Source organism: Convolutriloba macropyga, chromosome 6 (assembly GCF_964194025.1).
Source record: "Convolutriloba macropyga chromosome 6, txConMacr16.3, whole genome shotgun sequence".
NCBI lineage: Eukaryota > Metazoa > Xenacoelomorpha > Acoela > Convolutidae > Convolutriloba > Convolutriloba macropyga.
The window spans coordinates 19,207,052-19,351,230 of record NC_134473.1 but is presented as its reverse complement, the minus strand read 5'-3'; the positions used below and the strand labels follow the sequence as shown (position 1 = coordinate 19,351,230).

The 144,179-nt window shown below is 35.6% G+C and overlaps 2 protein-coding genes across 3 annotated transcripts; both read left to right on the top strand.

Annotated features, from left to right (window-relative positions):
- Positions 1-70,632: 70,632 nt before the first annotated feature.
- On the top strand, positions 70,633-72,290 carry LOC142341550 (uncharacterized). Its single transcript, XM_075392572.1, has one exon. It carries the CDS (start codon positions 70,677-70,679, stop codon positions 71,574-71,576), a length of 900 nt encoding a protein of 299 aa, XP_075248687.1. The 5' UTR covers positions 70,633-70,676; the 3' UTR covers positions 71,577-72,290.
- A 95-nt stretch (positions 72,291-72,385) lies between these two features.
- LOC142341549 (protein retinal degeneration B-like) lies at positions 72,386-134,585 on the top strand. Of its 2 annotated transcripts, XM_075392570.1 has the most exons (11): positions 72,386-73,009; positions 79,939-80,158; positions 90,766-90,940; positions 100,059-100,374; positions 106,099-106,488; positions 113,539-114,401; positions 114,926-115,247; positions 123,872-123,892; positions 124,336-124,544; positions 126,301-126,507; positions 133,729-134,585. In XM_075392570.1, exons 1-11 carry the CDS (start codon positions 72,783-72,785, stop codon positions 134,457-134,459), a joined length of 3,681 nt encoding a protein of 1,226 aa, XP_075248685.1. In that variant the 5' UTR covers positions 72,386-72,782; the 3' UTR covers positions 134,460-134,585. The 2 variants fall into 2 exon arrangements, with proteins under 2 accessions (XP_075248685.1, XP_075248686.1); XM_075392571.1 differs by lacking the exon at positions 123,872-123,892 and having other exon boundaries at positions 133,729-134,583.
- The last annotated feature ends 9,594 nt before the right edge of the window (positions 134,586-144,179 follow it).

Sequence of the window (144,179 nt, the reverse complement as noted above, 5' to 3'; positions counted from 1 at the left end):
TTTTCACCAAATTGCGAATTCGAGGTTTTTCTTGATTAATCCACAAACTATAACGTTTGCTAGGACAAACCATTCCTAAAAACCATGCGAAAAGATTCACTGCCTTCGATTTCCGACCACTCAAAAGTTCGAAAAAAAATTCTTTTCTAGTAAATTTCCACATATGGCACAAATTTTTATCTTTCAAAACCACTAATTGCCTCCTTATGGGTTCCAACCGATCACACTATGTCTATTGACAAACGTATAGGGGCTTTTAGTCCCATTGAGAGCAAAAAAATTTCCAATACATGAGGAATTTGATGAAACAAACAGCAAACATGAGAAAAAACACAACCTCATTCAGGCCAAAAAAGCACCAAGATGAAAACGCATCAGAGGCCTCAGATTTTTTATGCACCCGTTTCCAGATGTCTACCAAGCATTTGGAACCAGTAACGACCATCAGAAACCAATATATGTTTCTCCAGGAGGTCGAAAAAAAGGACACCAACAGTCCCTCTCGCAAGCAAGAAAAAATGCACCCATAAATCAAGTTATTTTTCACCAAATTGCGAATTCGAGGTTTTTCTTGATTAATCCACGAACTATAACGTTTGCTAGGACAAACCATTCCTAAAAACCATGCGAAAAGATTCACTGTCTTCGAATTCCGACCACTCAAAAGTTCGAAAAAAAAATCATTTCTAGTAATTTTCCACATATGGCACAAATTTTCATCTTTCAAAACCACAAATTGCCTTCTTTTGGGCTCCAATTGATCACACTATGCCTATTGACAAACGTATAGGGGCTTTTAGGCACATTGAGAGCAAAAAAGGTTCCAATATATGAGAAATTTGATGAAACATACAGCAAACATGAGAAAAAACGCAACCTCATTCAGGCCAAAAAAGCAGCAAGAAAAAAACGCATCAGAGGCCTCAGATTTTTTATGCACCCATTTCCAGATGTCTACCAAGCATTTGGAACCAGTAACGACCATCAGAAACCAATATTTGTTTCTCCAGGAGGTCGAAAAAAAGGACACCAACAGTCCCTCTCGCAAGCAAGAAAAAAATGCACCCATAAATCAAGTTATTTTTCACCAAATTGCAAATTCGAGGTTTTCCTTGATTAATTCACGAACTATAAAGTTTGCTAGAACACACAATTTCTAAAAACCAGGCGAAAAAATTCACTGTCTTGGAATCCCGACCACTCAAAAGTTCGAAAAAAAAATTCATTTCTAGTATATTTCCACATATGGCACAAATTTTCATCTTTCAAAACCACTAATTGCCTCCTTATGGGCTCCAACCAATCACACTATGTCTATTGACAAACCTATAGGTGCTTTTAGTCCCATTGAGAGCAAAAAAATTTCCAATACATGAGGAATTTGATGAAACAAACAGCAAACATGAGAAAAAACACAACCTCATTCAGGCCAAAAAAGCACCAAGATGAAAACGCATCAGATGCCTCAGATTTTTTATGCACCCGTTTCCAGATGTCTATCAAGCATTTGGAACCAGTAACGACCATCAGAAACCAATATATGTTTCTCCAGGAGGTCGAAAAAAAGGACACCAACAGTCCCTCTCGCAAGCAAGAAAAAAATGCACCCATAAATCAGGTTATTTTTCACCAAATTGCAAATTCGAGGTTTTTCTTGATTAATTCACGAACTATAACGTTTGCTAGAACGAACCATTTCTAAAAAATATGCGAAAAGATTCACTGTCTTCGAATTCCGACCACTCAAAAGTTCGAAAAAAAAAATCATTTCTAGTAATTTTCCACATATGGCACAAATTTTCATCTTTCAAAACCACAAATTGCCTTCTTTTGGGCTCCAATTGATCACACTATGTCTATTGACAAACGTATAGGGGCTTTTAGGCACATTGAGAGCAAAAAAGGTTCCAATATATGAGAAATTTGATGAAACATACAGCAAACAAGAGAAAAAACGCAACCTCATTCAGGCCAAAAAAGCACCAAGATGAAAACGCATCAGAGGCCTCAGATTTTTTATGCACCCGTTTCGAGATGTCTATCAAGCATTTGGAACCAGTAACGACCATCAGAAACCAATATATGTTTCTCCAGGAGGTCGAAAAAAAGGACACCAACAGTCCCTCTCGCAAGCAAGAAAAAAATGCACCCATAAATCAGGTTATTTTTCACCAAATTGCAAATTCGAGGTTTTTCTTGATTAATTCACGAACTATAACGTTTGCTAGAACAAACCATTTCTAAAAACCAGGCGAAAAAATTCACTGTCTTGGAATCCCGACCACTCAAAAGTTCGAAAAAAAAATTCGTTTCTTGTAAATTTCCATATATGGCACAAATTTTCATCTTTCAAAACCACTAATTGCCTCCTTATGGGCTCCAACCGATCACACTTTGTCTATTGACAAACGTATAGGGGCTTTTAGTCCCATTGAGAGCAAAAAAATTTCCAATACATGAGGAATTTGATGAAACATACAGCAAACAAGAGAAAAAACGCAACCTCATTCAGGCCAAAAAAGCACCAAGATGAAAACGCATCAGAGGCCTCAGATTTTTTATGCACCCGTTTCGAGATGTCTATCAAGCATTTGGAACCAGTAACGACCATCAGAAACCAATATATGTTTCTCCAGGAGGTCGAAAAAAAGGACACCAACAGTCCCTCTCGCAAGCAAGAAAAAAATGCACCCATAAATCAGGTTATTTTTCACCAAATTGCAAATTCGAGGTTTTTCTTGATTAATTCACGAACTATAACGTTTGCTAGAACAAACCATTTCTAAAAACCAGGCGAAAAAATTCACTGTCTTGGAATCCCGACCACTCAAAAGTTCGAAAAAAAAATTCGTTTCTTGTAAATTTCCATATATGGCACAAATTTTCATCTTTCAAAACCACTAATTGCCTCCTTATGGGCTCCAACCGATCACACTTTGTCTATTGACAAACGTATAGGGGCTTTTAGTCCCATTGAGAGCAAAAAAATTTCCATTACATGGGGAATTTGATGAAACAAACAGCAAACATGAGAAAAAACACAACCTCATTCAGGCCAAAAAAGCACCAAGATGAAAACGCATCAGAGGCCTCAGATTTTTTATGCACCCGTTTCCAGATGTCTACCAAGCATTTGGAACCAGTAACGACCATCAGAAACCAATATATGTTTCTCCAGGAGGTCGAAAAAAAGGACACCAACAGTCCCTCTCGCAAGCAAGAAAAAAATGCACCATAAATCAAGTTATTTTTCACCAAATTGCTAATTCGAGGTTTTTTTTGATTAATTCACGAACTATAACGTTTGCTAGAACAAACAATTTCTAAAAACCAGGCGAAAAAATTCACTGTCTTGGAATCCCGACCACTCAAAAGTTCGAAAAAAAAATCATTTCTAGTAATTTTCCACATATGGCACAAATTTTCATCTTTCAAAACCACAAATTGCCTTCTTTTGGGCTCCAATTGATCACACTATGTCTATTGACAAACGTATAGGGGCTTTTAGGCACATTGAGAGCAAAAAAGGTTCCAATATATGAGAAATTTGATGAAACATACAGCAAACACGAGAAAAAACGCAACCTCATTCAGGCCAAAAAAGCAGCAAGATAAAAACGCATCAGAGGCCTCAGATTTTTTATGCACCCGTTTCCAGATGTCTAACAAGCATTTGGAACCAGTAACGACCATCAGAAACCAATATTTGTTTCTCCAGGAGGTCGAAAATAAGGACACCAACAGTCCCTCTCGCAAGCAAGAAAAAAATGCACCCATAAATCAAGTTATTTTTCACCAAATTGCAAATTCGAGGTTTTCCTTGATTAATTCACGAACTATAACGTTTGCTAGAACAAACCATTTCTAAAAACCAGGCGAAAAAGTTCACTGTCTTGGAATCCCGACCGCTCAAAAGTTCGAAAAAAAAATTCATTTCTAGTAAATTTCCATATATGGCACAAATTTTCATCTTTCAAAACCACTAATTGCCTCCTTATGGGCTCCAATTGATCACACTATGTCTATTGACAAACGTATAGGGGCTTTTAGGCACATTGAGAGCAAAAAAGTTTCCAATATATGAGAAATTTGATGAAACATACAGCAAACACGAGAAAAAACGCAACCTCATTCAGGCCAAAAAAGCACCAAGATGAAAACGCATCAGAGGCCTCAGATTTTTTATGCACCCGTTTCGAGATGTCTACCAAGCATTTGGAACCAGTAACGACCATCAGAAACCAATATATGTTTCTCCAGGAGGTCGAAAAAAAGGACACCAACAGTCCCTCTCGCAAGCAAGAAAAAAATGCACCCATAAATCAAGTTATTTTTCACCAAACTGCTAATTCGAGGTTTTTCTTGATTAATTCACGAACTATAACGTTTGCTAGAACAAACAATTTCTAAAAACCAGGCGAAAAAATTCACTGTCTTGGAATCCCGACCACTCAAATGTTCGAAAAAAAAATCATTTCTAGTAATTTTCCACATATGGCACAAATTTTCAACTTTCAAAACCACAAATTGCCTTCTTTTGGGCTCCAATTGATCACACTATGTCTATTGACAAACGTATAGGGGCTTTTAGGCACATTGAGAGCAAAAAAGGTTCCAATATATGAGAAATTTGATGAAACATACAGCAAACACGAGAAAAAACGCAACCTCATTCAGGCCAAAAAAGCAGCAAGATAAAAACGCATCAGAGGCCTCAGATTTTTTATGCACCCGTTTCCAGATGTCTAACAAGCATTTGGAACCAGTAACGACCATCAGAAACCAATATTTGTTTCTCCAGGAGGTCGAAAAAAAGGACACCAACAGTCCCTCTCGCAAGCAAGAAAAAAATGCACCCATAAATCAAGTTATTTTTCACCAAATTGCAAATTCGAGGTTTTCCTTGATTAATTCACGAACTATAACGTTTGCTAGAACAAACCATTTCTAAAAACCAGGCGAAAAAGTTCACTGTCTTGGAATCCCGACCACTCAAAAGTTCGAAAAAAAAATTCATTTCTAGTAAATTTCCATATATGGCACAAATTTTCATCTTTCAAAACCACTAATTGCCTCCTTATGGGCTCCAACTGATCACACTTTGTCTATTGACAAACGTATAGGGGCTTTTAGTCCCATTGAGAGCAAAAAAATTTCCATTACATGGGGAATTTGATGAAACAAACAGCAAACATGAGAAAAAACACAACCTCATTCAGGCCAAAAAAGCACCAAGATGAAAACGCATCAGAGGCCTCAGATTTTTTATGCACCCGTTTCCAGATGTCTACCAAGCATTTGGAACCAGTAACGACCATCAGAAACCAATATATGTTTCTCCAGGAGGTCGAAAAAGAGGACAACAACAGTCCCTCTCGCAAGCAAGAAAAAAAAGCACCCATAAATCAAGTTATTTTTCACCAAATTGCAAATTCGAGGTTTTTTTTGATTAATTCACGAACTATAACGTTTGCTAGAACAAACCATTTCTAAAAACCATGCGAAAAGATTCACTGTCTTCGAATTCCGACCACTCAAAAGTTCGAAAAAAAATCATTTCTAGTAATTTTCCACATATGGCACAAATTTTGATCTTTCAAAACCACAAATTGCCTTCTTTTGGGCTCCAATTGATCACACTATGTCTATTGGCAAACGTATAGGGGCTTTTAGGCACATTGAGAGCAAAAAAGGTTCCCATATATGAGAAATTTGATGAAACATACAGCAAACATGAGAAAAAACGCAACCTCATTCAGGCCAAAAAAGCAGCAAGATGAAAACGCATCAGAGGCCTCAGATTTTTTATGCACCCGTTTCCAGATGTCTACCAAGCATTTGGAACCAGTCAGTAACGACCATCAGAAACCAATATTTGTTTCTCCAGGAGGTCGAAAAAAAGGACACCAACAGTCCCTCTCGCAAGCAAGAAAAAAATGCACCCATAAATCAAGTTATTTTTCACCAAATTGCAAATTCGAGGTTTTCCTTGATTAATTCACGAACTATAACGTTTGCTAGAACAAACCATTTCTAAAAACCAGGCGAAAAAATTCACTGTCTTGGAATCCCGACCACTCAAAAGTTCGAAAAAAAATTCATTTCTAGTAAATTTCCATATATGGCACAAATTTTCATCTTTCAAAACCACTAATTGCCTCCTTATGGGCTCCAACTGATCACACTCTGTCTATTGACAAACGTATAGGGGCTTTTAGTCCCATTGAGAGCAAAAAAATTTCAATTACATGGGGAATTTGATGAAACAAACAGCAAACATGAGAAAAAACACAACCTCATTCAGGCCAAAAAAGCACCAAGATGAAAACGCATCAGAGGCCTCAGATTTTTTATGCACCCGTTTCCAGATGTCTACCAAGCATTTGGAACCAGTAACGACCATCAGAAACCAATATATGTTTCTCCAGGAGGTCGAAAAAAAGGACACCAACAGTCCCTCTCGCAAGCAAGAAAAAAAAGCACCCATAAATCAAGTTATTTTTCACCAAAATGCAAATTCGAGGTTTTTTTTATTAATTCACGAACTATAACGTTTGCTAGAACAAACCATTTCTAAAAACCATGCGAAAAGATTCACTGTCTTCGAATTCCGACCACTCAAAAGTTCGAAAAAAAAATCATTTCTAGTAATTTTCCACATATGGCACAAATTTTGATCTTTCAAAACCACAAATTGCCTTCTTTTGGGCTCCAATTGATCACACTATGTCTATTGACAAACGTATAGGGGCTTTTAGGCACATTGAGAGCAAAAAAGTTTCCAATATATGAGAAATTTGATGAAACATACAGCAAACATGAGAAAAAACGCAACCTCATTCAGGCCAAAAAAGCAGCAGGATAAAAACGCATCAGAGGCCTCAGATTTTTTATGCACCCGTTTCCAGATGTCTATCAAGCATTTGGAACCAGTAACGACCATCAGAAACCAATATTTGTTTCTCCAGGAGGTCGAAAAAAAGGACACCAACAGTCCCTCTCGCAAGCAAGAAAAAAATGCACACATTAATCAAGTTATTTTTCACCAAATTGCAAATTCGAGGTTTTCCTTTATTAATTCACGAACCATAACGTTTGCTAGAACAAACCATTTCTAAAAACCAGGCGAAAAAATTCACTGTCTTGGAATCCCGACCACTCAAAAGTTCGAAAAAAAAATTCATTTCTAGTAAATTTCCATATATGGCACAAATTTTCATCTTTCAAAACCACTAATTGCCTCCTTATGGGCTCCAACCGATCACACTTTGTATATTGACAAACGTATAGGGGCTTTTAGTCCCAATGAGAGCAAAAAAAATTTCCATTACATGGGGAATTTGATGAAACAAACAGCAAACATGAGAAAAAACACAACCTCATTCAGGCCAAAAAAGCAGCAAGATAAAAACGCATCAGAGGCCTCAGATTTTTTATGCACCCGTTTCCAGATGTCTACCAAGCATTTGGAACCAGTAACGACCATCAGAAACCAATATTTGTTTCTCCAGGAGGTCGAAAAGAAGGACACCAACAGTCCCTCTCGCAAGCAAGAAAAAAATGCACCCATAAATCAAGTTATTTTTCACCAAATTGCAAATTCGAGGTTTTCCTTGATTAATTCACGAACTATAACGTTTGCTAGAACAAACCATTTCTAAAAACCAGGCGAAAAAATTCACTGTCTTGGAATCCCGACCACTCAAAAGTTCGAAAAAAATTTCATTTCTAGTAAATTTCCATATATGGCACAAATTTTCATCTTTCAAAACCACTAATTGCCTCCTTATGGGCTCCAACTGATCACACTCTGTCTATTGACAAACGTATAGGGGCTTTTAGTCCCATTGAGAGCAAAAAAATTTCAATTACATGGGGAATTTGATGAAACAAACAGCAAACATGAGAAAAAACACAACCTCATTCAGGCCAAAAAAGCACCAAGATGAAAACGCATCAGAGGCCTCAGATTTTTTATGCACCCGTTTCCAGATGTCTACCAAGCATTTGGAACCAGTAACGACCATCAGAAACCAATATATGTTTCTCCAGGAGGTCGAAAAAAAGGACACCAACAGTCCCTCTCGCAAGCAAGAAAAAAAAGCACCCATAAATCAAGTTATTTTTCACCAAAATGCAAATTCGAGGTTTTTTTTATTAATTCACGAACTATAACGTTTGCTAGAACAAACCATTTCTAAAAACCATGCGAAAAGATTCACTGTCTTCGAATTCCGACCACTCAAAAGTTCGAAAAAAAAATCATTTCTAGTAATTTTCCACATATGGCACAAATTTTGATCTTTCAAAACCACAAATTGCCTTCTTTTGGGCTCCAATTGATCACACTATGTCTATTGACAAACGTATAGGGGCTTTTAGGCACATTGAGAGCAAAAAAGTTTCCAATATATGAGAAATTTGATGAAACATACAGCAAACATGAGAAAAAACGCAACCTCATTCAGGCCAAAAAAGCAGCAGGATAAAAACGCATCAGAGTCCTCAGATTTTTTATGCACCCGTTTCCAGATGTCTATCAAGCATTTGGAACCAGTAACGACCATCAGAAACCAATATTTGTTTCTCCAGGAGGTCGAAAAAAAGGACACCAACAGTCCCTCTCGCAAGCAAGAAAAAAATGCACACATTAATCAAGTTATTTTTCACCAAATTGCAAATTCGAGGTTTTCCTTTATTAATTCACGAACTATAACGTTTGCTAGAACAAACCATTTCTAAAAACCAGGCGAAAAAATTCACTGTCTTGGAATCCCGACCACTCAAAAGTTCGAAAAAAAAATTCATTTCTAGTAAATTTCCATATATGGCACAAATTTTCATCTTTCAAAACCACTAATTGCCTCCTTATGGGCTCCAACCGATCACACTTTGTATATTGACAAACGTATAGGGGCTTTTAGTCCCAATGAGAGCAAAAAAAATTTCCATTACATGGGGAATTTGATGAAACAAACAGCAAACATGAGAAAAAACACAACCTCATTCAGGCCAAAAAAGCAGCAAGATAAAAACGCATCAGAGGCCTCAGATTTTTTATGCACCCGTTTCCAGATGTCTACCAAGCATTTGGAACCAGTAACGACCATCAGAAACCAATATTTGTTTCTCCAGGAGGTCGAAAAAAAGGACACCAACAGTCCCTCTCGCAAGCAAGAAAAAAATGCACCCATAAATCAAGTTATTTTTCACCAAATTGCAAATTCGAGGTTTTCCTTGATTAATTCACGAACTATAACGTTTGCTAGAACAAACCATTTCTAAAAACCAGGCGAAAAAATTCACTGTCTTGGAATCCCGACCACTCAAAAGTTCGAAAAAAATTTCATTTCTAGTAAATTTCCATATATGGCACAAATTTTCATCTTTCAAAACCACTAATTGCCTCCTTATGGGCTCCAACTGATCACACTCTGTCTATTGACAAACGTATAGGGGCTTTTAGTCCCATTGAGAGCAAAAAAATTTCAATTACATGGGGAATTTGATGAAACAAACAGCAAACATGAGAAAAAACACAACCTCATTCAGGCCAAAAAAGCACCAAGATGAAAACGCATCAGAGGCCTCAGATTTTTTATGCACCCGTTTCCAGATGTCTACCAAGCATTTGGAACCAGTAACGACCATCAGAAACCAATATATGTTTCTCCAGGAGGTCGAAAAAAAGGACACCAACAGTCCCTCTCGCAAGCAAGAAAAAAAAGCACCCATAAATCAAGTTATTTTTCACCAAAATGCAAATTCGAGGTTTTTTTTATTAATTCACGAACTATAACGTTTGCTAGAACAAACCATTTCTAAAAACCATGCGAAAAGATTCACTGTCTTCGAATTCCGACCACTCAAAAGTTCGAAAAAAAAATCATTTCTAGTAATTTTCCACATATGGCACAAATTTTGATCTTTCAAAACCACAAATTGCCTTCTTTTGGGCTCCAATTGATCACACTATGTCTATTGACAAACGTATAGGGGCTTTTAGGCACATTGAGAGCAAAAAAGTTTCCAATATATGAGAAATTTGATGAAACATACAGCAAACATGAGAAAAAACGCAACCTCATTCAGGCCAAAAAAGCAGCAGGATAAAAACGCATCAGAGGCCTCAGATTTTTTATGCACCCGTTTCCAGATGTCTATCAAGCATTTGGAACCAGTAACGACCATCAGAAACCAATATTTGTTTCTCCAGGAGGTCGAAGAAAAGGACACCAACAGTCCCTCTCGCAAGCAAGAAAAAAATGCACACATTAATCAAGTTATTTTTCACCAAATTGCAAATTCGAGGTTTTCCTTTATTAATTCACGAACTATAACGTTTGCTAGAACAAACCATTTCTAAAAACCAGGCGAAAAAATTCACTGTCTTGGAATCCCGACCACTCAAAAGTTCGAAAAAAAAATTCATTTCTAGTAAATTTCCATATATGGCACAAATTTTCATCTTTCAAAACCACTAATTGCCTCCTTATGGGCTCCAACCGATCACACTTTGTCTATTGACAAACGTATAGGGGCTTTTAGTCCCAATGAGAGCAAAAAAAATTTCCATTACATGGGGAATTTGATGAAACAAACAGCAAATATGAGAAAAAAACACAACCTCATTCAGGCCAAAAAAGCACCAAGATGAAAACGCATCAGAGGCCTCAGATTTTTTATGCACCCGTTTCCAGATGTCTACCAAGCATTTGGAACCAGTAACGACCATCAGAAACCAATATATGTTTCTCCAGGAGGTCGAAAAAAAGGACACCAACAGTCCCTCTCGCAAGCAAGAAAAAAATGCACCCATAAATGAAGTTATTTTTCACCAAATTGCAAATTCGAGGTTTTTCTTGATTAATTCACGAACTATAACGTTTGCTAGAGCAAACCATTTCTAAAAACCATGCGAAAAGATTCACTGCCTTCGAATTCCGACCACTCAAAGGTTCGAAAAAAAAATCATTTCTAGTAATTTTCCACATATGGCACAAATTTTCATCTTTCAAAACCACAAATTGCCTTCGTTTGGGCTCCAATTGATCACACTATGTCTATTGACAAACGTATAGGGGCTTTTAGGCACATTGAGAGCAAAAAAGGTTCCAATATATGAGAAATTTGATGAAACATACAGCAAACATGAGAAAAAACGCAACCTCATTCAGGCCAAAAAAGCAGCAAGATAAAAACGCATCAGAGGCCTCAGATTTTTTATGCACCCGTTTCCAGATGTCTACCAAGCATTTGGAACCAGTAACGACCATCAGAAACCAATATTTGTTTCTCCAGGAGGTCGAAAAAAAGGACACCAACAGTCCACCTCGCAAGCAAGAAAAAAATGCACACATAAATCAAGTTATTTTTCACCAAATTGCAAATTCGAGGTTTTCCTTGATTAATTCACGAACTATAACGTTTGCTAGAACAAACCATTTCTAAAAACCAGGCGAAAAAATTCACTGTCTTGGAATCCCGACCACTCAAAAGTTCGAAAAAAAAATTCGTTTCTAGTAAATTTCCATATATGGCACAAATTTTCATCTTTCAAAACCACAAATTGCCTTCTTTTGGGCTCCAATTGATCACACTATGTCTATTGACAAACTTATAGGGGCTTTTAGGCATATTGAGAGCAAAAAAGGTTCCAATATATGAGAAATTTGATGAAACATACAGCACACATGAGAAAAAACGCAACCTCATTCAGGCCAAAAAAGCAGCAAGATAAAAACGCATCAGAGGCCTCAGATTTTTTATGCACCCGTTTCCAGATGTCTACCAAGCATTTGGAACCAGTAACGACCATCAGAAACCAATATTTGTTCCTCCAGGAGGTCGAGAAAAAGGACACCAACAGTCCCTCTCGCAAGCAAGAAAAAAATGCACCCATAAATCAAGTTATTTTTCACCAAATTGCAAATTCGAGGTTTTCCTTGATTAATTCACGAACTATAACGTTTGCTAGAACAAACCATTTCTAAAATTCAGGCGGAAAAATTCACTGTCTTGGAATCCCGACCACTCAAAAGTTCGAAAAAAAAATTCATTTCTAGTAAATTTCCATATATGGCACAAATTTTCATCTTTCAAAACCACTAATTGCCTTCTTTTGGGCTCCAATTGATCACACTATGTCTATTGACAAACTTATAGGGGCTTTTAGGCATATTGAGAGCAAAAAAGGTTCCAATATATGAGAAATTTGATGAAACATACAGCAAACATGAGAAAAAACGCAACCTCATTCAGGCCAAAAAAGCAGCAAGATAAAAACGCATCAGAGGCCTCAGATTTTTTATGCACCCGTTTCCAGATGTCTACCAAGCATTTGGAACCAGTAACGACCATCAGAAACCAATATTTGTTTCTCCAGGAGGTCGAAAAAAAGGACACCAACAGTCCCTCTCGCAAGCAAGAAAAAAATGCACACATAAATCAAGTTATTTTTCACCAAATTGCAAATTCGAGGTTTTCCTTGATTAATTCACGAACTATAACGTTTGCTAGAAAAAACCATTTCTAAAAACCAGGCGAAAAAATTCACTGTCTTGGAATCCCGACCACTCAAAAGTTCGAAAAAAAAATTCATTTCTAGTAAATTTCCATATATGGCACAAATTTTCATCTTTCAAAACCACTAATTGCCTCCTTATGGGCTCCAACCGATCACACTTTGTCTATTGACAAACGTATAGGGGCTTTTAGTCCCATTGAGAGCAAAAAAAAATTTCCATTACATGGGGAATTTGATGAAACAAACAGCAAACATGAGAAAAAACACAACCTCATTCAGGCCAAAAAAGCACCAAGATGAAAACGCATCAGAGGCCTCAGATTTTTTATGCACCCGTTTCCAGATGTCTACCAAGCATTTGGAACCTGTAACGACCATCAGAAACCAATATATGTTTCTCCAGGAGGTCGAAAAAAAGGACACCAACAGTCCCTCTCGCAAGCAAGAAAAAAATGCACCCATAAATCAAGTTATTTTTCACCAAATTGCAAATTCGAGGTTTTTCTTGATTAATTCACGAACTATAACGTTTGCTAGAACAAACCATTTCTAAAAACCAGGCAAAAAAATTCACTGTCTTGGAATCCCGACCATTCAAATGTTCGAAAAAAAAATTCATTTCTAGTAAATTTCCACATATGGCACAAATTTTCATCTTTCAAAACCACTAATTGCCTCCTTATGGGCTCCAACCAATCACACTATGTCTATTGACAAACGTATAGGGGCTTTTAGTCCCATTGAGAGCAAAAAAATTTTCAATACATGAGGAATTTGATGAAACAAACAGCAAACATGAGAAAAAAACACAACCTCATTCAGGCCAAAAAAGCACCAAGATGAAAACGCATCAGATGCCTCAGATTTTTTATGCACCCGTTTCCAGATGTCTACCAAGCATTTGGAACCAGTAACGACCATCAGAAACCAATATTTGTTTCTCCAGGAGGTCGAAAAAAAGGACACCAACAGTCCCTCTCGCAAGCAAGAAAAAAATGCACACATAAATCAAGTTATTTTTCACCAAATTGCAAATTCGAGGTTTTCCTTGATTAATTCACGAACTATAACGTTTGCTAGATCAAACCATTTCTAAAAACCAGGCGAAAAAATTCACTGTCTTGGAATCCCGACCACTCAAAAGTTCGAAAAAAAAATTCATTTCTAGTAAATTTCCATATATGGCACAAATTTTCATCTTTCAAAACCACTAATTGCCTCCTTATGGGCTCCAACCGATCACACTTTGTCTATTGACAAACGTATAGGGGCTTTTAGTCCCATTGAGAGCAAAAAAAAATTTCCATTACATGGGGAATTTGATGAAACAAACAGCAAACATGAGAAAAAACACAACCTCATTCAGGCCAAAAAAGCACCAAGATGAAAACGCATCAGAGGCCTCAGATTTTTTATGCACCCGTTTCCAGATGTCTACCAAGCATTTGGAACCAGTAACGACCATCAGAAACCAATATATGTTTCTCCAGGAGGTCGAAAAAAAGGACACCAACAGTCCCTCTCGCAAGCAAGAAAAAAATGCACCCATAAATCAAGTTATTTTTCACCAAATTGCAAATTCGAGGTTTTTCTTGATTAATTCACGAACTATAACGTTTGCTAGAACAAACTATTTCTAAAAACCAGGCAAAAAAATTCACTGTCTTGGAATCCCGACCTCTCAAATGTTCGAAAAAAAAATTCATTTCTAGTAAATTTCCACATATGGCACAAATTTTCATCTTTCAAAACCACTAATTGCCTCCTTATGGGCTCCAACCAATCACACAATGTCTATTGACAAACGTATAGGGGCTTTTAGTCCCATTGAGAGCAAAAAAATTTCCAATACATGAGGAATTTGATGAAACAAACAGCAAACATGAGAAAAAACACAACCTCATTCAGGCCAAAAAAGCACCAAGATGAAAACGCATCACATGCCTCAGATTTTTTATGCACCCGTTTCCAGATGTCTACCAAGCATTTGGAACCAGTAACGACCATCAGAAACCAATATATGTTTCTCCAGTAGGTCGAAAAAAAGGACACCAACAGCCCCTCTCCAAGGCAAGAAAAAAATGCACCCATAAATTAAGTTATTTTTCACTAAATTGCGAATTCGAGGTTTTTCTTGATTAATCCACGAACTACAACGTTTGCTAGAACAAACCATTCCTAAAAACCCGGGGAAAAGATTCACTGTCTTCGAAATCCGACCACTCAAAGGTTCGAAAAAAAAATCATTTCTAGTAATTTTCAACATATGGCACAAATTTTCATCTTTCAAAACCACTAATTGTCTTCTTTTGGGCTCCAATTGATCACACTATGTCTATTGACAATCGTATAGGGGCTTTTAGGCATATTGAGCGCAAAAAAGGTTCCAATACATGAGAAATTTGATGAAACAAACAGCAAACATGAGAAAAAAATGCAACCTCATTCTGGCCAAAAAAGCAGCAAGATGAAAACGCATTAGAGGCCTCAGATTTTTTATGCACCCGTTTCCAGATGTCTACCAGGCTTTTGTAGCCACTAACAACTATCAGAAACCAACATATGTTTCTCTAGATGGTCGAAAAAAAGAAACCGACAGCCACTGCCCCTGGTTACTCATGCCTTCAATGTTAGCGCTCAACCACCTAAAATTCCAGCACGCTAGCAACGCTGCATGCAGACCGAAAACAAAGCACTCAGTGGGTGTCTACAGGACTCAAATAATTGCTTCGCCTGACTACAGGAGACGGAAAAGCACTCGGTGAGTGCTAAGACACACGACCTAAATAATTGCGGCGTCTGATCACAGGAGGCCTTGAGCAAAAGGAAAAACAGAGACGCGCATTGCTCAAGCCACACTGTGCGCCCAAAAAATAGCACTGCACTCCATCAGTGCTACAAAAAAGCATGGCACTCGATGATTGCTCACAGGACTCAAATAATTGCCGCGCTCTATCACAGGAGGCTCTGAGCAAACACAAAAAAAGCTCATGCCATCACTGTGAGCGCTGAAAAGCAAAGACAGCACAACGTGCGAACTCACTGTTTGAAGATTGAAGTCCGCTGTTGCTGCTGCTGCGCCAAGGCAAACAAAGAAAAGCTCTGAAAATAAGCATTTGTTCTAACATGAAAATGAACACAAACACAGAGAAACACACAGAAACGCGAAGACACACGCCCGCAAAACGCGCCCGCAAAAAGCGCTCGCACCGCACGCACATACCCATCATGAGGTGCACCAAAACCCGGCGGGGGGGAAACCGACTAACCGGTGTCTCAACGGGACAGGGGGGGTGGTGCACCTCATGGGGCGAAACGCCCTCACCTTAGAATAATAGTATATATATAAGTAATAAGCGGAGAGAAGATTAACCACTCAACCAATATGGTTGAAAATTAGAGGAGAGTTCCCCCACTATATATGGGTTCTAATGCAACCCTAATGGGAGCTCAGCTGACCATTTTTAACAATTTTTTAAATGGGATTACTGAATTTTGGGCATATTTTGAGGGGGGTGGGGGGGTCACCTGCAGAGTCAAAATTGACCCCCTAGATCTCAGAAAACCCTATACAAAATATATATGGGGAGATTCCCCATTACAAATGGAGTTCAACGAGCCTATTCCTGCAGTCAAAGTCATTACTTTCAACATTTCACATGTAGAAACGTGAAACGTACCAGTCACTAAAAGGGCAAAATGGCCGTATATGTCGAGGCCAATTTCTCGAAAACGGCTGAAAGAAACAGTACGCCATTTACAGGGATTCAAGTACTGCTCAAGTTGAGTTCAAATCAAAAATCAGATCAAAAATCGGCTCACTCTACGAGGAGATATTCCAACATCAAGGTACCGTACCAAATGACCAAAATGACCCATTTCGGGTACTGTTTCTCTACTATAACCAATAACCACTTGTTATAACTACCTGTAAAATATATATGGGGACAATCCCCATTATCGGAGCAATCTAACGAACTAACTATGGAGTCTAAAACAGCGAGTTTTGATGGTTTAATATGTACATACAGCAAAGGTACCGGACACGAATTGGCCAAAATGGAGGTATGTGTCCTGGCCAATTTCTCGAAAACGGCTGAAAGAAACAAAACGCTATTTACAGGATTCAAGTACGGCTCAAGCTGAGTTCAAATCAACAAACAAATCAAAAAACGGTTCACTCTACATGGAGATATTCCAACATAAAGGTACCGTACCAAATGCCCAAAGAAGCAGAGTACTCGGTCTGCAGAGCCAAAATTGACCATCTAAACCTGCGAAAACGCTATATAAAAAATACATATTCAGAATCTACGTTAGACGAGCTATTCAAAACAGTATAATTTATACCAGAAGTGACGAAACTCAAAGTGACCGCCACCCGGACGCAGTCGTCCTGTCCTGTCAAACGCTTCTAGAGGTAAAATCAAGGGCAAGTTTACTGGCCAATTTCTCTAAAACGGCTGAACCAAAAAAACCTCTTAGTGCAGTTTGTAGCACTGCTTGAGATACGCATCATATTCAAAAATGAGCCCAATCGGTACATTCTTCGAGGAGTTATAGCAATTATAAGGTACCGTACCAAATGGTCAAAAAAGCGAGGTGACCGCCATTCAGAGCCAAAATTGACAATGTCAACTACATAAAATCCCATATAAAATATATATGGGGATAATCCCCACTAAATGAGAATTCTAAAACACTAACACTTGTTGGGTAAATCGCGTGTTTTGTTGTACCGAAATTTGGGTCACCCAGAATAGCCCGAAAATTCGACTTTTTTCAAGTTTAATCATTAATAACTTTTTGATTAGGACGATTTGAGAAACCAACTAAATACTGTAAGCAAGAGGTGTTCAGTGCTAACAAAATGCGACCATTCCCGTTTAAATTGGTCCAGTACTTTAGCAGATATTAACAAAATACTGTTCTGTACCCCATTTTTTGGGCTAAAATCGAAGCCCAAGATCTCAGGAACCGACGTAAAACAACGTGAAACAGCGTTCCCGACGTATTTGTGGGTGTAATTCTGGTCCACTTCCACGTTCTAGGTCACGGCAAACCTTCATGGTGAGGTGGGAAAAAATTTCCCACCTCACCATGAAGGTTATGATGTTTTGTGTGTTTTGACATAAAACAACATCAACAGATATCTGATGAAATCGTGAAAAAAGAAAAATTGTTGAGTTAACCCCATTAATTGACACAATTGGCTTCCTGATCTTAAATACTGTCCAGAAAACATTAAAAGCCAGCCGGAAAACGTGTTCAATTGCAAAAAACACCACTCAACCATCAAATTTTAGAAAAAATTTGTTTTTCCAAGGTTCGGCACTTCGCAGAGAAAAAATAGCCCATTAAACTCCACAAAACCATACAAGAAGCTTAACTGGGATACTTTTTATTACCATAAAAACCTAATGACCTCCTATAGGTAGGGCTACTTTGTTATTTTGGGTACCGAATTTTGTGTGATACCAACATGAACTAAAATTTCAATTTTTTTTTGAAAATTGACCTTGAATAACTTTTTTACTGTCGCGGTTATAGAAACCACTAACTAGAACAAGCAACCACATTTAGTGGCCAACAATAGGAACTCATGATTTTTCATGATTGCGCACTTTTCTTTATAGAATATACTGGAAACTGTTCGTAGATTTCAATCAGACTGAATTTATTTTTCAACGTTTTTTGCGTTTTTTGTGGTTTGACACCTTTTCAAACCTCAAGTTCAAACAACGAGAGTCATAAACACATTATCAGATTTGTTTACGTGGCATGTTATCCCTGTCAACGCATTAGAGAGTAGACTTTTACCTAAATGATCCAAATTGTACCAAAAACCAATTTTCTGCTTCGAAAAAGTTTTGCTAAGCGAATAAATTCTATTCATCTCAAAACTGGTTTCATGGCCCAAAACTGTCTCTTGTTTCTCATTTGAACATTTAGTTGTTTGATTTCGAGCTTATCAACATTTATTTCTGCGTTTTGCGAATCAGATTGCTTTGAATAACGATTCTCGACATTGAACATATATAGTTTGGTTGTGGAGTCGATGCACAATATCTGATGGTCCTTCACTTTGTCTGATAGGTTACCGATAGCTACTAACATTGTTGTCAATTATGAGAGAGATGCTTTAGGGGTCGATGGATAGCTTTTTGAAGATCGCAAAATGGTCTTTTTTAAAACCGCAAGAGAAAAAACAGAGAAAAATAATGGATCTGTGGTCACAACTTTCTACATCGTTTTCTTTTCACTTTTTTAATTATAATAATTTCTTTGCTGAACAAGTACAGTGTTAAGTTTATGAGATGATTACTAAATTCAAAACCCACTGGCAACCATGCGCACTTCTCTTTATAGAAAATAATGGAAACTGTTCGTAGATTTCAATCAGACTGACTTTTTTTTTCACCGATTTTTGTGGTTTGACACCTTTTCAAACCTCAAGGTCAAACAACGAGAGTCATAAACATATTATTAGTTTTGTTTACGTGGCAAGTTATCCCTATTTAACGCATTAGAGAGCAAACTTTTACCTAAATGATCCAAATTACCCCAAAAATCAATTTTCTGCTTCGAAAAAGTTTTGCTAAGCGAATACTTTCAATTCATCTCAAAACTGGTTTCATGGCTCAAAACTGTCTCTTTTTTTATCATTTGAACGTTTGGTGTTTAATTTTGTGCTTATAAACTTTTATTTTTGCGTTTTGCGAATCAGATTGCTTTGAATAACGATTCTCGACATTGAACATATAAAGTTTGGTTGTGGAGTCGTTGGACAATATCTGATGGTCCTTCACTTAGTCTGATAGGTTACCGATAGCTACTGACATTGCTGTCAATTATGAGAGAGATGTTTTTGGGTCGATGGATAGCTTTTTGAAGATCGCAAAATGGTCTTTTTTAAAACCGCAAGAGAAAATACAGAAAAATAATGGATCTGTGGTCACAACTTTCTACATCATTTTTCCTTCCACTTTTTGGGCTCTAATAATTTTTTTGTTGAACAAGTACAGTGTCAAGTTTATGAATTGATCACCAAATTGAACTTCCACTGGCAACCATGCGCACTTCTCTTTATAGAATATAATAGAAACTGTTCGTAGATTTCAATCAGACTGACTTTATTTTTCAACGTTTTTTTTGTGGTTTGACACCTTTTCAAACCTCAATTTCGAACAACGAGAGACATAAACCCATTATTAATTTTGTTTACGTGGCAAGTTATCCCTATTTAACGCATTAGAGAGTACACTTTTACCTAAATGATCCAAATTACCCCAAAAACCAATTTTCTGCATCGAAAAAGTTTTGCTGAGCGAAAACATTCTTTTCATCTCAAAACTGGTTTCATGGCCCAAAACTGTCTCTTCTTTATCAATTGAACGTTTTGCTGTTGGATTTTGCGCTTATAAACATTTGTTTTTGCGTTTTGCGAATCAGATTGCTTTGAATAACGATTCTCGACATTGAACATATTAAGTTTGGTTGTGAAATCGTTGGACAATATCTGATGGTCCTTCACTTAGTCTGATAGGTTACCGATAACTACTAACATTGTTGTCAATTATGAGAGAGATGATTTTGGGCGATGGATAGCTTCTGAAGATCGCAAAATGGTCTTTTTTAAAACCGCAAGAGAAAATACAGAGAAAAATAATGGATCTGTGGTCACAACTTTCTACATAATTTTCCTTCCACTTTTTTGGCTATAAAAATTTCTTTGTTGAACAAGTACAGTGTCAAGTTTTTGAGATGATCACCAAATTCAATTTCCACTGTCAACCATGCGCACTTCTCTTTATAGAATATAATAGAAACTGTTCGTAGATTTCAATCAGACTGACTTTATTTTTCAACGTTTTTTTGTGGTTTGACACCTTTTCAAACCTCAATTTCGAACAACGAGAGACATAAACACCTTATTAGTTTTGTTTACGTGGCAAGTTATCCCTATTTAACGCATTAGAGAGTACATTTTTACCTAAATGATTTTTACCTAAATTACCCCAAAAACCAATTTTCTGCATCGAAAAAGTTTTGCTAAGCGAATACATTCTATTCATCTCAAAACTGGTTTCATGGCCCAAAACTGTCTCTTCTTTATCATTTGAACGTTTTGCTGTTTGATTTTGCGCTTATAAACATTTATTTTTGCGTTTTGCAAATCAGATTGCTTTGAATATCGATTCTCGACATTGAACATATAAAGTTTGGTTGTGAAGTCGTTGGACAATATCTGATGGTCCTTCACTTAGTCTGATAGGTTACCGATAGCTACTAACATTTTTGTCAATTATGAGAGAGAGTTTTTTTGGGCGATGGATAGCTTTTGAGGATCGCAAAATGGTCTTTTTTAAAACCGCAAGAGAAAATACAGAAAAATAATGGATCTGTGGTCACAACTTTCTACATTATTTTCCTTCCGATTTTTTGGCTATAATTATTTCTTTGTTGAACAAGTACAGTGTCAAGTTTATGAGATGATCACCCAATTCAACTTCCACTGGCAACCATGCGCACTTCATTTTATAGAATATAATAGAAACTTTTCGTAGATTTCAATCAGACTGACTTTATTTTTCAAAGTTTTTTGTGGTTTGACACCTTTTCAAACCTCAATTTCGAACAACGAGAGACATAAACACCTTATTAGTTTTGTTTACGTGGCAAGTTATCCCTATTTAACGCATTAGAGAGTACATTTTTACCTAAATGATTTTTACCTAAATTACCCCAAAAACCAATTTTCAGCATCGAAAAAGTTTTGCTAAGCGAATACATTCTATTCATCTCAAAACTGGTTTCATGGCCCAAAACTGTCTCTTCTTTATCATTTGAACGTTTTGCTGTTTGATTTTGCGCTTATAAACATTTATTTTTGCGTTTTGCAAATCAGATTGCTTTGAATATCGATTCTCGACATTGAACATATAAAGTTTGGTTGTGAAGTCGTTGGACAATATCTGATGGTCCTTCACTTAGTCTGATAGGTTACCGATAGCTACTAACATTGTTGTCAATTATGAGAGAGAGTTTTTTTGGCGATGGATAGCTTTTGAAGATCGCAAAATGGTCTTTTTTAAAACCGCAAGAGAAAATACAGAGAAAAATAATGGATCTGTGGTCACAACTTTCTACATCATTTTCCTTCCACTTTTTTGGGTATAATAATTTCTTGGTTGAACAAGTACAGTATCAAGTTTATGAGATGATCACCAAATTCAACTTCCACTGGCAACTATGGGCACTTCTCTTTATAGAAGATACTGGAAACTGTTCGTAGATTTCAATCAGACTGACTTTATTTTTCAACGTTTTTTGTGGTTTGACACCTTTTCAAACCTCATGTTCAAACAACGAGAGTCATAAACACAATATTAGTTTTGTTTACGTGGCAAGTTATCTCTATTTAACGCATTAGAGAGTAGACTTTTACCTAAATGATCCAAATTACCCCAAAAACCAATTTTCTGCTTCGAAAAAGTTTTGCTAAGCGAATACATTCTATTCATCTCAAAACTGGTTTCATGGCCCAAAACTGTCTCTTGTTTCTCATTTGAACGTTTTGCTGTATGATTTTGTGCTTATAAACAATTATTTTTTTGCGTTTTGCGAATCAGATTGCTTTGAATAACGATTCTCGACACTGAACATATAAAGTTTGGTTGTGGAGTCGTTGGACAATATCTGATGGTCCTTCACTTAGTCTGATAGGTTACCGATAGCTACTAACATTGTTGTCAATTATGCGAGAGATGATTTGGGGTCGATGGATAGCTATTTGAAGATCGCAAAATGGTCTTTTTTAAAACCGCAAGAGAAAATACAGAAAAATAATGGATCTGTGGTCACAACTTTCTACATTATTTTCCTTCCGATTTTTGGGCTATAATTATTTCTTTGTTGAACAAGTACAGTGTCAATTTTATGAGATGATCACCCAATTCAACTTCCACTGGCAACCATGCGCACTTCTTTTTATAGAATATAATGGAAACTTTTCGTAGATTTCAATCAGACTGACTTTATTTTTCAACGTTTTTTGTGGTTTGACACCTCTTCAAAACTCAATTTCAAACAACGAGAGACATAAACACATTATTAGTTTTGTTTACGTGGCAAGTTATCCCTATTTAACGCATAAGAGAGTAGACTCTTACCTAAATGATCCAAATTACCTCAAAAACCAATTTTCTGCTTCCAAAAAGTTTTGCTAAGCGAATACATTCTATTCATCTCAAAACTGGTTTCATGGCCCAAAACTGTCTCTTGTTTCTCATTTGAACGTTTTGCTGTTTGATTGTGTGCTTATAAACAATTATTTTTTTGCGTTTTGCGAATCAGATTGCTTTGAATAACGATTCTCGACATTGAACATATAAAGTTTGGTTGTGGAGTCGTTGGACAATATCTGATGGTCCTTCACTTAGTCTGATAGGTTACCGATAGCTACTAACATTGTTGTCAATTATGAGTGAGATGTTTTTGGGTCGACGATTAGCGTTTTGAAGATCGCAAAATGGTCTTTTTTAAATCCGCAAGAGAAATTACAGAGAAAAATAATGGATCTGTGGTCACAACTTTCTACATTATTTTCCTTCCGATTTTTTGGCTATAATTATTTCTTTGTTGAACAAATACATTGTCGAGTTTATGAGATGATCACCCAATTCAACTTCCACTAGCAACCATGCGCACTTCTCTTTATAGAATATAATAGAAACTGTTCGAAGATTTCAATCAGACTGACTTTATTTTTTAACGTTTTTTGTGGTTTGACACCTTTTCAAAACTCAATTTTAAACAACTAGAGACATAAACACATTATTAGTTTTGTTTACGTGGCAAGTTATCCCTATTTAACGCATAAGAGAGTAGACTCTTACCTAAATGATCCAAATTACCTCAAAAACCAATTTTCTGCTTCCAAAAAGTTTTGCTAAGCGAATACATTCTATTCATCTCAAAACTGGTTTCATGGCCCAAAACTGTCCCTTGTTTCTCATTTGAACGTTTTGCTGTTTGATTTTGTGCTTATAAACAATTATTTTTTGCGTTTTGCCAATCAGATTGCTTTGAATAACGATTCTCGACATTGAACATATAAAGTTTGGTTGTGGAGTCGTTGGACAATATCTGATGGTCCTTCACTTAGTCTGATAGGTTACCGATAGCTACTAACATTGTTGTCAATTATGAGAGAGATGTTTTTGGGTCGATGGATAGCTTTTTGAAGATCGCAAAATGGTCTTTTTTAAAACCGCAAGAGAAAATACAGAGAAAAATAATGGATCTGTGGTCACAACTCTCTACATCATTTTCCTTCCACTTTTTTGGCTATAATAATTTCTTTGTTGAACAAATACAATGTCAAGTTTATGAGATGATCACCAAATTCAACTTCCACTGGCAACCATGCGCACTTCTCTTTATAGAGTATAATGGAAACTGTTCGTAGATTTCAATCAGACTGACTTTACTTTTCAACGTTTTTGTGGTTTGACACCTTTTCAAACCTCAAATTCAAACAACGAGAGTCATAAACACAGTATTGGTTTTGTTTACGTGGCAAGTTATCCCTATTTAACGCATTAGAGAATAGACTTTTACCTAAATGATCCAAATTACCCCAAAAACCAATTTTCTGCTTCGAAAAACTTTTGCTAAGCGAATACATTCTATTCATCTCAAAACTGGTTTCATGGCCGAAAACTGTCTCTTGTTTCTCATTTGAACGTTTTGCTGTTTAATTTTTTGCTTATAAACATTTATTTTTGCATTTTGCAAATCAGATTCCTTCGAATAACGATTTTCGATATTGAACATATAAGGTTTGGTTGTGGAGTCGTTGGACACTATCTGATGGTCCTTCACTTAGTCTGATGGGTTACCGATAGCTACTAACATTGTTGTCAATTATGAGAGAGGTGTTTTTGGGTCGACGAATAGCGTTTTGAAGATCGCAAAATGGTCTTTTTTAAATCCGCAAGAGAAATTACAGAGAAAAATAATGGATCTGTGGTCACAACTTTCTACATCATTTTCCTTCCACTTTTTTGGCTATAATAATTTTTTTGTTGAACAAGTACAGTGTCAAGTTTATGAGATGATCACCAAATTCAACTTCCACTGGCAACCATGCGCACTTCTCTTTATAGAATATAATAGAAACTGTTCGTAGATTTCAATCAGACTGACTTTACTTTTCAACGTTTTTTGTGGTTTGACACCTTTTCAAACCTCAAATTCAAACAACGAGAGTCATAAACACAGTATTAGTTTTGTTTACGTGGCAAGTTATCCCTATTTAACGCATTAGAGAGTAGACTTTTACCTAAATGACCCAAATTACCCCAAAAACAAATTTTCTGCTTCGAAAAACTTTTGCTAAGCGAATACATTCTATTCATCTCAAAACTGGTTTCATGGCCGAAAACTGTCTCTTGGTTCTCATTTGAACGTTTTGCTGTTTAATTTTTTGCTTATAAACATTTATTTTTGCATTTTGCAAATCAGATTCCTTTGAATAACGATTCTCGACATTGAACATATAAGGTTTGGTTGTGGAGTCGTTGGACACTATCTGATGGTCCTTCACTTAGTCTGATGGGTTACCGATGGCTACTAACATTGTTGTCAATTATGAGTGAGATGTTTTTGGGTCGACGATTAGCGTTTTGAAGATCGCAAAATGGTCTTTTTTAAATCCGCAAGAGAAATTACAGAGAAAAATAATGGATCTGTGGTCACAACTTTCTACATCATTTTCCTTCCACTTTTTTGGCTATAATAATTTTTTTGTTGAACAAGTACAGTGTCAAGTTTATGAGATGATCACCAAATTCAACTTCCACTGGCAACCATGCGCACTTCTCTTTATAGAATATAATAGAAACTGTTCGTAGATTTCAATCAGACTGACTTTACTTTTCAACGTTTTTTGTGGTTTGACACCTTTTCAAACCTCAAATTCAAACAACGCGAGTCATAAACACAGTATTAGTTTTGTTTACGTGGCAAGTTATCCCTATTTAACGCATTAGAGAGTAGACTTTTACCTAAATGACCCAAATTACCCCAAAAACAAATTTTCTGCTTCGAAAAACTTTTGCTAAGCGAATACATTCTATTCATCTCAAAACTGGTTTCATGGCCGAAAACTGTCTCTTGGTTCTCATTTGAACGTTTTGCTGTTTAATTTTTTGCTTATAAACATTTATTTTTGCATTTTGCAAATCAGATTCCTTTGAATAACGATTCTCGACATTGAACATATAAGGTTTGGTTGTGGAGTCGTTGGACACTATCTGATGGTCCTTCACTTAGTCTGATGGGTTACCGATAGCTACTAACATTGTTGTCAATTATGAGTGAGATGTTTTTGGGTCGACGATTAGCGTTTTGAAGATCGCAAAATGGTCTTTTTTAAATCCGCAAGAGAAATTACAGAGAAAAATAATGGATCTGTGGTCACAACTTTCTACATCATTTTCCTTCCACTTTTTTGGCTATAATAATTTTTTTGTTGAACAAGTACAGTGTCAAGTTTATGAGATGATCACCAAATTCAACTTCCACTGGCAACCATGCGCACTTCTCTTTATAGAATATAATAGAAACTGTTCGTAGATTTCAATCAGACTGACTTCATTTTTCAACGTTTTTTTGTGGTTTGACACCTTTTCAAATCTCAATTTTGAACATCGAGAGACATAAACACATAATTAGTTTTGTTTACGTGGCAAGTTATCCCTATTTAACGCATTAGTGAGTACACTTTTACCTAAATGATCCAAATTACCCCAAAAACCAATTTTCTGCTTCGAAGAAGTTTTGCTAAGCGAATACATTCTATTCATTTCAAAACTGGTTTCATGGCCAAAAACAGTCTCTTGTTTCTCATTTGAAGGTTTTGCTGTTTGATTTTGTGCTTATAAACATTTTTTTTTTGCGTTTTGCGAATCAGATTGCTTTGAATAACGATTCTCGACATTGAACATATAAAATTTGGTTGTGGAGTCGTTGGACAAAATCTGATGGTCCTTCACTTAGTCTGATAGGTTACCCATAGCGTCTAATATTGTTGTCAATTATGAGAGAATTGTTTTTGGGTCGACGGATAGTTTTTTGAAGATCGCAAAATGGTCTTTTTTGAAACCGCGAGAGAAAATACAGAGAAAAATAATTGACATGTGTTCAGAATTTTCTACATCAATTTCCTTCCACTTTTTGGTCTATAATAATTTTTTTGTTGAACAAGTACAGTGTCAAGTTTATGAGATGATCACCAAATTCAACCTCCACTGGCAACCATGCGCACTTCTCTTTATAGATTATAATGGAAACTGTTCGTAGATTTCAAACAGACTGACTTTGTTTTTCAACGTTTTTTGTGGTTTGACACCTTTTCAAATCTCAATTTTGAACATCGAGAGACATAAACACATAATTAGTTTTGTTTACGTGGCAAGTTATCCCTATTTAACGCATTAGTGATTAGACTTTTACCTAAATGATCCAAATTACCCCAAAAACCAATTTTCTGCTTCGAAAAAGTTTTGCTAAGCGAATACATTCTATTCATCTCAAAACTGGTTTCATGGCCAAAAACTGTCTCTTGTTTCTCATTTGAAGGTTTTGCTGTTTGATTTTGTGCTTATAAACATTTTTTTTTGCGTTTTGCGAATCAGATTGCTTTGAATAATGATTCTCGACATTGAACATATAAAATTTGGTTGTGGAGTCGTTGGACAAAATCTGATGGTCCTTCACTTAGTCTGATAGGTTACCCATAGCGTCTAATATTGTTGTCAATTATGAGAGAAATGTTTTTGGGTCGACGGATAGTTTTTTGAAGATCGCAAAATGGTCTTTTTTGAAACCGCAAGAGAAAATACAGAGAAAAATAATTGATATGTGTTCAGAATTTTCTACATCAATTTCCTTCCACTTTTTGGTCTATAATAATTTTTTTGTTGAACAAGTACAGTGTCAAGTTTATGAGATGATCACCAAATTCAACCTCCACTGGCAACCATGCCCACTTCTCTTTATAGATTATAATGGAAACTGTTCGTAGATTTCAAACAGACTGACTTTATTTTTCAACGTTTTTTGTGGTTTGACACCTTTTCAAACCTCAATCTCAAACAACGAGAGTCATAAACACGTTATTAGGTTTATTTACGTGGCAAGTTATCCCTATTTAACGCATTAGAGAGTAGACTTTTACCTAAATGATCCAAATAACCCCAAAAACCAACTTTCTGCTTCGAAAAAGTTTTGCTAAGCGAATACATTCTATTCATCTCAAAACGGGTTTCATGGCCGAAAACTGTCTCTTGTTTCTCATTTGAAGGTTTTGCTGTTTGATTTTGTGCTTATAAACATTTATTTTTGCGTTTTGCGAATCAGATTGCTTTGAATAACGATTCTCGACATTGAACATATAAAGTTTGGTTGTGGAGTCGTTGGACAATATCTGATGGTCCTTCACTTAGTCTGATAGGTTACCCATAGCGTCTAATATTGTTGTCAATTATGAGAGAGATGTTTTTGGGTCGATGGATAGCTTTTTGAAGATCGCAAAATGGTCTTTTTTAAAACCGCAAGAGAAAATACAGAGAAAAATAATGGATCTGTGGTCACAACTCTCTACATCATTTTCCTTCCACTTTTTTGGCTATAATAATTTCTTTGTTGAACAAATACAATGTCAAGTTTATGAGATGATCACCAAATTCAACTTCCACTGGCAACCATGCGCACTTCTCTTTATAGAGTATAATGGAAACTGTTCGTAGATTTCAATCAGACTGACTTTACTTTTCAACGTTTTTTGTGGTTTGACACCTTTTCAAACCTCAAGTTCAAACAACGAGAGTCATAAACACATTATTAGTTTTATTTACGTGGCAAGTTATCCCTATTTAACGCATTAGAGAGTAGACTTTTACCTAAATGATCCAAATTTCCCCAAAAACCAATTTTGTGCTTCAAAAAATTTTTGCTAAGCGGATACATTCTATTCATCTCAAAACTGGTTTCATGGCCCAAAATTGTCTCTTGTTTCTCATTTGAAGGTTTTGCTGTTTGATTTTGTGCTTATAAACATTTATTTTTGCGTTTTGCGAATCAGATTGCTTTGAATAACGATTCTCGACATTGAGCATATAAAGTCTGGTTGTGGAGTCGTTGGACAATATCTGATGGTCCTTCACTTAGCCTGATGGGTTACCAATAGCTACTAACATTTTTGTCAATTATGATAGAGATGTTTTTGGTTCGATGGATAGCTTTTTGAAGATCGCAAATTGGTCTTTTTTGAAACCGCAAGAGAAATTACAGAGAAAAATAATGGATCTGTGGTCAAAACTTTCTACATCATTTTTCCTTCCACTTTTTGGGCTATAATAATTTTTTTGTTGAACAAGTACAGTGTCAAGTGTATGAATTGATCACCAAATTCAACTTCCACTGCCAACCATGCGCACTTCTCTTTATAGAATATAACGGAAACTGTTCGTAGATTTCAAACAGACTGACTTTATTTTTCAACGTTTTTTGTGGTTTGACACCTTTTCAAACCTCAAGTTCAAACAACGAGAGTCATAAACACATTATTAGTTTCATTTACGTGGCAAGTTATCCCTATTTAACGCATTAGAGAGTAGACTTTTACCTAAATGATCCAAATTACCCCAAAAACCAATTTTGTGCTTCCAAAAAAATTTTTGCTAAGCGGATACATTCTATTCATCTCAAAATTGGTTTCATGGCCCAAAGTGTCTCTTGTTTCTCATTTGAAGGTTTTGCTGTTTGATTTTGTGCTTATAAACATTTATTTTTCCGTTTTGCGAATCAGATTGCTTTGAATAACGATTCTCGACATTGAACATATAAAGTTTGGTTGTGGAGTCGTTGGACAATATCTGATGGTCCTTCACTTGGTCTGATGGGTTACCGATAGCTACTAACCTTGTTGTCAATTATGACAGAGATGTTTTTGGGTCGATGGATAGCTTTTTGAAGATCGCAAAATGGTCTTTTTTAAAACCGCAAGAGAAAATACAGAGGAAAATAATGGATATGTGGTCACAACTTTCTACATCATTTACCTTCCACTTTTTTGGCTATAATAATTTTTTTGTTGAACAAGTACAGTGTCAAGTTTATGAGATGATCACCAAATTCAACCTCCACTGGCAACCATGCGCACTTCTCTTTATAGAATATAACGGAAACTGTTCGTAGATTTCAAACAGACTGACTTTATTTTTCAACGTTTTTTGTGGTTTAACACCTTTTCAAACCTCAAGTTCAAACAACGAGAGTCATAAACACATTATTAGTTTTATTTACGTGGCAAGTTATCCCTATTTAACGCATTAGAGAGTAGACTTTTACCTAAATGATCCAAATTTTCCCAAAAACCAATTTTGTGCTTCAAAAAATTTTTGCTAAGCGGATACTTTCTATTCATCTCAAAACTGGTTTCATGGCCCAAAATTGTCTCTTGTTTCTCATTTGAAGGTTTTGCTGTTTGATTTTGTGCTTATAAACATTTATTTTTGCGTTTTGCGAATCAGATTGCTTTGAATAACGATTCTCGACATTGAGCATATAAAGTCTGGTTGTGGAGTCGTTGGACAATATCTGATGGTCCTTCACTTAGCCTGATGGGTTACCAATAGCTACTAACATTTTTGTCAATTATGATAGAGATGTTTTTGGTTCGATGGATAGCTTTTTGAAGATCGCAAATTGGTCTTTTTTGAAACCGCAAGAGAAATTACAGAGAAAAATAATGGATCTGTGGTCACAACTTTCTACATCATTTTTCCTTCCACTTATTGGGCTATACTAATTTTTTTGTTGAACAAGTACAGTGTCAAGTTTATGAATTGATCACCAAATTCAACTTCCACTGGCAACCATGCGCACTTCTCTTTATAGAATATAACGGAAACTGTTCGTAGATTTCAAACAGACTGACTTTATTTTTCAACGTTTTTTGTGGTTTGACACCTTTTCAAACCTCAAGTTCAAACAACGAGATTCATAAACACATTATTAGTTTCATTTACGTGGCAAGTTATCCCTATTTAACGCATTAGAGAGTAGACTTTTACCTAAATGATCCAAATTACCCCAAAAACCAATTTTGTGCTTCGAAAAAGTTTTGCTAAGCGGATACATTCTATTCATCTCAAAATTGGTTTCATGGCCCAAAACTGTCTCTTGTTTCTCATTTGAAGGTTTTGCTGTTCGATTTTGTGCTTATAAACATTTATTTTTGCGTTTTGCGAATCAGATTGCTTTGAATAACGATTCTCGACATTGAACATATAAAGTTTGGTTGTGGAGTCGTTGGACAATATCTGATGGTCCTTCACTTAGTCTGATGGGTTACCGATAGCTACTAACCTTGTTGTCAATTATGACAGAGATGTTTTTGGGTCGATTGATAGCTTTTTGAAGATCGCAAATTGGTCTTTTTTAAAACCGCAAGAGAAATTACAGAGGAAAATAATGGATATGTGGTCACAATTTCATACAATACTTTCCCACCCCTTATTATCTGAACAGTCAGTTTTAGCCATGTAAACACAAAATGAAAATTCAAGAGGAGCACGCCAAAAACTAGTTACCGACAGCAAGGATTATAGATGATATAGAGCATTTTAGTTTTTGCTGAATTTTTCTAGTTTTCTGCTCGGACTGACTTTGTTTCCTTCTTATCTTCCATTGAGGAATTTTATCTAAACTTCAGTAAAATTTTTAAGATGTTTTTTTTTTCACTTATAGCTACATACTTAATATAATTTTGTTGTTTGAGTTTGCAGGTAAATTCTAGGTAACGTATTCTAGGTAAATTGCACGCATCAATTTTTTGCAGGTAATTTTGCGGGTAATGTTACCTGCAATTTTGCTTACCTGCAAACGTTGCAGGTGAAATTGCCTAGACATTTTTTAGAGTGGATGTAGTTAGGTGTACTGTGACTTACATTGAACTATGTGAAACCACAGCGTTTTTTCCTCTAGTGAGAGGAAATCGCCGAATTATTTTTTTACCTGAAGGCAAAGCAAATGAGTACCAACAATCCACTGAACAGTTTTTACCTTTGTTTGAGTCTAACTCTGAGAAAACAGTTATTATGGAGTTCTTCCGAAATTGAGAAATGAAATATAGTAACAGACCCGTCAGAAATTCTTTCAATTGTTGGATATCATGGAAGAAATTAAAACCTTCTTTTATACCCCGCTGACCAGTATCTTGCTGTTTGAATGTGCGTTTGAATTGAATCGGTAAAATTGGAGCTTATCCAAGGGAAAGTTAGTTTAGAGATGGAGTTCCATACAACTGGCTCTCAGTGAACTTGGAGAAACTTTTAGTGTACCTTAAGCCTTAATTGTACAACAGCTGGTTATAAGCCTTTGCAAATTGCAGTGCAGCAACTGTCGACAATACCCGGCTAAAAAATGAAGCATTGGGCTGTCTGGCTCAAGCTTTAAGTGGTAAAAGTTTTCTTCTATATAAAAGTGCATAATCCATTTGCTAAAAGTTGCTGACGAATACTGGATACTAAAGATTCTAAAAGATTCTGATGTGAATATTGAGTTGTAAAATGAATAAGTTCACTGAGTTAACTAGTGACTTCAGATGGATTAATTGGTTGATTATCACACGTAAATTTTACGAACAACACGTGTTAAGAAATGGATATTATATTAGAGGGTAGGGTGTGCGAAGGTTAACCTTCTGACTCGATGGTCGTACTCCTTGTCTATGCTATCTTTCTAAGCCTGATAAGTCTCATAAAATTGTTTAAGGATTTAAATAATAAAATTTGACTAACTATTCTAGTTATAACATTTCTATAAGCTGTATAGAAATTTAACATAAATAAAATAACAGCTCAAGTTGTATGGTTAAAAGAGTTAAACTAAAAAGTTATAAAAGACAATTTATAAAAAGGAGAAGGTCGGAAAAGTTAGTAAAAACTTTACTAACTTGAAGTATTATCAGTAACTATTTATCTCGTCTTGAAAAAAATTTCGATTTGGATAATATTTCTAACTGTTCCTTTATCGTAATAGTTGAGAAAAAGTTGTGGCTATTCCACTTTGAATTACTTTCACTTTGAGATTACTTACTCAATTTTGGGGTATTAAATTCTCAGTCTCTCTGTGTTGTTAATAATTATTGTCTCAATGTTGTAGTTTTTGCTTTGGTTTATATAGTTTTTATAACGGGATATTTCCTCTGCCGTTAGCTGGACGGTAAAATGTCCATTGGACATTTTAGACAATGTGAATGGTTCAGCTAATTGTGTCATTCTATTTTTAGAATTAAAAAATTTGTATACTTAGCTTAGTTAAGCTAAGTATTCTATATTCCAAATATAAGAATTAACTTGTACTTCAGTACATCCCAACCTGGTCCTTAGTGGGGGTAAAATGAAGGTCTTAGCATTAATAAAGTTACTTAAATACACATGAATAAAAGTTTTACAGGTATAAATTTTTAGGTTCAGAGTTACATATTAAGATAACAAGTTTTTTTCTTCTTCTCCCCGGCCAGCTCAGAGATGCAAAAAAAATTCTTTGCCACGGAAGTCGTCATGTCGGTAATCACATAATTCTCTCAGCAGGCTTTCGTTGCGCTGCTGGAGCTAGTAATTATTATAACGGTCTTTGAGAAAGCTTTGTTCGAGATTTTGAATATAGCTCTTCTCTGAGTTTTCTAAGTTGGCAGTTAATAAGTGAAACGGCACGGAGAGGACTTTTTTGTCTATACCTAAATGTTTTGCCCTGTAGGTCTTTGTTTTTGAATTATAGGATACCACTTTGTAGAGGTTAGCATGGTTCTGCAGTTTGTAATTTAGGGAAATGTCGTACTTGGGGTGTCCTTTGAAGTTAGGGCTTGAGAATAGTTCTTCGGTTTTAATTTGTCTACTGATCTTGTCGCGTACCGTAAGGGGTTTGGGTAGAACTGCTGCTACTGGTGGTTGAATTTTCGATGGTCCTGGTGGTGGTTGTTGTTGAGGCTGCTCTGATGGTGGTTGAATAATTTGTTGCTCATGCAATTGCTGTCCCTCGGTTGTCAACAAATATTGTTCTATGATGTTGATAGGAAGCTCTTATGGAGGCTGATCGTCTAATTGCTCCTCAAATGCTGGCAGAAAAAAATCGTTGTCGTCTGGTGTTTTGTTCTAAATAAATTAAGTAAAATCTATTTTTAGGTGTAATTAATTACATTTAATTGCACTGGAGAGTTGGGGAAATCATTACTGTTAGATTGATTGTCTCTCTCTTGTCTAATTATTTGCTGCTCACTTTGTATAGGGGGTATATCTTTATAGTCGACTCTTTATAAGTTGGGGCTTGTACTAATTGTTCTGATTCGTTTTGTTCTTCGGTAGGACGAAATATCGAAGTTACTATGGACAGGAACAGTATACTAAAAGTTGCTGATAGTATTACGATTCCGAATTTCACTGAGGCTCCTGTAATCTTATGTAATTGTAGTGCTCGAATGATGCAAACTACAAAGTCCAATATGAATTTGACAATGAGGAATTTAGCAAAAGTAATTCCGCTTTGCTCTAAATAATAGTGTATTTGGCCGAAGGCTTTTATATACTGGTTTTGTAAGAACTGTGACGAGATTAGAGGATCTAAATATATTGTTTTTGTAGTGTAGTAGTTACTATAACCACTAGGCTGGCTATTGTTATGTTGAATTTCAGATAATTCTCGAGCAAATTTTTGCGCTGCGTCTTTCATTTAGAAATTAAAAATTACATCATTCCAATATGCAATCATGTCTTCCTTTACATGAACAGAAACTTCCTGTCCGTTTTCAATTTCATTGAGAACATTTTGTGTGTCTAATTTCTGGGGGCAAGTAATGCTGGCCCAGTGACTTGTGTTAAACTTGAAGTTAATTCGATCCAAGAATTATCATTTTCAATATCTAGTTGAAAAAGATTCTTTTGCTTGATGTTACATGGTTATTGTTTAGCAGTAGTAAATGTTTGCCTGCTAACCGGCTCGATAAAGCGAACTTTATTTTTATATAACACAGGTATTCTATCATAACAAGTATACATTACTTGTATTGGTGCAAAAAAATTGCGGACAGAAATAGAGCCAGGCTACATTGCCATTAGTCTCTAGAAAAATAAATCTGTTATTTGTTAACAAAAAACCAGCCAGCTTAGGGCTGAGACGCGAATAAGCAAGTTGTTTATTCTTCAGTGAGTGTTCTAGTTCACAAATTTGCTGTATAGTATTTACTTCAGAAAGTTGTAGCTTTCGAAAATTAATGTACTGACAGTAGTCGAATTTAGTATTTAAATTCGCCATATAATCTATCTCTGTTCCTAAGATTTTAGACAAACTTAGTGAATTGTTCGGAATTTTGGTAATTCAACTTACAGTAGGTAGAGGTTTGAGTGCCACTCCTGTATTCATATTGAATGCGCCTGTAATTTCAACGTATATTGTGTCGCATGGTGACGGATAAATTATATTATTGCTATTGAATAGCGACTGAAGCTTGTTGTACACTTAAAATAGAAAGTTTTGTTCATTTTTGACTCTCTAGAGATATAGAAAAATCTTCTCCTATTTTTTTCATTTTGCCTTCAAATTGTTCTCTTATAGCGAACAAGCAATTATCTTGTTTCTCCCAAGTGTAAGCATGGGGGTCGGTTGAAGTGCTTTGACAACCGCCTTTTGATAATGTGCAAGGCAAGGGAATATTTTGCCAGTTATTTATTGATCCTCCCCGCAGGTTAACATTTAAGCTTGTATCCTTCATATAGGTTTCAAACATATCGTGAATTATCCAGCCAGAATCGTCACATTCATTTGTATTTTCTCCAATATTTGGACCGGAACTTTTAATGTAACTTTTTCATACATTTAGTTTAATCAGAACTTCGTTTCCGTTAATTTTTATTCTATTGGTTAACCTAACCCAACTACACTGTTCTGGGGTTAAATCTACATCTGTGGTAATTGTGCTACGTTTTGCATCAATCCCACTAGCGTCGAAAATGCCGCAATACCACCTAACGCTTTGGTGGCTTGCTCTGCACATAGTGGTTTCTAATTTTCCTGTAAAGAAACGGTTGAAAATTTGTTAATTGACTTTTGAAATTTTAATATTTTATGGTTCAATTTTACAAGGAGCGACTTTTTTTAGTGAGTACATTTTGTTAGAGTCCATAAGTGAACAATCGTATTGAGCAATTTTTAAAGATGTTGCAGTTTTTGAATGTAAAGCATGGTTAGCGGACTTTAAATCAGAGACTAAATTCGAGTGATTTTCACAATTTGGACGCGATATAGACAAATATAAAGTTATAGTCACAAATAATTTTGTGATATTATCTATATGTTTGTTTCTACGTAGCAGAAACAGAAAAATAAGGAGAAGGCTTAGCTCATTGAAATTCCGTCTTTGATTTTTGCTTTCAACTACCTCTCCCTCCTCGGGGAAAAAAGATTCAATTTCAGTATTCATTTTTAAAAATGAAGTTTAGAGTGAATGTGTTTTGGAGTGTGGATGAAGATTCAGAAAAGTGAATCAATTTAATTGAGTTGAGATTTATAGTGTTCTCAGTGGCAATTTTTCCTTTTGCGTGGATGGCAGGATTATGATTTCTGATTGGATAGTTATTCCAACGGCATTTTGTCATTTTGTATTGGGATTATTGGATTTGGATTTGCGTATAAATAGAAATTTTGAGTGCGGTTTACTATTCGCGCAACTGTTGAAATATTCAATTCTGATTGGATAACTAAGGATTGTCCGTGAAGACAGAGCGAATAAGAAAATTCACTGGTTGGAATATGTTTCTATTTCTTTATAAATAGAAAAATTTTCTGAGTGTAAAACTAGTCTAACTCTAATAATAATGCACAAAACTGTATTAAACCTGTTTAAAGAGGCGAATTACTTCGACTACGAGCGCTTAGACTTGGAATTAGATGCCAAAGAGATGAAATTATTCCTCTCTGAGCAATATATACCTTCTTAAATTTTCCTATCTGAAGAGGAGTTTTATACACTGCGAGTTGCGCAGGAATATTGCTTAAATAATAAAGAGAGAAGAATAACAAGACATGCTAATAACTGTCCAGCTACTGTGCGGTATCTAAAATGTTGGTTTGGGGAAGAGGTAATTTTTCTAAATTACAATTATTTTTGGGAAAATAGTAGGGGTAATTATTAAAATTTTTTTGAAATTTAGTTCGGGCTTAAACTAACAGCACCGAAACCTGAGTGTCATGAATCAATGATGCACTATGTATATGAGCTCTGGCAGGTATAGAACCCCCGAGACAGCACGAGCTGCTCAACAACTATATGGTTTGGATACTGTCCTGGGGTGCGGGCTTCTCTTTAGAGACTTGACTCTAACCCGAGAGTTCATTAAATTAATTGAAGTTGCTAGGGCTCAATTATTAAAAATTTTGTAAATTTGTTTAAATATTGTCATAATTTGTATATTTTATTTTTGTAGTTTTTGGTTTTCTTAATAAAAATTTGTATAAAAGAATTATTTCTTTTGAATTTTGGTAATTAATCTGATGGAAATGTTTTATCATAGCATTTAGGTTCATTCCGTGTTCTCTGCGGTCTGACATCTGAATAAGTTTGGTTAGGGTTGTGTTTTGCCTTTTTTGGGGGGGGGAGGGGAGTTGAACTAGTGATAGGGCTAAATGTATGAGAATTGAATGTAGTACTTTGTGAACTACTTGGGGGGTAAATGCTTATCTGATATGTAGTGTACTTTCACTATCGTTGCTATTTGTTTTGTATGGGCTGTTAGGCGCACTCCGGCACGTGTTAACAGTAGTTGAGTGTCCACTGGTTGTAGTGATGTTATTTGTTCAGCCTGATTTGATGCGTTGAACAATAGTGCACGGCATATATTCCTGTTTATCAATTGTTTGGTGATTAATTCTGTTTATTGAGTACTGGTTGAACATAGTAGGCCTGTGAATCATCATATTTAGTACTATAGTCCTGTACTAACTTGTCTATTTCTTGTTCTTTAAGTAGGTATTCTACTAAAGGGTTTCTATGCATCTTTTGTTCAGTCGAGTTGTGAACAATTTAATATGAAGTGTTGGCAATTTGTTTAATAACAGTATAGGGTCCAGAGCGTAACTCTAGTAGTTTTTCGGATTTCAATAATCCTTTAGCTTGATTTTCTAGTCATACTTTACGACCAATTTTGATTGGTTTACCCAATTTAAACCTTTTTCTATACCAGTGTGCTTTGTTTGCAATTCGCCGACAGCGAGTATATGTTTTACTATTTATATTTTTGAATTCGTTCTTGCGTTGTAATATAGTACTAGACAATCGATTTTGTAGTAGCTTATCTACCTTTTCATTTTTACAAGAGTTTTTACAGTGAGTATGTAATGGAAGGTCTTTACAATACTCTGAATTACAATTCTTTCTACTATCACGTAGTAAGCCAAGCTTAAAAGAAATCAGTATTTGCGGTTTAATACCAAATATTATCTCGTACGTAGTATATCCTGTACTCTTATTTATAGCAGTATTATGCGCAAAAGCATGTTTATTAGTGAGACTAGCCCAGTTGGAACCAGTGTTGTTAATAAAACTGGAATTATTTTCTAGTTCTCATCAAGTTCTTATTTTCTACTTCAACCTTGCCGTCTGTCCAAGGTGAGTACGGCGTCCGCGGTTTTAATGTGACTCCGAACTCATGCGTCCAGTGGACAAAATCAGTACTCAAAAAGCAGTACCGTTGTCCTGTACTATTTGCTGGGGGATTCCGAACCGTATATTTTATTTTTCTATCAATTTAAAAGCTTTTGGTGCATCAGCGGTTCTTGATGGATATGCATGTAGAAAGCGGGAGAAACTATCTACTGTAACTAGAGAAAATTTCTGTTGGTTGCTACAAAGCTTAAATAGGCCTTTGTGGTCTTCATGTATAGTATGAAATGGGGTTGTTTCTAATTCTCCCCACTGTTCTAAGGGTGCTTCGATCAGATCATACCTTTGCGGTTTATTCTTTTGACAATCTAAGCAGTCATGTACTAGCATTGTAATCCATTTGTACATTTCGAGCATATAAAAGAATCTACTAATGATGTTAAATGTGCATGTATCTCCACGGTTTCCACTGAGCGGATTATTGTGTGCTAACTCAAAGCATTTCATAAATAATGATATCGGAAGACAAATTTTTGTATCGTATAAACCGTTCTCTTCTGGTTTTTTGTAACATAATAGGTCATACTGTTCCTCAAGTAGTAGAAAATTAAATATATTTTTGTATGCGCGTAGTCCTTTACAATGCTTAATTGTACTTGTGCTTGGTGGTTCTTTGCCTGCCTTTAGCCTTTGGCGGAAGGTTTGTAAAACCGGATCAATTATTGTTCGTGCAGAATTGCATCTGTGTCTAATGGAGCTTGTTTAGTAAAATCTGTTAATTTTATTAGTAAGTCTTTGCAGGATTCTTTAAATACTTCTGTATGTAGGGTTGTCGGTTCTACAATGTCACATTTGTGCGTGCGTTGTTTTGTATTCCTCCTTCGCTTGTTCTAGCTCTTGTATTAGAGACATATCTACATTCCCCTTTTGTAAATCTAGCCAGTCTTCGTCATAGAGACCGTCGTCTATTGCGTGTACCTCTTTGGGTATTTCCTCATAAGTATGATCGTTGAAGCTTTCTGTAGATACATTTTTTAGTGACATTCATCGTATTTGGTTTATTTGTCGTCCAAATCTGAACGACTCTGCAATTTTGTATATTGCACTACATGTCTGCTCTATATCTTCACATGCGTCGCTAATACTTATGTCTTCGTCAGTTATATTTAGTATTTTCTTATTCTGTCCGGGTATGTGTGTAATTACCAGATAACTAGCATTTGGTGGTGTTTTTTCATCACAGTGCAGCATTGAATTGTTTATCGGTTTGTAATCCGATGTGTAGAAGCGAATGTCCTTTGCAACTGTTTTGTGTTCAAATTGGAACTTTCTCGCTTCTTCTTGTGGGACTTGTCTACTGAGTAAGTTGGGGAAAGCAAGGTATTTACCTTCAGTGTATATTATCTTTAGATTCTGAAATTTAGTAAGCACAACTTGATACTTAAAGAATCGATGCGATAGTTGTCCGCGACGTAACCAAAGGAACAAAATAGGCCTGTGATCACAAAATAGAAATATTGTGTAGGGGAACCTATATTGTAAAGTTGTAAGTTTGCAATGCGGATATTATTCAGCACAGTTCTCTATGTTGTTGGGAAATTTTCTGTTCTCTTTTACCGAATATACGGGAGTTGGCAGAAACAATCCATTTCCCTTCGGGGAACTGTTGTATTAATATATTACAAGTCCCTAAATTAGAGGAATCAGCGTGTATATGGAAGGGGTACTTCAGGTTAACAGAAATATCGCGCGCAAATTTTGATTTTAATTTATCTAATATTTGCTGGTGGCTATCCAGCCGTTCGAAATTTGATTCATTCTTAACTAAGTCGTATAGCGGTTTTGCGCAAATATGATAATTTATATTATAGTTTGCATAAAATCCCATCGCCCCTAATACGCTGAGGACGTCGAATTTTGATTCCGATGGTTTTAAATTTTGTATGACGGCAATGCGTGAAGTGACAGGGCTAAGCATCCACTTTGATATTTCATGTCCGAGGAACTTCAATTTTCGTTAGAAGATTTTTGTTTTAACCGGGGCAGCTTTTAGGTTTGCTTTCCGCAGTAGTGCATGATATTTACGTATTACTGTGAACATTTCCTGATTAACTTGCGATTGTTGTAGTGTATCGTCAATATAAGTAATGGCTGGCTTTTTCTTTATAAACGGTTCAAATGCATAACGCATAAGTTTACTAAAGAAGTTCGCAAGGGGTTTTAAGCCGTAAAATCCAAACTGATAGGTATATTGACGTCCATCTACAATAAAATTAGTCAATTTCTGAGTTTCTTCTGAAAGGGGAACTTGATGAAAAGCGCACGATAAGACACTACTTCTTAAATATGCTTTTTTTACTCGTGTCATTGAATCTTATAGTAACTCCACTGGCCATTTAGAATTACTTGTATCTGTAATTGAGTTGAGGTAGCGAGCATCAATTACTAGTTTTGCATAACCGTTCTTAGGCAAAATAACAATTTGATTTACAGACGGGCTATTTAAATCGTCGTGCTCATTTAGCTCGCATATTTTTCCGGCTTGATTTTGTTCGTCCATTAATGTTTCCAACCTATCACGCCAATGTGGGGTAACTTTGCTGGGATGTTGCTTTTTAATTTAGCATTCCTTTTTAAGGGAAATATAAAAATTCTGTTTGTGCGGCCAATATTATACTTGTGATGGGAGTATACATCCTCATCATCTAGCAGAACTTTTAGAAGCACTCTGAATTTATCGTCCGTTAGATCACTCTGTGTGAAAGTAAACTATTTAAGGTACTCGATATAGTGTGCGTAGTTCTTACTTGCATCTTTTGGTCGTGTGTCGAGTCCCTCTTGAACAACTTCTTGAATAATGAAGTGGTTTTATTCGTTTGTTCTGAACTTGGGGAATTGTTCAGTATTATTGGGCATGCATGATGTTTTTGCGTCATTTGAGAAGTCAGTTGCCGTTTCAGCATCATTTTTTGCATTTGTTCCCAATTTCACCACCAACAATTCCAAATAACACTTCGATGCTTTCATCTGTGTATTGCGTAGTGGACGGCATTTGATTAATTTCGTCTTAACTCACATAAACATATATTTTAATTCCCGAAGAATTAAATACATTGTATAGTATTGCACATATCTCAGACCAATCAATTTTGTTTAATCCGCATGCAATTTTTGTCGTAGCTATGCATCTTTGCATTAGAAGTGTATTGTGAAGTTTGAATAGTGCGGTAGTAATACTTTCGATTGCCGGTTTACTATTATATTTTTTTGTAGTAATTAGACTAAAGATTTGGTGTCCGAGGCTAGGTGCAATGTATTGTAATACATTTTGGTTTATTGTTTTTCCATCACGATTGTTCACTTCTACTTGCCGCTTACAATGTTATCTGAAATCGGGGAAACTTACACAACATGAGTGTAACGCCTTTGCTCAGAGCGCAGTCCTTAGAAACTGTGTGTACAATAGCCATACTACTATTAAATATTGATTGTTCTGCGTGTTTAATATAAGTTATTCAATTATCCAACTCGCTTGACTGAGCCTCTTGTATTGAGTTAACTACTGCACTAAGCTTGAAACAGGTATCTAGTTCTTCATACTTATTTAATATTGAGTATGTGAACTCCTTAAAATCACGCATGGTGAATTTGCGCGTATCACGACTTAACACTATATCACATACAGCGTACCCGATAATACATTCATTAAGTGTAATAGGGTAATTATTGTGGTTTTCTATTAGTATAGGTAGTGTTTTCTCTTTTTGCGTACAGACTGCGTTAATAAACACTAGTTCTCTTTTTACTGTATTTTTGTGCGGTCAAAAAGAAGTAACTTAAATCAGGGTAACGTAAATCAGTGTTTTGGTGTTTGTAAAAGTAGGTTGATCTTACCTGTATATAAAGTGGCTATGACAAGACTATTGCTTCTATCTCCGATACTTGCGCATACTGTTTTTCATTATTCAATTTTTCATAATGTTTCCATAACCCCTGTGTGTTCTTTTCATTCTACAGCAGGAATATCGAAATACAGAGCTTTAAAGAAAATGCAACAGAAGTCAACTCCAATCAGGTTAGACGTTCCTTCTTATGTAACGCATACTTTGTTGTTCTCTTCATAAATTTTCGTCGGTGTCAAGGTATGATGTTACTGTAGTACGGCCTAACATACGAATTTGTGATTCATCATTTGATTATGTGATAGTTATGGCTGAGAAAAACCTCATGCTAGGAATCAACTTTCGAATTCCTAAAAATGTGGGGTAATTTATTGTCTTTATTGATTGTCGAGTCTGGGTCGATTAGGTATTCAAGTTCCAATCCACTATTTTTTTTGTTTCCGGTGGTGAAATATTACTGATTTAGGTAGATTTTAGATCTTGGATTAATATTTGTACTAATTTTGTTCCGTCCTTTTACATTGGGGTCTCTAAAAGGCCCTGAGTTAATAGCTCTAACTTTTTTATGTTTATTAGGCTAGTAAGCTCCTTCATTTGTGCTTCAAGGCTACTACTTTTATCATTTGTTTATTTTTCTGTGCCGTCAGTGCTAACAGTAAATGTTAGGTCGTTTGTTATTAAGTGATTTTGTATTTCATCCCATGTTTTATCCGAATTTTCTATTCTATAAGCATGAGCTTTGCGCTTTACAGATGGAGGTTGCAGACCTCTTAGAGCAAAATCAATGTACTTTTGCTATCTTTGTCTCTGCTGTATTGTTCGTTCGTTGGCATGAGCAGTGTTAGTTATCCTCGCAGGTAACTTTTCAGGCCATCCCCTATTAACAGCGTGTTTAATACGGTGGAAATATTTTTTTTATTAATTCCCCTTCTTTTCTAGTGGCACCCTCCACTTTTAGTCGATATTTATTTTGATGACGGCTATTAGTGAATCTATTTATGAAATCTCCTTTATTTTGGTCGAGATTCCTTGTGGGGTCTACAGTATTGAACCACTCTAATGCGGTTTCTGTTAGTAGTGATCCAAATATCTCTTTTCGCCTATTTTGGTGATTTGTCAATGCATTGGGGTCTGTAGGTAGCGTTGTACTGAAAGAAAAATTTATTTTCTGTTCAACGGAGTTCAAGAAATCACATGCATTTTGTCTTGGGTCGTTTCCCGAGACAGTGACATGTGAAATTTTGGGATTAGAGAGGGGGTATCAATTAATGTTCGTGTTACTGTAGCAGTGCCGCCTGATCCGGAGCTGACAGTTGTTTTACATTGATTACCAGAGGAAGTCGAAGGAGCTGTGCTACTCGGCGTTCATCAGGACACTGTGTTAGATTTGTTTTATTATTTTTTTTTGCTTCAGAAGGACAGAAAATATTTTTCGTGCCTCACTGATCGCACCAGTTTATACTAAAGGGTAGAAGTGTGCAAAGGTTAAACTTCTGACTTGATGGTCGCACTCCTAGTATATCTTTCTAAGCCTGATAAGTCTCATAAAATTGTTTAAGGATTTAAATAAGTAAATTTGACTAATGATTCTAGTTATAAGATTCGTATGAGCTTTAAAGAAATTTAACAAAGATAAAATTACAGCTCAAGTTGTATGGTTAAAAGAGTTAAATTTGAAGGTTGTAGAAAATAACTTTTTTAAAGGAGAAGGTCGGAAAAGTTAGTAAAAATTTACTAACTTGAAGTATTATCAGTAACTATTTATCTCGTCTTTAATAAAGTTCTGGTTTGGATAATATCTCTAACTATTCCTCCATCGTAACAGTTGAGAAAAAAATTTGGCAATTCCACTTTGAATTACTTTTATTTTGAGATTAATTACTCAATTTTGAGATATTAAATTCTCAGTCTTAATTAATTCTCATTTTCTCAATGTTGTACTTTTTGCTTTGTAATATATTGTTTTATAACCTGACATTTCCTCTGCAGTTAGCTGGACAGTAAAATGTCTATTGGACAATTCACACAATGTGTATGATTCAGCTAATTGCGTCATTCTATTTTTAGAATGATGTAGTTTGAATACTTAGCTTAGTTAAGCTAAGTATTCTATATTCCAAAAATAAGAAGTAACTTGTACTTCAGTACAATATAAATCAAGTTTGTATCAATTAGAGCTCCTTCAGATGATTGACAAGACAATTACTCAATCCGAGTAGAACGTCACAAAAAAAATTGTTTCTACTAGACACTATGTTAGATTTGTTTTATTTTTTTTTTGCTTCAGAAGGACAGAAAATATTTTGCGTGCCTCACTGATCGCACCAGTTTATACTAAAGGGTAGAAGTGTGCAAAGGTTAAACTTCTGACTTGATGGTCGCACTCCTAGTATATCTTTCTAAGCCTGATAAGTCTCATAAAATTGTTTAAGGATTTAAATAAGTAAATTTGACTATTGATTCCAGTTATAAGATTCGTATGAGCTTTAAAGAAATTTAACAAAGATAAAATTACAGCTCAAGTTGCATGGTTAAAAGAGTTAAATTTAAAGGTCATAAGAAATAACATATAAAAAGTAGAAGGTCGGAGAAGTTAGTGAAAACTTTACTAACTTGAAGTATTATCAGTAACTATTTATCTCGTCTTGAAAAAACTTCTGATTTGGATAATATTTCTAACTCTTCCTTTATCACAATAGTTGAGTTCCTACAAACTGATTATCAACAAAAATTTTAATTGTTTGTCCAATTTTACACTGAAGATTTGATTTTGCTACCGAAATGTTCCACTATTGTTCGCTTAATTGTTCAGTTAGCTTAGAGCCTCAACTTTCGCTGTAGATATAGATTTCTTCAATTACCTGGCCAGTCATTCTCGAGTTGTTGTTCAGATTGAAACAGTACCCACGGGTACACTTCTTTGTCTAACATTTTTGCACAATCAGGCATCAGCGAAAAATCTTTATTAAATTTCATCACACTTTATGCCGACCCCTTTTTTCTAATTTATTACCTTTGAGTCAATTTAAGCATCCTTTAGCGGATTTCCAATGTAGCCCAAATAACTTTTCTACAGGAGAATGTTAATGGCGTGGACGGTACCTGGTCTAGTTGTTAACGCAAAGTGAAGGACGCAAACTTCCTAGATTGATATTTTCCGGCACTGACATGCCAGTCAGTCGGCTCTGAAAATCAAAAGAATCTCTGACAACAACAAAGTGCTAGAAAAAAATCTCATCTGATCAACAACATCAGGAGACAGTTTAATATCATCTTTTTACGTAGCCCTATACTCTGCCTCCGTAGTGATCGTCTTTCTTTGAAAGTTTTCATTGGAGCTAATAAAAGAAAGGATGTGGTTGTTTACTATCTCACCTTCTATTTCTTATTGATATCCTTTTTTAAGGTCATCACTTTTAGAAAGGGAAAGAGAGAGAGAAAGAGAGAAAGAAAGAGAGAGAGAGAGAGAGAGAGAGAGAGGATAGAAAACTTTTTGAAGGATAGAAAATATTTTGCGTGCCTCACTGGTTGCACCAGTTAATACTAAAGGGTAGAGGTGTGCGAAGGTTAAAATTCTGACTCGATGGTCGTACTCGTAATATATATTTCTAAGCCTGATAAGTCTCATAATATTGTGTAAGGATATAAATATGTAAATTAGACAAACTATTCTTTTTATTATAAAGATTAATATGACCTATATAGAAATTTAACATAGATAAAATTACAACTCAAGTTTTATGGTTAAAAGAGTTTAAATTTAAAGGTCATAAAAAATTTATAAAAAGGAGAAGGTCAGAGAAGTTAGTAAAAAATTTTACTAACTTGAAGTATTATCAGCAACTGTTTCTCTCGTCTTGAATAAAGATCTGATTTGGATTATATCTCTAACTATTCCTTTATCGTAATAGTTGAGAAAAACTTTTGGCAATTCCACTTTGAATTACTTTTGTTTTAAGATTAATTACTCATTTTTGATATAATAAATTCTCAGTCTCTCTGAGTTGTTAATTATTATTTTCTCAATGTTGTACTTATTGCTTTGGTATATATATAGTTTTTTTAGCGGGATATTTCCTCTGCTGTTAGCTGGACGGTAAAATGTCCATTGGACATATTACACAATGTTAATGATTCAGCTAATTGCGTCATTCTATTTTTAGAATGATGTAGTTTGAATACTTAGCTTAGTTAAGCTAGGTATTCTATATTCCAAAAATAAGAAGTAACTTGTGCTTGAGTACAATATAAATCAAGTTTTTATCAATTAGAGCTCCTTCAAACGATTGACAAGACAATTATTCAATCCGAGAAGAACGTCACAAAAAACTTTGTTTCTCCTAGAAGCCTTTGTTAAAGTGTCTGCCGGCTTAAAAATGGTAGGAAACCAGTTCAGTGTCGATATTTGGTCCTCGACTATATAGCAACCAAAACAATCTTTGCATGAGAAACTTTGTTTTATCGAGATTCATAGAGTTCCTATAAACTGATTATCAACAAAAACTTTAATTGTTTGTCCAATTTTAAAATGAAGATCTGATTCTGCTACCGAAATGTTCCACTTTTGTTCGCTTAATTGTTCAGTTAGCTTAGAGCCTCAACTTTCGCTGTAGATATAGATTTCTTCAATTACCTGGCCAGTCATTCTCGAGTTGTTGTTCAGATTGAAACAATACCCACGGGTACACTTCTTTGTCTAACATTTTTGCACAATCAGGAATCAGCGAAAAATTTTTATTTAACTTCATAACACTTTATGCCGACCCCTTTTTTCTAATTTATTACCTTTGAGTCAACTTAAGCATCCTTTAGCGGATTTCCAATGTAGCCCAAATAACTTTTCTACAGGAGAATGTTAATGGCGTGGACGGTACTTTGTTTAGTTGTTAACGCAAAGTGAAGGACGCAAACTTCCTAGATTGATATTTTCCGGCACTGACATGCCAGTCAGTCGGCTCTGAAAATCAAAAGAATCTCTGACAACAACAAAGTGCGAGAAAAAAATCTCATCTGATCAACAACATCAGGAGACAGTTTAATATCATCTTTTTACGTAGCCCTATACTCTGCCTCCGTAGTGATCGTCTTTCTTTGAAAGTTTTCATTGGAGCTAATAAAAGAAAGGATGTGGTTGTTTACTATCTCACCTTCTATTTCTTATTGATATCTTGTTTTAAGGCCATCACTTTTAGAAAGGGAAAGAGAGAGAGAAAGAGAGAAAGAGAGAGAGAGAGAGAGAGAGAGAGAGAGAGAGAGAGAGAGAGAGGATAGAAAACTTTTTGAAGGATAGAAAATATTTTGCGTGCCTCACTGGTTGCACCAGTTAATACTAAAGGGTAGAGGTGCGCGAAGGTTAAAATTCTGACTCGATGGTCGTACTCGTAATATATATTTCTAAGCCTGATAAGTCTCATAATATTGTGTAAGGATATAAATATGTAAATTAGACAAACTATTCTTTTTATTATAAAGATTAATATGATCTATATAGAAATTTAACATAGATGAAATTACAACTCAAGTTTTATGGTTAAAAGAGTTTAAAATTAAAGGTCATAAAAAATCTAGAAAAAGGAGAAGGTCGGAAAAGTTAGTAAAAATTTACTAACTTGAAGTGTTATCAGTAACTATTTATCTCGTCTTTAATAAAGTTCTGGTTTGGATAATATCTCTAACTATTCCTCCATCGTAACAGTTGAGAAAAAAAATTGGCAATTCCACTTTGAATTACTTTTTTTTGAGATTAATTACTCAATTTTGAGATAATAAATCCTCAGTCTCTCTGAGTTGTTAATTATTATTTTCTCAATGTTGTACTTTTTGCTTTGGTATATATATAGTTATTATAGCGGGATATTTCCTCTGCTGTTAGCTGGACGGTAAAATGTCCATTGGACATTTTACACAATGTGAAAGATTCAGCTAATTGCGTCATTCTGTTTTTAGAATGATGTAAATTGGATACTTAGCTTAGTTAAGCTAAGTATTCTATATTCCAAATATAAGAATTAACTTGTACTTCAGTACAATATTAATCAAGATTGTATCAACTAGAGCTCTTTCAAACGATTGACAAGACAATTATTCAATCCGAGGAGAACGTCACAAAAATACTTTGTTTCTCCGAGAAGCCTTTGTTAAAGTGTCTGCCGGCATAAAAATAGTAGGAAACAAGTTCAGTGTCGATATTTGGTCCTCGACTAAATAGCAACCAAAACAATTTTTGCATGAGAAATCTTGTTTTATCGAGATTCATAGAGTTCCTACAAATTGATTATCAACAAAAACTTTAATTGGTTGTCCAATTTTAAACTGAAGATCTGATTTTGCTACCGAAATGTTCTACTACTGTTCGCTTAATTGTTCAATTAGCTTAGAGCCTCAACCTTCGTTGTAGATATAGATTTCTTCAGTTACCTGGCCAATTGTTCTGGAGCTGGAATTCAGATTGAAACAATACTCACGGGTACACTTCTGTGTCTAACCTTTTTGCACAATCTACATCAGCGAAAAACCTTTATTTAACATTATCACACTTTTTTCTAATTTATTACCTTTGAGACAACTTAAGCATTCTTTAGCGGATTTCCAATGTAGCTCAAATAACTTTTCTACAGGAGAATGTTAATGGCGTGGACGTTATCTGGTCTAGTTGTTAACGCAAAGTGAAGTACGCAAGCTTCCTAGATTGATATTTTCCGGCACTGACATGCCAGTCAGTCGGCTCTGAAAATCGAAAGAATCTCTGAGAACAACAAAGTGCGAGTAGAAAATTTCACCTAATCACCAACATCAGGAGAAAGTTGAATATCATCTTTTTAAGTAGCCCTATACTCTGCCTCTGTAGTGATCGTCTTTCTTTGAAAGTTTTCATGGAGCTAAAAAAAGAAAAGATGTGGTTGTTTACTATCTAACCTTCTATTTCGTACTGATATCTTGTTTTAATGTCATCACTTTTAGAAAGAGAAAGAGAGAGAGAGAGAGAGCGAGAAAGCGAGAGAGCGAGAGAGAGAGAGAGAGAGAGAGAGAGAGAGGATAGAAAATATTTTGAAGGATAGAAAATTTTTTGCGTGCCTCACTGGTTGCACCAGTTTATACTAAAATGTAGAAGTGTGCGAAGGTTATACTTCTGACTCGATGGTCGTACTCCTAGTATATATTTCCAAGCCTGATAAGTCTCATAAAATTGTGTAAGGATTTAAATAAGTAAATTTGACTATCTATTCTAATAATAAGATTTATATGAGCTAATAGAAATTTAACGTAGATAAAATTACAGCTCAAATTGCATGGTTAAAAGAGTTAAATTTAAAGGTCATAAGAAATAACTTATAAAAAGTAGACGGTCGGAGAAGTTAGTGAAAACTTTACTAACTTGAAGTTTTATCAGTAACTATTTATCTCGTCTTGAAAAAACTTCTGATTTGGATAATATTTCTAACTATTCCTTTATCGTAATAGTTGAGTTCCTACAAACTGATTATCAACAAAAATTTTAATTGTTTGTCCAATTTTACACTGAAGATCTGATTTTGCTACCGAAATGTTCCACTATTGTTCGCTTAATTGTTCAGTTAGCTTAGAGCCTCAACCTTCGTTGTAGATATAGATTTCTGCGATTACCTGGCCAATTGTTTTCGAGTTGGTATTCAGATTGAAACAATACCCACGGGTAAATTTCTTTGTCTAACATTGTTGCACAATCTGCATCAGCGAAAAATCTTTATTTTACTTTATCACACTTTATGCCGACCCCTTTTTTCTGGTTTATTAAATTTGAGACAACTTAAGCCTTAAGCATCCTTTAGCGGATTTCCAATGTAGCTCAAATAACTTTTCTACAGGAGAATGTTAATGGCGTGGACGGTACCTGGTCTAGTTAATAACGCAAAGTGAAGGACGCAAACTTCCTAGATTGTTATATTCCGGCACTGACATTCCAGTCAGTCGGCTCTGAAAATCAAAAGAACCTCTGACAACAACAAAGGGCTAGAAAAAAATTTCATCTGATCACCAACATCAGGAGACAGTTGAATATCATCTTTTTACATAGCCCTATACTCTGTCTCCGTAGTGATCGTCTTTCTTGTAAAGTTTTCATTGGAGCTAATAAAAGAAAGGATGTAGTTGTTTAATATCTCACCTTCTATTTCTTATTGATATCTTGTTTTAAGGCCATCACTTTTAGAAAGAGAAAGAGAGGGAGCGAGAGAGAGAGAGAGACAGAGAGAGAGAGAGAGAGAGAGAGAGAGAGAGAGGGAGAAAGAGAGGGAGAGAGAGAGAGAGGGAGGGAGGGAGAGAGAGAAAGATAGAGAGAGAGAGAGGGAGAGAGAGAAAGAGAGAGAGAGAGAGAGAGAGAGGGAGAGAGAGAGAGAGAGAAAGAGAGAGAGAGAGAGAGACAGAGTGGGAGAGAAAGAGAGAGAGAGAGACAGAGAGAGAGAGAGAGAGAGAGAGAGAGAGAGAGAGAGGGAGAGAAAGAGAGAGAGAGAGAGAAAGACTTTATCACACATCCAGTGGGTCCATTAAATTCATATTAAACCCCTAATACATCTACTTCTAATACATCAACCACACATATTTTAACAAAATATACTTCATTAAGATCAAAACAATTCTGGATTAGATATTCTTGAACAGCCAGCAGATTTTCTGTCGAAAACCTTATTTTATTTATTGTCGACATAAACATTAGCTATATCCGCAGAGTGTATTAAACAAGTAGTTACCATGACTCTTGCTTAACAATAGGCACTTCAGGATATTGTCAGATGTTTAACTCAATTCTTTCTTTTTTCGATTGAAATTTCCCTCATTGGAACAATTGAGATAAAAATCGATTTTATAGCGGTTTTCATTAATAAAAAGTTATCATTAAAATCCCTTCTACGGCCTCAATCTGGGACCATTTTAACGATTTAAATCCTCTTAAATCCCATTTACTTAGGTTGAACAAAATGGATTATAGTCGTTTAAAGAACATTTGAAATTGATTTAAATTGAGCTACGAAGACTCCCTTAAATAGATTATTATCTCCAATCAGTGAAAACCGCTATATTTTTAATTTTAAATTAACATTTCGTTTATTTTGAAAGTTTTAATTTAAAGCTTCAATCCATCAGTTTTCCATCGGCTTCAGTCCTTCGGCTCCATGTGATACCTTCGCAACAGAAATTCCACCGGCTCAACAGGTGCCCAGATGAAGAAACCGAAGATCTGCATCTAAAATAGAAGACAAAATGCTGTAAAACCTTGAAAATTTTTCGAAGAGTGTAAAATTAGCAAAATTTTTGAATAAAATAATGGATTATACCTGCATAGAAGATGTCAAAATAGATTGAATGTCAAAAGCAGATTGAGGAAGCCGAAGATCTGCATCTAAAACAGGTGTGAAACTTTGAAAATTTTTTGGCGATCGTTTGCCTGAAATCAAGGAAAGCTGAATTAGTTGAATTATAACTTAAAAAATCCAAATTGAACTAAACGATTTTTGGTCTTTTGGTGATGATTTGGGCTGTGATGTTGTAACAAATTTCAATTTGAATCTGGAAAGAAAACATATTGTGAAGCCAAGAAATAATGTAAAAAATTTGTTGAAATGAAGTTACAAACCTCTGTAATAATTTGCCTGAAATCATGGGCTATGACGTTATTAAATCTCATACTAAATCTGAAAAGAAAACATGAAGTCAAAAAAGATAAAGCCAAATTTGTTGGATTGAAATTACAACATAATTAGCGACAAAATCATGCGCGATTATGATGTGTTTTATAGCAGCTTTGCTTTCGCAAAGCTAAGTTTGCTCAATTCTGATTGGCTAAAAATCGGTTGCCAGAAAATAAGACAACTCCTAAATCGCTTTAAATCCGTTTTAAAATTTACTTGCTATCGTAGCTGCAAGCTTCTTTAAATATAACCAATATATTGGCAAAATGTAGTCTTAGCCTAAGAAAATCTCCATAAAATCGATTGCTTGCTTAAGTGTTACGACACGGGTTCACATAAATTGGTTAACCCAGGTACCGACCAGGCACCATAGGGCTTAAAAAATTCACAAATCCCAACTCAATTGTTTGGCTTATGCACAGCATTTTATGCTTCTTCAAAACATTCAGTTCAACTGTTTAAAGCAGCGACTTTCCATAGAACTTTCTTTGAAATTTGTGAAATGGGCTAATTTGACTGAAATCAGGCGTGCAAATTTGTAATACAAAAATATAATATAATCATTAATTTAACCAGTTCGAGTTTAAAAAAAGAGTGCGCCAAAGAAGGATGCGTTTCAGACTAAGAAGACAAGTAAACGCTCTTTTTAAGCTTTCCTATAGTCTTCACTGGTCTTTCCCAAGTTAGACCGAATTACTAATCAGCAAATCAGCGACAGCTCAAGAAGAGGTCAAATATTTTTTTGTGATGTTGGTCTTGCTCTTAAAACCTTTGTTAGAAGACGTTTGATAAAGGACTTTTCATCAAAAGCCAGAGAAATTTCTCGTTAAAATCTTTATGCTGAAAACTATGAACAAAACAAAAAAAACATCAGCGAAAAAAACACGTGAAATAGTTTTAGAGTCCTACAGTGAAAGTCGTCTTGTTTTCATGCGTGGAATTTTTAGTCTCTAAAGGTTCAAGCACAATTTTAAAAGCGTTAAATCATCAAGTCTCCACTAAAAAAGAGAGCTGCATTGCTCCAAGCGAATAAAATCAACCGAAACGAAAACAAAAATCAAAATACTAAGCTCCTCGGGAAAACTAACAATGAAGACTGCGAGGATGTGAGAAGCCGAAAAATAATTGTTACGTTTATTATCCGAAGTATCTTGGAAATCACGCGAAGAGGATCCGTCAGAATTTTTGTCCTAGATAAAATCTATGCCGTTATCTGCCTAATCGGATCGTGTTTTAGTGATGTAGTCCCTAACGAAGCTCTATTTGTAAGAGGATGGAAACTTTGAAGTTTTTTGCGCAAGTCAGAATTTCTGACAACGGAAAAACAAGGTACTGAGACGTTCTAATTGCTGTTAGTGAAAATTTAAATGCAAAAGACATCTCGTCAAGGCCATATTTATTGGAGGCCGCTGTAATTAACATATCCTCTAATAGCTCCTCAATTTTATATGCTCGTGTTTATAATCCACCAAAGAGCAGCTCCGACAGATTGAATGTTTCAACATTCTATCATCTGCTAAACTCCATTACAAGTCGAAAAAAACCATTGGAAAATAACAAAATCTTGACAGGTGATAATGCTTTTATGAGCACTGACGGAAAAAAATGCACTCCGGCGATGATAAAAAAGATTGCTTGAATCTCTTAGCTAAACATAATTTCGAACACTCTACGCTTTCAGAGCAAATTAGTAAAACCAACAAGCAGACGAACTTTTGATTGTCGAGTCCCAGCTGTGGAACGAATATAACTTTGAAAAAGTATAAGCGATCACGAACAACTAGGCGTTTGAAAATACTCAGATTACTACCCATTAAAGACAAGGTTACTTTTGTGTCAATAAAGTATGAAACAACAAATCTACGAAATCTGAAAAAAAATTTTGCACTAAAATTTGCATTTGATTGATAAAAAATTAAACGGGTTAGTTATCGAAAACCGTCTATACGATAATGCTAGTATTGTTCACAAGTTTTAAACTCAGCGACATCAATGATTTTGACAACTTCTGAATCAGGTTGCTCCAAAAGTGACAACGCACAGAGCACTGCTGCTTCCCTGGATAAAAACAGAAACATTTCATCTGATTTAGAAGTTGAGCACAATGCAACAGAAAAGTAAACAAAAGTGTGATCGACCAAATTTGTCCAAAATCATTGAGTTAAATCAAGAAATGAAAAAAAATGAGAGAAGAGCAGACTACAAAAAAAAACTGAAGTTTTAAACTCAAAAATTTTAAAATCGAAGAACAATTATTTTTAAGAATTGTGAAGAAAGCGCCACCGTATCCGAAATAACTAATTTGGATAAAAAAGACTATTTTAGAGAACTCCATCAAAGCTCAGATTTTTCAATTTTTTTTTGTATGGTATGCACCCCAAAACTCCCAATTGTTGGATTATATAATTTTTCTAAAAATCTATATAGTACAAAATCCTGTTCCATGTTTGTACATAAAGATAGTGTAAGTTTTCAGTTCAAGTTCATGAGACAAAAACGTTCTTCAGTTGTTGAACTGCAATCTCCGAGAAACAATCATTCAAGCTGAACAGAAACATCAAAATCAATTGATGATATCCGCTTTTTATTCGAGTTAACTGTTCTTGGATTAAAAAAGTTTTTTAAACAACTCCATCAAAGCTCAATTTCTTAACCTGTTTTTCTCATATTGTATGCAACCCAAAAGTCCCAATTGTTGCCAATATAACTTTTCTAAGAAAACTATATGAGACAATATCCGGGTCAAGAAAACAGAATTACTTGATTTTGCAAAAAAATAACATTAAAACAACAAAGATTTTAAAGAAAAAATATAATTTGATTGTTACATCAACCACTCTCAAATGACTGACTACATTTAATTTCTAAGCTTGTCTCAGTAAATGAAAATTTCCTCAGCAGTGGAAAGAAAAAAGTAACCTCACCAGTATCTAAGGATGGGAATAAGAACGCAACCAAGAAGTATGGCCTATGAATTGCCTCTAATATCTATCAAAGCGTTAGAAAAAGGTACTTTTGGAATGTATTTTACTTTAAAAAAAACCTTGTTTGCAATTCAGAGTTTCCCTTTCGGCAAAAACCGACACACCTTTGTTCAACTTTGCTTCTTCCGTCATAAAATCTATGGCCTCAAAGGCCCAAAACTGAGCGAAGAACTAGCAATCTTCTACGTAATCGTTTAAAAAGCTTTCGCAAAACTACCCTAGGATCAGCTTGGAGCAAAATTATTGAATGTGGGATTAGGTTGCAAAAAGTTAGACATCATCGAATTTTATTGTCATTATAAAAAACAAGATGTCCGGATTAACCAAAGTTTTTCTGTTTCTTTATATTAACATGCGGGGTTTCACAAGCGCCATTACTTGCGCCCCTACACTGTCTTAATTATATAAATGATCTATCACAAAAATCAATGGATCATTGACAAATATTTGTTATCACATAAGACCGAAAACTGATCAAATACAGGTCCCTTGAAAATGATTTTAATATATTGAATAATTGATGTCTAAAACCAATTGCTCTTGACAAAGACAGATGTAAAAGTTTATATATCAAAAAAATTGTAAGTAAAAATGGCCGAGCTGTGAAACTTCATAATATTCAAAAGGATCTCAGTGTATTAGTAACGGAAAAATTCACTTGGACTACAAAAGTTCATAGACGTTACTCAAAAGCAATGCAAACCGCTGGTATGTGAAAAGAAATATAGCAAGTATCAACTCTATTCCTAGTAGACTAAACGCCTACAAGGGCTATGTTGTACTCAATGTATCTTATGCAACAAAGTATCGTATCCGAACGAAGGCGATTTTAGTCTTAAAAAAGTTACGGGAATATTGCTACAAAATTGAGCCTCGTTATTCCCATCGACTATCCAAATTCAATACTCTCTCCTCGATTTATGTTCTTGTTATGTACTTAGATGTCCACGGTCTCCTATTTCGGTTTAATATTGCCAAAGGAGATTACCATCTAATCCTAAATAATTTTAACAGGTATATCATGAACTAGACAGTGCACAAATAAGGTCATTTTAGCAAAACCTAGACCTGCTGGAAAAGCAATGTCCATATTTGGATAAGAACAGTAACCATTTGCAACATCCTCAGTAGAGCAACAGATTTGATGAATAGGTAAAAAAGAAGCAAATTAATAACATCTACTCACAATTTTTTAGAAAGAATTTTTTTGAGAAGTATCAATGCACGTGGAAAGTATGCTTTGTATATAATAACTACAAAACACATTCAACGCACACCTATCAACCATGGATGTGAACCAGAAATCTTCCCTTCTACTGCTATAAGTTATTGGTCAGTATTATTTGATTCATAGAAAGGTAGCGCGTGAAATTGTAACAACTTGTATTTTAAATTTAAGCGAAAAATTGGAGGAAGAAAAATGTGGAATGGTTCAGGAATCAACTGGCCAGAGGTAAAACCAGATGCCATGTTTTTACATAAAGATAGTGTAAGTTTTCAGTTCAAGTTCATGAGAAAAAAAAACGTTCTTCAGTTGTTGAACTGCAATCTCCGAGAAAAAATCATTCAAGCTGAACAGAAACATCAAAATCAATTGATGATATCCGCTTTTTATTCGAGTTAACTGTTCTTGGATTAAAAAAATTTTTTAAACAACTCCATCAAAGCTCAATTTCTTAACCTGTTTTTTCATATTGTATGCAATCCAAAAGTCCCAATTGTTGCCAATATATCTTTTCTAAGAAAACTATATAAGACACTATCCGGTTCAAGAAAACAGAATTCCTTGATTTTGCAAAAAAAAACATTAAAACAACAAAGATTTTTAAAGAAAATATAATTTGATTGTTACATCAACCTCTCTCAAATGACTCACTACATTTAATTTCTAAGCTTGTCTCAGTAAATGCAAATTTCCTCAGCAGTGGAAAGAAAAAAGTAATCTCACCAGTATCTAAGGATGGGAATAAGAACGCAACCAAGAAGTATGGCCTATGAATTGCCTCCAATATCTATCAAAAACGTTAGAAAATGGTACTTTTCGAATGTATTCTACTTTTAAAAAATCTTGTTTGCAATTCAGAGTTTCCCTTTCGGCAAAAACCGACACAGCTTTGTTCAACTTTGCTTTTTCCGTCATGAAATCTATGGCCTCAAAGGCCCAAAACTGAGCGAAGAACTAGCAGTCTTCTACTAAATCGTTTGGAAAGCTTTCGCAAAACTACCCTAGGATCAACTTGGAGCAAAATTATTGAATGTGGGATTAGGTGGCAAAAAGTTAGACATCATCGAATTTTATTGTCATTATAAAAAACAAGATGTCCGGATTAACCAAAGTTTTTCTGTTTCTTTATATTAACATGCGGGGTTTCACAAGCGTCATTACTTGCGCCCCTACACTGTCTTAATTATATAAATGACCTACTACCGGAATCAATAGATCATTGACATATGTTATCTCAGCAATGCGACCCACTGGTATGTGAAAAGAAATATAGCAAGTATCAACTCTATTCCTAGTAAACTGAACGCCTACAAGGGCTTTGTTGTACTCAATGTATCTTATGCAAGCCAAATATGGTATCTCAACGAAGGCGATCTTAGTCTTAAAAGAGAAGTTACGGAAAATTGCTACAAATGGAACCTCGTTATTCCCTTCGACTATCCAAATTGACTTCAGTCTCTTCAAAATATGCGCCTTGCTAGGTACTCAGATGTCCACTGTCTACTCTTTTATTGTAATGTTACCGTAGGGGATTACCACCTAATTGTAGATCTTTTTAACAGGTATATCGTGAACTAGTCAAGACAAAAAATAAGGTTATTTTAGCAAAAGCTAGACCTGGAAAAACAATGACTATTTTTCGTTAAGAACCGTAACCATTTAGAAGATCCTCAGTAGAACAACAGGTTTGATGAATAAGTAAAAAAAGAACGGATTAATAACATCTACTCACAATTCCTTAGAAAGAGCTTTTTGGAGAAAGACCCATGAACGTGGAAAGTTTGCTTTGTATATACTAATTGAAAAACACATTCAATGCGCATGTATCATTCATGGATGTGAACAAGAAATCTTCCCTTCGACTACTATAAAACAATGGTCAGTATTATTGTATTCCTAAAATGGTCGCGCGTGAAAATTAAACAAATTCTATTTTATATTTAAGCAAAAAATGGAGGAAAAAAATGTAGAAAAGTTTCAGGAATCTGCTGGCCAGAGGTATTACAGGTGCCATAATTGTACATAAAGATAGTGTAAATTTTCTGCTCAAGTTCATGACAAGACGAAAATTTTGGTCAGTTTTTGAACAACAACCTCCGAGAAGAAAGAATTCAAGCTCAACAGAAACAACAAAATCAAAGGACGCTATCCGATTCTTCTTTGACGTTTATTTGGTGAAAAGTCTTTGGGTTGTGTTCTTTAAATTAAAAGAGTGCCTTGCTTGTAAGATGTAGTGAAAGACAAAACACACCAAAAGGGCTGACAAGAACTTTTGGACAAGATCCAGCCGTCTTTAAAACATAGTTTATAAACAGACCTAAAACTTATCAAGCGAAGTCAACAAGTCTCAATAACCAAGATCTACTTGAATTACTTCATTAAGACTTGCCTAGTTGCAAATTTACGTTTGTGAACTTTCATTTGCAATTTCTGACATTGCAACCCAATCCAGAAAGTTAATTTTGATGAAAAGTAACGGTCCCAATCCCCAAACCAGACTGAACCAAAGCCTAAAATACTATTACTACTTCACTATTACTACTACTACTACTACTACTACTACTACTACTACTACTACTACTACTACTACTACTACTACTACTACTACTACTACTACTACTACTACTACTACTACTACTACTACTACTACTACTACTACTACTACTACTACTACTACTACTACTACTACTACTACTACTACTACTACTACTACTACTACTACTACTACTACTACTACTACTACTACTACTACTACTACTACTACTACTACTACTACTACTACTACTACTACTACTACTACTACTAAAAAGGCGACATTAACCAATTTCTTCATCTTCGTGGAAAACTATCAACCAGAACCCATAAAATTTTATAGGAAACACTTGATTTAGCCCCTAACATTTCAAAAAATTCTCAGTAACTACATTATTGAAATGACAGAATTCATGATACAATTTGCTCTGAAGCAAAATTTGTAGCAATTATATTTTTGCTGATTGTCTTTTTTATGCAATTTTTCGATTGACCAATTTTTAGTCTGCCCCAGTTGAGTTTTCGTCTTCAAACACGCGATAAACAGTTAGCGCCCAGTGGGCATTAAGTTGTTTTAGAGCATTTCATTTCTCTAATTTCCAAGTATGCGATTCAAACTGTTTTGGAGACTTACACTTATGGAGTGAAAGGCGGTTCAGGAAAATTGTAGAAAGTGACCCCCCCCCCCCACATCACAGCCCCTCAACACCCAATCCCTACCCATGCACATTGTTCAGGACGTAAGTAGCCCGTGAGACCAAGAGCCTCAAGCACCCCAATCCCACTGTTGACCCGCCGTGCACAACCCATCCTACCTGCTGAGCTTACCTCACGCCACTTCAATTAAGCAAAAACTAGCCTCACTAAACCGTGGCTAGCTAATGACGAAGCAAAGCGGTCGTCTGCCAGCAATTCACCCGATGTTTGTCGGTTGCTTTTGAAAAACATCATTCCACTGTGATCTTAATTACTTATCCACAGTTACCTCCATTTTAAATATGGTGCAAAAATAAATTATATTTTTTTGACAATAGGGTCAATTAAGGGAAATTAAAAGAAAACCCTCCCTCGAATAAGGTAGTCGTTCAACTCGGGGTGGCATGTTAACTCGTATATAATTAATTCTTGGCAGTAGTCAAAAATTTAAGGCTTCATAAGTTAAGGTGAGAGAGACCAACGAACGGCAAAATTTTGTACAATAGATATAATAAGTTACAATCAATCAGTACACTGCAGTTTTGAATTAATAATGAAGGTAAATTTAAAGAAAAAAATTTCTGACAAACATTAACAATAAGCAATTATCCATCCAATGGACAGAACGATAAGACCTGACAAAAAACATCAGAGCAACGTATATAACTCTACAGCACAAAAGAATTAATTTAAACCGAGCCGCGTCAAAGCGTTAAATTAATTTTTAAAAGGTCAAAAAATTTCCCCACCCCTAAAAAGGTATTCGGTCAACTTGGGGCAGCAAAAACAACCCCTATTCATTTTTATAATATTAAACCTGACACTAGTCAAAAATGAAAGGTTCAATTGCGAAATGTAGAGAAATTAAATCATCAGAGATATAATCACAACTGATATAATGAAAAGCAATCAATGCTAAATGTTTTAATATTTTGAACCAAGATTAGGCAAAAAAAGAGAAAAATTTAGGACAACAGCCTCCCTTCCTCTGCAATGGTTCCAACTGACGCTACTACTGCAGGACGACGGCGCATGGAGCGTGAGCCATAGAGGCGGAGGGTGGAACTACGCAAAAAGCGCGAAATTTATTTTTGTTCTTATGATTGCGTTCGAATATGAAACTTCTTTCCTAATTGCTCTCTCGCTCAAAAATAATTGAGAGACACAAAAAGCAGAATGTTGAAAAATGCATAAGATGAATTGCAATCAATAATTAGAATTTAATTTGTTAACTTTGAAATATTATTTGAATGCAACTTCTTAACATTGCAAAGGTTTGCTGCCATATAGATAATTTGTTGCCATGAAAACGCTAGTCAACAGCTGTTGTTTTGTTCAATTCGAAAATTACAATTTGGCGGGTCAAAACAATGTATTCTTCCAAAATCTTGCCGAGTTATTAAAAAGTCATTAAGAACTTTTAAAATCTAAATTAAACGATCTTGAATAGAAAAGTAGAAACGAATGGGAAACCGAAATTTCATAAATTTTGTTTGACTGATAAACAATACTCCAGGAGCATCTAATTTTACATCTTTGTATATTATTTGAAAAGGAATCATTTCAATAGCATATTAAATAACTTGAAATTGCATTTTATCTGCTGATGCTTGCTATATTGAAAAAAGTTGTACATTATTTTTCCTTATTTCATGAAAATTTTTTTCAGTCAATGTGTTGGATAATGCCCTATAAAATCACAAGAAAATGATCTTCTTTGAAAATGTAATATGTGAATTGGCAGCCAAAAAAATTAAAATTTTGGCTGCCAATTCACACTTACATGCTATTAGCCATGTTATGTATGACAATAGGCGGCACTTTCTACCCCACGTATTTTGTGTAATGAAGTATTTTGTTTAATGAAGAAAACAACATATCAAAACAAAATGAACAAGAATAAGACTGCCCCCAGTTTTCGAGAATAGAAACACAAAAGTGAAAAAATAATCATCGAAATGGAAAAGGACATTAGCGGAAGTTTACTTGAATGAAAAAACGAGATCTCATTACGGAAAAAATTTATGAAAAACTACGAGCCACCGGCGCAAAACAAGAACCACTGTATGGGTTGGCAAATATTCACAAAAAAAGAACACAAATGAGCCCTATTTTATCCTTCCTGGAAACTATTACCACTATTTAAACACTTACTTTACTCCATTTTTGTTAAGGTGCCGGGAGCTTAAATCGATCTCGAAAATTCGAGCTTTATAGCTAGTGAAAAATTTGAAAATCTGCAGCTTGAGTCAAATGAGCAAATTGTATCACTAGATGTCAGAAGTTTATACACTAATGTCCCCATCTTAAAAGTCATCGTAGTTGCCCTACATTGTCTGTACTACAGTGACATCCCTCGCGCTATTGAAAGATCGACACTTAAGCTCCTACTCACACTAGCAGACACAAACGTTTTTTTTAATTATATGTCCTTGGTGCCATCAAAAAGACGATTAGGCAATGAGGGCTTCCCTGGCAAACATCTTGGCCAATATTTGGATGATAACTATTGAAAAAATACTTAGTACTGAGGATGAGGTGAGAATGGGAGAGACAAAAAACTCTAAACAAAATTGTCCCATCTGTCATTGAAAAGTGGTTTGGATTAGTAAAGCAGTCGAGTGCAAAAAATGTGAGAACTGGAAGCACATAAAATGTCAAAACCTAAGTTAGTATCAAAAAGTTAAAATGAAGGATGTTCTTTAGAATTGCTTTGAATGTGAAAACTCAACCACCTATAACCACACTAAAAAGCGAAAACAATTTGAAAGATATGTAGATGACATAATCTGCACAGTAAAGGATGACTTCAAAAAATTGCTTCAACTAGGAAACAATTTGTTTAAAAATTTGAAAATAACAGTGGCAAAAATGACTGACAAACAGAAACTAGCCTTCCTGGATGTGGCAGTCTACTCTGATGAACAAAAAAATCCCACTGTAAATGATACCAGATGCTAACAGACACTGGAACAATTCTAGATTTCCGCGCTCCACTCTAGCGTAAAAGAAGTATTGTAATGGGTACTATCATAGGTTTTTTCGATCTGCAAGCAACTGGCATTACTTTGACGGGGCCAAAAACCTAATAAAAAATGTTGCTACACAGACGATTGGAAAAATTAATGGTGACTATCGAAGGCAGCAAAAACAACAGTGGAATGCAAGTCAAACGATAAGCTACAGCAGTAGCAAATAACCACCTTTTTCCTACAGTACATTGGCCGTTAAAGCATTAGAGTTGTAAAAGAAAACGCATCTTACAGGGATCCACAAAACAAAAAAACCTGTTTACCATAATGAAATTCTAATTTTGACCAGCAATTGAAATCTCACGTGGTATACGAAATAACATGTAGTGGATACGATTAAAATTATAATGTCTTAGGAGTTTCATTGGCGTATAGTAGATCAGTGCAATTTGCCAAAAAAATGATGACAATCGAAGCATTGCATATAGCACAAAGGAAGCCACTGCTGAACAGGCGCGATAAGTAGACTAGCCAGAAGCTGACATTGAAATACAATCAACAGATATCATTTAGCTATATTCGATATTTAATTTTAACGAATCAAACATTGAAATATCACAAAATGATGCCAAAACAGTAGAGCGTCAACAAGAAAACCAAAAGTTAAATTCAACTGTCTTGAGAACAAATTTAAAAACGAAATTCAAAAAATTTTGGTGTAACCAGAAAACGATATTCTGAGAACCTTTAATTTTACTGCTTTGTATTTTAATTCAATTGAAATCAAACTGCAATTAGAAAAACTTTCGGTTGCATATACGATTGCTAGATATAGCGCAAAAACTGTACATTGAACATATTATTTGAATAAGTTTTTTTTTCAAAATGTAGTTGTTAACCTCAGGTGCAGGTTCAAAAACACGGCAGCCTCTGAGACAGACATTTGCGTGGGAGTGAAAAAATTATAATCGTGCCGATGTATGGTGTTGCGTCCGTGTAGGTGTTGTTTTTTGCTGCTCGCTGCTTTCTAGTGCCCGTTGCAGACGATGGCAACTTTTAAAGCGCATTAGTGAAGCAAGCTACCATCCCAAGTTCTGTCATCCCTCCCACTATTTATGTTCACTCTGTTATGGGTTTTTTTACATAACCACTAAGCTGATGGGGGATACAAAGGGATTGATCCGAACTTCGATTTGTCAACCGGAACACTCCTCGTCTTGTACAGCCCCTGTAGCCATTTTAGTAGGAAAGTAGGACCTTTTCATTTGCGCCCCCAGGACGTTATGCAACCTTGGTAAAAGATGATGTGCGATGATAACATAGTACTGTCAAAATGTTGGAGTTGTGTCGAAATGGATTGAGCTATAGCAAGGTGCTTCTCAGGGGACAGTTTCAGAACAACTTCTGTTCAATATACATATAAACGATCTGCCGCAATTTACATATAAACGATCTGAGCAATTAAGCGAAACCGGTAAGCTTTGGCAGTGTGCGAATGATGGTTTATTGTTTGTATTTAAAAGAACCGATATTGTTTTTAACTTTTTGCAGGAAAATATTATAAAATTGGAAACTTACTTTTGTTTCAATAGGTTGAACTTAAATGCCAAAAAAAGATTTTGCGTTCTGTGCAAAAACGATAACAGTCTCAACTATTCTAAGACTGTAGTTGTAAGAACAGCGATGGTAAGAAAAATCAAGTAAGTATAAATGGTTTTGTGTTACCATGGACAGTCACCTGGGTTTTCAAACACAAGTGGAAAATATTATGAACATAGATCTCCCACCATAATGATATTCATGCGTTTCGAGACTGCAGAACTGAATAGATAAGGAATGATATCATATTCGGAACATCCCGTTAGGCAAACAGAGTAAACCAACATGTAATTTTCGAGGAACCCTTAGGACTAAAAAACGATAAATAAGACTGATCGAGCTATGTTGGAGAGTTGTAGGTGCTACCTACGACGAACTCAACTCCTGCTCATGGCTGATTGCGTGCGACTACCGAAACTGCAGGAAAACGCGGACAATTTTCTAAACTCAAAATCGGGATCAGTCCCCAACAGTTTCCTATTGTAAAGCCACAACAACAACAACAACAACTTCAGTTTGTCATTAGTCGTTTAGAGCACTCTGTTTTATGTCTCTTTCAAATCAGTTCAGCTTTGGTGCTTTCTTTGGAGGAAGAAGAATCGGGCTTTGAGTTTTGTATCTTTTTGTTCTATTATCAAGTCAAAAGAATCAATGAAACGCAACGATGTAATTTGTATGAAACAGTTGATCAATTTGAAAACTTTAACGTACTACTTTCAAAAAATAGAACTGGTAGCACGTAAAATGTCAAAATATAAGTCATGAGCAATAAGATAAAATGAGTGACGCTGCTTGGAATTGAATGTGAAATCTCAACCACTTATAATTACACTAAAAAGCGAAAACTATTTGAAAGATAAGTAGATGACTTAATCTGCACAGTAAAGGATGACAACAAAAAATTGCTTCAACTAGGAAACAATTTGGTTAAGAATTTGAAAATAACAGAGGCAAAAATGACAAACAAACAAAAACTAGACTTCAAGGATGTGGCACTCTACTCTGATGAACAAAAAAGTCCACTGTAAATGATACCAGATGCTAACAGACACTGGAACAATTCTAGATTTCCGCGCTCCACTCTAGCGTAAAAGAAGTATTGTAATGGGTACTATCATAGGTTTTTTCGATCTGCAAGCAACTGGCATTACTTTGACGGGGCCAAAAACCTAATAAAAAATGTTGCTACACAGACGATTGGAAAAATTAATGGTGACTATCGAAGGCAGCAAAAACAACAGTGGAATGCAAGTCAAACGATAAGCTACAGCAGTAGCAAATAACCACCTTTTTCTTACAGTACATTGGCCGTTAAAGCATTAGAGTTGTAAAAGAAAACGCATCTTACAGGGATCCACAAAACAAAAAAACCTGTTTACCATAATGAAATTCTAATTTTGACCAGCAATTGAAATCTCACGTGGTATACGAAATAACATGTAGTGGATACGATTAAAATTATAATGTCTTAGGAGTTTCATTGGCGTATAGTAGATCAGTGCAATTTGCCAAAAAAATGATGACAATCGAAGCATTGCATATAACACAAAGGAAGCCACTGCTGAACAGGCGCGATAAGGAGACTAGCCAGGAGCTGACATTGAAATACAATCAACAGTTATCATTTAGCTATATTCGATATTTAATTTTAACGAATCAAACATTGAAACATCACAAAATGATGCCAAAACAGTAGAGCGTCAACAAGAAAACCAAAAGTTAAATTCAACTGTCTTGAGAACAAATTTAAAATCGAAACTTAAAAAATTTTGGTGTAACCAGAAAACGATATTCTGAGAACCTTTAATTTTACTGCTTTGTTTTTTAATTCAATTGAAATCAAACTGCAATTAGAAAAACTTTCGGTTGCATATAATGATGCTAGATATAGCGCAAAAGTTTGTACATCTGCGAGAGTCAATTGCGTGGGAGTGAAAATAATATATTCGTGCCGATATATGTTATTGCGTCTCTGTAGGTGTTGTTTTTTTAAGATTTTTGCCGCTCGCTGCTTTCTAGTGCCCGTTGCAGACGGTGGCAACTTTTAAAGCGCATTAGTGAAGCAAGCTCCCATCCCAAGTTCTGTCATCCCTCCCACTATTTATGTTCACTCTGTTATGGGTTTTTTTACATAACTACTAAGCTGATGGGGGATACAAAGGGATTGATCCGAACTTCGATTTGTCAACCGGAACACTCTTGTACAGCCCCTGTAGCCATTTTAAAAGGAAAGTAGGACCTTTTCATTTGTGCCCCCAGGACGTTATGCAACCTGCGTAAAAGATGATGTGCGATGATAACATAGTACTGTCAAAATGTTGGAGTTGTGTCAAAATGGATTGAGCTATAGCAAGGTGCTTCTCAGGGGACAGTTTTAGAACAACTTCTGTTCAATTTACATATAAACGATCTGCCAGGGCAATTAAGCGAAACCGGTAAGCTTTGGCAGTGTGCGGATGATGGTTTATTGTTTGTATTAAAAAGAACGGATATTCTTTTTAACTTTTTGCAGGAAAATATTAAAAAATTGGAAACTTCCTTTTGTTTGAATAGGTTGAACTTAAATGCCGAAAAATATTTTGCGTTTTGCGCAAATATTATAACAGGTTCAACGATTCTGAGACTGTAGTTGTAGGAACAGCAATTTTAATGAATATCAAGTCAGTGTAATTATTTTGGTGTTACCATGGAGAGTCACCTTTGTTTTCAAACACAAGTGGAAAAAGTTGTGAACATAGATTTCCAACCACAGTTTTGTTCATGCATTTCAAGACTGCAGAACTGAAAATATGAGAAAAGAATTCATGTTTGGAACATCCCGTTTGTCAAACATATTAAACCAGCATGTAATTTTTGAGGAGCCCTTAAGACTAAAAAAAACTATAAAGAAGACTGGTCGAGCTATCTTGGAGAGTTGTAGGTGCTACCTACAACGAATTCAACTCCTGCTCATGGCTGATTGCGTGCGACTACCAAAACTGCAGAAAACGTGGACAATTTTCTAAACTTAAACTCGAGATCAGCCCCCATCAGTTTCCTGCTGTAAAGCCACAACAACAACAACAACAACAACAACAACTTGTCATTAGTCGTTTAGAGCACTCCGTTTTATGTCTCTTTCAAATCAGTTCAGCTTTTGTGCTTTCTTTGGAGGAAAAAGAGTTGGGCTTTGAGTTGTGTATCTTTTCGTTCTAGTGTCAGGTTAAATGAATTAATGAAACGCAAAAATGTAATCGGTATAAAACAACTGATTGACTTGAAAACTTTAACCTACTAATGTATAAGAAACAATTTTGTAGAATTAGAATTACTTCCGGTATTTAAAACAAACGTTTTCGAACTTTACGTTCATCATCAGCTGAAAACTGTTTCACAAATTGTTAAAGGATAAAACAAATAGATATTTACATTTGTCTCAGAACACAATTAAAACAATTCTAGGAACAATTCTAAACAAATCAATCAACAATTTTTTCCTATCTACAATAATTACCCTACTTACAACTCATATTTACATCTGTTATCAATTTTTTTCAAAAACATTCCTATTCCGGATTTTTCAATTTTGGCCATGTTTTTGTGTCTTTAGGGGTATTCCGAATTTGCCTTAACCCTAAATATCCCTCTTGTGGAGGTTTTGCAATTTTCGTTTTGTCAAGCAATTTTTTTTGCCCTATGTATCCTTATCTAGTCAAAATGATGATTTGAACTAAAATTTTAGCGTGAGTACCCGCCCCCTATAATCATCGCGTGTGTTTAGTGCCGGCTTCAGCCTGCTGATGTATATAGCTTCGTCGTCATTAGCTTTTCTACTGTCCGACAGGCGTCCAGAGTTTTTCATTCAATGTCATTCGTGGCGCCACAACATTCAACAAGAAGTTGACCCACCTGTGAATCATTCTTTTGATGTTCTGTTATCCATGTGGCAACATGCCGGCTTGTTTGCCCAACATGGATAGATCCGCATCCATTACATTTTATCTCATATACCACGTGGGATTTCAGGTCTGTATCGAAAGATGATTTCAGGGTGGGGAGGCATGATCTCAATTTCCGCGTTATAAAAATCGCTCGCAATTTGCATAGTTTCTTCAATTTGCTTGCAACGTTTTGAGTAAGGTTGCTTCTGTTTTGTAGAAAAATTGCTGGCTTATCATGAGATCGGGTCTTGCTTTTTTGATGCTCTTTTTGAGTTGTTCTGAATTGGTTTTTTCCGCCACTTATTATCTTTTCTAAAGTCTCGTTCACTATTTTTGGAGACTTTTCCTCTTGATACTGATTTTTGGTCCAAAAAATTTTTTTCTCTTCAAGAGCCTGATCAAAAGCCAACCAAATAGAGGTTGCATTAAAAACCCTGTGAACCGTCACATGAATCCCATTTTTCTTATGCTGAAGCGGTGCACAGCAGCAAAATTTCAGTATTATTCCTGTGTCAGTTGGTTTTTGATACCAATGACAGGTGATATTGCTCTTTCTGCCCATATTTATGTTAATGTCAAGAAAAGACCAATCCCCTTCCTTGTTATAGTTTTCTAATGTAAATTGCAGAATGCTGTGTAATGAATTTTTTGTACTCATCCGGGTCACCACGAACCGTGCAGAAAATATCATCCACATACCATTTAAACAATTTCATCTCTTCATACCATCCCACTGTCTGTTGATAGCTGCAATAAGTGCAAATCCAAAAATCCTGCATCTTGGCGTATTCCTCATTCGTTATCTTTTGGCATTTTACATTAAACCAGATTTTGCATGATTCACATTCTAATCCTCTTCCTCAGAAAGTCACTCTCCGGTTACAATCTTTGCATTTCCCGTTTTGGTTGGATCTGGAGATATCTTCACTGAGCTCTGGTTTTTGCAGTGATGCCTCAAACGATTTCATCCACACGTTTGCTAGTATTACAGCAAACGATGCATCCGTAACCAGACCATCTCATCGTACATACCAGATCCCATTACTTTTAAAATGAAGATTTGTCACTGCAAGTTTTAACAACATTTCATGGCGCACCTTGGAATATCTGGAACTAGGTTGCTTGAATAGAGTTCTCTTATAGCAGTTTCTATAGCCTCTCCAACCGGAACGTTGGTGTACAAACTTTTTGCGTCAGCAAATAGTATCTGCTCCTCATCTTCAAGAATGAGAGACTCTAAGGCCTTTCTAGCCTCTTGCGGGTTTGTTTCAATGTTTGCGCCCGATAATTTCTGGAAAAATGGTGCCAGAAATGTGATTAAATTATGGTAACAGCTACCAGGTTTCGAAAGAAAAGCTGGGAGAGGTGTATCTTTTTCATGTGTCTTTGCCAAACCAAAAAAACTTGCTGGTTGTGGTCCTGTTGACCTGAGCCTTTGATAAAATTTGTCATTAATCTTTCCTTGCTTCATTCATTGTTGTAGGCTGCTATTGATCTGTTTTTGATCACAATTTCATCTTTTGTTGCATTGATTTTTTGAAACAGATCTGAGTTCAGCACATCATCAAGTTGTTCCCTGTACGTTGACTTCTTCATCTTACAGAAACAGCAGCCTTTGTCAAATGGTACCGCCAGCAAATCATTGGCTTTAGGTAATCTTGCACTTTTTTGACACCTCTATCCATTGGGGTTTCGCGTACATTTTTTGCATACCATTTTGCGGACGCCTCAGTTTCACAAAACTTCTGACCCTCAATTTTTTTCTGGTGTAACTCACGTACAAGTTTGTCTACGTCTGAGGAAGTGCACCTCATTAAACTTGTCTCTCACAGGGTGTTTAGGTCCTAAGGATAGGATGTCAAGTACAAACTTTTGAAGTTCAAGGCCATCCATTATCACAACATTACTATGGGAGCCATTCCGCAGTGGTCTATCCTGTCTGTCTGACAGTTTATCAAGTTTTCCATTAAGTCTGTTTTGAACCTTTGCGGAGTGATTCCTCATTTCACGCCTAATGCTGCTAACAACGGATGGCATCATTTCTGGTCTCATTCCCCAAATTTACTCCTATCTGTTTCAAGTTTTTCCTTGAACACTTTACGGCCTATCTCCGCACGGTTTATCTCTTGTTTCAGGAGTTTCAATTGAAAACTGTGCACCGCTTGTTCAGAAAAAACTTCTTTTTTTACGGGCGCGAAACCTCAAAAAATCCAATTTAACGTACTAATTTCAATGCACTAGAAATATGAAAAGCCTACCAACAACAGCTGAAATTACCTACGGCCAGCTATGGGATTAACAAGCGCACTAATAAAATCTTTCAACGCTCTTTTAAATTCTTCTTTAATCGTGTTTCAGTGAAGTGGAACTCACTACCGTTGTAACTGAGATATACAAGTGTAAGATTACAGATATTGAAAAGTGGATTGAAAATTTTTTTGATAGCCGATTCAGCAGCAGTTCCTATCCAGTGAGCTTGTACATGGCGTGGCATCAGCTTCAAAGGACCTGTGACTAGTTAAACTTAAATAAAAAAGTATTTGTGTTTCTGGATCTTCTGTTTCGCCCCCCCCCCCCTCCCGTGTTTTTACGCCGCAGTTAAAAGTTATAAGTTGTTATATAGCAAGTTACTATGTAAAAAAAAGCACGTGCGCCTGGGGGCGTTAGAATTATAAATCCACTAAGCTGGGGGGGGGGCAATACAGAATAGATCCGTGTTTCTTTATAAATTATTGGCACTTATTGTATATTTAGCGACATCTAATCCTATTCAATAATATACTGTTCTCTCTCTGTAATGCAAAAGGCAATAATATGCACCCACTAAGCTGGGGGATAAGCAGAAATGAACCGGGAATTGATTACCATTGGAGCAATGCATCTTAGGGGTTCAGTGGTAATTTTGACTTATGGTTACTTTCTAGAAACAATGCTTGAGTTCGTCATAAGTCTGAAGTTTCCTACAGAAAAGTGCGCAGCTAAAGTCAACTGTAGAGTGATTGATTCAGCAACGGGACTGCACTTAGGTAACATTAGCATCATCAACCAAAATGAGACTGATGACGAAGACATATCGTTCATTCAAAGTCTGGAAGGTGAAACTACGCAAAAGTTGTCTGCAACGTCAACTTTTTCGGGCGAGACATCCGCTGAAGAATGCTGTAAAAAAATAAAAGTTCCTAAATTGGAAAAATTGAAAAAAACCGAGTGTAACAAATCTCCCGTTGTAACTAGAAGAAGAAAAACGGGCTACACGGCCATTTCAACTCCGTTGGAGTTGGTTGAAGAAAGTTTAGACGTTGATTGTGTCTCTGTTTCCTCTAAATCTTTAGAATCAGGAGATGAGTCGAACAATGAAAACGTAAGTCTTAATTCAGACGACTCACATTCTGAGCCAGTATCGTCGCGAAGAAGTGCAACACCTCCGAGGAGAACCCCAAAGCGCAAATCTGGATACCCAATGGTGAAACATGTCGCATCCAACTCAAGCCATTTTTACCAGGATCGTGAAACGGTCCCGGCAGAGAAAATGCGTTCCTCCGAGTTCGAAAATTTGTCCAAAGATTTTCATAAATTATGCGGAGTGAGGCGCCGATCTTCAGCGAGTGTAGAAGTTTTTCCTTACAACTTCGAAAATGATAGGAGACAGTTTCGCTGCCGATCTTGCGATTTCAACTCCATGACAGAAGCGGCTATGAAGCGACATGTTTCGAAATGTCACCACGCAGACCACCTAGCTGCCAAAAAACGAAAGTCAATCTGTAAAAAGGAGATTCATAGACGTCCAAGTAAATCTTCATACAGAAAAGCGGACTCATCTCAAATATGAACCTTTATTTTCCTAATTTTCTAATTTGTACAAAATTATTTCCCGAATTAGAGAAGTTAAAATTTATGGATCTATTTTGTTGGACCTGCAAAAATAGTATGGGGGTTGGTTGGCTAAAAGTTAGATAACCACTGATGTTGGGAAGGGAGGGACATAATAGATCCAAAATGTGTCAAAATTTTATTAGATCAAATTTAGTCTAGTTTTAATTAATATTTGTAAAGTTATTTTGTGGTTTATGTGTTGCTTTATGTCCCCGCCTGCAAGTGTGTTGGATTTAGTTGAAGGTGCAAATATTGAGTGGGTGGACATGACTCGGTTTATTCCTTCCCAGTTACCATTTAAACACATTGGGTAGGGGGCATAAAATGCACTGGATGGCTGAAAATAACATCTCATTGGTCTGTTTGCAACAGTAGTGCTTACATTTTCCTTTTTGAGAGATGTAAATTTGTAAATGTTAACCACGAAGAGAGGGAGGATGCAGTTATTTCTTTGAATGGTGCTTGCTGCCCACCACTTTCGAGCTAGTCAAATTCCACCACCCGATATGTAATATAACACATTGTTCATCCCTGTCTCGCCTTATGGAGAAACCCCTAATCTAATTTTGTAACTTGTAAAGGTTATTTATTGTGTGAAAAACGCAATGTCTGATTAATTCATGAAGATTTTGTTCAACCTACATTCCCTGAATTTATTTTTGCGTTCAGACGAAGTTTTTGATTGAATTGATTTTACTGCCTCATGTTACTATTTTACTGCTACAGGCTTAGTTTTATAGAACTAAAGTCATTTTATTTTTCCCGCAGAATTAAAAGAAATGTTAACTTGCTTGCTGAATTAGGCGTTGTTTTTCAGATATTTGATTAACGTCAGAGAATGTGTTAAAAATGGATATCTGATTTAAAATTGGTGGAGCTGTCCATGTCATCTGAAACGCATTCAGTGAGCTACAAGCAGCAAACTGTAACGCAAAATATTGAAGAGGAACCTCAGGAAATGAAGTTTCCAATGATTTACGCAGGAATCGTTTAACAGTCCTTCAATATGGTCCATTTTTAGTAACCCGTTACTGCAAAAATGTCATCCATAAATAAAATTTACCATTGTTGGTCTTTACACGTTGAATTGCCTTTTTTGCTTTATCGTTTCTCGACAACTAGATCGACGCTTACTTAACAGTTTGCATTTTAAGCAGCGACAATGTTGCTAATTGAGTACAGAGTATGTCTTCCTCTGAGCGTAGAAGAATACCAAGTGGCACAGCTGTACATGATTATGAAAAAGAGTCGTAAGGAATCAGAAAGTGCAGGCAGCCGAGTCGAGATTCTGAGCAATGAGCCGTATGAGAATGGACCGGGAGGCACTTCGGGCCAGTATACGAAGAAGCACTACCATATTGGGGAACGGCTACCCCGATGGGCCACATCGTTAGTTCGCATTTTAAACTCCCAATGTTTCTTGTGATATGCTGCGCATAATTTTGATAGTTTTCTCGATTAAATCTATCGGAAAAATCAATAGAGAAGGGCATGAGTGTTTTTTATGTTAATTTTGCTTGTGAGAGATGAATTTTAAAATGTTCTTCGTGATGATTAACGCAAGGCTGAAATAAATGATGAAATAAGTTGACCCACTGAACTGTTATCAGATAAAAATGTGCTGTCTTTCGAAAACACTTCCATAGTATAATAATTATACGAAAAGAGATTTCTTTCTTGGGTTATAAGAAGTTAAAAGCGATTCAGGAAATTCACAATCATAAATTTTTTTGGTAGCAGCCTTCTGAATTAGGTAACTTTGCCTCTAAATATGAGAAAATAGTTTTGGTTAATTGCTCTCAAACGAAGATTGTCACTATTAATATAGTAGTATGTTTGTCTTTTTATGCAAAATTTTCGCTTGAAATTTTTAATAGACGCAAAGAGATAGCGGATGCTAGTTTTTGGCTTTCTCTTGTTTTTACAATTCAAAGAAGTTCAATTGTATTGGCGCTGTTTTTTAGGATATGTTCAACCATTTTCATGATTTTTGAAGTCATATTAGAGTAGTGATTTTTGTCACGCCGAAATAGGCAGTGGAGCGAAAAAGCGAGTGGTTTTGTGGCGTGAAATGTTTTCACTCTAATTTTAAAGTAGAATGAGAAAACAGTGTGTGAACAAAAATTCGCTCTCTCGCTGGTGGTTTTTTGTTCACATGCAGCAATTTCATTTTCCTATTCACTGTTTTTGCGGTTTTTTGGACCGGATTTTTCATAAATGGTTTTCCCAATCCATTCATAGTTCGTTCTAGTCGTAGTTGTTTGTTTAAACCAAATTTCTCCTTATCGCTGGTGGTATTTTGTTCACATGCGGCATTTTGGCATTTTGACATGCGGCATTTGTTTTTTAATAGCCGCACAGCGATAGCTGGGGCTATCAATGGCCTTCTCTTGTTTTTTTTTGTTTCGTTATCGCGATTTTGTTACGACCATATGACGTCATAACCACTTCAAATCTGCTTTTTGTTCATTCGTTTATGCAATTTCAACTGAAACGCGTGCGTAGCGTCTTTTTTTCGCTCTTTATGGAGCGAGTTTTTTTGTTCATTCGCGTGATTAAATTATTGGTCACACGTGACTTACCTCACTCAAAAAAGTGACTTCCTCACTTTGAAATTAACTTTAAGTTACTTTAATTCAAAGAGATAAGGTGAAATGAGTGCTTGTCACTCTAATTGAAGGTTATTTAAGAGCAACTAATAGAAACAACATTAAGTTATGCAGGTTCTCAATCAAAATTTTAACATCTCAGCCCCTAATGAAAAGAATGTTTCTTTTTGGGTCTGTCTTTCTTACCTTCTTTTTAAGACTACAGATCTATGAAGCTATTGCGGCTATTTTCTGGCAATTTGCCAGCTATGTTTTTACAATTCGAGTATGGGAGAGAGCTATACGAGAGAGGTGTATTGGGTGCGCTTTCTTTATACGACTCGAAGAGGAGTATGGGAGATGTGCCTTTTTAAAAGTCTTTGGAGATGTGAGAATTTCGAATCAGAAATTGAAACCTTGAACAAATCGGCGTTCTGAATTAAATTTGAGAGTGGAGCAAAAAAAGTGGTTTAGTTCATACCGTTGGTTTCGAAAGAGCTATATTGTGTGTCACTCTCTTGTGTTACTCGTGTGTGTCACTCTAAACGAGAGCTGCTAATAGAGGCAGCAAAAACTTATACAGATTTTTAATCAAAATTTAACATATCAGCCTTCAATTAAAAGACGAGTTTTTTGGTGTGCTTTTTTTACTGTTTTTGGAGACTGTAGATCGACGAAGCTATTGCGGTTTTTTTCTGGCAATCTGCCAGCTATGTTTTTAAAATTTTATCTGATTTTGGATCTTTTCCGTTTGAGCCCCTCCCCCCTGTGCGTTATGCTCCCCCTAATTACCGAGCACGTGTTTTCATATAATATTTTTTTTGAAAATAAATTATTTGAAAATATAGCATAGAAATTGTAATGGGTGTGCTGTCTTTTTAAGATCTGTTCACACTTTTTCTTGATTTCTGAATCCAAATTGAAGTGATTTGTGTCACGCCAAAATAAGAAGTGGAGCGAAAAAGCAAGTGGTTTTGCGCTGTCAATTTTTTTCGCTCTTATTTTAAAGTAGAATGAGAAAGCGGTGTTTGAACCAACATTCGCCTTCTCGCTAGGCATTTTGACATTGACTTTTACTGAATTTCACTGATTTTTTTTGTGCGTCAGGACTTGCTTGACGTCAGCATTTTTCACTTTTAGTGGAGCGAGTTTTCTGTTCATTCGCGTGCTTAAGTTTTTGGTCACATGTGACCTACCTCAGTCCATAAATGACTTCCTCACTCTGAAGTTGACTTTACTCTAATTCAGAGATAAAGTCAAGTGATTGTGTGCCAGTAGAAGCAGCAATAAGGTAAATAGATTCCTAAAGAAAAGCTAACAAATCAGCGTTTTATAAGAAAGTTTTTTTAAGTCTGTTTCTTTAGACTAAGATCTACGAAGCTATTGCGACTATTTTTGGCAATCTCTCAGCTATGTTCTGTTTTATAACATTCTTTAGCTCTCTTGATGTAACTTCTGCAAAAAAAAACGCGATAAACTGGCAAAGCCTAAGGTCATTAACTTGCTAAGCAGCTCTCTTGATGTTTATTAAACTCTAAGTGTACGGTGCAGCAAAGCTGCTAAGGAACGCCTGAGGCAGAAATTCATGTCTGCCCGGCTTTTGTTTTAGACCACTTTGAATAGCCTGCTTACGCTAAGTTTTCTACAAGCAGCTAACCCCTCGACTGTACTTTGGGAGCAATTTGTCCGACGGTAGGGGGGTTATATACTTTGCACTGAAAACTTTTCAGGCATTGAAATTCCTTGAACGTTTATTATAACGGCCAATGACTAAATTTTGGCTCAGTGAAGGGAAATTTGTTTCGTTCTCATCGAGCGCTGATTTGATTTAAAATCAGACATCTAAAATAATTTTGCGTTTTTTACGTATGCTTGGTCCTAACTGCAGTTTTGCCATTATTTGTTATAAATTTAGGTCTAGGTCAGTGACATGTTCGTTCTACGATTTCCTGGCATAGTATGTACTGATTTAAAAAAGAATTCAAGAAAAATTATTGAATTAGATGTCCAAACGTATACATTTTGAACAGCTTTCGTTGAAATTTTAGCCAAATTGAGCTTTGCTTCTATGTATATTGTACTATATTGTATTTTATATTGTACGTAGCTTGAATATTTTCCAGGGATTCAAAACCTTGACAGAAAAAGTCTGATAGACAGTACAGGTTAAAGATTCCTCAGTTGAAGATGCAAAGTTAATGCAATAATTTAGCCCACTCCTTTACCTTTCTCGAAGCTTATACCTAATTCCGGAAGCTTTTACACCAATAATTAGGTATCAAATGAAAAGGCTTTAAAAGAACCCGTCTATAAGCTACGGAGCTTTATGATTTGAAAAAAAATATCAGTCGCTCACACCTCATGAGCGCCAAATTTTTTTAAGAACGAATAAAATTAAACGCCAAATTAATAACAGTATGTCTCCTCAGTTCAATAGCTATGAACTTTCTAGTTCAACAGAAATGGTACCCGATAGGAATTGAAATCTTCAGCTCCTTTTATTAGAATATACAAAATTCTTAAAATTTGGATAGTTTATGCTTATTGTCGAATATGAATCACGGCAAATTATGCTGAAGCGAAACGTCGAATTTCCTTTCTACCTTTTTTTGATGCACTTGCCTTTATAAAATGTAGTTTAGTAATAATCATAGTTTTTATTGATTGGAAAAATATGCCGCTGTAATACGTCGTATGCCCGATTTTGTCTAATAGTTCTGATAGCTGAGCGGAGGAGCTATAATCGGCCTTCTCTTGTTTCTCTTTATTTTGTCAATTTCTACTTCGTAAACTAGGAGTTGCAACTCCTAGTTTTACGAATTAAAAATATTTTGACGCAATATTTATCAAACGTTACTATTTTTGATAATTTGGACGCAATTGATCCCTTACTAGTGCCCTAACTATTTTTGCGGTTTTTTTTGAGAAAAGGTATCAAATTGTGCTTTCAATGACACTTTATTTTCTTTTGAAACTAGGATGGTGTTCGTCAACTTTACATTGTGGGCATCTGGTAAGTTATCACTGCGTATTTTTTCAAGTTCAATGTTATGGCTGAGCACTAGTGGCTTTCAGTATAATTAGGGTGAGGTAAGTCACTTTAATTGAAGGTTTTTTTAGAGAAACTGATGGTAACAGCAAGGTTTTTTTGGTGAGCTTATAGAAGCATCACATGATTTCTGTTTAATCAAATCAAAATTTGACACCTCATCAATTAATAAACAACTGAGATTATGTTTCGGTCTTATTTTTTTGGCTACTCAAAACTACAGATCTCCGAAGCTATCGCAGCTATTTTCTAGCAATCTGTTAGCTATGTTTTTAAAAAAATGTTTCTGGTCTCTCTACATAAAAGTTTTTGCAAATATAGCTTCTACTGCCAATCCTTTGATTAATAGCTAACATAAAAATGATGTTACTCATTTTTCCTCCTGCAGACATTGAGCTAGAAACTCGTTTATTTTTCTTTCGGTTCAAAAAATGGCTGAGCACTAGTGGCTTTCAGTTTAATTAGGGTGAAGTAAGTCACTTTAATTGAAGGTTTTTTAGAGAAACTAATGGTAACAGCAAGGTTTTTTTGGGGAGCTTATAGAAGCTTCACGTGATTTCTGTTTAATCAAATCAAAATTTGACATCTCATCATTTAATAAACAACTGAGATTATGTTTCGGTCTTATTTTTTTGGCTACTCAAAACTACAGATCTCCGAAGCTATCGCAGCTATTTTCTAGCAATCTGTTAGCTATGTTTTAAAAAAAATGTTTCTGGTCTCTCTACATAAAAGTTTTTGCAAATATAGCTTCTACTGCCAATCCTTTGATTAATAGCTAACATAAAAATGATGTTACTCATTTTTCCTCCTGCAGACATTGAGCTAGAAACTTGTTGAATTTTCTTTCGGTTCAAAAAATGGCTGAGCACTATTGTCTTTCAGTATAATGGGTCAGGTAAGTCACTTTAATTGAAGAATTTTTAGAGAAACTAATGGTAACAGCAAGGTTTTTTTTGGGGAGCTTATAGAAGCTTCACGTGATTTCTGTTTAATCAAATCAAAATTTGACACCTCATCAATTAATAAACAACTGAATTTATGTTTCGGTCTTATTTTTTTGGCTTCTCAAAACTACAGATCTCCGAAGCTATCGCAGCTATTTTCTAGCAATCTGTTAGCTATGTTTTAAAAAAAATGTTTCTGGTCTCTTTACATAAAAGTTTTCGCAAATATAGCTTCTATTGCCAATCCTTTGATTAATAGCTAACTTAAAAATGATATTACTCATTTTTACTCCTGCAGACATTGAGCTAGAAACTTGAATTTTCTTTCGGTTCAAAAAATGGCTGAGCACTATTGGCTTTCAGTATAATGGGTCAGGTAAGTCACTTTAATTGAAGAATTTTTAGAGAAACTAATGGTAACAGCAAGGTTTTTTTGGGGAGCTTATAGAAGCTTCACGTGATTTCTGTTTAATCAAATCAAAATTTGACATCTCATCAATTAATAAACAACTGAGATTATGTTTCGGTCTTATTTTTTTGGCTACTCAAAACTACAGATCTCCGAAGCTATCGCAGCTATTTTCTAGCAATCTGTTAGCTATGTTTTAAAAAAAATGTTTCTGGTCTCTCTACATAAAAGTTTTTGCAAATATGGCTTCTACTGCCAATCCTTTGATTAATAGCTAACATAAAAATGATGTTACTCATTTTTCCTCCTGCAGACATTGAGCTAGAAACTTGTTTATTTTTCTTTCGGTTCAAAAAATGGCTGAGCACTAGTGGCTTTCAGTTTAATTAGGGTGAGGTAAGTCACTTTAATTGAAGGTTTTTTAGAGAAAGTAATGGTAATAACAAGTTTTTTTGGGGAGCTTATAGAAGCATCACATGATTTCTGTTTAATCAAATCAAAATTTGACACCTCATCAATTATTAAACAACTGAATTTATGTTTCGGTCTTATTTTTTTGGCTTCTCAAAACTACAGATCTCCGAAGCTATCGCAGCTATTTTCTAGCAATCTGTTAGCTATGTTTTAAAAAATTGGTTCTGGTCTCTTTACATAAAAGTTTTTGCAAATATAGCGTCTATTGCCAATCCTTTGATTAATAGCTAAAATAAAAATGATATTACTCATTTTTCCTCTTGCAGACATTGAGCTAGAAACTTGTTTAATTTTCTTTCGGTTCAAAAAATAACTAGGGTACTAAAATTGCTGTTTGTTTCTTGGGAATGAGTCCAAATGCTTTGGCACATTCTTTGTACCGTCTTCTTGATTACTTGGTCCCTTTCATTCTGTTTTGTGCTTTGTTTGATTTTGATATGTATAGTAGACTGGTACGAGATCAGAAAGGTTGCTTAATTTTGTAGAATGTTTTTGTCCACAAATCATTCCACGATTTCGCAAAATTATTGCAAAATGGACGTACTTTCAGCAAAATATGGAACTATTTATAGGCTAGGTATTATATGAAATTTCACAAAGATGAGAAAACTAATTTAAGATTCTAATAGTATATGAGAAAAAGGAATAGTAAATTTTTGGTTTCATAAATTTGTGAGCAAAGTTGCGCAAAGGCGTTTACTTTGTAGGTTAATCTATGATGAGGGAGTGTCTGAACATTACTTGATACCAAAATTTACTCAGTGTTTTAACCCAATAGCTCATCTGATTGATCAGAATGGGGCAATTAATATTGAAACTGCACCCCTGTTTTGATTGCAATTTTTGTGAAGGATAATTACAAAACCGGTGCTAGAGGAAGAGGCGTGGAATGCTTACCCGTTCACAAAGACACAATATACGTGCTACAAGGCACCCTCTATGCTCAAGGACAACTTCTCTCTTTCCATAGAGACCAAATACCTCAATGACATTGGCAATTCTGAGAACGTGTTCAACCTCTCCGACTCAGAGCTCAGACAACGCAGGGTGTACCATTTGGACATGATCAATGTAAGTGATGTTGACTCACTAGCTCCGTCCTACCCCAGTGTTGTTTATGACCCACCCGCTTGTATTTTTACCTTTCTACAGCAACGGGGGAGGGGGTAGTATAGATTTAATGCCAACTAAGCTGCTCGGCAAGAAAATATCTATTTTACTTTGGATGTTAATTCTTCAGAGTGCTTAGTTTACGTTTTCTCTCTGGTAGCAGAGCAGAAAGTAGTTTATAAGTGGCAGTAAATTGCTGGGGGTGCATGTGTGATGAAACGAGTAACATTTCAAAATGACAATTTTGATCGAAGCAACACGAAAGCGATCATTGTTAAACGAATGCTTCATCCTCCACCCTCTCTATAGTTTTATTAGGCAATTGAGTTTTGGTTTCTTGTGGCTTCTTTTTTCTTTGATGTTTCTAATTAAGGTACGGCTAGTTGAAAGTTTATATGGCACTACTCTTCGAGTTGTTTCCGGAGTTCTACCGGTTGTTTTTTATGTAAAATTCTCTTGAGCATTTTACTCTTATGCTCATTACTTCTTGCGTGATCTAAATTTCTCCTGTTCACAATTTTAAGCAGCTGAACTCAATTGGCGGCAGTTAAGTACTAAAACTCAAATGAAAATGGGCCGCAATTGGTGTCATTTTTTTTACTTGAAATCTTACTAGTGGAGTACAATAACCTCTAATAATGTCATTTGAAGCCTCTTAGTGAACTTCTTAGTCCCCTCCTGCTGGCTACCTGCCTCATCCCTCCAACTGAAGCAGGCTGCAATAGATTATTAAATTAGAGCTCCCAATAGTCGATCAAGAGCAATGCTGCTTGATAAAGAAAAATACTACAAGGTTAGCTTTTTCGAGTACTTATTATAACAAGTCTCAACCAATGAAAGGTGTCAAGAAGTTCGACCCAGTTTCAGTCCAAGCCTTCTTCTCTTACTTTAATAGGTACAAAGTTTTCTCAGACCATGTTGCATTTTACTGAAAATGAAAATTAATGCTCGTCACCAAAAGTTTCTGAAAAGAGTAACTTTGCGACAATTCTTGCGTTCATTTTAAGTTTTCAGAGGAAGCACCAGATTTGAAGCACAGATTGTTTTGTGATTATAGCTGCGAAGCTGTAAGCTGAGCGGAGCTATATTGCGGTGCTCCTGGTTTTTTACAATTCAAAGAATTTGAATTGTATTGGGGCGCTGTCTTTTTTACGACTCGAAGAGGAGTATTGAAGTCCTTTTTTAAATCAATTTTATTGGAGTGATTTTTGAAGCGGGAAATGAAACGCGTGAAAAAATTTGGAGTGATTTTGGCGCTGAACAAAAGTGAAGAGTGGAGCGAAAAGAGAGTGGTTTTTATTCATACCGCTGTTTTTGAGAGAGCGAGAAATTGATGTGTGAAAAAATTTTCTCTAAGCGAGCGAAATTTTTTTGTTCACGTGCGGCATTTTCAAGCAGTTTTTTTCATTTATTTTGGTTAAGAGGTTTGGTTTTGATTTTGTTTTAATTTTAGGCTGGTTTCGGTAGTGGTTTGAAGGTTTCTGGAAATTAATATGAATTTTATAATAATTCGGAGGTTTTTAATGTATTTTGCTGACTTTCGGGCTAATTTTTGTGTTTTTTGACGATTATTTTGTTTTACTGGCTCAAATGGGTTTTGAAGAAACCCCTTCTACTTGAGCAATTTTATGATAACAATTGGTTACAGATTTGTAGGTAAGAATCATTTTTTGTTGAGAAATATGACAAAAAGATGGCAAAAATTGGAACTATTTTTCTTAATTTTTTGCAGTTTTTCGTTTTTTTTCTGTTGTTAGCAAAGTTTCTTTGCCTAATATGACTTGCCTTTTGTTTTGCGAGCATATGGATATCTTATTGGCTGAAGGGAATTTTTCTTTTGATTTATATGTTTTTGATATATAAAAAAATTTAGTAACTTTTTCCAGTTTTTCAGTGAAAGTTTTTTTTAAGAGCTAGTTTGAAAGTACTAGTTGTTTTGATGAAGTTATTTTGGCAGAGATAGTTTTTTCGGGAACTCAATTTATAATAAAATTTGATCAGATTTTTATCATATTTTAACAGGTTTGATTTTATTGTTTTTACTTTTTTGTTTCATTACTTTGTTTCAAGATAATCATAAATTAGTGAAGGCACGTTTTGTTTGATGAGTAGTTGGATGGCGTTTAAATGGATTTTCACTTCGAGTTGTTTCCGGAAGTCTTCCGGCTATGTTTTTTTAAGATCTGTTCACACATTTTCATGATTTTTGAAGTCAAATTGGAGTAGTAATTTTGGTCACGCCGAAACAGGAAGTGGAGCGAAAAAGCGAGTGGTTTTGCGGCGTGAATTTTTTTCGCTCCAAATTTAAAGTAGAGTGAGAAAACGGTGTTTGAACAAAAATTCGCTTTCTCGCTAGTGGTTTTTTGTTCACATGCGGCATTTTGACTTTGATTCTTACTGTTTTTTCGTTTTTTTTTGGATCGGATTTTTTTCTAAATGGTTTTTCCAATCCATTCATAGTCCGTTCTAGGTCGAGTTTTCTGTTTAGTCAATGAAAATTCTTTGAATTGTACGTCAGGACTTGTCCTGCTATGTTTATTTGTTTCGTCCTCCGACGCTCTTTCGTTTTACATTTGTTTTCACACAGCAAAGCTGAAAAAGTCAAATATTCTGAATGGTTTCTTCCTCTCACTAACGGCATTTGCGCGCGTGACGTCATCTCTCACTCGCTTTAGCAAAAGCTTTTAGGTTATTTTCGTGATTAGATTTTGATCATACGTGACTTACCTCACTCAATAAAATGACTTTTGCACTTTAAAACTTAAGTTTAATTTGAATTTGTTTGAGGTCAAAGGAACTCATATGTGCAGTAAAGGTCCCTAATAAGAGGCTTCTGCGCAATGAATTTTATTAAGCTTTATTATTTTATCGTTTAATTTTTTACATAGTATTTTGAGTGGCGTCGATAACTTTTTCATTTTATATCTGTTTCTATCATACGGCACGCAAGTCTATTCTTTCGCAGCTATTCCGGCAATCTACCGGCTGTTTTTTGAACTGTAAAACTTACCAATATGAAGGAAGTTTTACCTAAATCAGGCTGTATATGGATGCGTGTTGGCAAAGCCCACAATAGGAGTGATAGTAAATATGTGGAAGTTGCATCTTCGCTTTTCTGAATATTGGTAGGCTTGATTTTTCCAAACTATCTGTTTTGGAAGCATTTTTTGTTTTCGATAGTTTTTAACTCACGCGTAGTTTTGCGAAAATTATGGCTATTAAATTTAACGGATTAAAGCTGTGGGATTGAGCAGCGACTGATTTTTCTCTGAACCCTTCGGCGGGTTCAACAAGAAATGGGTTCCTAAAGTTAGGGTGGTTTGATGAAATCTATTTGTTCTTGGTTTCTTTTTTAGAAGTTTGTGCTTTTGAAAAGTGATTGCTTACTTAAAAAATTTGGTAGATGGTTCACCATGGCATTAGTTGGTCTAGTTTAATGAAATTCATGGTGAAATTTCAGGCGTGTCTGTCATTTCTATTTTGTGGGTGCAACCACTTTTAGGTGAACAAAGGTCAGCTTGATAGGTCCTTTATGCAAAAGTATTGGAGATTAAACCAGAGAACTATCATAATTGAACTGTAATTGCTTTTGCGAGTAGAATGGGTTTGCTGCTATCCCAATATAAAGCTGCCTTTTCACGTGGTATAAATTAAGTGTCTGTCGCCACTGTTTATGGCAAAGATTTCATTTGCTTTCAAGAGAGAATTGAGGAAATTGGTGGCCTGTTTCCTGTCCTTTGCAAGTCCCAAATCCAATTAAAGCGAGACCACGCTAATACACAAAAAGGAGATTAAATTTGGCCAAATGCTAAATAGCTGAATTGCCATTCTCCGTAGGTAACCTCATTCACTCAACGACAATTTGTGTAGGCTCTTATGGCTACAAAAGATTAAGAGAGCGCAACGGTACAGAGATAGTCAGTCTCAATTAAGAGAGATTGCTATCTCATGTTGTAATCAACGGGTTCTATTATTGGAAGATAGTCACACGCGAGTGGTCCTTCTATATTTGGAAAGAAGCTGGACTAGACAAATAGGTTGTTGAAAGGCTTACGCGATTATCCAATTTATGAAGAGCGCAATGATACCACTGCATTTAGCAAACGAAATTCTTTGTAAAAGCATGAATGTTAAGTGATTTCTGTAACAGAATGGCGATTTAACATAATTTAGAAAGTTTCCCGGAAACCAACAAATTTCATTCTCGACATGACATTCAGTCAAAAATACACGGTCTCAGAATTTTGCGCTGGAATTCTGTTTTGTCTTAGAAATATTTTTCGCGAGGTGGAAAGTTATTATTGTCTGAGGTATTTGCTGCAGTTTAGGCGGGTTGTAGAAAATATTCAGGGTTAATGGCAGCGCCAACTCCAAACTCAGCCACATAACCTTCAAGAAGTTCTCTACAAACGGCTCTCACTAATTAATCCAGTTTTCTAGGGCTAAGGACTCAGTCTCGGGCTTAGGGTTCATGGTTTTTAACCTAACTTTAGTCATCAAACTATTTTTAATGCTCAATATGCAAATTTTGTGGACGTAGTTATGTTATCAATAGCCGCCGTCAGCCTCTCAAATGCTATATAAGCGCTCTTTTTTTAACTGTTCAAAAAGTTTTTGAATTGCATTAGTGCGCTGTCTTTTAGGACCAGGTAAGGCGTTATGGTTTTTGTGTTTTTTAATAGCCGCGAAGCGATAGCTGAGGCTATTATTGGCCTTCTCTTGGGTTTTTATAGCTGCGAAGCTGTAAGCTGAGCGTAGCTATATTGCGGTGCTCTTGGTTTTTTTTTTACAATTTAAAGAATATTGGGGCTCTGTCTTTTTTTTAAGATCTGTTCACACATTTTCATGATTTTTGAAGTCAAATTGGAGCAGTGATTTTGGTCACGCCGAAACAGGAAGTGGAGCGAAAAAGCGAGTGGTTTTGTGGCGTGAATTTTTTTCGCTCTAAATTTAAAGTAGAGTGAGAAAACGATGTTTGAACAAAAAATTCGCTTTCTCGCTAGTGGTTTTTTGTTCGCATGCGGCAATTTCACTTTGATTTTTACTGTTTTTTCGATTTTTTGGATCGGATTTTCTTTCTAAATGGTTTTCCGAATCCATTCGTAGTCAGTTCTAGGTCTAGTTGTTTGTTACGTCAATGAAAATTCTTTGAATTGTACGTCAGGACTTGTCCTGCTATGTTTTTTATTTCATGATTTTTGTTACGACCATATGACGTCACAGCCACTTTTTGTTCATTCGTTCATGCAATTTCAACTGAATTGCGTGCGTGACGTCATTTTTTACTCTTAGTGGAACTATTTCTTGTTCATTCGCGTGATTAAATTTTTGGTCACACGTGACTCGCCTCACTCTTAAAAATGACTTCCTCACTCTGAAATTGACTTTTTTTGCTTTAATTCAAAGAGATAAGGTCAAATGAGTGCTTGTCATTCAAATTGAAGGTAATTTAAGAGCAGCAAATAGAAACAGCAATAAGTTAAACAGGTTCTTAATCAAAATTTAACATCTCAGCCCTTAATGAAAAGAATATTTCTTTTTGGGTCTGTCTTTCTTACCTTCTTTTTAAGACTACAGATCTATGAAGCTATTGCGGCTATTTTCTGGCAATTTGCCAGCTATGTTTTTACAATTCGAGTATGGGAGAGAGCTATACGAGAGAGGTGTATTGGGTGCGCTTTCTTTATAAGACTCGAAGAGGAGTATGGGAGATGTGCCTTTTTAAAAGTCTTTGGAGATGTGAGAATTTCGAATCAGAAATTGAAACCGTGAACAAATCGGCGTTCTGAATTAAATTTGAGAGTGGAGCAAAAAAAGTGGTTTAGTTCATACCGTTGGTTTCGAAAGAGCTATAAATTGAGTCTGAATCATGTGCAGGTCTTATGGCTACAAAAGATTAAGAGAGCGCAACGGTACAGAGATAGTCAGTCTCAATTAAGAGAGATTGCTATCTCATGTTGTAATCAACGGGTTCTATTATTGGAAGATAGTCACACGCGAGTGGTCCTTCTATATTTGGAAAGAAGCTGGACTAGACAAATAGGTTGTTGAAAGGCTTACGCGATTATCCAATTTATGAAGACAAACGAAATTCTTTGTAAAAACATGAATGTTAAGTGATTTCTGTAACAGAATGGCGATTTAACATAATTTAGAAAGTTTCCCGGAAACCAACAAATTTCATTCTCGACATGACATTCAGTCAAAAATACACGGTCTCAGAATTTTGCGCTGGAATTCTGTTTTGTCTTAGAAATATTTTTCGCGAGGTGGAAAGTTATTATTGTCTGAGGTATTTGCTGCAGTGTAGGCGGGTTGTAGAAAATATTCAGGGTTAATGGCAGCGCCAACTCCAAACTCAGCCACATAACCTTCAAGAAGTTCTCTACAAACGGCTCTCACTAATTAATCCAGTTTTCTAGGGCTAAGGACTCAGTCTCGGGCTTAGGGTTCATGGTTTTTAACCTAACTTTAGTCATCAAACTATTTTTAATGCTCAATATGCAAATTTTGTGGACGTAGTTATGTTATCAATAGCCGCCGTCAGCCTCTCAAATGCTATATAAGCGCTCTTTTTTTAACTGTTCAAAAAGTTTTTGAATTGCATTAGTGCGCTGTCTTTTAGGACCAGGTAAGGCGTTATGGTTTTTGTGTTTTTTAATAGCCGCGAAGCGATAGCTGAGGCTATTATTGGCCTTCTCTTGGTTTTTTACAGCTGCGAAGCTGTAAGCTGAGCGTAGCTATATTGCGGTGCTCTTGGTTTTTTTTTACAATTTAAAGAATATTGGGGCTCTGTCTTTTTTTTAAGATCTGTTCACGTATTTTCATGATTTTTGAAGTCAAATTGAGGTCACGCCGAAACAGGAAGTGGAGCGAAAAAGCGAGTGGTTTTGTGGCGTGATTTTTTTTCGCTCTAAATTTAAAGTAGAGTGAGAAAACGATGTTTAAACAAAAATTCGCTTTCTCGCTAGTGGTTTTTTGTTCGCATGCGGCAATTTCACTTTGATTTTTACTGTTTTTTCGATTTTTTGGATCGGATTTTTTTTCTAAATGGTTTTCCGAATCCATTCGTAGTCAGTTCTAGGTCTAGTTGTTTGTTACGTCAATGAAAATTCTTTGAATTGTACGTCAGGACTTGTCCTGCTATGTTTTTTATTTCGTCATCATTTTTGTTACGACCATATGACGTCACAGCCACTTTTTGTTCATTCGTTCATGCAATTTCAACTGAATTGCGTGCGTGACGTCATTTTTTACTCTTAGTGGAACTATTTCTTGTTCATTCGCGTGATTAAATTTTTGGTCACACGTGACTCGCTTCACTCTTAAAAATGACTTCCTCACTCTGAAATTGACTTTTTTTGCTTTAATTCAAAGAGATGAGGTCAAATGAGTGCTTGTCATTCAAATTGAAGGTAATTTAAGAGCAGCAAATAGAAACAGCAATAAGTTAAACAGGTTCTTAATCAAAATTTAACATCTCAGCCCTTAATGAAAAGAATGTTTCTTTTTGGGTCTGTCTTTCTTACCTTCTTTTTAAGACGACAGATCTATGAAGCTATTGCGGCTATTTTCTGGCAATTTGCCAGCTATGTTTTTACAATTCGAGTATGGGAGAGAGCTATACGAGAGAGGTGTATTGGGTGCGCTTTCTTTATACGACTCGAAGAGGAGTATGGGAGATGTGCCTTTTTAAAAGTCTTTGGAGATGTGAGAATTTCGAATCAGAAATTGAAACCGTGAACAAATCGGCGTTCTGAATTAAATTTGAGAGTGGAGCAAAAAAAGTGGTTTAGTTCATACCGTTGGTTTCGAAAGAGCTATAAATTGAGTCTGAATCATGTGCAGGTCTGTCAATAAATTTTGGTTTTCACTATCTCTGTGTTAAAAGGTTTGATTAGGCTATGGTAGAAATTGTTAGCATTTTAATTGCTCTCGACCAAAGTTTGAGACAATTATTGGGAAACGTGTGTATCTGTTCTGTGTGAAAAATTTCGTCTTGACATTTTTTGCGCTTTTGTTCTAGAATATTCTCTGATCTAGACTTGTGCCAGAGGCAATGCAATGATTTTCAAGATTTTACTATCACAGAATTTTGTAATTATTTGAATAAATTTTTGATTTGATTAATTGCTCTCAAACGAAGTTTGTAGCAATTATATTAGTCCTGTTGGTCTGTTTTTTATGCGATTTTTCGCTTGACCGATTTTTCGTCTGACGCTTTTGACTTTTCGTCCTCAAAAACGGGATAAACAGGTAGCGCCCAGCGGGCATTAAGTGCTCTTAGAGCCTTTCAGCTCTGTTTCACAGCTCAAATTTTTTGGAGACTCTCAAACGACCGCTCACCGGTCGTTTGAGAGCAATTCGCCCGACGTTAGTCGGTTATGTTTATTTGATTTGATTGCAATTTTTTTCAAATTTTCTGAAAATTGTTGCCGTGTTCCTAGTTTAGCTCTCATATATGAGCCAATGAAACTTTTTGGGTCTTGCAAATGGTTTGCTGGACAGTTTACAAAGAAAGTAAACTGGTTTTGAACATTTTAATATTGCAAAAATCTGAATTTTTAAATTTTGCAATTTTCAGTTTTGCCATTGTATTTGTAATTTTTCTCATTTTTTCTATCGTTTTTGACCGATAAACCCCTTTCAAGGCTTTTGCGTGGGTTGATTGGTATATTTAAATAGATCAAATTTGGCATTCAGGTTTAAAGCAACAAAGGTTTCCAGCAATGATTATTTTTTTCTTGAATTATTTTTTGAGATGGTTTTTTTTTGGCTGGCATTGTTCAATTGTTCTGCGGGTCAAGCACAGTAGTTCGAAGTTTTCCATTTAGTTTTTTGGATTGTATATCAGGACTTTCAGAGCGATGTTTTTTTCATTGAAAATTTTCGCTAATTTTCCTTATTTGACTTCCACATCTGAGCGGTTGAATTTGTGTTCATGCTGTTTTTTTTACTCTTTTCCTCAACACTTAGGTCAATTGTGTGATAATTTTGGACTAAGCTCTCGATAAAATGGCTTTTGTATTCACTTGATGATGTTCACATTTTAAAAACTCATCAATCGAATGTCAATAGAGCGCGCCCAGACAGTGCCTCAAGTTTTAATATTTAGTTTTAATTTGTAGAATTTTGAGACATTTTAAAAAGTTTTGCAATTATAGTAAAGAATTTCTCTTATTTCTCGATTTTCTATGATTATTGTCCAATAAGTCTCTTTCAAGTCTTGTTTGTTGGTTAATAGGTATATTTAAATGGATCATTTTTGGCCATCAGGGTAAAAACTTCAAGTGTTTTAGCAATGATTGTATTTTTGGTTAGTTTGTTTGATACTTTGTTTCAACTTTTGATATTGTTTGACTTTGGCTGGCGTTGTTCAATAAATCAGCTGGTCAGGTACAGTTTCAAGTTATGTTTTCTTGTCGTTATATGTTTTAATGTATGCTTAGTTGATTTTTGAAGTCAATTTCTCTAATTGGGGTTATTTTCAGGTCTTGAATTTTTAGTTCTTTTGATTGTAAATCAAGAGTTGTTCTGCTATGCTTCTTTAGTTCGTTTTATCTTTAGATCTCGTGTTTCGTTTTACGCAAGTCATGATTTTCAAGCGTGACTTGCGGCCAACTTAATCAACGGTTTCAACTGAAGGTATTTCAATTTTCTTCACACGCTATTACGCAATGTCAAGTATATGGTCAAGGTCAAAAGAGCAAAATTAAAGGAAACGGTTGGTGCGATAATGCGGAGTCATTAATTAATTGTGCAATATTGTTGAGTTATATTAGGTTAGCAGAGTTCATTTGAGCAATTGATAGTAGTATTTTTTATTATTAGCTTAATAGTCCTCAGTTCAGAAGCGGAGTAGAATCTTATTTTTGTAATCTAACATACAGCTAGCCAAATTAGAACACATTTGACATAAGCCTGTCAATTTGCATTTTTTCTACTTTATCTGTTTAAATTTTCTACTTTATCTACTTTATACGCAAGTCATGATTTTCAAGCGTGACTTGCGGCCAACTTAATCAACGGTTCCAACTGAAGGTATTTCAATTTTCTTCACACGCTATTACGCAATGTCAAGTATATGGTCAAGGTCAAAAGAGCAAAATTAAAGGAAACGGTTGGTGCGATAATGCGGAGTCATTAATTAATTGTGCAATATTGTTGAGTTATATTAGGTTAGCAGAGTTCATTTGAGCAATTGATAGTAGTATTTTTTATTATTAGCTTAATAGTCCTCAGTTCAGAAGCGGAGTAGAATCTTATTTTTTGTAATCTAACATACAGCTAGCCAAATTAGAACACATTTGACATAAGCCTGTCAATTTGCATTTTTTCTACTTTATCTGTAATTCTACTTTATTTTTTGTAATCTAACATACAGCTAGCCAAATTAGAACACATTTGACATAAGCCTGTCAATTTGCATTTTTTCTACTTTATCTGTTTAAATCCCGATGGTAATCAAAGGGGTTAACGGTGGTTATTTTCTGGCAATCTGCGGGCTCTGTTGTTTCCATTGAGTGGCACGGATAGTTTTTGGGTAATCATTGATGTATGTGTTGTAGGATTACAAAGATGTATACGTAGAGGAAGAGGATCCACTGACCTTCACGAGTGAGAAGACTGGAAGAGGTCCTTTAGAAAAGACCTGGATTAGGGACCGAAAGGGATCCAAGGAAATCCTCTGTGCTTACAAACTCTGCAGGATCAGATTTGACAACTACTTCTTTGGACACAAAGGTTGCTGCATGTTCCGCTGTTGCGAGATGTTTTGGCCGTATTCGGGTTTCTTATTGCTGTCGAATCTATCAACCTCTGGCCTTATGTTGTTATGGGTTTTTTCAATGTCAAGTTCGGTGCTTTGCTCCAATATTGTTCTGAAGCAGAATTTTTGTTGACCAAATCAATCCTGTTGTTAAAGTCTAATTGTCCCATTGTTGTGAATATCCTATTGTTGTTTGAAATTTTTCTGGTAAATAATGCTGTGGTTTCTTATTAAAAGAAGCTTTGATTACAAACTCGCATCCGCGTTCTTTTTCAAGCATTTGATTTTATTGAGATTATATAATTATCTTTGATTAATAGCCGCGAACCGATAGCGGCTATTATTGGGGATATCGTGGTTTTTTACAATTCAAAGAATTTGAATTGTATTGGGGCGGTGTCTTTTTTAAAAGATCTGTTCACACACTTTCATGATTTTTGAAGTCAAATTGGAGTAGTGATTTTGGTCACGCCGAAACAGGAAATGGAGCGAAAAAGCAAGTGGTTTTGCGGCGTGAATTTTTTTCGCTCTAATTTTTAAGTAGTGATGAAACGGTGTTTGAACTAAAATCCGCTATCTCGATAGTGGTTTTTTGTTCACATGTGGAATTTTCACTTTGACTTTTACTGTTTTCAATTTTTTGGATCGGATTTTTTTCTAAATAGTTTTCCCAATCCATTTATAGTTCATTCTGGGCCTAGTTTTTTGTTAGAATCAATATAAATTTCTTGCTAGTGGTTTTTTTTTGTTCTCGCTAGCGACCATTTGACGTTGATTTTCTGTTTTTTTCTGTTATCTGATTTTTTTAGAAATGGTTTTCCCAATTCACTAATAGTCCGTTCTAGTTTTTGAAAAAAATTTTTGAATTGTACGTCAGAACTTGTCCTGCCATGTTTTTAAATTCATCGTCTCTGTCAATGATTCTTACGAACTGATTTCTAGGAATTGACTTTTTCAGTGACTTCTACTGCTTTGCAGTTAAAATTTGTGTGCGTGACATCATTTCTGCTTTTAGTTCTATTGCGTGACTTACCTCACTCGAAAAAATGGCTTCTGAACTCACTTATGGAACTTAAAATTTTACAAAAACTTACTAGTTAAAGATCAATAGTGTGCATCTAAGTAGTGTCAATCTGATATGCCCTAATTGTTGAGTATTAGTCTTGAGTTTTTGATTTCGGATATCAATTTTAAAAATGTTCTTTTATGGCTTTTTCCTTATAGACCGTATATGTCATAAAATTGACAGTCTAAATCTAACCCAAAACGTCTAGTGTTCTATTAAAAGACTGTTAGTTGATCTTTCTCCTTATTTTTTATTTGTTTCAATTCATGGAAGGCCACAAGCGTCTATCGCGGCTATTTTCCGGCAATCTGCCAGCTATGTTTCTTTTCGCGCGTTAATATCTTTATGCAGGAGTAAAGAAATTGTGAAGAGTCAAATCCTCCTGAGTTGTTAAGAAATAATCGATTGAGAGAATAACGCACGCAGACTTTTTTGACCAAGAAATTTTTTCTCTGTATCTCTAGTTACTTCCGTTTCCTTGAGTAATTTCCTTAAAACTATTTCTCAGATGAGATAGTCTCAACACAATTCTAATTTCTCTAGGCACTCATAGTCTATGGTTTCATTAATAGCCGCGAAGAGATAGCGGCTACTATTGGGGACATCGTAGTTTTTTTAATTCAGAGAATTTGAATTGTAGCTGTTATTTTAACGTTTTCACACATTTTTAATGATTTTGATCTTTCAAAACGGAATGCACAGGTAAATTCCAGCGGACATTAAGATTCAGTGGAGGCCCACAGTAGGCTTTAGTAGTCCTGCAATTGCTTAGAGTGATGCAGCTGCTGGGATGGCCCTAACTGAAGGTTAAACGGTCTTTTTTTAGGAGTTTTGGGCTCAAAGTGGTGCAATTTTTCATTTTTTGTGGTTTTAGTTTTTTTGTTTGATTAGTCTTAGGTAGAAGTTTTTAGTTTTGAGTAGATGAAAGTCTTTTGCCAGATTAATTTACTTGTTATGCTCATTTTTTGAGCTACAAGTTTTGGTACTACAAACACAAACACGCAAAATGATACTAATTTTTGTAATTTTTTAAGTTTTTTTTGAAATTTTTGTCATTTTTTGCGTTTTTCCAGCATCAGGGTCCATGGAATCTCTTTTGTGGTTTGATAATAGGCCACTGCATAGTTCCTAGTTAGAATATGATGGTTTTCAGCATTTAAAAGTTTGGATTTTTTGAGTCTTCTTTAATTAAGTCTGCTGTTTTAATTTTTCCAAATGTTTTTGACATTTGTCTCTTCTCAAGTACCAGAACACCTATTTCACGGTCTGATAAAAAGTTACTGAATTGTTGTTAGTGTCAAAGGAATTGTTTTCAATTTAACATTTCGAGTTTTAGAATTTTTTTGCAAAAATCTGCGTTTCCTTAAATTTTTGTCAATTTTTGATTTTTGTCCAGCCTCAAGGGCAAGAAAATCTATTCCACGGTCTGATAGAAAAAACTACTGAAAGGTTTTTAGTGTCAATGGAAATGATTCGAATAATTGAACATTTCGAATTTTTAGAAATTTTTTTGGAAACATTTGTCTTTCAATCAGTTTTCTTGCCTCAGTAGCAACGTAACCTCCTCCAGGGTTTGATAGTTGTTTGTTTTTACATAGTTGCTGGTGGAGATGGATTAGTTTTCAACATTTTAACAGAACGAATTTCTTTTTATTGATATTGATATTTTTTCTGATATTTTCTAAAAATTATTGTCTATTGATCTTTTAGCCAATGGAATTGGGTTACTATATCGCCTCTATAGACACAGAGACGGTTCTGATGATATTGATATCACGATTTTCATACACATTTCCTTAAGATTCGCAATTGATTTCATTTTTTTTATTTTCTTTTATCTTCTGTGTTAAACGATCTTCAAGGGCCAATGATTTTTTTAGCTCTGCAGATTTAATACTGAACCGATTTTAGAGGCAAAAATTAGTTTTCAACATATTAATCAAATAGGTATATTTAAGGGGATCAAATTTTGCCTTTGGGGTAAAAGCTTCAAGAGTTTTAGCAATGAGTATGTTTTTGTTTAGTTTGTTTGATTGTTTTAGTTTCTCAACTTTTTGAGATGATTTTGTTTGTGTTTTGGCTGGCATTGTTCAATTGATCTACTGGTCAGGTGGAGTACTTGTAAGTTTTTTATTCAATTTTTTGGATTGTATTTCACGACTTGTCCTGTTTTGTTTTTTTTTAATTCCTCGTCTCCATCGATGATTCTTACGACCTGACTTCTTGGAATTGACTTTAGTGACTTCTGCTTTGCAGTTAAAATTTGTGTGCGTCACGTCATTTCTGCTTTTAGGTCAATTGCGTGACTTGCCTCACTCAAAAACGACTCCTGAACCAACTCAACTTATGGAATTTTAATTTTTATGAAAATTTCATAATTCAAGATCGATAGTGTGCATCTAAGGAGTGCCAAACGTGTATGCCCTAATTCTTGAGTGTTAGTCTTGAGTTTTTGAGTTCCAATAATAATTTTGAGACAGCTCTTTTAAGGCTTTTTCCATATAGACCGTATTTGTCATAAAGTTGAAAGTCCGAATCCAACCCAAAACGTCTAGTGGTCTATTAAAGGACTGGTGTTCCATCTGTCTATCTTATTTCTTTAGTTTGCAATTCATGGAACGCCACTAGCGTCTATTGCGGCTATTTTCCGGCAATCTTCCGGCTGCAGAAAGTCTACCCGTTCTCTGTCATCAAGTTTTTGGTTAGATTAGTCGCGTTTTAGGTTAATAAATCAGCTGAAAACGGTGTCTATCAGTGTTTTGAAAAATTGAAGAGCAGAAAGTGATATATCCTATATTCCTATGAACGCGAAAAGTAGTGGAAAAATTTTCTAAGCCAGAATTTTCTGTATGTTCCCTATTTTTGAGGAGCTTTCTCAGTTTGAACTGATTTCGCTGTATTAAAATAATATACAGTATAGTTTTTCAAGATGTTCTGTACACGTTTTTTTTGGCAGTTAAAACCTTTTTCTATCTTACATGTTTTCAGTTGCTTTTTGTGTGCAATTATGAAAACTTCTTTGGACAACGACAATTTTTAATGTTAACTTGTCGCTGTCCAAATAGAATTGCTTGGCCTGCAAATTGCTTGCTGATGTTTATCTATGCAAATCAAATTTTTGTATGATAAGGCAACATTACAATCTCAAGTTTAAAGAATTATACATTTTTAATTTCTTTTTCTCTAAGCATTGTACAATTTTAATTGGTAATTTCAGTTTAGACCCGACAACATTTTATGACGTGGCTGACGGCTTATGTTTTGGGGAAATGAAATGTAATGCGGCTGAAAAGTTTGCTGCATCACTAACTGCTAAAAACACTCCAGGTTTTCGAAAATTTTTAAGGCTGTTGACTTTTAAGATAACTGCTGACTTCTATGGCATACTAGTATATAGAGACCCGGATTACAAATCTCACGTTTGAATCCTGATTTATCTCACTCTCTATTGCAGCTGAATAGAATTTAAAATTCAAGCAGCAAATTTACTTAAATACTGTCGAGGTCAGATAGTGAAATCAAAAGATACGTAATAAACCAATAAAACCGGACATTAAGACAATATTCAAAGACTTTGTTCGATAAGTTATCAAAGTTCATTAGAGTATACTGCTAATTTGTGTTAGTATTATGCTGATTGGCCTCGATTTTAGAATCTGAGTTCACCATGTTTAGACTCTAATGGAACTGCTGATGATGTTGAGCTTTTTTTGTCAATTTTCCTTGCTGATTAATTAAGATATCAAAATTCTTTATTGTATTCCTATTAACTTGTTTGAGTTTTAAGCTTTTAGAGTCTGCATTCGGCATATTTGTTGAATCTAATGAAACTGCGGACAAATTAGAACAATTTTGATACTTTAGGCATTCGTCACGTTTTCATTTGGTTCTTGCTGTTTTAATTCCAACATCGGTCAGCGGAGTCAACGGAGCTTTTTTCCCGCAATCTGCCGGCTTTTTTGAGTTTTTGAATTCTATCTGGTTCGGATCTTTTTCCGTACCAAGAAATGTTTTTTATCTGTCGGCTGATTGGTGGAATAATTTCTGGTCTGGCTTTTTTTGTGAATTAACGGTGCTTTCACGTTTTTTGTGATATTTGATGTGAAATTTTGTAAAACTTGAATTTTTAGGCTAGCTTTCTTTGCTAATTAACCCGAAATCAATCTGATGATATTGATATCACGATTTTCATACACATTTCCTTAAGATACGCAATTGATTTCATTTTTTGTATTTTCTTTTATCTTCTGTGTTAAACGATCTTCAAGGGCCAATGATTTTTGTCAGCTCTTGCAGATATAATACTGAACCGATTTTAGAGACAAAAATTAGTTTTCAACATATTAATCAAATAGGTATATTTAAGGGGATCAAATTTTGCCTTCGGGGTAAAAGCTTCAAGAGTTTTAGCAATGAGTATGTCTTTGTTTAGTTTGTTTGATTGTTTTAGTTTCTCAACTTTTTGAGATGATTTTGTTTGTGTTTTGGCTGGCATTGTTCAATTGATCTACTGGTCAGGTGGAGTACTTGTAAGTTTTTTATTCAATTTTTTGGATTGTATTTCAGGACTTGTCCTGTTTTGTTTTTTTTAATTCCTCGTCTCCACCGATGATTATTACGACCTGACTTCTTGGAATTGACTTTAGTGACTTCTACTGCTTTGCAGTTAAAATTTGTGTGCGTCACGTCATTTCTGCTTTTAGGTCAATTGCGTGACTTGCCTCACTCAAAAAAGACTCCTGAACCAACTCAACTTATGGAATTTTAATTTTTATGAACATTTCATAGTTCAAGGTCAATAGTGTGCATCTAAGGAGTGCCAAACGTGTATGCCCTAATTGTTGAGTGTTAGTCTTGAGCTTTTGAGTTCCGATAATAATTTTGAGACAGCTCTTTTAAGGCTTTTTCCATATAGACCGTATTTGTCATAAAGTTGAAAGTCCGAATCCAACCCAAAACGTCTAGTGGTCTATTAAAGGACTGGTGTTCCATCTGTCTATCTTATTTCTTTAGTTTGCAATTCATGGAACGCCACTAGCGTCTATTGCGGCTATTTTCCGGCAATCTTCCGGCTGCAGAAAGTCTACCCGTTCTCTGTCATCAAGTTTTTGGTTAGATTAGTCGCGTTTTAGGTTAATAAATCAGCTGAAAACGGTGTCTATCAGTGTTTTGAAAAATTGAAGAGCAGAAAGTGATATATCCTATATTCCTAAGAACGCGAAAAGTAGTGGAAAAAATTTCTAAGCCAGAATTTTCTGTATGTTCCCTATTTTTGAGGAGCTTTCTCAGTTTGAACTGATTTCGCTGTTTTAAGATAATATACAGTATAGATTTTCAAGATGTTCTGTACACGTTTTTTTTTGGCAGTTAAAACCTTTTTCTATCTTATATGTTTTCAGTTGCTTTTTGTGTTCAATTATGACAACTTTTTGGACAACGACAATTTTTAATGTTAACTTGTCGTTGTCCAAATAGAATTGCTTGGCCTGCAAATTGCTTGCTGATGTTTATCTATGCAAATCAAATTTTTGTTTGATAAGGCAACATTAACATCTCAAGTTTAAAAAATTGTACATTTTTATTTTCTTTTTCTCTAAGCATTGTACAATTTTAATTGGTAATTTCAGTTTACACCCGACAACATTTTATGACGTTGCTGACGGCTTATGTTTTGGGGAAATGAAATGTAATGCGGCTGAAAAGTTTGCCTAATCACTAACTGCTAAAAACACTCCAGGTTTTCGAAAATTTTTAAGGCTGTTGATTTTTAAGATAACTGCTGACTTCTATGGCATACTAGTACATAGAGACCCGGATTACAAATCTCACGTTTGAATCCTGATTTATCGCACTCTCTATTGCAGCTGAATAGAATTTAGATTTCAAGCAGCAAATTTACTTAAATACTGTCGAGGTCAGAAAGTGAAATCAAAAGATACGTAATAAACCAATAAAACCGGACATTAAGACAATATTCAAAGACTTTGTTCGATAAGTTATCAAAGTTCATTAGAGTATACTGCTAATTTGTGTTAGTTTTATGCTGATTGGCCTCCGTTTTGGAATCTGAGTTCACCATGTTTAGACTCTAATGGAACTGCTGAGGATGTTGAGCTTTTTTGTCAATTTTCCTTGCTGATTAATTAAGATATCAAAATTCTTTATTGTATTCCTATTAACTTGTTTGAGTTTTAAGCTTTTAGAGTCTGAATTCGGCATATTTGTTGAATCTAATGAAACTGCGGACAAATTAGAACAATTTTGATACTTTAGGCATTCGTCACGTTTTCATTTGGTTCTTGCTGTTTTAATTCCAACGTCGGTCAGCGGAGTCAACGGAGCTTTTTTCCCGCAATCTGCCGGCTGTTTTTGAGTTTTTGATTTCTATCTGGTTCGGATCTTTTTCTGTACCAAGAAATGTATTTTGTTATCTGTCGGCTGATTGGTGGAATAATTTCTGATCTGGCTTTTGTGAATTAACGGTGCTTTCACGTTTTTTGTGATATTTGATGTGAAATTTTGTAAAACTTGAATTTTTAGGCTAGCTTTCTTTGCTAATTAACCCCAAATCAATTTTAATTAGTAAGTTTTTAGTGCTTATATTCGCAAATTTGCGCAAATAAAATAGAAATTCTTAATAACTCAAAAAAAATGTTACTTTGCCTCTGATGGCACAAATTTTTCTCTAAATGTTTGCCCTTTTTGTTAATTATTTCTTTTTGATTTTTAATAACTTGGTATATCATTAATAGCCGCCGTCAGCCTCTCAACAGCTATTATTTAGTCGCTCTCCTTTTTTAAATTCCGTTTACCTTTTGATCACGATTTTTGTTTTACATAAGTCGTGATTTTCAGGTTTCACTTCTGACTTACTTCACTCACTCTTTCAAATGAATGGTTTTTAAATCCATTCACTTAATGAATTACGCAAGATAGTGAATACAGTCAAGGTCAAAAGGAGCAAAATCAAAAGAGAAGGGATAAACCGAAAAATCCCGGTCATTAAGTCATTGAGAATTAGGTTATCAAAGTTCATTAGTGTTTGCTAGCTGACACTGGTATTAAAAATCGATCAATTTGTCTTCTTTTTCCTTTTTCTGTTGCAATCCCGATGTGCATCGAGCGCGTCAACAGTGGCTATTTTCCGGCAATTTGCCGGCTATGTTTCTTTATGAAGTAATCGACTCGCTCAAAAAAATGACCTCAAAAATATTACTGAATTTGAATGGAGAATATAAACTCTTGCTGGTCAATTCATTTCAACCAAATGTTTTGGGGCTCGTTTACTTGAGAGATGTAGGTGTTTGCATTTTCATCTTAATAGATTTACTCTGAATTCATAATTTTCGTTTTGGTAGCGCGTATTTTGTCTTGGTTCCAAAAGTTTCTTTTCAATAGGGTTCTGAAAATGCAGTAGGACCAATTGTTCGCGGCAATTGTCTGATATTTTGCGGATCATGTTTGTATTGAAGTTTTTATACCCTGCTCTGTACCACTGATATTATCTAAGAAGGGATGAAATACTCGTTGATTATCGTCGATTATCATGTTTATGCTAACTTTGGGAATACTTTACATAATTCTAACCTGGGAAGTTTCACATCTTTACCTCCATTTTGTGCAGCTGTGCGAAACTAGCTGTAAGGAGGCCTTGACTTTTTCCCCCTTCGACTCCGCCCCCTACCCCCCAGCGAATTAATCTTAAGCTAACCCCTCCCCCTAAGCAGCACCTAGCTACTGACGAAGCCAACTTTTCGACAGCCGTTTAGGGAAAATGCCGTTTAGGGAAAATGTTTAGGGAAATTCCAGACGTTAGTTCGTTATTTTTAAATTCTTCTTGACCTAGCAAGAGGGTTAGAATCTGATGTATTTTGCGGTTAAACTCTCGCGCTTACTTGTCTAAAGCAGTCTCCTTATCAAATGTGAATTGGTTGCGGAGCAAAATTAAACCTGTATGCTCTGTGTGGAAAAATAGTACTGTCTTTGAACAACTCGCAATGAAGTCTTAAAAGAAACATTGTTAACAGTTGAAAACGATTTGATCCACGAGCGTGCCCTGAAAAAGCTCCTAATCCATTCCCACAGACAGGCATGGTGCTGGCAGGACGAATACTACGGACTCGCCATGGAGGACATCCGGAAGCTTGAGGCAGAGGCTGCAGAAGAACTGAAGAACCGGTTTGCCCAGTTGGAGGAAGATGATGAGACACTCATCACTTTGAGATCACATTTAAAGTCATCTGAGAGGAATGGGTCAATTGTGGGTTCTTCTGGCTCAAAGAAGAAAAAATCTAGTCGCGATTATGGTCGACGTATATCGATGGACAGAAAGGATTCTCTGAGGTATTACCATAGAGATCTTTTCTATTTTTACCTGAATGACCTCAATTTTAGTAGTGCATGTATTGAAATAAAACACAATAATTTGTTACGTGGTTTTGTAACGAGGTCAGGGTTTGTATGGGGCACTGGCCTATAACAACGGAAAATTTCATCGAAGAGCTTCCATTAATAGCGTCAAGCAATAGCGAGGCTATTATAAATTGCTCTCAAACGAAATTGGAGGCAATTATTGTAAACGTGTCTTTTACGACTCGAAAAGAATTATTGGGTATCTTGAGGTTTTTTTAAGCGGAAGTGCTATTCGTTCAGACGGCGTTTTGACCTAAAAGCGAAATTGAGTAAACTTGCCGTGTGAACTAATTTTTTTTGAGCTAGAATTTGTTTTGAACATGCGCTGCGTTCAGTGATTGACTTTTCGACTTGAAAAGTGTTTTAAGAGGGAATGGCACATATGGAGAGCAGTTTTTGGTCCAATTGGCCCAGTTTTTTGTTTGTAATTTGGTTTCGTGAAAATAGCTTTTAGTCGATGTTGTGATATGTAACCATCTGAAATTAATACCACATTGTTTTTGAGAGCTTAGCGACGCGTTTCAAGCGGAAAATGGTTGCATTTTTTCTGTTAATTTTTATTGATTTTTAAACTGATTTCTTATTTGTGGATCTTTCAGCGTCTTTATTTTCAAAAAGCAGTGCTCATGGAAACTTTTTTAAAATAAATTATGCATTGAAAGCCTCTTAAAGTTAGCTATTTTTACTTGATCTCAAACGCAGTTTGTGGCAATTTTTTTTAGTCTTGTGGTCTTTTTATACGATTTTTTGCTTGAGCGGTATTTAGGCACTCGTCTCCAGGCATGCAATTTACAGAAACTCTTTTGGAGACGTATACTCATGCTGTGAACGGGTGGTGCTGGAGTTTAACCCCCACACACAGCTTCCAACCCCGCCCTCCGCACCCCCTTCACCCCTCTCCATTAGCCCCCCATCCCCACCCCTGCACATCGTTAAGGACGTGGCCCCGTGCGGTCAATGAACCCTCTTGCCCCCATCAATCCCCCACCCCCCCCCCCCTCGCTGCGCTGACCTTAAGCGCCTTCAATTCAGCTAAAGCTAATCTCACTAAACCGTAGCTAGTTTTGGTCGAAGCCAACCGATGGCCGGTTGTTTGAGTACAATTCGCCCGACGTTAGTCGGTTATATTAGTTTTTATAGAAATGTATCTATTCAAATCCGATTTCAGCAGTTATTGTCCAATTTTTCTGTTTTTTATAATCGTTTTATCGGCGAGTTTTGTTTTATAATTAAATTTTAAATTTTTTTGCGTTGATTCGTTACAGTTCAGTAAAAAAAATCATACGTTCATTTCTAGAAGTAATTTGATGTTTCTTTCAATTATTTTGATGTTTCGAATATTTGATTTTTTTATCATTACAGGAGGATGATTATTTAGTTGTTTTAAGAATGGAATGTTAAATAGTAAAGTATTTTTTTTCGCGAATCAAGAAGCGGTTTTTGTCACAATGAGTCGAATTTCTCAACATTTTAGCTTATATTGTTTTTGCATTCTCTTAAGGCCTATAGTTGTATTCGATCTATTATTATCAGTTGTTTAAAAAATTGAACGATGGTAGCCTGATTAAATAAATTTGTTTCGTTCAATATAATTTTGCAGAATTTTCTGGAATTCCGTTCTCTTGGAATTTTGTAGATAATTACTTTCTTCGAATAATGGATTTTGTTATTAAGCGATTTTTTGACTTGATTAGGTTAATTGTTCCAATAGTTTGAACTCATTTTGTGTTCTCATGAGTCCTAGATTTATTTATTTTTTGAAAAATTCAGTTGCTAAGAATCCTAACTGCCCTATGCTTTCGCAATGTGTTTTTTGGGTTGCAGAGATGATTGTGGAGCTCCTGCTTTTTAAGACTAATATCATGATATCTTTCATTAAAATTTTTAGCCCTGTCAATTTTTTGAGTCTATCAGTTTTTGAGCATCCTTAGAATTTTATCCATGTTCCAACCTTATCAAATGCGCTTAATAATATGAAATTTTGCGGTATCATGGTTTCAGTTTTCTGTCGAAATCAAATTGATTTAAAAGTATGTCCTTTAAAATTTGTTAAACAGTTGCGGCTTTTTTGTATCGTTTCTGAAAGATGGGCAATTGTTTTCATTTTAACGTGTTCCATTGATGTCCATGCTCAAATTATATTCCTGATGACAGCATTTGAAAGTTTACCCAATTTTTCATCAAGTCTACTACTCGTAGAAGTGTGTTTTCCTGAGAATTTTGTTACCGAAGTGCTGTTTGTTCAGACGGCGTTTTGACCTAAAAACGGAAGTGACAAAAATTGCCTCGTAAATTTTTTTTCTGAGCTACAATATTTTTATATCATCCGCTGTGTTCAATGAAAGACTTTGCAACTTTGCAGAGTTTTTTCTGACAGAATGGCGCTTGCAGATACTGGTTTTTAATCAATTTTTGTCCAATTAGTCTATTTTTCTTGTAATCTGATTTGTGGAAAACTTTTCAAGTCCATATTGTATTGATTTAACCCCAGAAATTAATACCGCTGTGTTTTTGAGCGTAACAATGCGTTTTGAGTGTAAAATGGCTGCAAATTTCTCTAATGTTGCGTTAGTTTTTGTTCTTTCGTTGATTTCGTTTTTGAATCTTTAGCGGAAGTTTCAAAATTTGGTGCGTGTGGCAATTTCTCTTTGTTAAATTATGCACTGAGCGCCTCTTTATGTTGTGAAGGATTTTTGTTTTTCATTGATTGCGCACATGCATATCCGAATTTGGCAGTTTTATCATTTTTTGTCAGTTTTTAAATTGTTTTTGAGTTTTTATTACGAGAAAGGGATTTTTTGCATCTTCAGGGATTTTAATTTCATTTTATTAATAACTGATATAGTTTTCGGCGCTGTGTGTTTGAAGTTCAGCAAAAAGTTTGGTTTGAATTTATAAAATATTAAAATTAATTTGACATTTTTATAATCTATATTATAGTGATTCGAATCTTTGAACTATTTTATTTTGTTATCTGTACAGTAAGATGATTTTGTGGTTTTTCTAAGCATCGCTTTCTAAATAAGAAAAGATGCTTCTCCCACTTCATCTTTGTTAGAGCCACTATCAAACAATATAATCACATCGAGAAAGGAGTATTTAAACCTAAAAACCCAAAAATAGTTTTACAAGGACCGCAAATCTGTACACCCCCTATTTTGGGAAGTGAAACCCGGAGCAACCAGAGGTATTAGCACGTGGTTAGGGTAGCCTCTAAGCCACCCATGAACTCAACAAACCGAATTGCATCATATCCCCAAATGTGCCTATTAGCGATTCTGTGGCGCAAAAGCTGATTTTTTTCATATTTTACCGTTTATAGACCAATGTGTATTTTTTAATCTCAATGGTTATTGTTAGTCAAAGGCCATATATATATGAGAAACCAAGTGCCTGGCCGGTACCATCAATGTCGGAGGTCCTAAGTATTTTAGCCCGGTTGCTTGACACTTGCAATGTGAATATTGGCTTTAGTCACTTACTTACTCATTAATAGCCACGTGCTCAATTCCAGGCGGCTATTATACCGCTCCTATTTTTTTACTTCGTCTAACAGATTTTTGTTTCGTCTTACTTTGACTTCTTGGAATTGGCTTTTTCAATGACTTACCTCACTCAAAAAAATGACGTCTGAACTCACTCATGGAACGTTAAATTTTATGAACGTTTTTTTATTAAAAGTCGGATCTTTTCCGTTTGTGCCCCCCCCCCCAGCTTAGTGGGCACATATTATTTGCAACCCCCAGACGCACGTGCCATATTTTTACATAATGATTTACTATGTAATGACACGTGATCTGTAACTGGGGGACGCATAACGTACTGGGGGGGGGGCACAAACGGAAAAGATCCTAAAAGTCAATAGTGTGCATCTAAGTAGTGCCAAACATATATGCCCTAATTCTTGATTATTAGAGTCTTGAGTTTTTGATTTCGATTATTAATTTTAGGATCATTTCCGTTTGTGCCCCCCCCCAGTACGTTATGCCCCCCCCCCAGTTACAGAGCACGTGCCCGTACCATTACATAGTAAGTCATTATGTAAAAAATATTGCACGTGCATCTGGGGGGTGCAAATAATATGCGCCCACTAAGCTGAGGGGGCACAAACGGAAAAGATCCTAATTTTGAAAAGCCCTATTAGGGCTTTCTCCTTATAGAGCTTATGTGTCTCATAAAAATGACAGTCCGAAGCTAACCCAAAATGTCTAGTGGTCTATTAAAGGACTGATGGTCGATAGGTTTGTTTTATTTCTATAGTTGTTTCAATTCATGTAACGCCACAAGCGTCTATCGCGCCTATTTTCCGGCAATCTGCCGGCTATGTTAATTCTTTAGATGCTATTTTAAATGTTATCTTGGTTAACCAAATTAGTTGAATACTGTACAAGTAGTCTATTTAGAACTATTAGAAACTTACAAAGAGAAATCTGCTCTCGTTCTGAGTAGTTTGATTTTTAATCAATTTTTTGTTATAATTTTTTTGCTAAATCTTAGAATGGGCAACCTTTCTAAGTTAGCTGAGCTATCATACAAGAAGGTAGCAACAATACTAGCGTTCGAATGAAGCCTTGCAAACTTCAGTACGAGGTTTTTGAGCAACTTTTCTCTAGTATTGGCTAATTTTCAAATTATTAATTGCTCTTGAACGAAGTTCATAGCAATTATTGTGAATGTGTCTTTTTTATGCAAATTCTTCGCTTGACAATTTTGCGCTTTTCTTCTAGAACATTCTTTGACTTCTCAAGTGATTTTTTCACGCTTTCGTTCTTCATTTTTGAGTGATCTCTATTGCTCCGCAGTAAAGCTTGTTGCTAATATAAAATCGGTTGCAGCATAGAATAGGTAAGTGATTCTTAGCGCAGTGGTTAGTGCGGGTGGTCGTGGATTGGGTGGTCAGTGGTTCGAATCCCGGCGGGGAAAGGCTTTTTGCACCCATAAAGAAATTTTTGCAACCAATGATCTAGACTACAGCCCCTGAATTAAATTGCCTCGCCTGTCGTTCAAGAGCAATTCTTTATGTTTAAATTTTGTTCTTGCTTCTGTTTGTCTCTGATGTGTGGCCACATTCCAGAGACGAAGCCGTTCAATGTTGACGCCAGTATCTGTCTAGCTGGGAGATTTAGGAAATGTACTTCATACAGCTTTAGGTTGTTGGAATTATTGTAATTGACAAAAATTGCGTCCTTGATTTCGAAGCTGTTCAAAAGAGGCCCATTGAAAATTTGGAGTACTGGCTGAAAACATGAAAGGAAAACTGAAAAGAATTCTGTTTCAATAAAAAAAAATTAGAACATAAGTTTCAGCCCTCCTCGGGAGTTGTGGTTTTTGCTCAGGAACAAGCGCACTCGTGTCAGGGCACTAAGTCCCTCGGGTGACTAAGATTCATTTTCTAACATGATTGTTAGTGCTACGCTCGATGTTAGCGCTAAGCTTGATAGCGTGTTATATGAGAGGTAGTGAACAAGATGATCTCTTCTGATTATTAAAATTTCGCACTATACACATGTGTGTCCAAATGTGTTGATACACTAATTAAGGCCGAGTAGGAACGGCACTGACTAATCAATGCCTGGTTGGATTACTGATTTCATCCTATGATATCTGGACTAAGTGCACCGAGCTCGTAGCTGTTTTTACAATTGTTATTTGCAGCCCCAAATCCACACCAGCAATGACATTAACTTCAAACCACGTCACAAGCGATTCAAACATTCAAGATAGCGAGTCACCACTTAGTTCACGCATTGCCAAAGATGAAACCACATCACCAATGTCTATCGCGAAACCAATTAGAGCCGAAACTGAGACAGCTTCAGACATTGATCAGATTCCCGAGAAGTTCTCTGCAACACCTAGTGATGGAGAATTGTCGTCGCAGAGTTTTGGCGACTCCGACGAGGAAGGATTTGGCGATGATGATGACGAAGATGATGAGGAGGAAACTGGTGATGATGAGTTTTTCGATGCTCTCTCGCAACAGGTGTACAATTCTACGCTTATTTTGGACTACAACGAGTATGACCAATCAAATGAAGGAGAAGGGTAAGTTTGAAGCCAGTTTCCTTTCATATATGTCACTCGCTTTGTTTTAGACTAGCATGCTTGGTGGATGCCTGCCCTCAATTACATCAGCCATGGTCCAGAGTTTTTGTGATTTCAAATAGCGTCTAGTCATTTTGTTTTTGTTACCTCTGATTAACAGCTGCCGTCAGGTTCTCAATGGCTATTATTTAGGCCCTCTCCTTTTTTGCAATCCGAAGAATTTGGATTGTGTCTTTATACAATCTAAAAGATTTGGACTGTATTGCTGCGGTCTTTTAATTGCTCCTGAACGAAGTTCATAGCAATTATTGTAAGCGTGTGTGTCTTTTTTATGCAAAATTTTTTCTTGACGGTTTTGACTTTTCGAATGACTTTTACGCCCTTGACTTTTGTGTTTCGCTTGATCTAAAATTCTCTCTTCACAATTTTCACAATTTGAAGCAGCTGAACTCAATTGGCGGCAATTTAATACTAAAAGTCAAATGAAAATTGCGCCGAAACTGGTGCCATTTTTCACTTTAAATTTTAATCGTTCGATTTGTTAAACTCTAATGTGGTTATTTGAAGCCCACTATTGAACTTCTTAGTCCCATTTAGACTCCCCCCCCCCGACTGAAGCAGGCTGAAATTGATTATAGCTCCCACTAGTCGTTCGAGAGCAATTCCGATGTTTAGTCGGTTATGTTTTTTTTAAAAAAATGTTTTTTTACTGTTTAAATGTCAATGAGAAGTCAAATTAGCGCGTTGATTGTAGTAACGATAGAGTAGTAAAGGAAGGAGTGAAAAAGGGAGTAAGCTTGAAGCGTTTTTCAAGCTGCTTTTAAAGTGTATTGATAAATTGTTTGAACATTTTTTCATTTTTTGAAAGCGAACTTTTTCACGTTTGTCAATTTGACTTCTATTTTGTTCTGATTTTCTTAACTAATGGTTTTAAAACGTCATGCATGTGTTCTAAAAATGCGGTGTTGTTTTTTTTGAAGTTAGCAGAGGTCAGTTAATGGTTTTTTAGCTTAGACACTGCTTGTTTTAATGGGAAATGAGTGATCTTTTGTCTTGTATTTTTTTTGTCATTTTGTTGTCTTGTCACTCAATCTAACCAATGATAGGTCTCATCAATTGCCCATGAGGCTTAAATTAATCGATTTATTTACTCAGTTCATATCTAACGCTTTCTGTGACTTTGACGCAATCTGTATTCGAATATCTGTATTTGCCCCAGCTTTATTATTTGTTTGTCTATAAAGTAGTGTCAATAATAACAAGTGTCATTGAATGCTAATGAGGCATACATGAATCTAATTATCGTAGCATTAATTTTTGTAAATTTTAAATTTTTTTTTCATATTGGGGATCTTTGAGTCTTGACTGATTTTGTTGCTTCTCTTGCGGTCTTGTCGCAAACATAACACCTCTCATTGCCTTTCTAGTGCGGCGCGTAATTGTCAATTCACTGGTGTCATGTTTCAGTTATCGTTTTCTTTAATATAGATACCATTTGTTTTCTGAAGGTTTTTGGTGAGTTTTTGGATTTGCCATCATTTGTCGTTTTATTTGTTCCTTTTTCTAACGGAATTGTTAATGGTTCTTTGATTGTTTCTAATATTGCATTTTTCCTGCGATTATAAGTTTTTGGTGCTTATTTTTGTGTTTTTCACAATTTGACGCCTCTAATTTTTAATTTTTAGAATAACTGATCTTTCAAATTTCTCAGTTTTTACCCTTTTTGCTTTTTCTGTTAACAATTTCTACCAGTTTGTCGTGTTTTGTCCTCGTTCTAAGTACACGCAGTGTCAACATTTTTGAAACTTGTTCTTTTTTTGATTGTCTTTAAAAATCTAGTCTCTGTACAAATTAATTGTTAAGATTTTTTTGCTTATACGGATCATGTGCTTTGATTGCTGTCATAGTTTGATGTTGCTGGAAAAATGCTGTTTTTCAACTTGTTATTAACTGAGTCATTCGTTATATTGTAATTCAGGATTTGTTCTGCTACGTCGTTTTAAGAGATGTTTTCGACAAGTAATACACAAAGGGTATTAAGTTTTGCTAACGGCCTTCAGTAGCCGATTTTATTAGTATTACAAGTATTACGAGTTCTGACGTTGCTGGGAAGGCCTAAATTTAAGGTTAACACAGCGTTTTAGGAATTTCCCAAAATGGTTTAGTTAGCACGGTTTTTCAAAGTTAATTAAGGTATTTTGCAAGCCATATTTTTTGTCTGTTTTGTGCTTTCTGTTTTTGTAATGCACCCTTAAACGACCCTAAATAAAAGTTATTTTTGTAATAGCCGCACAGCGATAGCTGGGGATATTATTGGACTTCTCTTGGTTTTTTACAATTCAAAGAATTTGAATTGTATTGGGGCGCTGTCTTTTTTTTAAGATCTGTTCACACATTTTCATGATTTTTGAAGTCAAATGAGGTGATTCTGGTCACGCCGAAACAGGAAATGGAGCGAAAAGCGAGTGGTTTTGCGGCGTATTTTTTTTGCTCTAATTTTAAAGTAGAGTGAGAGAACGGTGTTTGAACAAAAATTCGCTTTCTCGGTAGTGGTTTTTTGTTCATGCGGCAAATTCACTCTGATTTTTACTGTTTTTTCGATTTTTTGGATCGGATTTTTTTCTAAATAGTTTTCCCAATCCATTCACAGCTCATTCTGAACCTAGTTTTTTGTTAGAATCAAAATTACATATCTCACTAGTGGTTTTTTGTTCTCCCTAGCAGCATTTTGTCATTGATTTTCTGTTTTTTTTATCTGATTTTTTTTAGAAATGGTTTTCCCAATTCACTCATTGTCCCTTCTAGGTCTAGTTGTTTGTTAAGTCAATGAAAATTCTTTGAATTTTACGTCAGGACTTGTCCTGCTATGTTTTTTATTTCGTCGTCATGATTTTTGTTACGACCATATGACGTCACAGCCACTTTTTGTTCATTCGTTCATGCAATTTCAACTGAATTGCATGTGTGACGTCATTTTTCGCTCTTAGTGGAGTGAGTTTTTTTGTTCATGCGCGTGATTAAATTTTTGGTCACACTTGACTTACCTCACTCTCAAAAATGACTTCCTCACTTTGAAACTGACTTTTATTTACTTTAATTCAAAGAGATAAGGTCAAATGGGTGTGTGTCACTCTAAATGAAGGTTATTCGAGAGCAGCTAATAGAGGCAGCAATAACTTATACAGATTTTCAATCAAAATATAACAGATCAGCCTTCAATGAAAAGACGATTTTTTTGGTCTGTCTTTTTTACTGTTTTTAGACTACCGATCTACGAATCTATTGCGGCTATTTTCTAGCAATCTGCCAGCTATGTTTTAAGTTTTATGCTGTTTTGTTACAACTTTTTTTTCGTTGTATTTGTTTTTGAGGGCTAAAGAAGTTTTTTAGGGCTTCACGATTGGCTACTGGAATAAAGTAAAATTGTGTTGACAAAATTACGATCACGAAGTTTAGCGACTTCCTATTAAAATTTACAAATTTGAAATTTTTGTGTTTTGCATGTTTAGTCCTTTAAGAGCTAATGAAACATGTCTAGGCTCAAAAATGTGATACTCCAATTTTTTGCTTAACCAATTTTTTGTCTGACCCATTTGAATTTTCGTCCTCGAAAATGGGACAGGCAGTTATAACCCGGAGTGAATTAAGTAGCTGAATAGCTCTAGAGCGTTGCACCTTACTGGTCTCTAAGTAAGCGATTCACCAAAACTTTTGAGGGCAAAACTGTTTCTTATTGTGAAGGGGGTTCTCAATCTTTGCCTCCCTAAGTTAACGCCCCCACCCTCACTCCTCAGTCACCCCCACTCCCAACCCGACTCTCCACTCTACTCCACTTGGCGATTTGCACCCGCCTCTGGTTCAGCCCTTCCCCCTAGACCTCTTTTGCTTTCATTTCTAAGCCTAGCTGGCTATTACCGAATCCAACTGCTTTCTGATATTTTGAGAGCAATTCGCGCGACGTTATTCGGTTATGTTTGTTTTGTTTGCATCAGTGTATTTGCAAAAATTTTTATTTTCGAGATGGATAGTTTTTTATCATTTACGTGGGTGGTGGCTTGTTAAATCAGTTTTTATCTGGGTGCCCATGGGTGGGGTGGGGTCCCATACGTGGGTGGGGTCCCATGGCTTCAGAATACAACTGGGTTTCAATTTGGTTGGCAATTGCTGATAGGTTAGAAGTTTAGTCTTAGTGGCATTGTTAATAGTCATAGCCAGTCTCAACGGCTGTTTTGGCGATCTCCTTTTTAATTCTGTTCTCCTTTCGATCTTATTTTTCCTTTTACATAAGTCACAAATTTCACGTTTGACTCGTGACGTACCTCACTCCCTTTTTCATTTTTTCTCAATTTCCATCTTTTTGTGTTACAATCTTGATGTACATCAAGCGCGTCAACGGCGGCTATTTTTTGGCAATTTGTCGGCTATGTTTGATTTTGTTACAATAGTTATTTGAATATTTTGTTCGTTCTAATTAGTGGAACTCTGTATATGTCTTTTTAAGTTGTTTTGTTCTTTTGCTAGCATGGTAATAATAAATATTGCTGTAATGTTGACCAGAATTTTCAAATTTCATTTTTTGTGTTCCGAAATTTTTTTGGAAATCTGCCATTTTATTCTGCCGGTTCTGTCATATTTTTGTTATCCAGTTATTGACGGCATTAATTGTTGTCAGTTTCGTAATTACCGTTGTTGTTGTTGGATTTTTGGTGTTTATGGGGAGTTGATAATTGCTCTCAGACGAATTTTGATGCAAGTATATTTGTCCTTTTTATGCGATTTTTCGCTTGACCGGTTTTTCCTTTGACCCATTTGACGTTTCGTCCTCAAAATTGGAATAAACAGGTAGTACTTTTAGGGAATTAGGTTCTCATAGAGCCCTAAGCCTTACTATACTTCAAGAATGCGATTCACCGTTCTGAGGACATAATTTCATGGTGTGGAATGGAGGGCAGTTCTTAATCTTAAAAGTTTGACCCCCTCAGTCGCCCCAAATTACCCCCTTCCATCCACCCATAAACACCCTCATTGTACACCCTGCTCCACCTGTCGATTTGAACCCCCTCTCATCTAGCCTTCGCAACCCTACTCCATCGCTTGACCCCAACACTCCCCCTTCCAAACGCACCGGTCACTCCCCTAATGCTAGCATCCCTTAGCCCCAGCTGGCGACTACCGAAGACAACCGCTCGCCGGTCGTTTGAGAGCGATTCGCCCGACGTTTGTTGGTTGTTTTTTCTTTTGGTATTTTTTTGGTCTCCAAACCTGACATTGTGTGTGTAAATTGCTTCAAAGTTTGGTTAAACTATTTTTGTATTTAATAGCCGCACAGCGATAGCTGGGGCTATTATTGGCCTTCTCTTGGTTTTTTACAATTCAAAGAATTTAAATTGTATTGGTGCGCTGTGTTTTTTTTTAAGATGTGTTCACACATTTTTTCAATGAATTTGATCTTTCAAAACGGAATAAACAGGTAAAGCCCAGCGGGCATTAAGTTTCATTAGAGGCCCAAAGTGGGCTATAGTAGTCCTTCAAGTGCGTATAGTGGTGCAGCTGCTGGGATGGCCTTAATTTAAGGTTAAAAGGTCATTTTTAGCATTTTTTCGGCTCAAAATGGTGCAATTTTTCATGTTTTTTGTAATTTTTTTGAGATTTTTGTTTGATTAGTCTTAGGTTGAAGTTATTAAAAGCTGCTGAAGGCCTTTTGCGAGACAAAATTGCTTGTTATGGGCATTTTATGAGCTATATGTTGTGGTACTACAAACACAAACACACAAAATAATACTAATTTTTGCTATTTTTTTCAGGTTTTTTGAAAATTTTTGTCATTTTTTGAGTTTTTTAGCCCTTGGTGTCATGAAAACTCCTCTAGGGTTTGATAAAGGGCTTGATGATAGATTACTGCACAGTTTCTAGTAGTAATGGAACGGTTTTCAACTTTTTGACATCATGAATTTAAGCATTTTTTCAAAAAGTTGCAAATTTTTCATGTTTTTTGACATATTTATTGTCATCATTCAAGTTGCTTGTGTCCCAGGGGCAAGAAAACATCATTAGGGGTTGGATAATAAGTTACTGAAAATTTTTTAGTTGCCATGGGATAGGTTTCAACTTTTGAATATCACAAGTTTAAGCAATTTTTTGAACAAATTTGCATTTTTTTCAGTTTGAAAATTTTCATTTTTTTCAGTTTTTCAAGTTTCAGGGACCAAGCAATCTCCTTTGAAATTGACTTTTATTTACTTTAATTCAAAGAGATAAGGTCAAATGGGTGTGTGTCACTCTAAATGAAGGTTATTCGAGAGCAGCTAATAGAGGCAGCAATAACTTATACAGATTTTTAATCAAAATATAACAGATCGGCCTTCAATGAAAAGACGAATTTTTTTGGTCTGTCTTTTTTACTGTTTTTTTAGACTGCCGATCTACGAATCTATTGCGGCTATTTTCTGGCAATCTGCCAGCTATGCTTATGTTTTTTAGGTGTTTATATTTTGTTTATAGCTGCGAAGCTGTAAGCTGAGCGAAGCTATATTGCGGTGCTCTTGGTTTTTTTTTGTTTCGTCGTCTGACGCTCTTTTTTCGTTTTACATTTGTTCACACAGCAAAGCTGAAAAATTCAAATTTTCTGAATGACTTCTTCCTCTCACTAACGGCATTTGCGCGCGTGACGTCATCTCTCACTCGCTTTAGCAAAAGTTTTTAGATTATTTGCGTGATTAGATTTTGATCATACGTGATTTACCTCACTCAATAAAATGACTTTTGCACTTTAAAACTTAAGTTTAATTTGAATTTGTTTAAGGTCAAAGGAACTCATTTGTGCATTAAAGGTCCCTAATAAGAGGCTTCTGTGGATTGAATTTTAGCAAGCTTCATTAATTTATCGCTGAATGTTTTTTACCTAGTTTTTTTGAGCGGCGTCGATTTTTTTTCAATTTAGATCTGTATGTTTCTATCTCTATTATATGGCACGCAGGTCTTTTCCTTCGCAGCTATTCCGGCAGTCTGCCGGTTATGTTTATATGTTTATAAACAAAAAATACTTTTTAGCTGTTTCGAGCTGGAAAAGAGTATTGAAGAGACGCCCAATGTCAACAACGAAGTGGTCACCAAAAACGTTCTTCTTTTGATAGCTGCCGACAGTGTATACAAGTCTGACAAAACTGATTTTGTTTACTACGAACAGGCGTTTCAGAAAAATGTCAATGAAATTATGCGAAAATTTTTTCACACATCGCCGACTACTACAGTTCTTAAATCTTTCCATTTGCCCAAAAACTTACTGGAAAATCTACAGAATCATGTCATTGAAATATCAGGGAAAAATGTTCGGGTAAAAAGTAAAATAGCTCACGACGAAAAGTCTTGGCGAGCAAAAATTGTGAATTCTGTTGCAATGTCGACGACAGCATTGCTGCTACCCAAACAATCAAACTATCAGGAAATTTTGTCCCAAATGGGAAATGCTCTCGATGACTGTGTAGAAAATCTACGTACTCATTTTGGGCATTATGTCGAGCTGGAGATATCGGTAGTTTGCGACAACTTGGGTTCCATATTATTTCACGATCTGCTCACCAGGTTTTCTAGTCCATACCATGGCTCCAAAAGTACTATCGCAGATTTGGGTTTCAGAATATCAAATGCCTACTACCTTGGATCGTCATTGGGCTACTTACTCTCGGTGTACGGTGTTGGCGATAAATCCAAGTTAACGTTTCCGCTGTATAATTTATTCTTTGCTGAAGACAATTGTGCAGCAAGATTAGAACCCGTTTTATTGTGTCACTCTGAGAATGAAGATGGCGACAACAGCACTTCGAACTCAATGCTGCCTTTCAAGCTAACTTCATACCGTGACCTGAATTACTATGTTGGCGATCACCGGCAAAGGAAATTGGATGTTTTCCCAGGTGCGAGTCTTCCGTTGTATTGCTAAGTTTCGACGAGATCAGAATGTCTTGATCAGAATGTCTAAATTCTTTTTCATTCTTATCTAAAAAAACAATATAAAAATTGCAAGAGGGCACATTTATTTAAATCAGTTGACTCATCTTCCGCCAGGTTTTTACCACAGGTAGCCATTAAAATAGACATTTAAGTTGCATTTGTTCAGCTCACTAAGTATTTGAAAATGAATCTTTTCCGTGTGTGCCGCCAAACTACGTTATGCAGCGTCAGTTACATAGCACGTACCATTACATGGTAATTTATTGTTTAAATATGACACGTGTTTGGGGGGGGGGGGAGGGGGGAGGGTGGGTTTGCAAATAATATGCACCGACTAATCTGGGGGCACAAACAGAAAAGATCGAAAAATTGTACCTGTACATTTGTCATTTTATTGAAAAGTCGTCGCGTTTTTCAGTCATGGTTATCATCTTCAAAACTTCGAACCGAGTTAAATTAAGGTTATCATGTGCATATTACTTTGCAGACGTGCGTGGTCGAAGTGACCTGCAGTTATGGTCGGGTCACAGCACAGAAGACCAGAAAACGGTAGAGCTGATCACCAAAATCAGTGGAACACACGCCCTCTATTGGGACTCATTCGATGTCGTCTTCTTCGTGCTCTCTAACTTTTCCTCACATTCGGTGGCGAGCAGAGGTGATGAACTTTTGCAGTCGGGTGGTTCGTATGTTGATGCCGTGGATGAAGAGATGAATAGCACTCTGTACAGAGACTGCTCTACAATCGAAGCAAGTCTCACTATGTCTACTGCAAGCAATACGCTTCAAAGACGCAAGTTCGATCACAAGTGAGAATTTTTCCATGTTTCTCTTGCAAGCATTTGTAATATCTCTCATACAATTTGGTTGCATTTTCTTGCATTTGTTTGATATATGAAGTTTTTATGCTGAAAACTTTTTACGCTCAATTTTAATTGCTCTCAAGCCTTTTTTAATTGCTCCACCCAACAAATGTGGACACTCCCACTCGCATCAGCAAAACTAATCAGTCCCTTATCGATCACTGCTTCATGACAAAAAACCAAATTGTAGAATGGAAAGTTTGTTTGCCGCCCATTGAGGTTGACCACAATATCATATTTTATCAGAGTAATTTAGAAATGATAGGGAGGAACGAAGATACATATTTCTTTAGAAGGAACATGAAATTTTTCTCGGGGGAGAAATTCAACAGGGACTTGGCTTTTGCGGACTGGCGACCCATGTATCAAGAGGAAAATTGTGATGAAATGTTTACAAACTTTAATGAAATTTTTCAAAGTATACTTGATCAACATGCACCTATACAGATCTGTGATTCTTCAATAAAACAAAACAAAAAAAGTGATAAACCATGGATATCAGAGGAACTCAAAGAATTAATAGCAGAAAAACATTACAAATTCTTAATACAAATTCTCTCAAAACTACGATGTTTTTGACGAGTTCAAAAAATGCCGTAACCTAGTGAACCGAAAACTACGAGATGCACATCACAAATATTCTGTTAATTTTTTTAAGCAATATGAAACATCGAAGCAGAAATGGAATTTCATCAATAAAAAATTAGGAAACCACAAACAAGGTATTAATGTGTCTGAAATTGAAATAGACGGAGCCAATACCGTTGACAAAAAAGCAATCTGCAATGCATTTAATAAATCTTTTGCGGAAATGGGAAAATATTCTGGTGATTTCGTTCCTCTCAATATCCATAGGTTGGACCACTGTTTCGAAAAATTCAATTTTAGAGTATTGACTTTAAAAGAAATCTACAAAACCATCGGTATTTTAGAAAACAGTAAATCACCGGGTCCAGGATTTGTCCATGTATGGGCTTTAAAGGCGGAGAAGTACGCAATTGGTGCTCATCTGCAATTTATTTTTAATGAATGTATTCAAAACAGTGTCTTTCCAACTGTTCTAAAACATGCATATGTCACACCAATTCACAAAAAAGGATCAACAACACAAGTGTGCAACTATCGACCAATTTCGGTCCCACCAACTTTTGCTAAGCTTTTTGAGAAGCTTCTCTTCCAAATGATGGATCACATTAATGAAAACAATCTATTGAATAAAGAGCAATTTGGATTCCAAAACAAATCTTCAACAGATGCAGTATTGTTTTTCACTGAGACAGTAGTAGAAAAGCATGTAAATGGGCAAAACACTGCAGCAATTTTAGATCTTGCAAAAGCATTCAATTCAATTTCGCACAAAATATTTCTTAAAAAAGCAGAGTGCTTCAACTTCTCTAAGCCTGCAGTTAATTTATTGAGATCTTTGCTCGAAGAGAGATCACAATGCGTCAAAATAGGCACCGAGGTCTCAAAACACATTTTCGTTAATCACGGAGTACCGCAAGGCACAGTATTAGGACCCCTAATTTTTCTTTTATACGTTAACTATTTTTCAGAAAAAAATCAACGGTGACTTTGAGCTTGTTCAATTTGCAGATGATACTAGTATTTTATGTCGATATGAACCAGGAGAAACAATCGCAACAAAAATTGAAAATATTTTATTGAAGACGGACAGTTACTTGAAGGAAAATCAACTCACTTTGAATGCTGATAAAACAGAACTACTTTAATTTTCTACCAGGGAGGAATTAGAACCAAAAGTTACTTTTAACGGAAATTTAATAAAATCTGCTGAGAGTTGTCGTTATTTAGTACACCTTGACTCAAAATTGACTTTTGAAGCACATCTAAATGTAGTTTTAAAGAAAATGGCGGCCGCCATTCGCTCACTATATCTAGTAAGAAACCATATACCTTTGGAACTAAGGTTGCAAGTTTTCAAATCTTTAGTCCTGTCTCATTTGTCATTCAGTGGAGTTTGTTTACAAACATTGTCAGCAAAAAATGTACAGCGTATAAATCGACAGATTAATTGGGGCACAAAAGTGTGTTATATGCGTCTTAAATTCTACCATTGTCGTGATATCTTTCTCAAATCGCATGTCCTACCAGCTGAATTAATTATTTCAACTTTTAGTATATTGAAACTCCACACAGACTTGAATCAGAGGATAGTATCAGAAACATTTAAAAAATGTGCAAACCGCCTACAGTTAAAACAGAACAATAGGACAAAACAGCTGATAATAAGAACGCAAAAGTATACTAAGCAGAGTAAAAGATCTTTGATTTTGAAGAGCATACAAAAATGGAATAAATTACCCTCTAACGTAAGAGCGACCGAGAACAAAATTCTTTTCAAAAGGAATTTAACAGAGTTTTTGCAACGTCAGCATGAAAAATTTCCAATAGATAGACAGTTAGGATCATTGGTGTCTTATTTTTTTATATAGTGGAATGAACAGCTCAATGGACAACATCAATAGATAACAAGAAGTTTGATGTGTAATTTTGATTGTTTCAATAAATATTCGTGATTATTCTGAAGGCATGTAAACTTTAACCTTTTGGTTGTATTATTAATTTACATGTTCGGAAAAAAAAATTTCCTAGCGACTAATGATCCTTCCAGAATTTTTGTTTCCACTCATTTCTTATCTTAATGATTTGACATCTTTTCGAGGTGATTGTTCATGAAATTGTATTTTGTTTTAGTTGCCCATAATTGAATAACATTTTAATTGACGCTGAGCGACAGCGATGCTATGATTGATCTCATTAATAGCCGCCGTCAGCCTCTCAAACGGCTATTATTTAGGCGCTCTCCTTTTTTAAAATTTAAAGAATTTAAATTGTATTGGGGCGCTGTCTTTTTTACGACTCGAGGAGTATTGATTTTCTCTCGGTCTTTTTGTTAACAGGAAGTAGTTTTGTTCACGCGGCAGGTTGACCTAAAAGCGAAATTGCGAAAAGTTGTCGTAGTGAACAGATTTTCGCTAAGTGAGAGAAGTTTCCTGATCATACGCTGCGTTCAGTGAATGACTTTCTGACTTTGAAAAATGTTCTTGAGAGACTGACGCATTTAGATAACCGTTTTTAGCCGGTCTTTCCTCCATTTGGCTCAATTTTTTTTTACTTGTAATTTGTTTTTTTTTTAGAAAGTGTTTGATGGATGCTGTATTAATATATAATTTTATGGAATTGATACCACAAAGGTTTTCAAAGCCTAATATTTTTTTCAGATGTAAAATGGGCTCATATTTCTCAAATTTAAGGTCAGTTTTTGAATTTTTTTAGTAATTTCTCCCTGTTAAGATCTTCGAGCGGACTTTTTTCTGAAAAACGAACGTATATGGCAACGTTCGTTTGGCAATTCGTGAATTGAACAACTCCTTTGAACGTGACTTTTTCAAAAGTTTTCTAGTTTTAATCCCAACCTTTCAATAAAAAGTGTATCTCGCAAATATCAAAACTAGCATTAATTTGTTTGGCAGCAGTTTTGACTATCCGAAGCTAATTTTACATAGTTTTGTATTCTTCTCTAATTTTTTATAACGTTTGCGAAGTTTTATCGTTGAAACTAGTTATTGTAGCGGTTTTGGTGGTAGTTTGTCCTGATTGAAGGTTTTTTAAATTTTGAGGAAACTTGGCTAATTTGGGGCAAATTTTTGCCAATTTTTGTTATTTTTTATAATTTTCGACTTTCTTCTGTCCTTACGCTTCTAGCTCTAATTTTCCTTAGTCAATTCTAAATTGAGCGGTACTTTTAAGGTATTGCTACTATAAACTGATTTTTCAAATCTAGTCATGGCAATTTTCTCAAACATGAATTTTTTAACTTTCTTTTCGGTTTTTTGTTCTTAGCAGTTTCAAACAGTCAAGTAATTTTTCTTTCCTTCGTTTTTGATTTTTGAGACTGATCTGGCAGAAAAGGTTGTAAAAATTGTTTGTTGAATAATGTTTGGGTAGAATTGTGAAAACTAAACAGGGCACATCACTTTTTTAAGTTGGACAAAATTTCTAGTTATTTTGTGTTTTGCTCTTTTATTTTATTTCTTGTTTATTGCTTCTCGAGCAAATTTTGGTTGGGCGACTGATTATGAGAGAATTTTATTAACGGTTGGGAATGGCTTTTAGCTTTTGCAGTGTGTTTTTTAAAGAATTCTATCTTACGGTGTTGTCCGTCATCCCGTTTTCCTTTTTTTTTGAACCCATTTTTTAGGGTTGTCTGTCAATTGTTAATATTTTGTTGCAAACTATCTGTATAACAGGTTCCTTTACCAATGTTTTTTTCTGGAGTTGCCGTTAAAATTTAATTTACCATGTCTCCGTTTTTGTCAGATACTTTTCTCATATTTTTCCTGTTTTTTTTTTCAAAATGCTTAGTATAATTATGTGGAATATGCTTTAGGTCAGTGAGGATGGTCACTTTTCTACTTCGAGCCGTTTCTGGAATTCTTCCGGCTATGTTTTTTTAAAGATTTGTTCACACATTTTCATGATTTTTGAAGTCAAATTAGAGTAGTGAGTTGTTGCCGAAACAAGAAGTGGAGCGAAAAAGCGAGTGGTTTTGCGGCGTGAATTTTTTTCGCTCTAATTTTAAAGTGAAGTGAGAAAACAGTGGTTGAACAAAAATTCGCTTTTTCGCTAGTGGTTTTTGTTCACGTGCGGCAGTTTCACTTTTTTCGTTTATTTTTGGATTGTATTTTTTTCCAAATGGTTTTCTCAATCCATTCCTCGTTCATTCTAGACCTAGTTTTTTGTTTGAACCAAATTTCAATTTATCGCTATTGATTTTTTGTTCTTATGCGGCATTTGACATTGAAATTCTGAATTTTTTTTCAATTTTCCGATCTGATTTTTTAGAAATGATTTTCCCAATTCATTCAAAGTCCGTTCTAGGTCTAATTTTTTGAGTGTTCAATGAAAATTCTTTGAATTGTTAGTCAGGACTTGTCCTGCTATGTTTTTTGTTTCGCTTTACCTTTTGATCACGTTTTTCGTTTGAATAAGTCACAGCTTACCTTACTCACTGTTTCAACTGAATGGTTTTTAAATCCATTCACTTATTGAATTACACACGATAACGAATACAGTCAAGGTCAAAAGGAGCAAAATCAAAAGGGCTAAACCAATAAAGCGCGGTCATTAAGTCATTGAGCATTAGGTTATCAAAGTTCATTAGTGTTTGGTAGCTGACATGGGTATTAATCTTATTAGCTTTCAATTTAGAAGCTGAATTAAGCATAGTTTTAGAATCCAACCGAATCTGCACGCCGAATTGGAGCACTTTTTGACACTTGAAAAATAGAAAAGATTTCGGTCAATTTATCTCGTCTTTTTTTCTGTTTCAATCCCGATGTGCATCAAGCGCGTCAGCGGTGGCTATTTTCCTGCAATCTGCGGGCTATGTTCGTAGTTTGCTGTAATCTGCGGGCTATTTTCGCAAAGCACTTGTTGGGGCTATTATAGGCCTTCTCGTCTTTTCGATTTTGTCAAGATGTTTGTTACGACGATATTACGCCTTGATCTGCTCTTTGTTTATTCATTCATGCAACATTGAATTTTACTATGTTGCCAAGGACTTAAATATCTGAATGTGTGTTTTTAATTAATTTGACATCAATATTGTTTGAAACATTTTGCCAGATATGTCTTTTTTAACTGATTATTTATCTGATTTTTGTTTTGTTTCTCAATGGTTTTTCTTATCCTTGAAAACACCAGTTTCCTGCTCGTTTCGTGTACTTTCTGCGAATTGCTGATGCGAATTGTTTCTGTCGTTCTTGTTATTGGTTTTTAATTTTGATAATTTCGACACCTAGTTTTCGAAAAATAAGTGTTATTTGTTTTCTAACTCCTGCGTTTGCTTTAATGTATATAGGGTCATGTTTTTGCTTTTGATAGTGTTTTGAGTTAAATGTTTTGGGTGGGATCTGAAGACACGTCCTGCTGTTTATTACAATTCAGAGAATTTCAATTGTTTCGAGGCGTCGTCTTTTTGAACAAGTGTTCAAAAAAGTTTGATTATTGAAGTTAAATTGGAGAAGTGATTTTGGTCATTTCGAAACGAGTTCGGGCGTAAAAGTGAGTGGTTTCGCGGCGTACATTTTTTCACTTTTATTTAATAAAGAGTGAGAAAACGGTGTTCGGACAAAAATTCCCTCTCTATTGTAGTTCCACATGCGGCAATTTTACTTTGATTTTTTTAATTTTTTTTCCATTTTTAATCTAATTCTTTCTAAGTGGTTTGCGTTATCCATTTGTGCATTCTAGGTCTAGTTCTTTGTTCAGTCAATGAAAACTCTTTAAACTGTAGGCTAGGACTTGTCCTGCAATGGTTTTTACGTTCGTTTTACCTTTCGATCAGGTTTATCGTTCTTCAGAAGTCACTGACTTTCACGCTTGTCTAATGGCTACCCTAACTCACTGTTTCAACTGAACGGATTTGAGATTCTTTCACTCATTAAATTACGCAATGTGTTGAATATGGTCATGATCAAAAGAGCAAAATCAAATTCAATATGCTAAACTGATAAAGCCCGGGCTTTAAGATTGGACGTTTAAAGACCTAGCTCATTAAGTTCATTAGAGTATACTGCTTACTCGTTTAAGTATCAACCTCTTAAAAATCTTTTGTATGGATTTTAGAATTAATTCAAATAACGTTACGAAATGTGGGCAAGGGCATAATCAAAAGAAACGTCATGGATTGATAATTTACGAGTAGTGTGTTAGGTTATCAGTTATTTAAAGCAATTCATAGCTAGCATTAGTGGTAATTAATGTTAGCTTTATGTGCACCCAGTTGAGAAGCCGAAGAAAAGTGTAGTTGCGTAATGTAACTCAAACTGCTCACCAAATTAGAACGCTCTTTGACATTTAGGAAAAATTCAATTTTGTATCTTCAATTGCTCTAAAACGAAGTTTGTAGCTTTTATATTAGTCCTGTCAGTCTTAAGTGCAGTTAAATTATATTAGTCCAGTGGGCATTAAGTGCTATTAGAGCCTTTCAGATCACTAGTCTTCAAGTATGCGATTCACAGATTCTGTTTTGGAGACTTATACGTATGGTGCGAAGGGCGGTTCTTTGAGATTAACCCCCCCCCCCCACTGTTGCCACCCATCAGCCCCCCGGTGCACCCCACCCGCTGCGCTCACTTACGCCCCTTCAATTAAGCTAAAGCTGGCCTCACTAAACCTTGCCTAGCTGCTGACCAAGCCAACCGCTCGCCCGTCATTTGAGAGCGATTCGCCCGACGTTAGTCGGTTATGCTTTGTACTACTGATTTCTTGTGACCAACTAATTGATGTAACTTTTGTCAAGAGAAACGCGATAAACTTGAGAAGTCCGAGGCGCTTTGAACTGCTGAGCAGTTCTCTAAGAGACCTTAGCCTCTATGAACTGTGAATGCCTTTCGCAAACACCCCCTAGGAGACATAAATTTATGTTGTTAGGAGCAATTCCTATTTGTAGGATTTTTTGTATCACTCCAAGCCGTCCACTCCACCCGCTACACAAAAATTAACAAAGGTTGAATTTTCTTTTTATATGCCTTCGCCCAGTGAAGATAGGCTACCTAAGCTTAAGCTGGCGACTACGAGAGCCAACCACCCGCCATTTTTCAAACCCGATGGGCCTCAAGGGGGTCAATTGCGGCTATTTTCCGGCAAAATGCCTGCTATGTTTTGTTATGCTACCCACACTTTTCCTTATTCTGTTGATTTTTACAAATTTTAAATGAAAAAATTTTAAAATGGTATGATTTTAGTGTACAGGAGTAAAATATTAGTTCTATATAGTACTGAAAATGCATATTTTCTAATAGGCAATTGGTTCCGGTGTCCAATGATGAAAGGATGCGTTCAACTATAAAAGAGCGACGCCGTTGGCTACGAAGGCCAGCCCGACAACTACGGCAAGCTTAAATGTGTTGCCTTGTTGTTTCAAACTGTTCTCAAATTGTGTAACAATCACTGTTGTTATATGCTTGTTCATTTGAAGACATGCGCTGAAAAGGCGAGTTCACCAGCTACAGGTTTACATACAAACTATCATTGGAGCGTTTCAACGTTTTGGTTGGGTTGAATTTGGGTTATTTTTGCCATTCTTACATCTGTTGTTGAATGAAATAAGGGATTCAATTTTTTGAACAATTTTAATTTTGATAAACATAATTTTCAAGTATTTTTTATTGATTGCATCAACAACTCCATCAACTAAGCTCCCCAGCCGTTTCTCTCTCTCTCTCTCTCTCTATATATATATATATATATATATATATATATATATATATATATATATATATATATATATATATTTTACGGCACGCAAGTCGGTTTAGCAGCTATTTCGACCGCATGTTTCGACTATTAGTTTTGCCTTGGTAGTTTCATTTTGTCAATAATTTTATGAACTCAATGTATCAGTTTATGGAGTTGTTGTTGCTACATGCTGTCTGTTGTTTGTAAAATGAGCGCCAATTGAATGTAACGAAATTCGAGTGCCAATATTTTTGGCGATCATGCTTTGTGTCCTGCTTTGCTAATGTGTTGTGACTGTTTAGTCTCGAAGAGGAAGATCAAAGGTAAGGTTTAGAGTTTAGTTGAATTATACTTGATCCATTTAGAAACTAAATCAAACGCTTTTCAAATCAAAATGGCACAAAAGCATTCTTTCGTGTTGTCATGTACTAAAATGTTTATCTAATAGAATTTTAAAGTCAATTATCTGCATAAAATTGTTTGGGATTATTTAATGGTAGGGTCGCGCTTAATATCGACAATTAATCGTGTTGACAAAATAACGGGCAGCAAAAATTAGATACCATTATCGGTGGCTATCAACTAACTGATCGAAGTTTGCAATTGAAATCAACTATGTTTCCATCCATTTATCCTTTTCGATCAATCATGCTTTCAAACTGAATCTCACGTGACGTCACCGATTGTGGGAACTAACTCGTCATTCAGAAGTAATTCTATACAGTCACAAAGAATAGCAATTGAGTGAGTAATTTCCTGTTTGCAGAAGCTCAGCACGGAAGTCGAAGAGTTTTCCGCCTCTGCACGTGTTGAATGACGTAGCAATAACAGTAGGAAATGAAGCCATGATAACAGGACGGTTCGGATATCGTGTGGGGGTGTTCGTCTCAAAGCTGTCAAGCGAAACTGTTGAATTGGAGATGAAAAGCGAGAGAGGCGATGGGGAGGATTCAGATGATTGTTGGTCATCAATAGGTTGGATACTGCATGTCTTAAGCAAACAGTTCACAAAAGAATTGTTTTTGAGCCCCTTGTGATTTTGAAGTAATTATTTTAAACTTGTCTCTTTTTACTACCCGAAAAAAATGGTATTTTTCAAGACCCAAAAAGGAGTTCTGGTGATATAAATTTGTTTAACTCGAAGAGGAGTTATGGTGATGTGGGCTACAATTATTACGACTAAATAGGAGTATTGGTGGAGCGTGTTCATCTGTAATTTTGTTGCAGTGTATTTTAAACAGGAGTGAGACCCGTGAAAACAAAAGTGTTTGATTGCTCTCAAACGAAGTTTGTAGCAATTATAGTAGTCCTGTGGTCTTTTTAATGCGATTTTTCACTTGACGGATTTTTTGTCTGACCCATTTGACTTTTCGTCCAAAAATGAGATAAACAGGTAGCGCCCAGTGGGCATTAAATTCTCTTAGAGCCTTTCAGCTCACTAGTCTCCAAGTATGCGATTCACAGAAACTGTTTTGGAGTCTTATAGTTATGATGTGAAGGGCGGTTCTTAGAGGTTGAAGAATCCCCACAGCTGTTGCCCCCGTGGCTAGCTAGTGAAGAAGCTAACCGGTCGTTTGAGAGCAATTCGCCCGACGTTAGTCGGTTTTGTTTTAATTGCTCTTATGTTTTTTGTTGTATATATTGATACTTTTGCATTAGTAGTATCTTGAAAATCGGTTTTTGTCTTTGTCCGTGTGCTTTATTTTATTTAGATGGTCGTTTAGGGCTTGTCCTATTATGTTTTTCTGATAACTCTCTTCTATCTTATGGCCTGTTCCTATCTTTTCAACAATGCGCTGTAGGTGCTAGTGCTATATTATGTGAAGACTTTGTTATCGGTACAATTTCTCTTGTAATTAAGGCTTTCAATTGCTGTTTTTGCTAAGTGCTATTTCGAGCGCGGGTCCCTTAAAATTTCTTTTTTTTTCTGCAACATGTTTTTCGAGTATTTCAGCAAACAACTGAATTGAAGTGACTACTGAGTGATTTTCAAAATATTGAATTCGTGCTGTGCGCAAAACTTCTTCGCCTAAGTATCCTCCCCACCACTCCACCCCCCTTCCCCACATCAGCCCCCTCTCCTTTCACCCACCAATCCACACCCCTGCACATCGTTCAGGCCGTAAGGGCCCCGTGCTTCCAAAAATCGACTTCCCACCGTTGTCCCCCCACTGTTGCCCCGACCCATTAGCCCCCGGTGCACCCCCTCACTAAACCGTGTCTAGCTACTGACGAAGCGAAGAGAGCAATTCGGTCGACGTTAGTCGGTTATGTTTAGGTTAAAATGTCTCAATGATAAATTTCGCTTCACCGTTTTTGAGTTATCTAGTTTTGCGTTCTCTAAATTGCCCTCATTTACAATTTTACTAGCTCCACTCCCTTGACGGCAGCTTACTACTTCAAGTCAAATGAAAATTGGCAAAGCTCGTTGAAATTGACTTCCTAAGGGCACCTTATAAAAGTTATACACCTATTGTTAATCCCCACACTCATAATTGAATCCACCCTTATAGTAACCGATAATAGTGGTTACTATTTTATCTATAGTACCCCCCCTCCACAGAAGCCACCTCTCCTGACTGAAGCAGGCCACGATAATAGAAACGAACCCCGCCATTCCTTCGAGAGCAATTTGTTATTTGGTTGTTCAAATTAAGTGCTCAACAAAAACTGTCCCCATTCGCTACAGTTTATTTTTCGTTGCATATCTGATTTGCTCTGCTGTGTTCAGGTCAGATCAAAACAGGTATCAAGGGGAGAATAATGTACAACTACACTCTTGCCAAGGGTCTCTCAATAGGACTGTACAGTGTCAGGGCCGTCTGTCCTGGTGACCTTTCCCGTGCCAGATCTACTCTCTGTGTCCTCCCACCCGAGGGAGTTCAAGCGGTTGTATTCAGTATAGACGGCACATTTGCTGACAGTGTTTCAATTACAGGTTAGCTAAGCGTCAATGTTTGGGCGAACAGCTTTTTGCTAAAAAAATACTTAAACCATCTATGCGGATAGAGCACAAATCATTTGAATAAAGTTTCTTTGAGCTATAAACGGTTTTTGTTCAAGCCAAGACAATATGTTTATTAAGTCCTATTTTGTCCAAAGTGATTTATTATGTCCTGGACATATATTATGTCCAAGTTTTGGACATATTATGACCCGCATGCCAGAAGAGAGAAAGACCAGACCAATCGTTTTCGAATGGCTGAGGATGCTGGAAGAAACGTTAGAGCCCATCAAGAAATATCCTTGCACTCCTCGTTAATTGATGAAGCTCACCAGAGAAGCAGGATGGGATCCTTTGCATGTCGAAGACCAAGCAAAGGACATGAAGTTGTGGAAGCTAATGATCAGAGAGCGAGAGATTTATTGAGCAGTGGGTCGAGTGCGAGGAGAATAGACATGTTGGCCCTCTCAATAGATCAGAAGAAGCAGCTACACAGGGAGAAGCGATGGAATGACTATGTTGCAAGAGAATCTCAAAAACAAGAGCTGGATTAGCCATTCAAAGAAAAAATGCATAGAGGATCTGAAGCTGTACATAAATGTGCCCGATGTGCAGATGAATTCAGCAAAAAAACCAGCCTGAAGAGCCATCAAACGAAATGTCTAGGAGCGACAAGTCCGACGATGTATGTCCCAAAAACTAAGATGTGTCCGGAATGCCAAGAACCGAAGTCAGCCACTAATATAGCCAACACATCGCTCCATTTTCTGATCATTAATAGCCGCCCTCATCTTCTCAGCCGGCTATTATAGCGCTCCTATTACAATTCAAAGAATTTGAATTGTATTGGTGCGCTGTGTTTTTTACAATCCTAGAATTGGATTGTATTGGTGCTCTGTCTTTTTTACAATTCAAAGAATTTGAATTGTATTGGTGCGCTGTGTTTTTTACAATCCTAGAATTGGATTGTATTGGTGCTCTGTCTTTTTTACAATTCAAAGAATTTGAATTGTATTGGTGCGCTGTGTTTTTTTTTAAGGTGTGCACACATTTTTCAATGACTTTGATCTTTCAAAACGGGATAAACAGGTAAAGCCCAGCGGGCATTAAGTTTCATTAGAGGCCCAAAGTGGGCTTTAGTAGTCCTTCAAGTGCATATAGTGGTGCAGCTGCTGGGATGGCCTTAATTTATGGTTAAAAGGTCATTTCGGCTAGAGTTTTTCGGCTCAAAATGGTGGAAATTTTCATGTTTTTTGTGATTTTTTTGAGATGTTTGATTTAGTCTTAGGTTGAAGTTTTTAAAAGTTGTTGAAGGCTTTTTGCGAGACAAAATTGCTTGTTATGACCATTTTATGAGCTATATGTCGTGGTACTACAACACAAACACACAATGATACTAATTTTTTGCAATTTTTTTCAGGTTTTTTGAAAACTTTTGTCATTTTTTCAGTTTTTTTAGCCCTAGGTGTCACGAAACCTTCTCTAGGGTTTGATAAAGGGTTTGAGGATAGATTACTGCACAGTTTCTAGTGGTAATGGATCGGTTTTCAACTTTGTGACATCATAATTTTTAGCATTTTTCGACAAAAGTTGCTATTTTTTCATTTTTTTTGACACATTTTTGTTATCATTCAAGTTGTTTGAGTCGCAAGGGCAAGGAAACCTAATTAGGGGTTGGATAATAAGTTACTGAAAAATTTTTAGTTGCCATGGGATAGGTTTCAACTTTTGAATATCACAATTTTTAGCAATTTTTTTGAACAATTTTGCATTTTTTTCAGGTTTTTGAAAATTTTTATCATTTTTTTAGTTTTTCCAGTTTCAGGGACCAGGCAATCTCCTTTGAGGTTTGTTAATAGGGCACTGCATAGTTTCTAGTAACAGTCGAATGCTTTTTAATTTTTTAATTTCTCGAATTTTAGCGTTTTTTGATAAGATCTGCAATTTTTTTAATGTTTCCTAAAGTTTTTGTCAGTTTTTGATATTCGTCCATTCTCAAGTGCACGAAAACCTATTCCACGTTCTGATAAAAAGTTACTGCATGGTTTTTAGTTTCAATGGATTTGTTTTCAACGATTTAACGTTTCGACTTTTAGAAGTTTTTTGATAGAATTGCAATTTTTTCGAATATTTTTTCGATATTTTTTATATTTGTATTTTATTAATAGCCGCCCTCATCTTCTCAGCCGGCTATTATAGCCTTCCTATTTTTTTTTACTTCTTCGAATAAAAAAAGTTTCGCTTTACCTCATTTTGCCGCTTTTTGAACATTTTGCGTGATATCTTTTTGACTTCTCTAGGCTAGTTTCTCTCTTCTCTCATTTTGCTAAAAGTGATTTTGAACATCAGTTGCTCAGCAAAGCAATTCAAAATGATTAGAGTCAGTATAAAAAAAGTCTTAGTTACCACCTCTAAAGCTTATTGGTATTGATGGTAGCCCTGTAGCCTCTCTCTAAGAAACAGAAGTACGTTATGTTCAACTACGTAATGCCATCAAAATAAATCGGACTTAAAATCGCATCCAGGATTTGACAGTATGTTATTAAATAGTGGCTAGGGGGCAATTGAATGACTTTCAACATATTAATAGAACGAATTTCTATTTTTTGAAGTTTGAAATTTTTTCTAAAAGTTATTGCCTATCGATCTATGAGCCAATGAGTTTTTTAAAGCTTGGAATTGGGTTACTGGATAGCCTCGAGACACAGGAAAGATTCTGAAGATATTTATATCACGATTTTCAGCAACATTTCCTTATAATTTGCAATTGATTTCTTAAATTTTTTGGTCAATTTCGAGTTAATTCAAGTTATTCAAGGGCCAATGAATATTTTTCAGGTCTTGCAGATATAATACTGGACCGATATCAGGAACAAAATTGGTTTTGAACATATTTATGTAATAGGTGTTTTTAAAGGGAAAAATTTTTGCCTTAGGTTTAAAAGCTTCAAGAGTTTTAGCAATGAGTTTGTTTTTGTTTAGTTTTGATTCTTTTAGTTTCTCAATTCTTGGACGATTTTTGTGTGCTGGCTGGCATTGTTCAATTGATCTGCTGGTCAGGTTGAGTACGTCTGAATTTTTCATTCATTTCTTTGAATTGTATTTCAGGACTTGTCCTGCTATGTTTTTTTATTTTTGTAAGATATTTTCACACCTGTTTTGATGACGTTGAGCTTTCAAAAGGGGATAAACAGGTAAAGCTCAGCGGGCATCAAGTGTCATTAGTGGCCCGCGTTAAGTAGTCCATCAAGTACTCAGAGTGGTGAAGCTACTGGGAAGGCCGTAATTCAAGGTTAAAAGGTCGTTTTTGGGAGTTTTTGAACCTAAAAGAATGAAATTTTTAGCACCCTTTCGTCTTTTTTTGAATTTTTGTTAGACCAGTCTGAAATTGAGGTTTATTAAAGTTGATAAAGGTCCTTTGCAAGACGTAATTGGTTTTTACGGCTACTTTAAGCGCTATATCTATTGCTACTCCAAACATAAACACGGTAATTTATACTAATTTTTTCAAATTGTTTGAAAATTCTCGTCATTTTTTGAGTTGTTTCAGACTTTGATGTCAAAAAAAGCTCCTCTGGGGTTTAATAATAGGTTATTGCATAGTTTCTAGTGGTAATGAAGTGGTTTTAAATATATTAACTTCATGAATTTTACCAATTTTTTTTAATCAAACTTGTTTTTTTTTCAAATTTTCTGCTATTTATTGTCATTATTCAAGTTTTTCAGCCCCAGGGGGCAAGAAGCCTCATCTAGGGTTTGCTAACAATTTACTGAAAATATTTTTTGGCCATGGAATGGTATTCAACTTTTTAATATCTTTACCAATTTTTTGATAAAGTTGCAATTTTTTGAATTTTTGAAATTTTTATTCAGTGGCCAGGGATTCTCTTATAGGGTTTGCTAGTAGGTAACTACATAGTTTCTAGGGGCAATAAAATAGTTTCCAATTTTTTAATTTTCCAATTGTAGGGAATTTTTTAAATAAAGCTTGCAATTTAAAATTTTCGATTGTTTTCAAATTTTTCGATTTTTTGTTATTCTCTGAGTTTAACTATCTTGACTGGCCAACGAAACATTTTAAATGTTGTAGACGGTTTACAAAACAGAACTCCAGAGTAAAAAAAATGTTTTGACCTTTTTATAGCGATATTTTTGGAAATTTTCTTTAAATTTCTCTTCTCAGTTTCTTGATGCATTTGTCATATTTGTCCAGTTTATCTACTTTTTGTGGCAGATTCGTCTCTTTTTTCAAGGTTTTTGCGTGAGATAATTTATTTTGAAATGAGTCATATATATTGCCTTCAAGTTAAAAGCTTCAAGGCTTTTAGCAATGATCTCTTTTTTTGGTTAGTTTGTTTGATTCTTTTAGTTTCTCAACTTTTGAGATTTTGTCTTGTTGGCTGGGATTGTTCAATTGATCTGCTGGTCAGGTTCATTAGTTTTGTCTTTCATTCAATTACTTGGATTGTATTTCAGGACTTGTCTTGCTATGTTTTTTGAAATGTCTAGGAGCGACAAGTCCGACGATGTATGTCCCAAAAACTAAGATGTGTCCGGAATGCCAAGAACCGAAGTCAGCCACTAATATAGCCAACATATCGCTCCATTTTCTGATCATTAATAGCCGCCCTCATCTTCTCAGCCGGCTATTATAGCGCTCCTATTACAATTCAAAGAATTTGAATTGTATTGGTGCGCTGTGTTTTTTACAATCCTAGAATTGGATTGTATTGGTGCTCTGTCTTTTTTACAATTCAAAGAATTTGAATTGTATTGGTGCGCTGTGTTTTTTACAATCCTAGAATTGGATTGTATTGGTGCTCTGTCTTTTTTACAATTCAAAGAATTTGAATTGTATTGGTGCGCTGTGTTTTTTTTTAAGGTGTGCACACATTTTTCAATGACTTTGATCTTTCAAAACGGGATAAACAGGTAAAGCCCAGCGGGCATTAAGTTTCATTAGAGGACCAAAGTGGGCTTTTGTAGTCCTTCAAATGCTTTTAGTAGTGCAGCTGCTGGGACGGCCTTAAATTAAGGTTAAATGGTCATTTTTAGGAGTTTTTGGGCTCAAAATGTTGCAATTTTTCTTGTTTTTTGTTATTTTTTTAGTTTTTGTTTGATTAGTCTTAGGTTGAAGTTTTTAATATTTGATGAAGGCCTTTTATGAGACAAAATTGCTTTTTATGATCATTTGATGAGCCATATGTTTTGGTACTACAAACTCAAACACACCAAATGATACTAATTTTTGCAATTTTTTTCAGGGTTTTTGAAAATTTTTGTCAATTTTTGAGTTTTTTCAGCCCTAGGTGTCAAGAAACCTCCTACAGATTTTGATAAAGGACTTGTTGATAGAATACTGAATAGTTTCTAGTGGTAAAGGTATGGTTTTCAACTTTCTGCTATCGTGAATTTTAGCATTTTTTGGCAAAACTTGCAATTTTTTTCATATTTTTCGACATTTATTGTCATAATTCAAGTTGTTTGAGCCCCAGGGGCCAGAAAACCTCATCAGGGGTTGAATAATAAGTTACTAAAAAGATTTAAGTTGCCAAGGAATAGGTTTCATTTTGAATATCACAAATTTTAGCAATTTTTTCTGACAAAATTCGCATCTTTTCAAGTTTTTGAAAATTTTCATCATTTTTTCAGTATTTCCAGTTTCAGGAACCAGGCAATCTTCTTTGAGGTTTGTTAATAGGGCACTGCATAGTTTCTAATAACAATGGAATGGTTTTCTTCTTAATTTCTCGAATTTTAGCTTTTTTTTTATAAAATCTGCATTTTTTTTAAAGGTTTTCTAAAGTTTATGTCAGCTTTCGATATTCGTCCATTCTCAAGTGCAAGAAAACCTATTCCACACACTGATAAAAGTTAATGAATGTTTGCTAGTTTCAATGGATTTCTGTTTAACAATTTAACCTTTCGAATTTCAGATATTTTCTAACAAAATTTGCACTTTTTTTCAAGTTTTTTTCAAAACATTTGTCTATTCAGTTTTTCTTGCCTCAGTAGCCAGGTAGCCTCATTCAGGTTTTGATAGTATGATATGTTATTAAATAGTTGCTAGGGGGAATTGAATGGTTTTCAACTTTTTAATAGAGAAAAAAATATTTTTTGAAATTTAAAAATTTTTTCTAAAAATTATTGCCTATCGATCTTTGAGCCATTGAATTTTTTAAGACTTAGAATTGGGTTACTGGATAGCCTCTAGAGACACAGAAATGATTCTGAAAAATTTAATCTCACAATATTCGGCAACATTTCATAAATTTTGGCAATTGATTTCGTGTTTTAAGTTTTCCGGTCATTTTCGTGTTAATCGATCTTGAAGGGCCAATGAATTTTTTTCAGGTCTTTAAGTTTTAATACTGGTCCGATTTTAGAAACAAAAATTGGTTTTGGACATGTTTTTGAAAAAGGTATATTTATAGGGGTCAAATTTTGCCTTAGTGGTGAAAGCTGAAAAATTTTTAGCAATGACTATATTTTTGTCTGGTTTGTTTGATTGTTTGTTTCTCAATGTTTTGAGATGATTGTGTTTGTGTTTTGGTTGGCATTCTTCAATTGATCTACTGGTCATGTAGAGTTTTCTATATTTTTCATTCAATTCATTGAATTGTATTTCAGGACTTGTCCTGCTATGTTTTTTTTTACTTCGTCGATCTTTTTTTCGCTTTATTTTGCGTGAAATCTTTTTGACTTCTCTAGGCTAGTTTCTCTTCTCTCATTCTGCTAAAATTGAATTTGAACATCAATTGATCAGCAAAGCAATTCAAAATGAACAGAGTCAGTATAAAAAATTGAAGTCAGAAATAGAAACGTGATAAACCCATAAAGCCCAATTTTAGATGCCCGCTATTTGAACGTCGTTTCTATGAGTCCTAGTTACCATATCTTATGCTTATTGGTATTGATAATAGCCCCTGTAGCCTCTCTCGAAGAAACAGAAGTATGTTCAACTACGAAATGCCATCAAAATAAATCGGACTTAAAGAATAATTTTGTACAAAAAATCTTTTTTTTTTTCAATATCTTCTATTCTTTCAATCCCAATCATGCTTATTGGAATCAACGGCGGCTATTTTCCGGCAATCTGCCGGGTATGTTTTTGGAGTATGTGTGAGTCAAAAATTCATTAGAGAATTAAGACTTGAAGTACTTTAAAAGAAGTACCTTACAGTACATAAACCAATGGGAGAGTAATGATTTCAGGTTCCAACTCGAAGCTCAGAAATTCTTCGGTGGAGTTAGTCAGGTTCTGGTGTGCTCTTGGCTACTTGGCTGTGTACGCAAGTGCCAGACCTAACATCATGAAAGAGAGGGTTAAGTCGTGGCTGGACGCACACGGATTTCCTCCATCTCTCTGTCTGTTTGTGGAAGGATTAAGCACTCCAGAGAAGAACATGGTCAAGAAGGGAAATATGCTGAAACAACTCAAGGAAAATATGAATATCTCTTACTATGCTGCTTATGGGTCTCAAAAAGATCTGACCATGTACTCAAAACTCAACATAAGTCCAGAGCGGATTTTCATTTTCCCAGATCGGTTAACAACAACCGCAAGGTCAAGAATAGGCAGTACCTCGTCACAAAATTCCTGCGAAACTATCTCCAAAAATGGGATTGCGGCTCACGTTTCTAATTTGAGGATAAAGTCACAAGAGTTAATGGCAGAAGCTCCGCTACATTTCTCAATGCAGTTCTCGAGAAAAATTAAAGGCAGCAGCAGTTTTGTTTGTATTGATGAAGACAGTTGCGCAGCCCTGCCGGAAGATTCCTTGAAAGTCTCCCTGGTGACTAAGTCTCCCAGGTTGAAGGGTAAGTTCTTCGAGACAATTTCATCCATGGCTAAGCGAGAGACGGTTGTATCATTGCCAGAAAGTAGACAATCAAAATCAGAAGTGAAACAAAACTTAAAAAAGACAATGACTTGCGACTCTTAGTGAACTTAATTAGCCATTCACGTCAAAAACCTTTTCAGCCAATATAGAAAAATTGAGCAGATTGGATTAAATTTGTGTACAACACTTCAATGATAGTTTTTTTGAAAATGTAGAATACGCCTTCGTTGCAGAAATCCCAACTCTAGATTTCCCTGTTACTAGCATCCCTAAGCCCCTGCTGGTTAAAGCCAACCGCGCTCTTGTTTGAGAGCATTTAGCCCGAGGTTAGTCAGTTACCTCGTCAAAAAGTTAATTGAAGTCTTTTACTGCTATACTCCAAATAATTTTAAATAAATAAACAACGCCAAAAATTAAGTGAAGTTTATCGAGAATTTTTTATTGATGGGTTGAGCGGAGCTATTTTTGGCCTTATCTTAATTTGCATTCATCCAATTTTTCAAACGCGTGGCGTGCGTGACTTTGTTTTCCAATGTTACTAGAGCTAGTTATTTGTTCAAACGAGTGAATTTTGGGCACTCGTGACTTTCCGCACTCCATAGAATGACTTTAATCGCTTCAATTTGAGGATTTAGGTAAATTTACGATGCCTCAGTCTAATTGAAAGTTATTTGAAGGCACCTTCTAAAAACAAGACATAAGTCTATGTCTAGTGAGACAGCATGGATTGTTCTGATTAATTGCTCTCAAACAAAGTTTGTAGCAATTATATTAGTCCTGTCGGTTTTTTATGCGATTTTTCGCTTGACCGATTTTTCGTCCGACCCATTCGACTTTTCGTCCTCAAAAACGGGATAAACAGGTAGCGCCCAGCGGGCATTAAGTGCTCTTAGAGCCTTTCAGCTCTGATTCAGCTCAAACTGTTTTGGAGACTTATACTTATGGTGTTAATGGCGGTTCTTAGAGGTTGAGACCCCCCTGTTGACCCCCCACCCCCACTATTGCCTCCATCCCCCACCGCGCTGTTGCCGCCCCCAACCCAGTGTTAACCCCTCCATCAGCCCCCGGTGCACCCCCCCCCCCCCCCCCCCGTGGCTAGCTACTGAAAAAGCCAACCGCTCGCCGGTCGTTTGAGAGCAATTCGCCCGACTTTAATCGGTTATGTTATTTTCTTTTTTGACATTTTGAGACTGCAAGTCTTCGAAGCTGTTGCAGCTATTTTCTTACAATATGTCAGTTATGTTTATTAATTGCTCTCGAAGGAAGTTTGCAGCAATTTTTGTTAAAGTTTTGGTCTTATGCTACATTTTTGCTCGGCCGTTTTGATATTTTGAGGGACTTTCATTCCCTTGTTTTTTCATTTGCGTGATATGATTTCTCTCATTCACGAGTGTCGGCAGCTGGAATTAAGTAATGTCAGTTCACTGCGAAAAGTCAATTGAAAAGCGCCTCTAAATGGGTGTATTTATCTTAGCTTTTTGTGGTTATAGTGGTATATAATAAACTCTGACGTGATTTGAAGCAGCTCGTAGTAAATTTAGTTACTCCTCCCGACCGAAGCTGGCTGCAATTTATTTTAGCTCCAACGTTAGTCGGTTGTGTTTTATGTACGTATTATTTCGTTATGGCGTTTTTTGTGTTGGTTTGGAGAGAAGGAGCGTGTAGCACATACTAAAATATTTATAGAAAATCATTGTGAATTCGAGCTGTTTTTGGCTTTTTATCTTTCTTTGAGGAGCTGAAGGAATTAAAATTTTTGCTGTGGGCTGCCAATTTCGTGCTGTGTTGTTTTTAGAGAAATGTTGGTTTTCATTTGTTATCGAAATTAATATCTACAATATTTGTTTTAAAAAATATTGCCAACAATTTTGTTGGTTTTTTGTTACATCTGCTTTGAGGCTTTACTGCTTTTAATAGGTGTTGATATTGGTTTGCGATTTTGTCGAAACGTTGTTTGTGGCCAGCAAAAGCTGGTGCTGAAACTAAATAGTCTTAAAAGGGTGACAAATGTTCTTTTACAGTTCTTTTATACTGTTTTCTTTTTGAAATTTCTAATTGCTCTTGAACGAAATCTTAGCAATTTTTGTAAACGTCCTGGTCTTTTTTATGCAAATTTTTTGCTTGACCATTTTGCACTTAGCTTCTGGAACATTCTTTGGCTTCTCAAGCTCCCTTTTTTATAGAACTTGTTTTTATGTACAAGAGTTAAAGTTAGAAAGGACAATGTTTTCCCTTGAGAATGGGCAAACTTTTTTCTCGGCAAACAATGACGTCAAAATGCATTTGTTCTTTCTTATATTCTTTGACCGTTATTGGGATTTCTGCTTTTGTTGATTGATGTTAAAGGAACATTCTAGGTTTTCAGAGGTGGGGTTCTCAAGATCGTACTCATATATAAGCTGGGATGGAAAATTAGTTTTAGGTTATAACCCGGCTCGTTAAATTCAAAAAATGGAACTGACTCCATTGTCGCGTCGCGAATATTGTAGTCGCCGAATGTACCCAGCAGCTGTCTTCGGGCGTGCCATAAGTATTTATACATCGGGAAATGGAGTATTTTAAATTCTTGGAGTCGGGGTCCTGTCGATATTGATCCTCGTTTATGAATGGCGAGTTGTTGCTATGGTTGAAATTACTCATCTTAATTATTACGGTCAATCAATTCAAATTAACCGTGCAAAAGTTCGTCGATTCTAGATTCTATAAATGAAATGATGTCGGTGTATGATGGGGAATTTTTTTCAAAAATATTTGTGGGTGGTGTTTTCAAGAGTGTTTATCCAGAATGCAATTCGATCAGAATATCATAAGAAAATATTGAAATCGATATGAAAATACATAATTAATGTAAATAGTGTGGGTAGGAAATCAAAATTTGTCATTAGTGTTTAAAGGAAAGAAATTCCAGGGTAGGGGACAAGGACATTGATGTAGTTGGGATAGTTTGCAATTGTTTATGGTGAGGAAGGAAGCTGGCTAAGAGGGGAACTTGTAACTGGGAAAGGGGTTATGGGTTCGTCGGAAACAATGTAATGTGGGGATTCTGGCCTTTCGGTGATTGGATTAAGGTGTGGTTCGTGTTGGAGGATAGTACCAATGATTAATGGTGTAGAATATAAAATCAATGTTGGCATTTTGGTTATGTTTATGCAATTTTGAATTTTGGACCATACAGGGGAGTATTCAATTGTTTCAGGGTACGTTTCGACAGCTAGTTTCGTTTTCAATTAATTCTGGTTGAAGACTAAGTGGGATAAGCGGTTCTTGATTTAGAAAAAATGAAATTCTGTAACTAATGATGGTTGCATTATAATGTTTAGGGGAGGTATAAATAGGATTTTGTATTTCATTAAAGTATTCATGAATTAGTTCAGCCTTTCGAAGTTTCTTTTTTTACAATGTTGCAAAATTCTATTATAGTTTGTATGTTGCAGTCAAATAAGGAAGATTAAGATGCTGCATAAATAATTCCGCTCTTCTGAAATTCATTCCCTGTATTGAGATTGGCTGAGAATTCAGTTTTTCCCTTTTTCTAACTTTTTTTTGAGTTTGCAGTTTCGTTTCTGGGTCTGAATTGTGTTGTTTCTCTCAAGTTCGATTAACCCTGTGAGGCTAATGCTGTAGTTGATTTGGTAAAGTAACTCTTATTTGATTCCATTATGTGGCACTATCTTGATTCATCATTTCTTTTTGTTGTTTAGTAGTGATTTTTTGGGCGTTTCTTTGTTTTGCTTCCGCTTCTTTGTTTTGCAAATTGAGGAAACTGATAGATTTTTTGATTAATACGAATGTCATTGCTAGTTTTTGTTTCACCTGTTTAGTATTTGTACTAAAGCTGGACTGAGACTAATTAAGCGCAAACTTCTTCAGCGCTTGAGAAATAGTTGAATTTTAATAGAGGATTGTAATCTGGGATCCACTAGGAGCCCGGGGACTGTTTTTCAATCTAAAATTTGGGGAAAGTTTGAGGGTGGCAGCTCTTCGAGATATCGCACTTTAATGTTAAAAACATTCTGACACTTAATTTTTCAAAATTGATCTTTCCAGTGGAATGTTTTTCTTTTTTAGAAACTTCCGGTGTTAAGGGTTCTGATTGGGTGCGCCCCGTAATAGGTGGGCAGTTATGGTTGTGCATGTTTTTGGTATTTGAGTGTAAATTGGATGGGAAGTTACAGGTGGAGGTCTGTTAACATGATCAATCGATCACGCGGGCTCTTCCAAGTTTTTCAGTTGTTTGATGTAATCACTCAAAAGAGTATACGGGTACGTAGCCCTGTGCTTTCGGTATCCTGCTGGGTGCCGAATTCCTTTTTATTTTCCAATGGTGAAACAAGTGAACATGAATGTAGTGAATATTCAGGATGCTCTTGTAGATATTCGTAGTCATTTATTACATTTTTACTGGATTTGTTTCGATGCAAACATTTTTTCCGACATGGAATAGTTCAACTTTTTGGTATCACAAATTTTAACTGCTTTTTGATAATAATTTCAATTTTTTCAAGTTTTTTGAAAATGGTTGTCATTTTTTTAGGTTTCCAGCCTCAAGGGACAAGGAACTTCCTCTAGGGTTTGATAATGGGTTGCTGCATTGTTTCTAAATGTAGTGGAATGTTTTTCAAGATTTTAATATCATGATTTTAAGTTTTTTTTAAAAAAATTGAATTTTTTTTGAAGCTTTTTGAATTTTTTTTTATTTTCTTCACCAGGGACCTCCAAGGTGATGACAAGCTGCTGAACATTTTCTACAGCTTATCATTGTTTTAATTTCTTCAAGTTCGCTTTCTCGATCACTTAACTCAAGTTCGCTTTCTCGATCACTCTCACAGTCTCTCTCTCTCTCTCTCTCTATATATATATATATATATATATATATATATATAGAGAGAGAGAGAGATATTATGTATATATATACATATTATATATATATATATATATATATACATATTATATATATATATATATATAATATATTTATATATATATATATATATATATATATATATGTATATATATATATATATATATATATATATATAAATTAATATATATACATATATATATATAATATATATTGTTAACTCTTTCCTTAACTCTTTTGTTGATGCCGCACTTCAGCTGCTGTTGTGTGGCGTGATGTCATCATCTATCTCCTTCATTAACTCTGAATCATAGTATAAATATATGAACTTATTCTTCATCTAAAATGACTTAACTTTTAGAAAATGACTTAAGAAATCATTGTTAATTGATCGCAAACGAAGTTTGTAGCAATTGTATTAGTCCTGTTGATTTTGTGCGATTTTTTCCTTGACCGATTTTTTGTCCGACCCATTCGACTTTTCGTCCTCAAAAACGAGATAAACAGGTAGCGCCCAGCGGTCAAGAGCTCTTAGAGCCTTTCAGCTGTTTCAGCTCAAAATATTTTGGAGACTTATACTTATGCTGTGAATGGTGGTTCTTAGATGTTGAGACACCTCCCCCCCCCTGTTGACCCCCACCCCCACTATTGCCTCCATCCCCCACCGCGCTGTTGCCGCCCCCAACCCAGTGTTGCCCCCTCCATCAGCACCCGGTGACCCCCCGTGGCTAGCTACTGACGAAGCCAACCGCTCGTCGGTCGTTTGAGAGCTATTCGCCCGACGTTAATCGGTTATATTTTTTTCTTTTTTGACAATTTGAGACTGCAATTCTTCGAAGCTGTTGCAGCTTTTTTCTTACAATATGTCAGTTATGTTTATTAATTGCTCTCGAAGGAAGTTTGCAGCAATTTTTTGTTGAAGGTTTGGTCTTATGCTAAATTTTTGCTCGGCCGTTTTGAGTTTTCGAGGGACTTTCATTCCCTTGTTTTCTATTTGCGTGATCTGATTTCTCTCATTCACGAGTGTCAGCAGCTGAACTAAGTGTGCTAATTGTTCCTATTTGTCTTTGCTTGAATTCATTAAGGAGCAGCTAAAACTTTTTATGACTTTGCCACTATTTGTTGTCATCTAATATTAGTGAATTAGATACCTAATTAATTGCTCTCAAACGAAGTTTGTAGCAATTATATTAGTCCTGTCGGTCTTTTTTTATGCGATTTTTCGCTTGACCGATTTTTCGTACGACCCATTCGACTTTTCGTCCTCAAAAACGTGATAAACAGGTAGCGCCCAAGGGGCATTAAGTTCTCTTAGAGCTTTTCAGGTCACTAGCCTCCAGGTATTCGATTCACAGAAACTGTTAGGGAGACTTATACTTATGGTGTCAAGGGCGGTTCTTAGAAATTGACCCCCCCCCCCACCCAACCCTCACCTCTCGCCTCCCACATCAACTCCCGCCCCCACAATTCCCACCCCTGCACATCGTTCAGTCCGTGAGGGCCCCGTGCAGCCAAAGGTCCGCTTCCCACCGTTGCCCCCCTCCCACTGTTGCCCCACCCTTAGCAAAACTTCCCATAAGTATCCTCCCCATTTACAGTATTTTGGGTGGAGCTTAACATAAGCTTTTTACATCATTGTTTTATGGACCATATACAATGTAGTTATGCTTGAGCGATGCTTGCGTTTTTTGATAATGTGTTATGCCATTAAACAGGAAAAAAAAACAAGAAAAGAGGAATTTAAACAAGTGAATGTGATTCAATGGTATCCTGGTAATAAAATTGGCTGAAAGGATGGTTAGCTGTACTACTATGTTGCTGAATATTCCGCTATTGCCAATTACTCTCTCAATGATTAATGTTTACACTTAACTATATCTACTCTGTCTTTGTTTATATTTACTCCAAACATATTTTGTGCAGTGCGCAAAATTGTAATTTCTCAATTGAATGTTGTCTATAGCACTTGATTAATTTAGTGTCAATGAAATGCTCAGTGTATATATTACAATTAACATTCCTAGATTTAGAACAAAGTGATGACTATTTGTCATAATTTAATTATTCGCTCATTTTTTTTATCTAGCTAAAGTTGACACCAGGACGCTTACTGCGACACAAACGCTGTCCGTAATTGGATATTTTACTATAATCCCCCCTTAGTACTCAGTAGAGGATCGCCCCCTATTGATTGACCTACAGTTTAGATATCCGAATGTCAGTTTAAGCGTAATTGCGGACCGCTGTTCAACGTCATGCATCTTATGAGCTGTGTGATGTAATCGGGAAATCGCGGGTCAGTTATCCCACCGAAACGCCAGTCGGAAATTATTTTCGCTTTGTATTCCAATTCAGCTAATTAAAATAGCCTGGTGTATTTTATTCTATCCAGTTTAGCATAGTATATGTCAGTACTCAGGTCACCCTTTTTGTGCTGTCATTCAGATTTTGCGGCTTAAGAGTTGGATGTATCGAAAGTGTGGCTTTTGTGACCATCACATGTTCTTTCAGATAATCTTTCACCAAACAAGAACAATTTATTAAGGTATGCATCAAAATACATCAAGATATCAAACCACGTGAATCCAGATATCACTGATTGTGCATCACATTTAGAAAAGTTGTTGCATTTACTAGGAGTCCAGAAGATTTATGTAAGTTTTCGAGCAAGTGACACGTCCGGTAGCCGGCCAAAGGTAGCGGGTCATCGGAATTTAATGCCATATGTCAGTGACGCGTAGGTGAAAAAAAAACCAGGCAGATGAGAAATAAATAACGTATGGTTCACAACTGGTTGCATGACCATTTACAACACAATCCCAAAGTTCCCGATGTGCAAAATATCCACTGCCATAATACACTATTCATGTCTTGAAACAGGTTAAGGCAGTTCCAAAGTGCCACTAAAATGTTAAGGTGAAAGTACCTGAACTGAGATATCTGAACTGTCAGCCAGGCACGGTTTTCATGTAAATTGGTAAAATTCTGGAAACTTGAGATTTTAGTGCTGGGCATTTTTTTTAATTCTGAAAACTTTTGGAATATAACTTTACCAGCCGATTTCGAACGGTTATAACCATTCGTTTTGCCAGATCTTTGATTATAACCATCCAGGCTAGTCTGATGATGTTCGAGTTTCTGGCGTTAAATCGAGATCTTGTAAATTGAAATATAACAACTTTTAAATTTTTGGTGCACAAAGGCTAATTTGTAACCGAATTCACTTGAAGCGTTTCAAAAAGCGAGCAGATTCAATTTTTCGAGAAAACAGTGAGTAATCAATTTAAATTTTAAATTTTACAGTAGTTTTCCAGAAGATTCCGAGAAACGTGTCCGGATATGTATTCAGTCATTGGAACTTGGAATCATTTTTTAAAAAAAATCCATATCTACTTTTGATGAATGTATATCAATTCCCAGTAGAAATAAACAACCAAAGTTTGACGTAAACACGACGCAAAACGCTGCAATTGACTGTTTTTAACCAAAAGTCGAATTGATTTCACTGAAAAATAAACAATTTTAGAGCATAATTTTAAAAAGTGCAAAATTAGCTTAACTTCTCTGGTTTAACGCTAAATGGAGTGCAAAGCAAATTGGTGCCGAGTGCCAAAAATGTGTAATTGAAATTAACCGGCGAAAAGTGTTTGGCGAGCTGTTAGCAAAGATTGAAAAATACGCCGTGATATAAAACTATTGAAACAATCGATTAATTTTTAAAATTTGACTGCAAAGACAAACAAAAAATGGAATTTTTTATTTCAATAACTTCAGAACGTCTTTTACTTAATTAAATTCAAGATAACAATCAAAGAAAACTAAAAGTAATGCGTGCCCTGAAAAGGAGATCGAATTTAGAAAGGTACGGACAAAAACATTTTGTAGAAGACAAATTATCTTATTTTAACAAAACCAAATAGATTTTTACCCTTTTCTAAATGTTGAAATCAATTTTGCTATATAAAAATGGCACATCTAAATTTTGATGAGCCGTTCTTAGATCTAACTTGCTTACAGTTTTTTTAAATAAATTTTTCCATTGGTCAAGGTAATTTCAAGGCCTATCGAAAAAATGTTTTTGATAATAAAGCGCGAATTACCTTATTGCCACAAGACTTTGATATTGGTTTGACTTTTGTTTTCAATATTAATAGTAGAAACTTTTTACATTTTCCAAGTCTTCACTGGCAGTGCTGAATGAAAGCAATTTTTAAGTGCTTTTGAAACACGAACTCGTAAATTTGAAAATCCTCCGAATTAAAATTTTGATTAAATTCTGAATAATTCTGAATAAAAAGTTCCTTTTGAAACTTGCAAAATTCTTGTTTTAGTCGAGGTGTACAGAGAACCTGCGAGAAAGGGTTTAAATTTATAATATTTGATAAATTCTTAGATATAGTTCATTAATCTACAATTTATCAATTTTGCAATTCGTTTATGGATTAGAAGCTGGATGTGACTTGAGTTTAGCCAAGTGCTTCTATCAAACTCAATTTTTGCTGGCATAACATCGTGGCTTTTACTCTGGGAGAAATCACGTGAAGCACCTTCTAATAGCTTTTTTGCAAATGTAATGTAATTTTCTGGTGTGCCATCATCGTCAGTTTATCGCCTTTCTTTAACCTTGTTTCAATATTTAAAATATCGTCAGATTTTGCCGTTGGGCGCAGACGTTTGTTGCGAGTCCTTTAAGCTCTGATTCTTTAGTAGTATTGTTATGCTAGATATAATGGAGTTAGCTAATACCACATGTGGATTGTTACAAACCTTCTAAACCTCGAATATGTTTTTGTGATTTGATAAAAGTTATGAAAGCAGTGCTGAATGAAAGCAATTTTTAAGTGCTTTTGAAACACGGACTCGTAAAATTGAAAATCCGAAATTTTGATTAAATTCTGATTAATTCTTATTAAAAATCAAAACTTCCTTTTGAAACTTGAAAAATTCTTCTTTCAGTCGAG

Coding starts and splice junctions, on each gene's coding strand:
- LOC142341550 (XM_075392572.1), top strand. CDS start 70,677: ATGCTTGAGTTCGTCATAAGTCTGAAGTTTCCTACAGAAAAGTGCGCA.
- LOC142341549 (XM_075392570.1), top strand. CDS start 72,783: ATGTTGCTAATTGAGTACAGAGTATGTCTTCCTCTGAGCGTAGAAGAA. Junction 114,402..114,925: donor GAAATTGGATGTTTTCCCAG/GTGCGAGTCTTC, acceptor ATTACTTTGCAG/ACGTGCGTGGTCGAAGTGAC. Junction 126,508..133,728: donor TGACAGTGTTTCAATTACAG/GTTAGCTAAGCG, acceptor TAATGATTTCAG/GTTCCAACTCGAAGCTCAGA.